The sequence below is a fragment of the Caretta caretta genome, chromosome 12 (assembly GCF_965140235.1).
Source record: "Caretta caretta isolate rCarCar2 chromosome 12, rCarCar1.hap1, whole genome shotgun sequence".
NCBI classification, from domain to species: Eukaryota; Metazoa; Chordata; order Testudines; family Cheloniidae; genus Caretta; species Caretta caretta.
Window position 1 is genome coordinate 30,828,595 of NC_134217.1, and position 144,179 is coordinate 30,972,773.

The 144,179-nt window shown below is 41.1% G+C and overlaps 3 protein-coding genes across 9 annotated transcripts in view; all 3 read left to right on the forward strand.

The window, feature by feature from the left end:
• Positions 1–3,181, forward strand: part of NUDT7 (nudix hydrolase 7) — a 7,364-nt gene extending 4,183 nt beyond the window's left edge. For all 6 annotated transcript variants that reach the window (XM_048816897.2, XM_048816898.2, XM_048816895.2 and 3 more), the window contains 2 exons: positions 1,100–1,258; positions 2,650–3,181. In XM_048816897.2, coding sequence (XP_048672854.1) covers positions 1,100–1,258; positions 2,650–3,033 — 543 coding nt within the window. In that variant the 3' untranslated portion in view covers positions 3,034–3,181. The remainder of the gene's footprint in view (positions 1–1,099; positions 1,259–2,649) is intronic.
• A 15,961-nt stretch (positions 3,182–19,142) lies between these two features.
• Positions 19,143–109,173, forward strand: VAT1L (vesicle amine transport 1 like). Of its 2 annotated transcripts, none has more exons than XM_048816680.2 (9): positions 19,143–19,583; positions 29,545–29,674; positions 35,025–35,240; positions 51,850–51,992; positions 58,669–58,772; positions 59,873–59,928; positions 62,870–63,064; positions 103,058–103,141; positions 106,062–109,173. In XM_048816680.2, exons 1-9 carry the CDS (start codon positions 19,360–19,362, stop codon positions 106,158–106,160), a joined length of 1,251 nt encoding a protein of 416 aa, XP_048672637.2. In that variant the 5' UTR covers positions 19,143–19,359; the 3' UTR covers positions 106,161–109,173. The 2 variants fall into 2 exon arrangements, with proteins under 2 accessions (XP_048672637.2, XP_048672638.2); XM_048816681.2 differs by having other exon boundaries at positions 19,146–19,420.
• A 24,551-nt stretch (positions 109,174–133,724) lies between these two features.
• On the forward strand, positions 133,725–139,359 carry CLEC3A (C-type lectin domain family 3 member A). Its single transcript, XM_048817041.2, has 3 exons — positions 133,725–133,851; positions 136,016–136,099; positions 137,401–139,359. The coding sequence occupies exons 1-3, from the start codon at positions 133,737–133,739 to the stop codon at positions 137,790–137,792; spliced, it is 591 nt and encodes a 196-aa protein (XP_048672998.1). The 5' UTR covers positions 133,725–133,736; the 3' UTR covers positions 137,793–139,359.
• The last annotated feature ends 4,820 nt before the right edge of the window (positions 139,360–144,179 follow it).

Consider the following 144,179-nt stretch of genomic DNA (forward strand, 5'->3'; position numbering starts at 1 on the left):
AACCAAAATATCCATACACACCTCTTTATTTGCACATGCTAACATTGATCACTGATGTTTACTTTCCAGATACACAACAATAATTTGGATGTTTCTGTAAAGTCTGATACAAGTTTCCAAGTCAGAGTAAAGGGGACTATTGATCAGTTTCCTACAGAATTTAATTAAAACAAAAATTTGACCTGTGCAATAAAGTTTTTACCAATTTGATTCCTAAGGTTGTATCTAACATTACTTTTCCAGTCTCTTTCTTCACTTCTAGATGTGAGAGACCAAATCTACCTTCCTCTCCATTTTGTGCCAGTGATATCTTTCTAAAACTATTATTGTTACATATTATACCTAGGTCTACTGTCTGTACTCTTTGATAAGTAATTTACCTGGCTGCTTTTTCGGCTTCTGAGAGGTGCAACATCTCTTGAAAGATGCAGTAATAATGTTCCTACTTAAAAATCTTGACACTGTAATAACTGCGCTTACAATAACTGAGCAGACACACTGATGGTAAATGAGCTTTCTAACAAAGGCTCTGGTTCGTTCATAGAACTCACTATTATTAAAGTGAAACTTCAAATAAATATAATATAGAGACATTACTTATTCAGAGGTGTTTTTCTGCTGTTGATTTTGGTTTTTTTAATGAATTCTGTACCTTGCATATTTAATTATTTTGTTTGACCATGCAAAAGTAACCATTTTAGTGACAGATAGTTCCAAAGAGCTTTTTCAATCTCTTATGTGAGGCAGAGATGGCAAAAGGCCTTGAAATGTGGTTATAAATTTTAAAGGAAAGTATACAATATAAAGCATATGATGATAAAAGGTAACACATTACTATAAAAATGCCTCTTCTTTTGTGTGATGCTGAAAGTGAGGGACCTAGACTGGGAAGATATAGACACCATGTTCAGATGTTGAGAAAGCTTCCTCATACAGCTCTGACTATGCATTTCTCTTCTCACCTGTAGAGCTCTTGTTCCAGTTCTCAGCCTTGTTGATTAGAAGGATCTACAATAATTTGGAGTAATTTTGTGGACACAAGGATTTAAGATGAAATCAGAAAACTCATGATACTTAATAATACTCCTTTAATTTCCAGTTGAGAAGATCACCAGGGGAAGTGTGCTTTCCAGGAGGTAAAAGTGAGCCAACAGATAGAGATGAAATAGCCACTGCTCTCCGGGAAGCCAAGGAAGAAGTGGGACTCTATCCAGAGCAGGTGGAGGTCATCTGTAGGCTTGTACCTGGAATTGATAAAGTAAGGTGTACCAAAAAGAATCAAACAACTCTGAATATTATGAGGAAACAAGCTGAAAATTGCATTTCACTTCTATAAGCTTATCACTGACATTTCAAACCTGTAGCAATGAGTGACCTTTTACTTTGTAACAGGAATGCAGCCAGTATACTTCCTCTGTTCTGGAGATGTCTTTTGAGGTGTAAATCAGTGTTACGTTTTCAAGCTTCTAGGCTCTAGCTATCTCTCTCATGGGAACAGTTTTCACATACTAGAGAAAAGATATAAAGTGCTACATTTTCAAAGCAAGTTTTTTCATATTTTTATGTATAGGTCACAATTATCTTCTGTTAATGCTCTAATTTGTGTTTATTTATTTATATATTAGTCTTCTTACTGTTAGTTTTATCCTGCCAGATAAGAAGATGAAAGTAGTAGCTCCTAGGAGTACAGTGGAAACATGCATTATGTAATATTTTGAAACTTGAAGTATTTAGGTAAAGGTAGCTTTAAAGCACAAAAATTCATAGAAAGGACAAGTCTAGCTGTTACAACAGTTTTCTTAAATATTTTCCTGATAAGTGCATCATTCAATATATCATTATGCATTATAATAATTTGAAATATACATTTGAGTATACCAAAAATGTTAACTTTTAGTGCTCTCTGTTACAGCACTATCTACTTTTGTAGGGTCTCAACCAATTTCATTTTGAGAATTCTTAAGGTTGATATAAAAATGGTGTAATGTAATCAATTGAATAAAAATATACTTGGTTACCTGATGGATCTTGGTCTACAAACACCCTTACCTGTCTTATTCTGCTCTGTTACCTTGATATAAATCCAGAGTGATTGGATATAAATAGTCTATCCAGATTTACACTAGAGTAACTGAGAGCAGATTGTGACCCTTGTGTTTGGAACAATAACATTTCCTTGCTGACTCTACAAGTGATGATGGTTGGCTTTCATTGTAACAGTATGTGTCAGGTTTTCATATTTATAATCTGTACGAATAGGCTGCTTGTGAATGCCTTACAGTTTATCAGTGACCTCTACTGTATGGAATATCAGACTCACTTGTGTGTGTGATTGTTGCCCTGTATTGGTAGCAGTGTGCAGAGAATATAAACACTGATGTGTGTCCCAAATGAGCAAGGTGCATAAGCACCTGCGTAAGTTGAAACACATAAGTAGTTACATTGATATCAATGCTAAAAAGTACATAAATGCTTAACTATGTAATTTTTGAATTAGGGCCCGAAACGGCTTCACAAGTATGATTGTTTCATAGGTTATCAACAGTGATGATTTTGTTATACTGTAGATAGATTTTCTAAAACATTTGAAAAAAAACAGGATTTTCTTCTAAGTATTTCAAACAAGTTCATGTTTTTTCTTCCTTTCAGGTGGGTTCTTTGGTAACGCCAGTTGTAGGATTTATAGAGGACACATTCCAGGCCAGACCTAATCCAGATGAAGTGAGTGATGTGTTTTTGGTGCCACTGGAGTACTTTATCGATCCGTTAAAGTACATGACCTTGCCTTATAAAAGAGCAGATGGTGTTGCAAGTTGGCTGCACAGTTTTGTATATGATGACCCTGAGCGTAAAACATCACTTAGGATATGGGGACTCACTGCACACTTTGCTGTATTTCTTGCTCTTGTAATTTTTGAAAAGAAACCTACATTTGCAATTCCGTATGATTTTGACAACTTAATTTCATCCTCTGAGAAGAGTTTCATGGAGCAGTATATATCGCTATACCAGGGAAGAAGCAGCAAACTGTGAGCTGTGGGACTGGCACATCAGTGTAAACAGTTGGTTTAAATTATTTTTCAAACGTTACTATTTGATTTTCTGAATCAGAAATTGTCCCGTTTTAATGCCTGTATTGGATTACAAAAAATAAAGTGCTGATAGATTAATGAGCCCTAAATAGTTTAATTTCTGTATTTATTTCACATGTATTTAAAAAAATCTTGGCCTTGTGCGTATCTGATCCTGGTCCTGCTCTCACTGAAGTTTGGCCGTTGACTTCAGTGGAAAGAGGAGCGGGGCCTGTATTTGTACACATCTAAAACTATTGGAGGAAAACATTTTCCCAGGGTGAGCCCTAGTACTACATGTCAGATTTCAGCCTCAGATTATTTTTACAGGCATATTAGAATCCCTTGAACTAAAAACAGTTATAAGGGAAAAGAAGATGCCATCTTAACTGTAGTAATGCAAATGGTGTTAAAATAATGCTGATATTCCTTTCTTTGGTGTAAAGCAATAGGCCATGCCTGCATTTCCCACTAACTACCCACTAGTGCAAAGTATTGTCCTACAAACTCTGCACTAGCAGCAGGAAGAGGATGCTGACAGTTTGCCCACTCCTCTTTGCTAAGGCAAAACTCCCACTGAAATCAATAGGACAGAGTCGGAGAAGCAATTGGGAAGATGACAATAACCTGACCTGGGTTTCAGTGCCTCCAAAGATGGACTCTGGCTGTGGTCCCGTTAATAATGTCAGGGGAAATAGACAAATTCGGTCACAGTGGGCAACACTATATGGTACATCAATATTCCTGCTGCCCAAAGTAAAATGCGCAGATTCTTGTGCACAGCTATTCAGAGCTCTTGGGCTGAGGTAGAGATGATGCACAGGACTGGATCTGCTACTGCACACAGCTATGTTTATTTAGTTAATTGAGTTGTCATGACAACTGCTTCAGTATATAGGTTGCCATTGGCATCTGATGAATACAAGCAAATCTTAAAATTTTCTAGCCAGGTCAGCAAAGTCTGAGATATGCTGTACATTTGCACAAGATAGAGATGGTATTTTTAAAGGTACATCACTAAGAACCCAATGCTGTATACATTTGGGTGACAGGTTTCAGAGTGGTAGCATGTTAGTCTGTATCAGCAAAAACAACGAGGAGTCCTTGTGGCACCTTAGAGACTAACACATTTATTTGGGCATAAGCTTTTGTGGGCTAAAACCCACTTCATCAGATGCATGGAGTGAAAAATACAGTAAGCAGTATATATAAGAAAAGATGGGAGTTGCCTTACCAAGTGGGGGCTCAGTGCTAACGAGGCCAATTCAATTAAGGTAGAAGTGACCTATTCTCAATAGTTGATTACTTTTGTAGTGCTAACGAGGCCAATGCAATCAAGGTGGATGTCACCCATTTCCAGCAGTTGACAAGAAGGTGTGAGTATCAGCAGAGGGAAAATTACTTTTTGTAGTGACTCATCCACTCCCAGTCTTTATTCAGGCTTAATTTGATGGTGTTTAGTTTGCAGATTAATTCCAGTTCTGCAGTTTCTCGTTGAAGTCTGTTTTTGAATTTTTTTTGTTGAAGAATTGCCACTTTTAATTCTGTTATTGAGTGTCCAGGGAGATGGAAGTGTTGTCCTACTGGTTTTTGAATGTTGCAATTCTTGATGTCTGATTTGTGTCCATTTATTCTTTTGCGTAGAGACCATCCGGTTTGGCCAATGTACATGGCAGAGGGACATTGCTGGCACATGGCATATATCACATTGGTAGATGTGCAGGTGAACGAGTCCCCGATGGTGTGTGGCTTATGTGGTTAGGTCCGATGATGGTGTCCCTTGAATAGATATTCGGACAGAGTTGGCAATGGGATTTGTTGTAGGGATTGGTTCCTGGGTTAGTATTTTTGTTGTGTGGTGTTTGGTTGCTGGTGAGTATTTTCTTCAGGTTGGGTGGCTGTCTGTAAGCAAGGACTGGCCTGTCCCCCAAGGTCTGTGAAAGTAAGGGATCGTCCTTCAGGATAGGTTGTAGATCCTTGATGATACGCTGGAGAGGTTTTAGTTGGGGGCTGTAAGTGATGGCTAGTGGCGTTCTGTTGCTTTCTTTGTTGGGTTTGTCCTGTAGTAGGTGACTTCTGGGTACCCTTCTGGCTCTGTCAATCTGTTTCTTCACTTCAGCAGATGGATATTCTAGTTTTAAGAACGCTTGATAGAGATCCTGTAGGTGTTTGTCTCTGTCTGAGGGATTGGAGCAAATGCGATTGTATCTTAGAGCTTGGCTGTAGACGATGGATCATGTGATGTGGTCTGGATGAAAGCTGGAGGCATGTAGGTAAGTATAGCAGTCAGTAGATTTCCGGTATAGGGTGGTATTTATGTGATCATTGCTTATTTGCACTGTAGTGTCCAGGAAGTGGATCTCTTTTGTGGACTGGACAAGGCTGAGGTTGATGGTGGGGTGGAAATTGTTGAAATCCTGGTGGAATTCCTCAAGGGCCTCCTTCCCATGGGTCCAGATGATGAAGATGTCATCAGTGTGGTGCTTGGGGATGAGAGCTGAGGAATTGTTGTTCTAAGGCAGCCATAAAAGTGTTGGCATACTGTGGAGCCATGTGGGTACCCATAGAAGTGCCCCTGACTTGAAGGTATAAAAATTGTCCCCAAATCTACTCAGGGTTTGCAGGATCAGGCTGAATTCACCTAAAATACAGTATTATCAGAACAAGGACCTGCTCCTGCTCCCAGTTAAATTAATAGAGCTTGTGTTTACACAGTGCAGAGGGAGCAGGAATTATGGCCCCACAGTATGCCAACATTTTTATGGCTGATTTAGAACAACGCTTCCTCAGCTCTCGTCCCCTAAAGCCCTTACTCTACTTGCGCTATATTGATGACATCTTCATCATCTGGACCCATGGAAAAGAAGCCCTTGAGGAATGCCACCATGATTTCAACAATTTCCACCCCACCACCAACCTCAGCCTGGTCCAGTCCACACAAGAGATCCACTTCCTGGACACTACAGTGCTAATAAACAATGGCCACATAAACACCACCCTATACCGGAAACCTACTGACCGCTATTCCTACCTGCATGCCTCCAGCTTTCACCCTGACCACACCACACGATCCATCGTCTACAGCCAAGCTCTGCGATACAACCGCATTTGCTCCAACCCCTCAGACAGAGACAAACACCTACAAGATCTCTGTCAAGCTTTCTTACAACTACAATACCCACCTGCAGAAGTAAAGAGACAGATTGATAGAGCCAGAAGAGTTCCCAGAAGTTACCTACTACAGGACAGGCCTAACAAAGAAAATAACAGAACGCCACTAGCGGTCACCTTCAGCCCCCAACTAAAACCCCTCCAACGCATTATTAAGGATCTACAACCTATCCTAAAGGATGACCCAACACTCTCACAAGTCTTGGGAGACAGGCCAGTCCTTGCCTACAGACAGCCCCGCAACCTGAAGCAAATACTCACCAACAACCACATACCACACAACAGAACCACTAACCCAGGAACTTTTCCTTGCAACAAAGCCCGTTGCCAATTGTGCCCACATATCTATTCAGGGGACACCATCACAGGGCCTAATAACATCAGCCACACTATCAGAGGCTCGTTCACCTGCACATCCACCAATGTGATATATGCCATCATGTGCCAGCAATGCCCCTCTGCCATGTACATTGGTCAAACTGGACAGTCTCTACGTAAAAGAATAAATGGACACAAATCAGATGTCAAGAATTATAACATTCATAAACCAATCGGAGAACACTTCAATCTCTCTGGTCACGCAATCACAGACATGAAGGTCGCTATCTTAAAACAAAAAAACTTCAAATCCAGACTCCAGCGAGAAACTGCTGAATTGGAATTCATTTGCAAATTGGATACTATTAATTTAGGCTTAAATAGAGACTGGGAGTGGCTAAGTCATTATGCAAGGTAGCCTGTTTCCTCTTGTTTTTTCCTACCCCCCCCCCCCCCCCAGATGTTCTGGTTTAACTTGGATTTAAACTTGGAGAGTGGTCAGTTTAGATGAGCTATTACCAGCAGGAGAGTGAGTTTGTGTGTGTATGGGGGTGGGGGGGATGTGAGAAAACCTTGATCTATGCAGGAAATAGCCCGACTTGATTATGTAAAGAGTTGTCACTTTGGATGGGCTAGCACCAGCAGGAGAGTGAATTTGTGTGGGGGGGTGGAGGGTGAGAAAACCTGGATTTGTGCTGGAAATGGCCCACCTGTTGATCATTTTAGATAAGCTATTACCAGCAGGACAGTGGGGTGGGAGGAGGTATTGTTTCATATTCTCTGTGTATATATAAAGTCTGCTGCAGTTTCCACGGTAAACATCTGATGAAGTGAGCTGTAGCTCACGAAAGCTCATGCTCAAATAAATTGGTTAGTCTCTAAGGTGCCACAAGTACTCCTTTTCTTTTTGCGAATACAGACTAACACGGCTGTTCCTCTGAAAGATATTTACAGTGTTAAGAAAGAGAAGCTTGAAAAAATAAAGGTCAGTGGTACAATTCCTGCATAATAGACTAGTCCTAAAGGCAAAATGCCTTGAGAATGTGAGCTGTTAAATAAATAAAGTTAGTATAAAGTTTGCAATGCAAGTGTATGACAGGCCAGAACTTTTTACTTTATCACGTTAAATAGGACATTTCACCTCTATCTGTGTTCAATGAATATCAAGACTAAAAGTGTAGTGGTTTACTGCTCTGACTCTTAAAGAAGCTGATTTCTCTTCTTTAGGAATGTTCCAATTTCTACTATGTTTCACATCAGGCTCCAGGCTAGAATGGCTCTTCCATTTCATCCAGTAGAATTGGCATTTCATCTTGTAGCCCATGAAATACAAAACACTTGAGCAGAGATGTTCTTAGCAAAAAGATAAGCTAGTAATGAATCTTAAAAGATTGATGTGCTTATACAGACATCTGAGTATGTAATATGAATGACTGCTCAATGTTATATGTACTGTAGCCTGAAGAAGATAAAGATGCCTTTAAATTTATGATGCAAAGAATAAAACCTCACAATTCTTCACATTAAATGAATATTATTTCATTTTTAAAGGGTACTAGGAATTATAGTGATAACACTTCCCATTGAATACAATGCAACTTATATATCATTGTCTTGGCACAAGTGGGCATGTATCCATAGCTTGTAATATGCATTCTTTGTAAAGCTCAGTCCCACTTTTGGATATCTAGCAATATGAGCTGTAACTGATGTGAGACTTTCCTTCAGAACTTTTGCTAAATTCTTTGAGTATCCTTAGCGTATATCTAGACTGCAGCTGGGAGGTGAAATTCCAAGCACAGGTAGATAGACTTGCACTAGCTCAACCTGAGCTAGAGCACTAAAAATAGCTGTGTTGCTGTTGTGGCACTGGCGGCAGCTCATGTTAGCCACCCAAGTCCAAGCCCGCCCAACCTCCTGCATCTGAGCTTGGATGGCTAACCTGGGCCACTGCCTTCACCGTAACATTCACACTGCCATTTTTAGCATGCTAGCTCAAGCTGAGCTACCACAAGTCAGTCTGCCCGGACTGCAAATCGTACCTCCTAGCTGTAGCATAGACATAGCCTTGCAGATTTTGACAGTTGTCTCATTTTTTCACTGTCTATTTTCATCACATAATTCAGCCATTGCCTGGCCATTCAGGAGTCCTGGTAACAGCTGCTCTGTTCAGTTATTCATATACAGCTTTTGAAGTCTCCTGCAGACACTGGCTGTGGTAACTAAACTTTCTTTGATACAGTCTGCACCTGGGGCAGCACTCAAGAAAGTATTGTTCAGTTTCTCTGATTGTTCTCCGCTGCAGCACCTCGGCCATCTGAACTCTCATCCTGCTATTCATAGGTCTCTAGCATGCCTTACCGGAGCTTCTTATTTGGATATAAAGACCTACCTTTCCAAAAGGCACGAGTGATTGGTCCTTGAGTGCTTGTCTACTAGATTCCACTTTGGTGCATATGTGCCCCATATGTGTGAGATTGGTTTCTTTTGGCCGGCAGTGTCCGTTGGAGCTGTGCTGCACCCTACATGCCCTCATTCCCCTAGGATCCAAGGACACACCCAAGGACATAAAGGGTAGAGCAAGCCCAAGCACCAATTAATTCATCCTTCCCACCCATGGCAGTGAGATGGAACTCTTGCAGTGTCCTTCGCTGTGCACGATGCATTTTTTCTAAGGGTAGTTAATAATATTATTATACAGTCATTGGCATTTACAAACAAACAAAAACAAAAAATCACCTTTTTCGATCAGATCTCCCAGATCTATCTGCTGAAACAAAGTCCCCAGGGTTCACAACTTGCTCTTCTTGTGACATGGCTATCCTGCTTAATGAGGGGCAGTCAAGGTGTCTTTTTTGCCTTGGAGAGGGGCACGTCCATGCTCAATCTGTTGCTCCTTCTCTAAGAGGACACAGAAAGTGAGAGAGGCCCATCTTAAACTTTGTCTTAAAGACAGCCTCAGGACCTGACACTGCCTGACCTGCAGCTCAACTCCAAGGCAAAAAAGGTACCTTGACTGGGCTAGTTCACTCTCTCAGGTGCCTAATCAAATTAGGCAAAGACCTCATCAGACTGCTGTTTCCCCTCATGATCTTCAGCCAAAAGTAGTTTGTTGTCCAAATAGAGTTCTTCTTACACCTCAGCATAGACCAGTCACTGAGTACCCAAGGTACTGCCTGAAGCCATAGTCCGCATTGCTCCTAGTACTGACCTCTCAGTACTGATATAAACACGTTCAGTGCTGACAACTCCAGTGCCGATGGCTTCAGCCTCTATGGTGCAGAAGCTTTTGGCAGTGACTTTCTCAACAATGAAGATGTCCTCGGTACTGAATGATCTTGCAGTGACACACAGCCAGAGTCACCCTTGTTCTCCTCTTCTGCTATTAGATGACCTTCTACCTCAGTATCTCTCACTAATACCATTATGACACTAGTGAGCTCTTTGGCTCAGGTTGTATGGAGGATTCAAGATCAACCTAGGACACCAGGCAGTAAATCCCTCTGTGGAGAAAGAATATGCATTTTCTTCCTTCCCTTCTGAGCATAGTAGGGAGCCTAGAAAATGGTGGGGTAAATTGTCCGTCTCTGCCTTAGGGAGCAGCCTGTATTGTCTCTCTCTGTGATTGGGTTCTTGTGTGGTATTCTTCTGAATTCTAAGAAATAAAGTACTGTTTCATTGCAACCTTCAAACAAGAGTACTTTGTTTTTATCTGACTTCTCTGTGTATGCTGTGAAAATTAGACTAATGCCAACTCAGTGATTGTCTGACATTTATTTGGCTAGTACAGATGTCAACATGCCGTGGTAACGAAACCCATCACCTCTTCAACACACCTAATCCCTAAAGACAGCGAGGCAGAAAAGGTGACACTCAGTCTTCTCCTTTCAGCGTGCAGTATGCATTGCTGTCAGCAAACTAGCTCCATTTCTGACAATGTCAGTTTTCAATTACTTTTCTGTATGGTGAAATATAGCCAGAGATGCAATGTATAAAACACCTAAAAGTCCAAAATGTACAGTGGCAGTCCAAAGAAGTATCATAAACAGGTAGAGGGCATGTAGTAATAATACGAGTTTCCATGTGATTCCTTGCCAACATGTATTAACCATAGCCTGAAGGGGTCACCTTTGTGTATAGGAATAGTTCATAATCATTCAATTTTAGTTCACGTCAATTAACTTACCAGACTGCTGAAACCACTAAAAAGGAGGCCAATTTTAGAAGTGATGTAGGCCCCTGTCCACTCTGGCATAAACTGAGCTCATTTGTTATCAAACTCTGACCGCTTTTGTTTTCACTAGTCTGGCGAGAGCTAACCCAGCAGCCAAAAGGTAAAAAAACTCCATAGTGGATTACCAGTTCTCAGAGCAATCCAATCCCCTAAACAAAAATCCTTCTTAGCTCCTATCTGGATGTGAAGAAGAGTACACCAACATCCACAGCGACTGTAGCAAAACCAGTGGTACATGGCTACAGAATACCTAGAAGAACAAGATATGAAAGAACTCCAAAAATCTTTGGAATTCAAAGAGGTAGTTAATACTTAGCCCCCAGATAGCACCAGATCCATAGTACAGTATAAACACTAACTAATTTTCATATCATACCTGTGTGGCATCATTTATCCCCATTGAGGATAAACGGGGGGCGGGGGGAACAGAGGCACAAAGAGATGAAGGGATTAGGCCCAGACAATGCAGCGACTCTATCGCAAAGACAGGATGCTCAAGGGTTTCAACAAAATTTCACCATGCTTGGCTAAATTAGCAATGCCATGTCTTTTCAGGCCAATTTCCCCATCGTCCTTATCGTCACGACTGAATCTGCTTATAATTGTTGCTCCTGCCCTTTAGGCTACGTCTGTACTACTCACTACTAGTGGTAGCTTATGGTGTATGGATAGCTACCCACCACCGTGAAAAGCACGTCACATCCACACTGCGGTGTGTAGCTACATGTGTCAGCAAAATGCTCGGGCAGGGGGGAGGCAGCAGGGAAAGTTTGGGCCTTTCCCTGCTGCCACAGTCTTCCCCGGGGCTCCAGCAGCAAGGATGTACCCAAGTCTTTCCCTGTGACGGTGAAGGGCTCCAGTAGTGGGGAGCTGGCAGAGCCTTTCCATGCTGCTGGAGCCTTCCCCCATGCTGGAGTCTTTCACTGCGACACAGAAAGGCTCCAGCAGTGGAACGCCGCACTGCAAAAAATAGCATCGTAGACAGGAAGGCATAGCCCCAGTGAGTAGAGAGCCCTTCAGGCGTGTCTTTACTCCCCTAAGGCTGGCCTTACAAACTACACCACTATTTATATCCATTTTAGGGGGGGGTTGCACGAGTTTGTATGTGACACGCTGCCAAAAGCGGCATGCAGTCTAGATGCACCCTTCTAAACGCACTCAGAGGTTAATCCAGCTAGTGAACATATATTTGTAAAGCGTGCATGTATGTTTCCTCTGTATAACACAGAGTTATCAGAGAAGTACAGGTATCAGGCAACAGCATGTAAGTAAAGATGTTTTGATATGATAAGCTGTTCTGTTTTTTAAAAAATTGTACAGTGTAATACCATTTAGCCAAATAGAATGGAGGATGTGGCATATTTTTAACTGCATGAGATTTTGATTCATGGGTATATTTCAGTGCAAAGGATAAAAGACAGGCATATCCCACTTTTGGATAGTAGAGGTTGACAGGTAAAATGGGATTAGCTCTATCTATGCATGTACTTACATGATTTTCATCACCATGATACCTGGTTCTGTCATATTTTGCTAAATAGAAGCAGCCATCTCCATTGTAGATCTATTGTAAAGAATAAAAAGCAACAGAAGAGACATATGTAGGAGGGAATAATTTACCTCCTTAAACAAAAGCATCCTTACAAAATATTTTAAAAAAAGTGTTTTTTAAAAGTGATCTATCTAATTTCAATTGTACACATCACTGTGTTCTCTGGGCAAAACTTATGTACAAGACTATTGAGAAAATACAATAATCAGATGAGTCATTCTGACATCACTTAGACTTGCCAAATCCACAGCAAGAAAGCTCTGGTTTCTTTTCCTTCTTAATTTAAAATACAACACATTTTCATTATTCCAAATGACTCCGAGGTGCTTTAAACTGCTTTTTTACACTAAAGGAGAAAATATAGCTCTCTGCAGTGACTACAAACAGAGAATTGATTAATTGCACCTCTGATTCATACAAGAATTCATACACATTTACGCTAAAGAGAAAAATCTCCCAGCTAAGATAAAAAAACCTCTGAGTGTAATTCAATGTATGAAATGTAAGATCTCAATATCAAAACCTGATAAACTTTACTGTTAAATATTCTCTTGCCTTCCCTTTGTTTTGATGTGTTACACTGATGGGAAATAATTGCTGATATCGCTTCACTGATAAGAGATGCAATTATGGACAATGGGTTATAATAATTGACAAAAATAAGTGTTACACAGACACATACTGCATTGTAAGTAAAATGCAATTTTCATCATTCACAATGGACATTTTATAGGACAGAAAAGATGTAGAATGAAGAATTGGCCCATTTAGAAATAAAATGGAAAAGCTAAGAGAATTGTGTGGTTTGTTATTTTTTCTGTGTCTCCAAGCTTTGGGCAGTTTATTTAAAACTACATTATAAAGGAAAATGTTCTATTTTGGTAGAACATTCACTTCAAAAATTGCCAAGGTTTAGACAAAGTAGGCCCCCTAAACATACAGTGGATTTATGTCTGCTGAAGATGGCTATATTATTTACCACAGTTTGCAACATACAATTCCTTAAAATAAAAAATCCTCTGTGCTTTGACTGCAAATGAGATTTAACTCATTGATGCAACAAAGAAAACGATATTGGCATGAACTAAAGAGATCTCATTCCACCCATTATATCAAGGGATTAAGGCCAGATTGTGCCATCCTTATGTTACCCCTCTTGACCTGAGCTGTTGACCAATATTCAGGGTCTTGCAGGTTGTTTCCATCATGGGGAGAAATTGATGATGGACGTAGGTATTTCTTTGGTGCAGTCCTGTTTATTTACAAAAAAATGTACACACAGTCCTGTTTCTGTGAACACAGTAGGAATCAAACAGTAGGAAACAGTTTCTTTGTTCCGAGCCTGTTTTTCCAGACAGCACTTTACCCAAAAGCTCTCTCTGTGTCACACTACAAGAGCTTCTCTGGCAGCCCTTGCCTTTCTGCTACTTTCTCTGGCTGCTTGTATGGTATTTCTGGTTGCGTCCAGTGACACACCCCCCTCCACTAAAAAAATACCCAACCCTCTGCATTTTCATTCAACCCCCAATGTAACTCCTCCACCCACTTAGCTCAGATTCTGACTGGCCTTGTGTATGGCCTTGCATGTGTTTTGGGTGGTGGCTCCTATCGTTTCAGCTATCTTACTCCGAAAGAAACTTAACTGCTTCTTACAGGTATACTGAATGAAATGCCTATCAACTGCACCCAAGCCCCAGGATAACATTTATGATGAATAGCACTGTGCCCCTTGAATTATCAAATGGATTTAAACGGGACTGCTTGCAGAGTATGAACACTATGAATAACAGTAGCAGAAAATGGTCCTGAATAAATACAGCATAGAGATGGTTGACTACAAACTGTCAGAATTTATCCACAGATAATATATTACATTTTTAAAACTTTTCTGAAAGTACCCCTTTTAAGCACCACTGTTACAAGGAATGACAGTGGAAAATATATCATTGACTTGACTTGTAGGTTAAGGTGGTGATCAAAGAATCAGCCTGTTCTGTTCAGGTTCTTATACCATGTCCACCAATATGTTATCAAAGTGTCTGTGCCATTCAGATACTTCAGATATTTTTCTAGGGGATGTCTGTAGCATCTGTATAAATGCTAAATTATGGACAAAATTCTGGGCACCTTCTAATTTCTATGCTAGTTCTTGTACAGTTCCAAACCTTCACATATCTGTGTCTTTAGGGCTTGATCCAAAGCCCACTGAAGTCAATGGAAACATATCCTTTGACTTTCATGGGCTTTGGATCAGGCTCTTGATGATTTGCATAGGCATTCCACAAGAGCGATATGAAACCAGTGTAAACTGGCTCGGAGCAGTACAGGCCACTTAACATAAGACATATAATAAATAGTCAGAATAATACTCGTATCACTTCCTAGCGTAAACCTCAATGTATGATGCAATCTAATATTGTTACAAAAGTGGTTATGAATCAACATGTAACAGAGAATAGAGCATTTCATATAATTCAAGAATATCTATTTAGCTTTACATTATGTTAAGCCTTAGAACACATAGATTTACGTCACTGATGTGGGGAAAACATTTGTTCTACCGTAAGCCAGACATTATGATGCTGTAAAATGGCCATACTGTAAGATAGCCCTTAATCTGTTTTGAGGTGCAAACAAGATAGGGTTAGACCAGCAGTTCTCAAACTTCATTGCATCATGACCCCCTTCTGACAACAAAAATTACTACACAACCTGTCAAGGTTCCTTTCCCACTATGAACTCTAGGGTACAGATGTGGGGACCTGCACGAAAGACCCCCTAAGCTTATTCTTACCAGCTTAGGTTAAAAACTTCCACAAGATACAAACTTTGCCTTGTCCTTGAACCATATGCTGCCACCACCAAGCATTTTAAACAAAAACAGGGAAAGAGCCCACTTGGAGACATCTTCCCCCAAAATATCCCCCCCAAGCCCTACACCCCCTTTCCTGGGGAAGGCTTGATAAGAATCCTCACCAATTTGTACAGGTGAACACAGACCCAAACCCTTGGATCTTAAGAAAAATCAATCAGGTTCTTCAAAGAAGAATTTTAATTAAAGAAAAAGTCAAAGAATCACCTCTGTAACATCAGGATGGTAAATACCTTACAGGGTAATCAGATTCAAAACAGAAAATCCCTCTAGGGAAAACCTTAAGTTACAAAAAGACACAAAAACAGAAATATACATTCCATCCAGCACAGCTTATTTTACCAGCCATTAAACAAAAGGAAATCGAACACATTTCAAGCTAGATTACTTACTAACTTAACAGGAGTTGTAAGTCTGCATTCCCGATCTGTTCCGCGCAAAAGCATCACACAGTCAGACAAACCCTTTGTTCCCCCCACCCTTCAGATTTGAAAGTATCTTGTCCCCTCATTGGTCATTTTGAGTCAGGTGCCAGTGAGGTTATCTTAGCTTCTTAACCTTTACAGGTGAAAGGGTTTTGCCTCTGGCCAGGAGGGTTTTTATAGCATTGTATACAGAAAGGTGGTTACCCTTCCCTTTATATTTATGACACAACCCCAGGAGGGAGGACTAACGACTGAGTCCACTTGAGCCCCACCACCCAGGAGGTGGAGCCAAAGCTGAAGCCCAAGGGTTTCTGCCCTGGGCAGGGGGGGCTTGGGCTTCAGACTTGCTGGGGCCCAGACCAATGCCAGACTTGGTGACTCCATTAAAATGGGGTTGTGACCCACTTTGGGGTCTCAATCCACAGTTTGAGAACCTCTGGGCTACACCCAACAGTCTGGACAAGCTACTCTTGACAGAAGACAAAAAGGAAGCTTTATGTTCTTACATTATCTAGGCAAACCAGGGACTAACATGGCCCCAGTATAAGTTAGTGTTGCATTGCAGCCCTACACAGCCAGAGGATTCCTCCAGGTAAGGGCAATCCCCAGAGGGGCCAGATCTATTTGCTGTGTGGCTGCTTTAGACCACCAAAGTGATGCAAAGAAGCTGGAGCTGCCCCCAAAGTCTCTCCATTAATACTGGATTTCACTGAGCTGATATACACCATCTGCTCTATTTTCTCCACTCATCCTACACTTTACCATTTGAGTTAAATTGTATTAAAATGTCAGCTGGGTGAATCGGTTGGACTATAATGTATGATATTCTTTATTTAGCTGTTAGTTGCCTGGTCATTCATTACAATGGCCGAATCTAAAGTAACAGAACTTGGTATTCTATTTTACAACATCTATCCAGCCAACTACAGCTAGCATAGAAAAGGAAGTATTCAAATTATAACCAAGGGAGCAGAATGGAGAGAGGGGAGCTTCTTGGCCTCTAAAATGGTTACATGCCTCCCAGTGCTGATATTCAGGATGAGCAGATTTCCTCCCCTGTGGTATGTCACTTTGTCATCCCTTGGTAATGTTCCCTTTCCTGGTCTCTGGGGTACATGGATAAAGATACACTTGCCTGAATATCATTAAATTGACTTGCAAAATATGGCTACATTTAAAATGTCTCTACAAAATACCCCTTAAGGGAAATGCATGATGGATAAAAAGGAGCAAGCTATGCATGCAATACAATGATATTCCCGGCATGTAAGCAAAGCCTCATTGTGACCTGATAATCACATTGGCTCAGATCCTCCAAGGTATTAAGGCATCTAATTCCTATTGCAGTCAAAGGGAGTTAGATGCCTAAATACCTCTGAAGATCTGGACCATTGTCATGTACGCCTATCATGTATATTCATTAGTTAATGTTTGTATTTGCATCAATTACAATGGATTAATTCATAATCAATTGCAATTACAGCTACCTTAATTCACCACTTCTAACATACTTTGAGATCAGAATTTCTAAAAGGAGCATTTTTAAATAGGTCCTCGGCAAACATTAGTAAATATTTTATTTGAAAAGTATCCTCTGAAGAGTTATTGAGGTGGATTTGAAGACTAAAATCCATCTACTGGAGTGTGGAAAAAAGGAGTTTGTCCTGCTTTCAGAGATTTTTGAAACACAGCCTTAACCAATGCTCTCTTCATTTCCTGAAAAGAATAACTCTGGAGTAGGACTACCTAGTGTCTTATGTTGTCACTCATTGCTATAGTACATGAGTGCCAATATCTTATACCAACACATTAATTATAATTTGAATATTAGCATCTTTTAAAGCTGTTTTGCATTCTTTAAATACTGTGTGCTAAATATACAGTCAGAGACACATAGATGTGCATTTGAGAAGTTAAGGAATATGACTGTACTTTGAATGCATAAGCCGGAGTCCTGACAAACTTTGTACCACAATATGACCACTGTACTACCCCCATCACTGGTATGAATTGAGACATTTTGAAGCTAACTGAACAAAATTGGTAGCTTTTGGTATTAAAACATGGATGTTTTTCTATTTACAATATATTGGGGAAATCTACAATGATCAGTGGGTTGTATGCTCACCTGTATGAAGTGTTGCTTTAGGCTCTGAAAGCACTTAAACATGTACATAACTTTAAGTGTGTGAGTGGTGGACTTCTCATGTTGGATACAATCAGTAAGAGCCTGAGTCTCATTGAATGTCAATGGGACTTAGGCTCCTAAGGCCCAGATCCTCAAAAGTATTTAGGCTCCTAACTTCCATTGAGGAAACCCCTTGGAGGAGCTTGGCCTAAGTGCTTAAGTTGCTTTTGAAAATGAGACTCAGGTTGCTAAGTCACTTTGGCATTTTTGAAAATTTTCCACTTGTGCCTGGTGGGCTTTAATATAAACCATGCAAAACTCACCGATCCACTCTAAGTGGTTTCTTTTGTCTGAGGTGTTTTCCTTAGATGAAAAAAGAAAAGGAGTACTTGTAGCACCTTAGAGACTAACCAATTTATGTGAGCATGAGCTTTCGTGAGCTACAGCTCACTTCATCAGATGCATACCGTGGAAACTGCAGCAGACTTTATATATACACAGAGAATATGAAACAATACCTCCTCCCACCCCACTGTCCTGCTGGTAATAGCTTATCTAAAGTGATCATCAGGTGGGCCATTTCCAGCACAAATCCAGGTTTTCTCACCCTCCACCCCCCCACACAAATTCACTCTCCTGCTGGTGCTAGCCCATCCAAAGTGACAACTCTTTACATAATCAAGTCGGGCTATTTCCTGCATAAATCCAGGTTTTCTTCCTTAGATGAGTTTCTTTATTTCTATATTTATGCACAGGTCTGTGTTAGAAGGTGAAATGGGGTTTACACAGCTTGGAGATTCTCCGCCAGAATTAAGAGCAGCTGTAAGTGAAATGCCACAAAAGCATAAAGTGCTAACTGGTGGGCAGTATTCACTGCAAAGGGCTGTCCTTGGGTAGCATGCTTAATTTTATCTAGGTCTGTATTTGACCTCTATTTTTTCAGGTATTTAGGCAAGCAAACCACTTTACTAGGGAAAGGGAGCACAGTGTGTTATACCCACCAGAATGACAATACGGGGCAGGATAATCTCTCCCCCCAACTCTCATTTCAGTATGATCTGAGGGGAGGAATCCTATGGGAATACTGCCCCTGCCCCTCTCCTAGCGCTCTCTGGGCAGGTCAGTAGGGAGGGATAGCTGACTCACACCTACCCACATCCAGCCCTACATAGCCCGCTGTCAGGCTGTCTGAGAAATGCGCAGTAAACCCATATATCCTGGGCTGAGGTCACCTACTAATGGGTAGAGAATCTCCGGACAAACAATCTCCCTGCCGCCCCCCCCCCCCCCCAACCCCTTCTGCCCACGTCAAACTATTGCAGCCCGGGAGCTGTCTAGGTACGCGGGTACCTGGCGCCAGATCAACTCGTCGTCATAGATTTAACTGGGATAGGCACTCACGGGGGCTACCTGCGGGGCTGGTGATTCGTGCTGCGCAGCTACTCTGTGCATTGCGGTAGGGCTGGAAGGACCAGAGCCCCCGTTCAACCAGCTGCAGCCATTGCACATCCCAGCATCACCCACATTCAACAGGAGGCAAAGGCTGAGCGCAGCCCCCTCCTCCGCCGCAGCTTTGCAGCCCGCCGCCATGGCCAAGGAAGGCGCGGAGAAAGCGGACGAGACGGAGCAGATGATCGAGAAAGAGGGAGGCAAGGAAGCTGCCGAGGGCAGCGGCAGCCTGCGGGCAGGGGACACCAAGGAGATGCGAGCCGTGCTGCTGTCTGGCTTCGGGGGGCTCAACAAGCTCAGGGTGTCCAAGAAAGTCATGCCGGAGCCTCAGGAAGGGGAGCTCAAAATCCGAGTCAAAGCCTGGTCCAGTATCGCCTCTCTCTGCCTCTCCCCCATCCCTCCCCGCCCTCCGTAGGCAGCAGCTGCACCCCCCACTCCCTATCCCCTCGGCAGCATCTTGTGATCGTGATGGTTGCACTTGTGTCTGGGGCGGGTGTGGGCCCGTGTCAGTTTCAGGAAGGCAGGAGAGGGGGAAGGCTCTCCTTGCAATGCATGGGGAAGGGAAAGGGGCTGGGGTCAAAGAGGAAAGAGAGGTAAATAACCACATAGCCCTCTTGCCCAGGAACAGGGTTCAATGGCCATTTCCATATGTTCTTGAAAGCCACTTTTATTCTCAATCCCTCTCCCTCCCCTTGGGTCTGACAGTCTCAGGGAGCCTCTAGGAGTAGAGCATCTTGTAACTTGACATGCATGTCTGTGTATGTTTCTGGGTAGTGATTTCTGCATTTTGAAGCACTCCTTTTTCTGCTCCTTTGAGTTCCTGTTAGAGAAGACAGGCAGCAAATGGTAATCCACCAGGGTGCTTGCTATTAAATTGGTTACCCCTCCCCCAGGCCTGTGACTTTGCAGTGTTTAGTGTAGCAGATTTTTGTGCTGACCCTTTATCTGTAAAGTTTAGCTTCAGGTGTTCCTATTTTGCAGGCTGTCCTAAGTTTCCCTTTGTCAGAAATTGCAGATTGGAGCTCTCTGGGGTTGTTTGATTTGTCTCTCCCCCATTTGAAGTCAAAAGGTGGTTAATTATTTCATTAACTTCCCTCATTCACCATTTTCTCGCAACCCCACTTCTGAGCTGCTTTGGCATTTTTTCTCTCTCCCATTGCAGGTCATCTTTCCCATATCTCTCTCTAACTTCAGCAGCTTACATTTTATTTTCATTTGACAGCTCCAGAGAGCAAATCTATACTGAGAACAGTTTGTATCAAAATATATTTTCTCTAGACAAGCCAAGGATAAAGGCAAAGCCATGGGTGTTTGTGGTGCAAGCGGTTGTTGTTTCACTTCTAATGCCAAAAAAGAGAATAATATTGCTTTTAATGTTTGAGTTTCTCAGAGCTGATTGGAAGAATTAGAGATATTTGGCCAGCTACGTTTGGGGGGTTGTTTTTTTTTATCTGAGAAATGTTGGTGTGCCTCTGATTGGTTGCTATACTGCTGATCAGCATGACCTTTCCTTTTGCTACTTGCCATTATTTTCCCTCACTAGACACTATCATTGTCGGGTTTTTTTTCAAACTTCTCTTTGAGCACTGGCAGCAGATCAAGACAACTCTGCACCAGCCCCAAAGTTCTTGTGAGGAATTGGTGGGTGGTTAGTGACCAGTCAGGATCTAGAAATGTTTGGTCCAAACCTTCCTGTTAAGAACAGTCTTTCAGACAATCTAAACTGGATTTTTCTGTTCTTAAGTCTCATATTTATAATTAATAGAGGCCAAAACCTAGAATATGTCTGTGCACAGAACTTCCTTTGCAGTCACAAAAAGAAAAGGAGGACTTGTGGCACCTTAGAGACTAACCAATTTATTTGAGCATGAGCTTTCGTGAGCTACAGCTCACTTCATCAGATGAAGTGAGCTGTAGCTCATGAAAGCTCATGCTCAAATAAATTGGTTAGTCTCTAAGGTGCCACAAGTCCTCCTTTTCTTTTTGCGAATACAGACTAACACGGCTGTTCCTCTGAAACCTGTCATTTTGCAGTCACAGATTTTTCAGGCCAGAAGGGACCACTATGATCTTCTAGTCTGCGAAAAATTCTTTGGCCTTTGTTATGCAGAAAACCAGATGTCATTGGGAGTTAGGTCCTCTGTGCATGCAGTCAGAGGAGTAGAGCACTGTAATCACACAGTGGTAATCTGCTGCTATCTAAATGCTCTGGCATTTGTGGAAAATAAATGTGAAGGTGATGGCTGAGCTGTTTATTTTAGAAACAATCGACACTGAAAGTGACACTGGTTTATGGTAATGACTTTGTTTTATTAGTGTATCCAAAGGGTATCACTGAACCCTCTGTGTTCTGATAGGTTTGCAAAACAGACACACTGACTGTAGACCTCAGTCAGACAGACACTAGCTTTTCCATATTATAATTTTGTGAATCAGCTGGTCTGTTACTGATGAGAGTTTATTTTCCCCCTCACTTGCATCAGTGAATTATGGTCAGCTATCCAGCAACCTGAATGATTAATATAGATGCAGGAGGAGATTTTGCCTCCCTTTTATTTTATTTTATTTTTTTTTTAAGTGTCTTGCAGATTACGGGCACTATGGGAAATAAATGACAACAAGTCCATGTTGACTATATATTGAATATAGTGAAACTTACTTGGTGGTTTATATTGATCAGAGCTGTAATGTCTTTTCACTGGCTTTTTTTCAATCATTAAATATTTAAAAGTTAACATTTGTCATTTTGAATGAGGTGTGTGTCTGTGTTCCTTTTAAAATGCATAAGTGATTGACGGGACTTACTTCCATGTCGGCACATGAATTTCCTCTTCATCAAGACTGCAGACCTCTAGGTGTTACAAATAAAAGTAGTTACCTGTGTAGTGAATACTTCACTGTAAAATAATACTTATCTTTTCAATAGGCTCCAGGGGCTTTGTTACTGTTAATAAACTGTTGGAGGTGTACACCCATTGTTTTTGTATCAGTGGAACCACTCAACTAAATGACTACTTTGTAGTTACGCTTGGATCACTTATTACGCTATATATTTTTGAAGCTGTAGCACAGCTCAAGGTGGAGGAACGTGCAGATTGGTAAAAGGCCATGTAGCCTACCATAGCCAATGTCTGTTCCCAGCTGGAAGCGGGTAGAGGGAGTGAGATCAAGTGGCCAAAGCTTGTTTTGAGCAATTAGTGGGAAGGGATTAGGTCATTGACCCTTGTGTTTGTAGCTGGTAAAGAGAGAACAGGGAGTAGAAATGGTGCTGGCTGCATGGGTTTGGTTGGGAGATTGGTTGAGGAAATGATGAAAATGCCTGTTGTGGCCAGTGTAGCAAGCTCTTTCTAATATAAGATGCAGCATGCATCTAGGATGAACTTCTCTAGCATTGCCTACTCTGAGTAATACATTTCATGATGTCAGTGTAAAGATAGCTGCCTCAAGCAAAAGGGATTTTATAGATGAGATTTGTGGGGAAGGGAGGGAGAATCAAACCAACCATACAGCTTTTGCTAAATACTAGTTAGAAAACACAAGAAAAGGCACAGGTACCTGTACAGTCTGTACATACTCGTTGCAGCAATCAAAACAGTTAAATTTTACCTTCCTGTTTCAGAGTACTATAAATAGGAGAAACTTGGGACCCACTGTAGAGTTGCTATTAGCTCGAAGCCAGATGAATAACTTTTTTCTTTGAAGTCCTGAAATATCAATGATTTGCCTGAAAGTTTCTTTCATTTGTGATGAGTCATACGTTAGCCTCATTCAGTGACTAAGAGATGGAGCAATAGTCAGAGCCCAAGCTGAATCACAGCTTTTGCATATTCCCTATAATTATTTCTTGATTGGTAATGATGGAGCAGCTCGGCACGGCTATATTTACTTGTTTATTTTGTCTGGGTTTAACAAAATGCCTGAGTTCATACTGTTTTCAAGATCAGATAAACAGCTAGAACAAACCTACTCCAAATACAGCAGTGAGCAGAAGATGGGTAATGATCTCCTATAATTGCCTCCCTTTATTTATTTTTCATCTTGACATGGTAGCTGTTACTGCTACTCCTCATGATGCATATGCGTAGATGGGAGGCAGAGGTGACCCTTTTTGCCGCCTTGGCATTTGTGGAAGAACAGAGCTGTCTCCTAAATTAGAAGCAAGTAAAAGAAACCCCATGTTTAACAGAGTAGCACATGGTGTCGAATGTACCCTTAAAGATTAGTCTTATTCATATTTCATGTGTTTCTCTAAATAAAAGGGAAGTATGAGCTCTCCTCTTAAAAAAAGAAGTTGAGCGTTCCGGAGTCATTTTAGATCAGTGGTGGGCAACCTGCATACGCGGCCCATCAGGGTAGTCTGTTGGTGGGCCGCGAGAGAGTGTTTACATTGACCGTCCGCAGGCATGGCTGCCCGCAGCTCCCAGTGGCCACGGCTCGCTGTTCCCGGCCAATGGGAGCTGTGGGAAGTGGCAGCCAGTACGTCCCGGCTGCCTATGCCGCTTCCCGCAGCTCCCATTGGCCCGGAACAGTGAACCACAGCCACTGGGATCTGTGGGCATCCAAGCCTGTGGACAGTCAATGTAAACGCTGTCTCGCGGCTTGCCAGCGTAACCTGACGGGCCGGAGGTTGCCCACCACTGTTTTAGATAATGCAGGCAAAGGGAGGAGGAGTATGGGTCCAGGTCCTCAAAGGTATTTAGGCTACTAATGTCAACTGATTTCAGTGTAAATTAGGAACCTACATATCTTTGAGGATCTGGACCACAGGGCCTCTCTGTCTCCTTACTTGCACTGATATAAACCCAATGACTTCAATGGGGTTAATCCTGAGTTACACCAGAGAAAGCAAGAAAATCAGATCCATAAGATAGTACCAGCCCAACTTGGGACATAGAGGGCACTCTGCAGCATTGGCATTGTGTTTAGATAGGGGCCAGGGACTGGGCGATTCAGAGACCTGGAGTGGGCAGCCCTGCACTGGATGGAGAAGGGTAAAGAAAACAAATTATGTCTCCACCCCCAGACCTGCAGAGATTATCAGGGAAAAGTAATACAGACACAAAACTCCCCATGTTAGGGAGCCAACAAATGCCACACTCCCATATAGTAGATGAAGGTGGAACCTCAGAGTAGTTGCAGTGGCCCTGGGTTCGGAATTCAGATACATCACTGACTCTATGGTGGGCAAACCCATGCCCAATGATGGAACAATCAAGAAGGGGGTGATTTAGCCCATGAAGTTCAGCTTATTTGACATTCTTGTTAATATCACTGCTATTTCACAGGCTAGTCCAGCAGAACCCTTGCCTGAATGCTCTATCCTTGGGGATTAGTTACCCGAGTCATTCTATGCCTTCTTCCTCAGATTCCAATTGCATCCAAACTTTTACTTAAAATGAAAACTACAGTTAGAACAGAACTGAACTATGCGCCGATCACTTTCCCACTGCATTACCTACAGTCCGCCTCAATTAACTACTGTATCTTTCTTAAGCCAAAGTCAGGAATCCTGTCCTTCCATCAGGACACCAAAACAAGCTATTCTGTAAAGCAATCACTTATTTATCAATAGTTCATCTTCAAACCATGTCCCCAGTGTGCCATTCAGGTAGTTCACTGGGGAAATTGAAATTGCCCATAATGAATTGTCCCTGCAGACTTGAAGTGTCTTCAATCTCCTGTAATATCCTCTACAATTATGCTAATATTCCTTTTACCTGAGGTTTTTAACCAAAGAGATTTCACCCTATGGTCAGCTCCTAAATGCTAAAAAAACAGTTTTCTGCATTCCCCAACCTTTGAGGAAGGTTGGATCTGAACTTCGTAGCTCTAAAGCAACACCTCCACTGACCCCCTATGCAAGACCACCTCTCCTTCCTACATATATCATAAGCAGGGATTGTCATACAAGTAGTAATATAGAACAGCATTAGTATCCCATTGTTCATAGAGGGAAAGTGATTATATATTTGTGTGATTATTCTTAGAATGCCCTTTAGCCACTGTCCAAATTACAGCAAAAGCATCCACGTCTAATAAAATGGAGGCCACTGCTTTCAAATATCAGAGGTTTGTAGAGAAAAGACTGAGGAGGCTGTTCTCTCGTGCCAGACAATGAAGCCAACCTGTCCCTTTCAAATTAGAGCAGGCATAAGGAATTTTGATGAGGGATTCCATGAGCCCTAATGTTGCACAGATAATTAATAGATTAGCAATTTACCTCTGGATTCTCACATTCAAATTTATCTTAAGCTTATTTAAAGATTAAAAATGAGTTTGCTTGTCTCATCAAGCCCTGTTCTTCTCTGAGTTACCTCATTGATGTTGATGAGGATTGTACATGTGGCCTTATGAAATGGAAATAGAAAATGGAGTTTCAAATCAGGCCAGGAATGAGTCAGAGAAATGAAACTTTGCCCAGATGCCACTATTTGGACATATATTATACATGCCCTTTTTGATAAATGACAGATAAGCCAAAGTACTTCTCCTGACACAGTACCAAGAACATTCAAAAATATACATGAACAAGTCATATACAGGAGAATAAAAATGTGATGGGGGGAAAGAAGCCAGATAGTGTGTGACTGAAGTATTTAAATATCAGGGCCAAAATCAAACTTGATTGCTCAGCTATTAATTAAATTAAATTCAAAATCTGTCATTATATACCCCAATACCACAATTATTTTAGGGCTGTCAAACAATTAAAAATAATAGTTGTCATTAACTGTTCTGTTAAACAATAATAGAATACCAATTTAAATATTTTTGGATGTTCTACATTTTCAAATATATTGATTTCATTTACAACACAGAATACAAAGTGTACGGTGCTCATTTTCTATTATTTTTTATTACAAATGTTTGCACTATAGAAAAGATTTTTAAAAAAGACCTACAAGTCGAAGCATGAAGGGGTATATGAATGTTTAGCACATCTGGCACATAAATAGCTTGCAATGCCAGCTACAACAGTGCCATGTGAATGCCTGTTCTCACTTTCAGGTGACATGGTAAATAAGCGGGCAGCATTATCTCCTGTAAATGTAAACAAACTTGTTTGTCTCTGCAATTGGCTGAACAAGAAGTAGGACTAAGTGGACTTGTAGGGTCTAAAGTTTTACATTGTTTTGTTTTTGAGTGCAGTTATGTAAAAAAATACAAATTCTACATTTGTAAGGTGCACTTTCATGATAAAGAAATTGCACTACAGTACTTGTATGAGGTGAATTGAAAAATATATTTCTTTTGTTTCTTTACAGTGCAAATATTTGTCATACAAAATAATATAAAGTGAGCACTGTACACTTTGTATTCTCTGTTGTAACTCAAATATTTTTGAAGATGTAGAAAAACATACCAAAATACTGATAATAAATTTAAGTTGGTATTGTATAATTTCAGTTTTAATTGTATTGTTAAACAATAAATCACAAATATTTTTAATCTAGTTAATTTGTTTTGCATTAATCACTCGAGTTAACTGTGATTGATAGCCTTAATTTTTTTTTAAACTCTACACCTTTGTGTTCCTTCCCAATCCTGTTCTAGTAACAAGCTAATTTTAATAGATATGAACTTTTGTATTAATGCTGCTGCTGTTTCCTGGGGATAAAGATAAAAGGCAAGGAATTGGTTTGCTAGAGTTGTGTAGTCAGGTTCATAATTGAAAACATGCCCATTAAAAAAATATGTCTGCCAAGTAATTCCATCAGAATGAGTAGGTGCATACGGGTTGGTGCATTGAGGTGTGATGATATATACATAAAATCATATGTCTTTCTCAAATAGCCACAGTCATAGCCAGGTCTGTCTGTGTGCCCCCTGCCTGCTCTAATGTCACAACCCCAATTCCTCGGCTTGCTCTTACATCACAACTCCACCCCCAGTTACTTAATGGGAGAACATAAGAAAGGTTAATTAAATAACTTTTGTAAAGAACTCGAATTGTTGAAAGCTCTAGACAATGATCCCCAATGAAGTCAACATTTGTGAGAAATGTTGCCTTCCAGGTGTGTAAATTGTTTTTAAAATGGTGATCATTGTGAGTGTCTTTCTCTTAATTAGTCCCAAAAGCTCTTTATCATTCAGAATTTTCCTACCCTATACATAACATTACAGAATATGAATTGCCTTGATAGTTTTCTGATCAGATGCAGCCTATCCACAATCATTTTTAAGCCTTGAACCTGCAATGTGCTGTACCCCTGCTAACCATTCTCACTGTAGGCTTAGTGTAGTCACTGTGTACAAGTGTCTTTTTATCTTTCCCCTGGGTCTTCTGGGAGGACAGATGGCCCAGTGGTTTGGGTACTGGCTTAGGGGATCGTAGGACCAACATTCAGTTCCATGTTCTGCTGCGGGTTTCATATGTAACCTTGAGCAAGCTGATTAGCTTCATTAACCCTTCTGTAGAAAGGATATAATAATGCTTCCCATGGGGGTCCAGGAGAGGAGATGGGCTCAGTTGGGATAAAAAAAACTTCCCATTGAAATGTCATGAAAATGACATCCCTATGATTTTGTCAGTCAGGAGACACACATGTTAATTCTGCAACTTTGGTTTTCAAAGTCGTATTTTCCAAAAGTGGCCCATAATCTTTCTCATGCACAAATCAAAGGTGGGTTGAGGGCACTTTTAAAATTTTATCCACAATTGCCTGCAATGTTTACGTTAGGTGGAATTTCCACTGAAGTTTCCAGTGACCTAGATCTCACCATGAATTGTCTTGGTTTCATGGTGTCACTTTGTCTTTATCCTGTTTTAAGTTTATCAGGTTTGTCCATGTCTTTGTTAGTACCCAGATGAAAACCCTGATCTTGCAAACACTTACGCATGGGTGACTTTGTATGTGACCAGTCAATGGTTTTATGTGCGTGTGAGAGATGACTCATGTGCATAGCTTTGCAGAATACAGGGCCTCAGTGTACATCTCTTCGGGCTGGCAGTAATTACGGGGCTGTGCTCTGAAACAATAGACTAGGGCTGTAGTATATTCTAGCTAGTTATGAATGTAAGGAGTCTTCAAAATGTGTGCATGGTGTTTGATGGGTCTGGAATCTATACAATGGGGCACTGGGTAAACAAAATACTTTTTCTCCCCTGTTTTTTTTTAAAGGTATTTTATTTTAATAAAATGAGATGAGACACAAAGACAAGGTAAGGAGGCCTCATGATTTTCACAAAAGTGAGCATACAAGGAAAGGTCATCAATGATTCTTTTGAGCAGCCACCTACATAAGATTTCAAAGACCTAAATCAATCTTTTTGCAAAGACTGTTTAAAAATGATAAGGTGCAAGAGCATCTATAGTAGTTTATTGATGATAACATCCCATTTGATGTTTAATAAATTCTCACTAACTATTTTGTTCCTTGCTGAGATAACAGCAGATTCCTCCCTGGTGTAACACCAGTAATTTAAGTGCAGTTACACCAGGGTTGCATCTGGCCCAAAATATCTATAGCATGTAACAGTGGATTATATACAAACTCCTAACAAATATCACTTCACTGTTTGCATTTTTGAAGTCCCTAAAGAATATCTCCAATCACTGCATTGTCCTTTCTCTGAAATAAACCTCAGTTTATCAATGCATACTAGGGAACTTTTAGTGCTCATCAGCAGGATCCATATGGACAGTTAAGGTGCGGCATGTTGACGTGATATAGATTTACCCTCCAGCATGCCCCACAGTAAATGTTTAGGTAGACATGTCCCTTGGTTCACACACAGATGTACAACAGTAATGCTGAGACCTAACCAGGCCAACCCTGCACGTGCTTTATGTACCTTGAATAGCCTAACCATCCTCATTTACAGAAGTAGTCTGCTTTTCACAGAGCTACATATTTTTAATACTGAAAGATCTATGCACATTTCACAAGAATTCAAAATGTCTTGTATAGGGTCATGAGGTATCTCAGGGGGTTAGTAAAGAGAAGGATCCTTTCATCGTTAGCTCACTGATCTGACTCTGATCTTTAGCTTACTGATCTGACTCTGATCCAGGTGGTAGTGATCTCTGGTCTGAAATAGTAGTTATGACTCCCGTGCAACCTCTAAGCATAGGAGCTCAGTGTAATCACAGATTTAGTAGCCCTACCTCCAAGACAGCTGACTTAGAGCCAAGTTGTTCCATGAGAGAAGATGTGAATTCCCTCTGCCCACCTGCTCCACACCTGCCCACCCAGGTGCAGGAGAACAATGCAGCATTAAAAACAATGGAAGCCTTCAGCATCTTTCATTGTCCTGGCTGAGTTTCTCCCTCTCCTAGCCCCATGTTAGTGTTTTGATTTTGTTTTTCTCTTGTGTTTACAGTGGTTTAAACTTCATTGATCTGATGGTGCGGCAGGGGAATATCGACAATCCTCCCAAGACACCACTCGTTCCTGGATTTGAGTGCTCTGGGATCATAGAAGCTCTGGGGGACAGTGTGGCAGGATTTGAGGTAACATTTCCTTTATCTCGTAGTGTGATCAAGGACCCAGCATTTGACTAGGACTGGAGAAGAAAGGATTTAAGGCCAGATTCTGCCACCCTTGCTCCCTTTGAGTAGTATCTGAAAGCTTAACTACCCAGTGAGTCAGTGATCAACAAGCCAGGGCAGGATTCTACAGTGCACTAATCTGCTGCACACTGATTGGGCTTGTGGACCCTCCTACAGTGCACCAGAAGTTCTACAGTGGGCTTTGCCGTATTCCTGTGTGAAACATAGATTTATACCCTGGGTTCCCACACACTAACTCACAGCATAGACAAGCCCTTACTCTGCAGGTAGCCCCATTGACAATGCAGGGTAAGAAACTATCCAATAACTAGGGAGTGAAGGGACAGAACTGGGCCATTAACTAGCAGCAGACACTTCCTACAAGAACAATTTTCTTGTCTAGTAAGCTAAGATAAAACCACACTTATCTGAACCTTGATTAGTGAAGAACTAATTTAATCATAATGAGATCAAATTCCCAAGAGCGACATTTAAATTCATGGAAAAAGTTCCCCAGCTTATCCAAACCCTCATGTATACATTCTGTTCAACAACGTCTCACTGGATTCTTCCTTAGTGGGGAAAAATTCTATTACTTCTTGCATTTTAGTGCATCGAGAGTCTTTTTATTTTTAATCAGTTTATCCCATTTCTAGAAATTCCTTTTAAAAAGATTTTAGGCTGCTATATTGTGCTTAAAGATCTGCCCAGATTGGCACTTCGGGGCAAGTATCCTTTTAACATGCAGAAGTCGAAATAAGTTTTAATGTATCCTCTGGTTTCCTGTTCTGAAAGCTCTATTGCAAAGCAAACTGACTTCAATGTTTGCCCAGCACCTTGAAGCTGAAAAACCTTATACGAGTGTGAACTGTTGTTAATTATCATTGTTGCATTCCAGAAGCTTGCATTTTAGTTTTCCCCTTGGTCCAGCTCGCCAAAGTTAGTTAATAACATGATCACAGGCCTTCAAGATTTTTCTGATTCTGAGCTTGGCACTGAGTGTAACGAATGCTATAAATGAGACTGCATTCTTACTGAGCTGTAATTCCTGTTATAGAAAACAATAAGACACACTGCATATCAATTCTCAGGGGTGAAATTCATTGATGTGCCTGGTGGTCTCATGTGGGACCTTCTGGGATATAATAGCGTTGTGGAGGCAGTGGGCAGAGAAATCTTCACAGTTTGGCCATTCTTTCATTACCTACCCATGTAATCATACTGCCCTGCTGCCTCCTACTCTGCCAGTGGTGACAGCCTCCATTACCCACACGTCTGTTCCTCCTACAGGTAAGTTGTGCTTCCTTCCTTACTGCCCCTTATGCATGAAAATGCCCCGCCGGAACTAATCCATAAAGCTACTACTGCCACCTCCTCCAAATTCCTCTTAAAGACTCACTTCTGCCAGGATGCTTATGATACGCTGCCAACTAGTAATGACGAGGCAGGAAGCCAGCAGACATGGCTGAGATAATTTATATTCCCTTTTTATTTATATGTTAAAAGAGTCAAAATAATTGGACTAGAAATCTGCTAATTTTACGCATAGTCCATCTGCGTAACCATATTTCCTATCACTGTTACCCTCCTCTGCCCTCCCCTGTACATTCCCGCTGTTGCTTAGTCTCAGTTGTTGGGTCTTGACTTAAATTAGATTGTAAATTCAGGGACTGTCTCTCTTATGCTGTGTTTATACAATGACTAAAATAACGGAGCCCTCATTCTGCTTTGAGCCTCTAAGCACTGCAGTAAGACTAATAATAATTTACTCACCCTTCATGCAGGGAAGGGTGAATTTCACCCCTAGTTGTACACTGTTAAATGACAAATAACAGGGATCTCATCTGATCTCATCCCATAGCTGGCACCAGGTATTTTAAAGCATTGTATTATGTGTAAAATGTACGGCATCCCACTCTGTTTTCCATCATTTATGTTAAACACCTCTCTTAGCTGAAACCTTCTGTTTTAATTTCCCACAGTATTTTCTTGATTTACGTGCAAATCCTGCTGAACCAATGCAACATGGAGGTATGAATCTCCTGAAGTAGGGCTGCTGGGCATGTGTCAATGATTTTATCGTTCTTATCTCAGCAACATGTTTTGTCAATGTAATGAAATAGTCCCGCCCCCTTTTTTGATCCTTGTATTTTTTTCTCTTTTAAGTAGACATTGCATAAAGAGAGCTGTATTAGGCAGCATTATTGTTCTTCCACACCAGCTTTGTGAACAGTGCTCAGTCACATGACAGACCATGGTCCATTTGGTTTCTAATAGGGTCTCATTAGGAATGAGGCTAGTATTACTTAGAACTATTTTTTTCCTTCAAAGAATCACAGCTTTTCAACTACCTTTTTCCTTTAAACAATGATTTCATCGTTTGAAACGTGTGCTTTCAGATGTGCAGATCTAGCATTCTTAATGGCGTTTTTAAAAAAAAAAAAAAGACTTAGACTCTGTATAAAGCTGAGGAAAAATAATCCAGTGTATAGAACTAGTATGATGAGATTCTGCTTTGGATTAGATTTTTGTCTGCATTTTTTGGTCTAAACTTCTCTAATCCTTTTGAAATGGAAATCAGACAGCTATAGGATATGACTGTTTGCTTGAATACCATTATGCCTGACTGATTATACTGGGTCTCCTTTAAAAGTCATGATCAAGGGCATGATATGAACAGGGTAAATCATGCTCACTCTGGTAGAACCATCCTCTAATTAAAACAAGTCTTTGTAATTTTTAGACATATTTTACAACCTGGCATCCCTGTGTGCAGGGTCAAAAAGGCCAAAAGTTAAAGCCCAAATCTTGTACACCACTCCCCATAAGTGGACTCCATTTCTATGCAACGCCAGTGAAGTCATTGGGACTCCATGCTGTGCAGGATTAATGTGTCCAGGATTCGGCCCATGATCATTAGTCGGCAACTAAACTCAGCCTTTCATCTCTGGCATAGCCAAACTGGAATTTAATGGGTCTCTTCATTGCCTGAGGATATGACAAATCCAGGCTTCTAATGGAAACCCTCATTGATAAAGGTTTCTAAAAATGTTCTCTACGTTGAATAAAAACCGTCATTTAGCACAGCAGTTGAAAGGCCTGTTCCTACTTCCCACTGAAATCAATAGCTAAATTCCTATTGACTTCACAGGAAACAGGATCGGGCCTTTACCGTTTAAGAAGCTCTTAATTCCGGTGGCGGTGCTCATTTGCAGAGAGCTGAAGTGACGTGCTGGTTAAATGCTATAAAATACAGTAAAAGCATCTTCAGTAACTGGCAGGAGGGACCTCGGTGCTCTACCCCTTCAGTTCTGTAACTATTTTTTTTTGTAATCGAGTGTATACTGTAAAGTGCTAAAGTCTTGTGCCAACTAATCTTATGCAGAAGTTGTATGTTTAAAAAGTAGGCACCTTTAGAGCAGTAGAAGAGAAACAGCAGAACTGTTGCTGGTGACACATTGTTAATATGAAGGACCGTTTCGAAAGGAGGAGGAATTTCAGTGAAATTGGAATGACGGTTGTGTTCACCGACTTCATCCGACAAGATATAAACCTTTCAGAACTGTCCCCAGCACTTTAAATTTTAACTAACCTACAGTATCCCAAGGCCAAAGAGATGAAAACATCTTGAGAGGCCAAAATGCTTTTGTACTATAAAAAGGTTTTCTCAGGCAGCTGTCTCAGCACACCAGCTGCCTAATCATCATCAAGTTTTCTTTTGTAAGCATGACAGCAAAGGAGAACTAAATGCAGAGGGGCAAAACTTTCCTCACCTTAGTCACATGAGTTGTCCTATTGGACCAATTTCTGTTCTCACTTACCCCGGTGTAGTCTTCTTGAAGTTTTCCTACACCCATGCAAGTGAGGAGAATTTGCCTTGCATTTTCAGATCTGCATATTATTATTCTTGGCTATCTATGGGGAATTGCTGTCTGAATTCTCAGAATCTGAAACTGCAATCAAAGCCACTAGATAAATGTATGAAACTGATGTGCCTGCACTTCAGCCCAATGCCCAAGAAGCACTTAATGTGGCTAATATAATCTCACTCCATCTTCAAATTTATCTTATCTCCATTTTGTATTTGATAGAAGGCATTTTTCACTAGAGTGTATGTGTGTGTGTGTGTGTGTGTGTGTGTGTGTGTGTATATATACACACATACATACATACAGATATATACACACACACAAGTGAAAAACACCTTATATATATTTTTTTTTCTATCATAATTGGGTCTTCAGTTGCAGGAAAAAAGAAGATTGCATTGCTCCTTTAATTCCTGTGGACAGGAGCTGATTGATTTAGAAGCTGGCATAAGAACCGAAGGACACAAGGTTGATGTTTGAAGTCCTATTTTAAAGTTATAGGGTCAAATTCTGTTCTGTCACACAGGTCTAAACCCATGGTAGCTATACTAACTTCAGAGGAGTCACTCTGGAAATACATTGATGTAGTTCAGGGCAGAATGTAGCCTCAGTAGTTAAGATCCTTGTCACATATTGATTATCTCCAGCAGGCAAAGGCAGTTTAAATATCTACTTAGAATAACATAAATACAAAGTAAATAGGTAATGCTAGCATTAAAGTAAAAGGCTAAATCACTGGTACTCACACTTTCATATTGTGGTTTATTTCTTAAAATAGAAGGCCTCCCATTCCTATGTCCACACCTCCCCATGCAGCAAATATATTGCCTGGAAAAATACTTGTGAAAAATTCTTAAGATTAGGAAGGCCAGGTGAAAATAAACTCCCTTTTAGATGGGGTTGCTTAGTCATGTCCATTCACTTTATGTTGGTGCCCTTCTAGCCCTGCTCCCACATGCAGGACTTGCTTTCATTAGTAGCAAAGCTCCCCTCGCAACTTGGACACCCCACTGCTCAAATCTTTTGATGTCACTTTGTAGTTTGGTCCTCCTATGTTAGCTGCCTTTCCAGTGTTACTATTGCCTGCAAATTTAATCCTGGTTTAAATTTTTACCAAAGAAACAAACCAGCAAAGAAAGACCTGAAGCAGAGCTGTGTTTTTGTTTGTAAGTAAAAGTTTAACTGATCCAAAAAGGCTCTTGAAATCCTAAAGAGCCCAAGGCTGGGCTGCAACAATAATTGCTTCTTCCTAATCAGTGTGGCAGAAGCAGTTCTGTGGACAACCCATCATCCATAAAGGTTGGTGGGAGAACTTCTGGTCATGTCACTTATATTCTAATACAGTTATTCATGGATTCAATGGTTTATAGCATTTTGTAATCATTCTGATGCGCATGCTTACTATCCTAATAATCCCAATGTCATTCTTTCTATTACTGCAGATTGGAGACAGAGTAATGGCTTTCGTAAACTACAACGCATGGGCTGAAGTAGTATGTACCCCAGTAGAATTTGTCTACAGGATTTCTGATGACATGAGTTTTTCTGAAGCTGCTGCCTTTCCTATGAACTTTGTAACTGCCTACATGATGCTCTTTGAAGTGGCCAACCTAAGAGAAGGCATGTCTGTGCTGGTTCACTCTGCAGGAGGTGGGGTGGTAAGTTGGTGCATTTAACTCTTCTTGTCATATGAATAACTGAAATGGTCTGATGTATGTTAACACACAAAAGGGATCTGAGTCTCGAAGTTTGGATTCAGATCTAAACTTCCCAACGTGTTGTGAGGGTTTTTATGTTTCCCATCTCTATCTAATATTAAACGTATTCAAGGATTGATTAGATAGGAGCTCTAAGCCAAATAAGAGGCTATCCCAATAAACAAACAAAAAAAAATGAAGTGGGAAGGCAGAGTTAAAAGAGCAGATATTGATTAAGGGGTAGAAATTTTGCCTGTAAATCTGTGTTTAAGGAGTAGGTGATATACACAGAATGTCCTCTCTGCTTCTGCGCACAACCTGGAAAGGGGGTTCTACATCTTCCACAGCAAAGAGAAACATTGCAGCACTTTCTAAGGCCAGGCCTGAAGTCAATAATTACAAAAGTCAAGCGGAGTTGGAGTGAGCAATGGCTACTGAGTGTTACAGTCTGACACCTGCAACAAAGTACACATTGCCTGAGCAAAGCACCAGCTGGATGGATTCAGGGGAACACGACACTAGCCAACCAGCAAACAAGGAGTCAGCAGGTCTGTATTACAAATCATGTAGGCTGTGATTCAGGAAAGCACCTAAGTATGTGCTTAAAATTAAGACAGACAGTAGAATTTTTGTATCTTTAAACTAAAGGTGCTTTCACTATATAGTTTATCCACTCAGGAACTGCAGTAGATCTCTGCCTTCTCAACTGGAGTTCTCTCCTTTATCCTTCAAAATTGTCTTTATTTATTCTAAATTAATATTCCATAGTCTTCTACCATCTGGCAGCCCTCAAACACCTTATCCTTGATTTTATGTCTTTACCTCTTCTTCCATAGTCTTCTAAAAGATAGGCTGTAATTAAAGGAATACATTCATCAGCTCTTTACACAAAATATTTGTAGCCAAAGATAATCCTGCTTGCAATGAACAACCCTCTCGGAATACTCCAGTAAATGTCTGGAATTTATAATCTTATTACAGTTCAGTGCAGTATGGACTAAGGAATTATGGTCCACTTTGTTTAATATTAATCTTTAGTGTGGAATTTGGAACTGTTAAAATAACATGGGGCTCCATATTAAGTGAAACTGTGCACTTTGCTGTCACTGTAATAACTTATGACTGAAACTTTCATTTAAGGCACTAGATTGTACAGGGGGGCACAGAACCAGAGCTGCATGAAAGAAATTTCCATGTAGACATTTCTGTATAAATTAATATGCAAATTTGCATAGAATCCCAAAGTGTGGTCCCTCTGAAACAACAAATCCATTATCTCCTCCTACACCCATCAGCTACCCCAATGCAGATGTATAAATCCTTCCTGTTATATTCTATCAATTCTCCATTTCCTCCTTGCCTTCTCCATTCTCCCCTCCTTCCCCCCATCAGTTTCTGTTCTCTCTCCCTCCTTTTCTCCATTAACTCTCCCTTGTTCCTCACACAGAGGCGTCTTCTCCTATATATATGGTCTGCGTGCTGGGTTCATCCTGTGAGTATCTGCTGCTGTTAGGCAGGTGGCTGTTTCCCTGTCCTTCTCCTGACAGTTGTTCAGTGCTCTCTGGGTCTATCACTAGAGGAGCTGAGGGCAGGGGAGATGCTGACTCGCTGTTATGAGGGGAGGGAAGGAGTCTATCACCAGCTCTGCCCATTGTGATTAAATTACAGGCAAGGAGGCCAGAGGTTAAGCAGGACTTTGCAGATCTGCAATGGGCCAGTGGGAGCTCCAGAAGATACTGCACCCCCAAGGCACACAGTGATTTCCACAGCTAGCTGGCCTGCAGGGATGGGCTTTGGTTACTATATCTCCACAGGTGCTGTGTTGTGCATTCCCCCCTGTAGCCAGCCAGCTCTGTTGGTGGCAGCGCATGGAGGATTACAGCCAGAAAATAATCGACTTGCCTGACTCCCAGTCCCATATCCAGACCATGTTGTCTCTTCAGACCTTACAGGGAAAACTTCACTGTGGAGGTTGGTTGGGGGGTTTCCACCTCACTAACTGAAGCTGAGTCTTACGGTGAATGTGCTGACAGACCCCGATTCCAGTGGGCCCAATACTAATACTCAATGTATTGAAAACACTGAAAATGTAACAGTATCCATTGAGCAAATGATTCCCAGGAAGTTCCTCATTTAATAATACAGGAAAACCAGCATTCAAATCAGTTTGAGAAAAGATATTTTCTGTGCTCTTGTATTAACAGATGCAAAGCCCATTAACATTTGACAGCAAGTGAAAAGATTGGCCAGTTGATTTCTAAATGTCATAGAAATTCCTGAATAATTTAATGAGACAATAGACCCCTGTGGTACAAGAACTTTGCAATTGTTCCTCTCTTAGCAACGCTAGTTCATTATTCTAGTTACTTCAGGCATTTTATATAAGAAAACTTGTTGATTGTTAAGTTCTTGCCTGTTCATTTTTGGATTTCCCTCTGGGAAAAATCCTGCACCCTTTCATTGACTGGAGCCAGAGAAAACTCCCACTGACCTCTGTGTATATTCTGCCTGTTTGGTTCTTTTGTTGTTTTTTTTTTTAAAGAAATCCTTATGATATTTAGTATAGCAGCTGACCTTCTGCTAATATCTGTTCGGGGATATGCTCACTGTGATTGGGTATACTGTCTCTTTAAAGTCAGAGGGGGAAGCTTGGGGGCCACGTAACCCCCATTCCAGGAGTTCTCTGGCAGACAGGCAGATACTGGGAGACCGCAAGTGATCACAGGGTAAAAATTGGGTTTTTTTGGAAAATCTAAGGTTACTACTAGTCTTTCTAGGGCCTGGAACCAGGAGCTTTGTAGCATAGAACAGGGCAGCCCTGTCTCCTCTCTCGGCCAATCAGGACACAATCTGAGAAGGAGGCTCGTATATAATCTACCTATTCCTTCATCATGGGAAGGACCCTGGTTGGAAGAGAGTTACTTGCCTTCTAGCTTCTCCACAGCTTGGAAGAAGATGGAGCTTGTTTGACTATGCCTCTAAAATTTGGGGGACTATTGAAAACCGCACCCAAGTAGGAATGCTTGAGGGGGAGAGACAGACAAATGCAGTAGGGCTTTTGTTCCAGGTTTTTTTTTGTTGGGAGAATTCAGTTTGCTGCTAGTCTGGGCAGAGTTGGGTGTGAGGAATGTAATCATAGAATCATAGAAGATTAGGGTTGGAAGAGACCTCAGGAGGTCAGCTAGTCCAATCCCCTGCTCAAAGCAGGACCAATTGTAATGGGCCAGCTGGAAGAAGCTGGCTCAGGGTTGTTGCCTAAATGAGGAGTGAAAACTCCCTGGGAAAAATACTGTGTGTGTATGGCATGTTGTAGGATGCCCAGTCAGTCATGATCAGTAACTTTCAAAGCAATGAAGAGACTCCAAGGAGAGGGCTTGCCATACTCCCTGTTTTAGGCCCCCATTCACCAAGGTACTTAGGTATGTGCCTAGCTTTTAGCACATGAGAAATCCTATTGAATTCAATGGGACTATTCATGAGTTTTAAGGTGGGTAAATACTTAAAAGCCTTGCTGAATTAGACATTACACACCTTCTTAATGCCCCAAAAAGCAACATCTTTTTATTGATCCATGGATGAATCTCCATGCTGGGGGTAAAAAAGGGAGAGTTCTCTGGAGGTTAAAAAAAAACAGTGGCAGGATGTAATCACGATATGCAGGTCCAATTATACCACGTGGACCCTAGAAGGGTAAGTCTTCTATTTCTGGTGGTCTTTGAATGAGAAGTCTCATGGTGCGGCTTCTATCACCCTAGGAATGGCTATGAGTGTTTGATTCAGCACAGAGTTGACCCCCCCCTACTCGCTTGCCAGGATAGCATTGCCATATCTCTACAAAAAATGCTCATCTGGCAAACAAATGGAATAGTAACATGAACCCCAGTGGGACTTTTTTCCTCAATATAAAGCAATTAGCTAGTTACTTGAGATGAAGGTTCATTAGTGCTCAGGTGCAGCATGAGTGAGTTCTCTTGCTCTTGGGTCACACAAGAAATGAACGTTTGAAAACAATTTAATAGGGTTAAATGTTTAATTCTGGATTATGGGAGATTCAGCGTTGATTTTAAAAAACTTGTTTTCCCCACTTTCAGCACCAATGAGACCAGCCCTTGCCATGTAGGGCTTGTCAAAATGGAGACATCCAGGAAAGTTAATTCAACTGGACCAAAGTGGATTCATTAAATTTCTGTGTGGTCACTCTCCTTCACAATTAAAAGAGGGTGTTCACACAAAGGTTTAATGTAATTTAACTAATCGACTTCAAATTCATACCTTTAGTCAATTTGAATTAACTGTTGTCTCCACGTGGACAAACCCTTAGACATCTAATTGTTTGAAACGGGCTCTTGTGGGTATTTCGACATCTGAGTAACAGCAATTGTGCCTCTGCATTACTGAGTGCAAAGTTGCACCCCTTAAAATGGTGGACTTCAAAATGAAGGCTGAAAATGAAGTGCTATGAGAATAGTGCCGTACGGGATACATAAAGAGAAAAGATTTTTTTAAAAAAATCAATCTAGCTATGATTTGTTTATCTTTATTTTGTTAAGGGTAATATTTTTCAAAAGCACTCAGCATTAGCCTAGCTTTGCTTATTGGCCATAATTTAAATGGGAGTGGAACTATCTCAACTTTGAGCTCTTTTGAAAAATCCCACATTAAATGATGTATTACATAGATTAGTATGGTTAGACCTCAAATTACAGCATTTCATCCTCTACATCCATAGAAAGAGCTGCACAATGTGACCATGGTGAGCTCTTAGGTATTACCGTAGGAAGTGCTTTCAGTGAGGCCGAGGCTTGTTCCTGCAGACTTGGTTAAAACAAGAGCTACTCCCATGAAAATCGCTCTGAGTAACTTACGAATGCTGGTGTAATTCATGCATTCCTCTGGTGGAGGTGACAGGGCTTCAACCCAAGAGTTATAGAGCCTGAGACAAAATGCAAAAGAGTCCCACCTGTCCCAGTTTACCGCCCATTCTCTCTCCTCTCTGTTATTTCCCCCTGCTCTTCACACTCTCTGTAGATTCTGTTCTCTAGGGAGACTAAGGGATCTTCTCTGCCCTTCCTCAGAGGTCAGGGAAGAGGAGCAGCAGGCATCTTCTGCTGTGGATGCCAACAGGTGGATGGGAATCCTCCTCCTATTGGACTTGATCCTCCTCCCACTGAAGTCAATAACAAAACTTTCATTGACTACAATGGAGTAGGGTCAAGCCTATTGGCAGAAGGGTTCTCCTCTCCTGGCCTATTGAGAAAATAGACCTGGCACAGCTGCTGAGCATTCATGCCTTGGTCCCAGCCCTTCTCTTTGCTTTTCCCTGGGCACAGGACCCTCCCCTGCCACTCTGAAACTTACTTGAAGAGGATCCAGGGGGAAGAGACGCATGGAATAGAGCGAGCCTGGAAGAGGAGTCTGGTAGCGACCTGCATGACACTACAAGACCGCTTTATACCATATATTTATGGTATATATGCTTTAGACCATATATTTCATCAGGGCCCCCTGCTAAACCCAGGGACTAGGACAGTGTTAGTGGTGAAAGAGTCTAGTTGGCCATAATTTGGCATTCAGTAAACATACAAAACTAGTGTAACTGGCACACAAAGAGGCTATGGCGGGCAATGAGAAGGAAGCAGAAGGGCAGGGCCCTGCTTTACCCTATAGTCTTATTTTTCTGGGGTTTTATCCTCCCCTTCCATCTTCTATATGTGCGTTGCCCATGTTTTGCATGCCTGCTGAAAGCCATAAGTGTGTAAATTGCACCACTTCATCACTTAACCTCCAGATACTGTTAGGCGTTAATATTGAGTGACTCTCTTGCACTAGTATTTCAGTTTCACATAAGCTAAAATTAAACTTACGCTCATGCAGAGACATTGATTGCAACCCTCTAGCTGTGATGTGACCTTCACTTTCAGGTTTAACATCAGAGGAAGTGCAAGCAGCATGAGTAGGTTCCGGACCGCAATCTCATACGTTTGAACTTGAAGGATAAAACTGGTAGGACAGCGCTTTTAGGTCATAATGACAGCTCTGTTTACTGTTTGTCAGGTACTCTTCATTTTAATTGGCAGACACGGCAGCACACATTTTCCCAGCGAACCAATCTACCTGAGCAATGATGGCATTTTTTGGTTTAGCTATTGATAACTGTGCCTCTGTAGCCTTAGTACAAATCTACAAGGTTTTATTTTGGGGGGGAGGGGAAATATCTTATTTTTAAGTAAGTGAGAAGCAGAATGAGGAGTGTACGGCAAACGTAAGCAGTGGCATATTGTTAGCAACAGAAATGGTGCAAAATATTCATGAAGAAATGGCAATCCTCAATTAAAGTGTGGGGAAACGTGTCACCAGCCCAGGAAAGAATCAGTGCCATGCAAAAATCTGTCTGAGGTCCTTGCCTCAGTGTACAGTTTATTCAAACACACAAACTCAAGAAGTAACACAAAACAAAGCAATTCCCCTGACCGTAGCAAGCTGTAGTCCCCAGATGCCACAGAAAAAGCCTTTTCAGCCATCCCTCCCCAGAGGACAAGTCCCTTCCTTAAATCCCCTGTTGAGTCATGTGAAAGGCAGGCGGCCCTTATTATTATTTATTTGTATCCTGTCACATAGGGACTTGCATTTTTGTTCTGGAGTAAAATGGTATAGTTCCCTTGATGTTAATAGAGCAGTGCTGATTTACACGCTTTGTTTTAAATTGAACACAACTGGCCAATTTTGCAGGCGGGGGGAGGGAAACATTTTGCAAATTTCTGCTAAAAAATAGGCCTGCTTTTGGGTAAAAAGAGGCCATTATCATTCAATGATCCCTGTTTTGATCAAAAAACTTTCTTCTGGTGTAACTAAAATCAGACCTGTCCCAAATCTGTTCATGAGTTTGAACTTCTCATATTCCATTTCACTACTCAGCAATGTTTGCCTTTTCTACTGGCTTCCAGTTTCCCTGTTTTAATTGGAAAATGACACCTTATTTGACACCTAAAGTGCGTTATTGTGTAGGTTGATGTCTCCTTGCACCTCAGATATCTCCTTCTAGATGCTGAGAGGCTATTATACAATCCTCGCCCACAGTCGTCCTATTCAGAATGTTTTAACACATGTATCCCATAACATATCCTGAATATAGGCATTGCTTCATGTCCACCTTTAAATATGAATATACCAGGGGGAAAAAATCTGATAATGAATAGTAGGTTCTATCCACATTCAGTCCCAAACAGGAATCTAATACAAGGTTGAAACTGAATGATTTAAAAGAATTGAGCAGTATCTCTAGACTTGACAAAAATTAGACTAATGGAAGGATATTTTGGTTTTTTTTATGCTGCTCATTCTGAGATATTAGATGTACTGTGCATTACCTTTTTTAGATGATTTATTGACTCAGGTTTTAAAGCTGGACTCAATTTATATCTAATCAAATAAACAAATTTCATACACAGAAATCTTGCTAAAGGTATTTTGGGTCAGAGTCACAGCTAGGGCAAGTTAGCAAGTCAATGTAGCTATGCCAGTTTATACAAGCTGCAGATCTGGCCCATTTTGATCAAAAGGGATGTTGTCAAGATAAAAATCTATTGTTTTGTTTGTTTGTTTTTAAAAAACCCAACTTTCCTGTGGTCCCAGTAACACCTTAAGATTGTTAAAATAAACTTACTTAAAAATATAATTTACTTTTCATCATCCATGCTTTTTCTCTAAATTGAGTGAAATTCATAAACAATGGAACTAAACTGTCAATTTCAATTTTATGTTTCTTAAATTTCACTTTTTTGGTTCTCCTGTATGACTAGCAAAACACGACAGGTTTCCCACTCTGCAGGTGAGTAGCTGAACTTTAAAAAAAAAAAAACAGGCCTTTTAACTGGACCTTAAAACATTCACACACAATATTGCCATTTCTACTGGATTTTGTAGCGACCCAACATATTGGTTCTATAAATTGACGTTCATGTAAATAAAATCCATCAAACCATCTTTGAAACTTGCTTGTATGCCAAGTACAATATTATGAGAGATTTCTTATATTTCCATAGAAGCACTTTAATCTGAGTCATTTATTTCTCTAAAGACTCTAACTGTGGTGTTCTGCATGATAAGCAGTGTAAAAATTACAGGTTTTGGAAATAAGATTAATTCTGTTTCAAGAAAATACTTCATCATAACATTGATTGTTTCAATGAAACAGCTGATCACTTTATTCAAAGGCTGCTAAGTCCTATTAAAGGTAAAATTAGTTGTCAAATGAGATTTGGATTTCCATGTTTTATTTTCTCAGTTTCAGAAAACAAGAACCTGTTTTGTGGCTATGCATCGGGATTTATTTCCAAATATTAACAATTCGGGGGTGGGAGGGGAAGAGTGGTTGGTGGCTTTGGTCTTTTGTTGTTGGGTTGGTTTTATTGTGGGGGGTATTGTAGTCGTGCATGTTTAATCACATAAGTGCTAGGCTGGCTTAGCAGCGCATAAGTGATTACTTCTGGTGAAATTCTGCCTGCTTCCCCACCCCCACAACATCCAGGAAGCAGGCAGAAGGCTAACCAGCAGTGAAGCTGCTGATGTGGTTCTGCTGTGCAAGGAGCAGGTAGGACTGGAAGCCCTCTCAGGTCTGCATCCATTACAAAGATGTTCTCTCGAGTGGAACTATCCTAGCAAGCAGGAGATATGGGCTGTGGTTGGCATATCCTCAATTGGGTGACTCCTCTGGCCAAATTGTGCTCCTTGTAGAGAATGTGCAGCAATTCGTCACCAGGCTTAGTTGCCAAGTAGCTTCACTGCTGCTCCAGTGCAGGAGAGGGGAGGACTCTGTTCTCTCCAGTTTCTGCAGAAGTCCTCCATGCACATCCCATTTCTGCAAGGGGCCCGGGACTGGACCCTCAGGTATTTGTAATTAAAATGTGTAACCTCATAAACATGAACTTTTAATCTGAACTATACTGGAAGGAAACTAAATGAGTTAAGGGATTAGAAAGGAGATTTGAGAGGTTTGCATAGCCACAGCACTGCTTTTGGCATGCAACCAAATTCTACTTGTCTTTACTTAAGATTTGAGTCCACAGGTACTTGACTTCATTGGGAAAAGCATGTAGGGTCTTGTATCAGGATCTGGCCCTATATCTTGGTATGGAGGGTCGCAGATGTACGTGTGAACTACATCGCCAAAAGAAGAGAGAGGATATTAAATTAAGGTCATTTGTCCTGAGAAGGAGGAGTAGGAGGATAAGAGAAACTTACACAAGAGTCCTTCTTAGAATTGGCTCCAGACTCTTCAGCATTCTTATTTCAGCCCACTATAAAGGTATCTTTATCCAGTTTGGACTTGGAACACCCACAAATGTCAGAGGGATGTTGTAGTCTGGGGTTTTGGTCAGGCTTGTATCTACAATGGGTGCACCATCCAATCTGCAGCAGGTTTGGCACACATCATTTCTTCTTATGCATTTTCCTAATGGCCCGGCACTCTCTTGGAAATGTGAAACTCTGGGAATTTTTGCATCATGTATATAATGGCTTTCTACTATAATAGTTTGACCTTTTCAGTATTCAGTGTTTTTGATTCAAGGAACACTTATTATCCCCTTTCCTCCCAAGTTAAAGGGACTGTACGCAGAAAACTAAGTATATTCTAGAACAATGAGAAGGTCAGAGTTTGACTTCATTAGCATCCTTCACAAAATATCCATTTATCATCATGGTTCATACTGGCCCAGTCTGTTAGGAGGCATCAAAATGGAAAATGGCACCAAATGAAACCAGTCCCATCGCAGAAGTGTGGCTACAAAGAGAAAGGTACAAAAGCCAGATCTTGTTTCCATTCTAAGCTCATGGTGTAATTTTCTGGCATGGGCGCGGGAGGGTTAAAATTGGATTCAAAATAATATAGCCAGTTGAAGGCGGAAGTGAGTTGGAGACTAGTAAAAGAACTGGGTTCCCTATGTTTCTGAGGGATGAGGAATTCCCTCTCAAGCAAAAATGGCCAATGGCAGCGAGAAAAGATGGCCTGTGCTTTGAAACACTGGAGTGGGATTCAGCAGGCTTGGGTTCAGTTTCTGGCTGTGCCCCAGGTTCCCTGGGTGACGTTCAGGCATGTAATTTACCCACTCTGTGTTTCGGCATCCTCCTCCATTTTTCCCCACCTTTGCTTCGCTGTCTGCTTAGTTTATAAGGTCTCTGGGACCAGTGCTATCTCTTGCTGTATATTTATACAATACCTCGCACAACAGGGTCCCCGTCTTGAAGCTTCTAGGAGTTACCATAATAGTAGTAATAATGTCCTTTCCTGAAAAACACCACTGAATGGACTTCCAGTGAAAATTACATTCATCCTTATGTGGAAGGATGCCAAGGCTCACAGGGCTATCTAGTTATCCTAGTGTAAATAAAAGCTGATTACTGATATTTATTATATATCACCAGGAGTTCTATTTGGAATGAACAATAAGTGTGTTTATCCATGAATGATCTTACTAATCATGCAGGCAGTTTACAAACGCCAACCTTTGGCTAGAAATACAGCAAGGGTTTGCTAAATTCAGCCAGACATCATTATTAGACTCACAGTGCCAGTTCTTGCCTCCAGGTCTCTGTGAGATTACACAGGCGCAATCAGAGGCTGAATGTGGCTTATAAATATGTCTTCTGTACATCTGTTTTAACAAAATAACTGTAGGGACAACTCTATATTCAATTCCAAATGTAAGCAATTCAGTGTTTATCCAATATCTTCTTCCCCAGCCTCAAGAAAATACCATTTTTCCATGTTAATTCAGAGCATTTAAAGCCCACTGTGACTAGAGATGTAAAACTCAGACAGTTTAAGGCACAGATCCTGCAAATAGCTCCCCGCAAGCAGACTCCTGCACCCACGTAGAGCTCCATTGACGTCTATGGAATTCTGCCCAAGCCGAGGAGCTTCCATCCACAAGGAGCTGCTTGCAGGATCTGGACCTTAGTTTGTAAGGGGTCCTGTATATTTTGGGCCTAAGCCGATGAGCCCTTTGGTTTCAAAGGGAGCCCTACATACAGAGGCCTTGCAAGAGTGGGTGGTTAATTTGTTCTGACTCACTCTCCACATCTTGCTTGTGAATAATAATAAAAAGCTTAGTAAATACTACACATAGTTGTGCCTGCTTTCTTGTCACAACCATCTGATAGAAGTGAATATCCATCAGACTCTTTCCCCCTCTGCTTATAGAGTGCGTTCACTCATAACTTGACCCAGCTGATTAGAAACACTTACAAACATCTCACCTAGCCTGGAGAAAGATTGTAATGAAATCAGGCAAAAGCTGAGCTTGATATGAACGTTTTGCAGAGCTCTGCTTCCAGCCTGATTATTCTGCTTTCAGTGGTACTGGGTGCAGAATGGTAATTCCATTTCACAGGGGATTTCAAGACGTCCAAATTTTGGTTTTGCTCCTATTGAAAACAAAATTTAAAAAAATTCAAAATTCTGTGTGACACAGAAAAATGGAAATGTCTCATGTCGATAACTTCAGAATAAATTCTTCCTGGTGGGAAGAAAGGGAGCCACGAGTCTGGATGCCTTGGGAGCCATAACTGAGCAGGGAGCCCCAGAGCTTGGGACACCCAGAGCTTTCAGGCTCCCAGCTTCCCTTCAGCCTACCAGAACAGGGAAACCTGGAAGATTTGGGGTCTGTGACTCTGAAAGCCTGGGCATGTTTTGAAATCTGCCTGGGTTTCGGAGGAACTTACCTAAAAATGAGCTGTCTCCACAGAATATTTTGATTGTGATGAATCAGCAAACTGAAGAAAAAAATTAATTTTTCCAACCTGCTCTAGTTTTCAGTTAGACCAGGAGTAACTATTGAATTAGTCTCATTTTAAGTGGGAGAAGAATCAGGATTCATTTTGTGTCTCATTTGCTCCTTGTTCCAGGCTCTACCAAAGAGCAACGTGACTTTTCTTTCTTAAATTCAGACCATCATGTTGTGAATGTCAGCCAGAAGCAGCGGCTGCAATTGTATTTCATAGCTCAGGAGAGCTTAAGCAACATGACCAGTTCAAAATACTACAAGATATTTCATACTTTCTAATGGATCATGCTAAAAGGAATACATTTAAAAAAAAAAAAAAAGCACTGGTCAGATTACAGGGGCTCAACTCCTCTGCTGTAAAATGGCAAAATTATCTTAAAAAGGCGTTTGAGTAAATGACACAAACTAACCTCAACCATGAAATATCTTTGAAAGTCCTTCCTCATCCCTCATTTAACAGGCATCCAATCCTAATGTATAGTGTTACTAATAAAAGAGGTGGAGTAGGCATGTTTAAAAATGCAATATTTGTCTCTCACACACTTATCTCCTATTGTAAGCTTAGCAAGGTGGTCTGGCTATTGGAGGTACACTAGGCCTGATCATGCATTTTGAATGCCTCCCACTGTGACTTCCTCACTAGAGCTACAAAACCCTGATATAGCAGCACCAAACTGCCCTAGTTGTTTATCAAGATCGAACATTTGCAACCTACCATAATTCTTTCTTCTTTTTTTTTTTTTTTAAGGTAGGCATAACATGCTGCAGAACTTTTCCAGTAGAAGGAGAATTGTGGTACAGGATTAGCCCAAGGCACCTCCAAACGTTTTCAGAATCTTTAAAGAAGATATACAGATTTTTAACGCCATGCCCCCAGACCGTACTTCATAAAATTAATGCTCTTCAGAACCCACATGCTATGCCCCCCACCCTGGGGGAAAAGATGTCAAATACAAGTAGCAAAGAGTGTGCTAGTCAACTTCCTTTTCAGTATGGTATTTATTTTTGTGTTGCATGTGCCAAAATTCTATTCCAAAGGATCAAGGGCAAAGAGGATTGTCAACATTACTTATAGTATTTCTATGGAAGGACTAGTGAGGATAATCATATAGAGGGTGAAAGTTTGCTTATTAGAGACAAAAACTTAGGGAAACTATTATGTAAAATCTCTAAGCTCAAGCACATGGCTGGAAACATATATTTTTCATTGTACCTTAGGGTCCCAAAACACAGTTTGTCAAATTAGGTTGATCCCATTGTTGTCAGTTCTCCTTTAAATTGGAAATGGTAAAACTGAGAGGATGATTGTCATAAATATAAAGGGAAGGATAAACACATTTAAAATCCCTCCTGGCCAGAGGAAAAACCCTTTCATCTGTAAAGGGTTAAGAAGCTAGGATAACCTCGCTGGCACCTGACCAAAATGACCAATGAGGAGACAAGATACTTTCAAAGCTGGAGGGGGGAGAAACAAAGGGTCTCTCTCTGTCTGTTTCATATTTTTGCCAGGAACAGAAAAGGAATGGAGAATTAGAACTTAGTAAGTAATCTAGCTAGATATGTGTTAGATTCTGTTTTGTTTAAATGGCTGATAAAATACGCTGTGCTGAATGGAATGTATATTCCTGTTTTTGTGTCTTTTTGTAACTTAAGGTTTTGCCTAGAGGGATTCTCTATGTTTTGAATCTGATTACCCTGTAAGGTATTTACCATCCTGATTTTATAGAGGTGATTCTTTTACTTTTTCTTCAATTAAAATTCTTCTTCTAAGAACCTGATTGCTTTTTCATTGTTCTTAAGATCCAAGGGTTTGGGTCTGTGTTCACCTATGCAAATTGGTGAGGATTTTTATCAAGCCTTCCCCAGGAAAGGGGGCATAGGGTTTGGGAGGGGAAAGACATTTTCAAGTAGGCTCTTTACCTGTTATATATTTGTTAGACGCTTGGTGGTGGCAGCAATAAAGTCCAAGGGCAAAAGATAAAATAGTTTGTACCTTTGGGAAGTTTTAACCTAAGCTGGTAAAAATAAGCTTAGGGGGTTTTATGCAGGTCCCCACATCTGTACCCTAGAGTTCAGAGTGGGGAAGGAACCTTGACAGTGATAGTTACTCTTCCGTAGCTTGACTGCAGCCTTAGTAAGATGAATATCTACATGTAAATGGTGAACATAAGAATGACAATACGGGGTTTGATCAATGGTACATCTAGTCCTGTCTTCCAACAGTGGCCAACGCCAGATGATTCAAAGGGAACAAACAGAACAGGGCAATCACCAAGTGATCCATCCCCTGCCATTCAATCCCAGCATCTGGCAGTCAGTGGCATAGGGACAACTAGAGCATCCCTGACCATCTTGGCTCTTCAGCATGTGTGCAGTGTGTCCTGTCGTTTAATAGCATCGTCATCAGCCAAGTGAAGAGCCGGTAGTCCCCCGTCAATGTAAGTCAGCAGGCACTCGTCAAGGATATGCGACATAGTCTGAAGTTGACTGCACCCCATCTGAAGAGAGTGGCTGCACAATTGCCCTGTCCTGTTTGAAACCGGTTCACGGATGACCACAGGTGCCTTGGCAGGTCAAAACCTAGTGGGCAGATGGTTGGGTAACGAGATGATTAATGACTGTCATTGCTGACCACTCGTTATGCCAAGCAGGTTTCATCATAACCTGTGGTGGCATAAGTGACCATAAAGGGCATCTGGAAGACCAGCGAACTGAGGGGTGATTGAAGAGGTCTGAGTACAGAGGCGAGTCTTGGCTAATAGCCATTGATGGACCTATCCTCCATGAATTTATCTAATTCTTTTTTTAATCCAGTTATAGTTTTGGTCTTCACGACATTCCCTGGCAATGAGTTCCATAGGATGACTGCATTGTGTGAAGTACTTCCTTTTGTTTGTTTTAAACCTGCTGACTATTAATTTCATTGGGTGACTCCTAGTTCTTGTGGTATACGTAGGGCTGAATAACACTTACTTTCTCTCTTACACCATTCATGGATTTTATAGACTTCTGTCATATCCCCACTTAGTCGTCTCTTTTCCAAGCTGCAAAGTCAATCTTCTTAATCTCTCTTTATATGGAAACTATTCCATACCCTTAAATCATTTTTCTTGCCCTTCTCTGTACCTTTTCCATTTCTAATGTATCTTTTTTGAGATGAGGTGACTAGAACTGCATGCAGTAATCTAGGTGTGGGTATACCATGGATTTATATAGTGGCATTATGATATTTACTGTCTTCTTTCCTAATGGTTCCTAACATTCTGTTAGCGGTTTTTTTGGGTTTGGTTTGTTTTTTTGTTTTTTTTTTTTGACTGCCATTGCTCTTTGAGCAGTTGTTTTCAGAGAACTATCCATGATGAATGATATGTATAATAAGAAAAAGGGCATACTTTTTCTGTGCAGAAAGCTGGCTGAAAATAGGAAGATTTTGCAAAAAAAAACCCCAACATTTTGAAGTTTTCTGTTTTGCATTTTCCATGAAACTTTCAGGAAATTTTTCCATGAAACTTTTGTCAAAGTCATGTTAAGAAGTTTTTGTTTCTCAATACTCCGTTTTCAGGCAGAAAATGTATTTTCTGTAAAGCAAGAAAAATAACTTTATAAACAGTTGATTAAAAAAATTCAGTAAAAAGTTATGTTTAAAAAAGACATCAGAAAATGTTGCAAAAATGAGAAATTTCTGTGAAGTCTACAATTTTTCCTAAAAATGCTGTTTTTGACAAAAAGACCAAAATTGGAAAAAGAAACACTCAAAATTCTGACAAGCTCTACTGTATTCTCTCCAATCCTCCTTTCTTTATTAAGAGATACCATTAACTTAAAACCATGTTAATTTCTTCATACACGAGTTAAGTAATTTCAGGTACTACACCAGCATTTACAATTTCATATCCTATTCTAATAATAACCATTGTTCTGTGTTTTGTTGCTTTGTGAAAAACCCACCCAAATGGAGGAAAATGACTGTACCAGGAAAAAGTGATATCTGCTTGTTCATAAGGGCCCAGATCCCGAAGGTACTTAGGTGCCTAACTGCCACTGGTTTTAATTAAATCAATAAAAGGTAGGAAACTAAATATCTTGTGAGGATCTGGGCCTTAGAATCCTAAGTCTCATTGACTCTCAGTGAAACTTTAGCTCTTACTCAGTGCACCCAATGTAATTTTAAGTAAATGAGTCCTCCACTGCTCACATGTTTATAGTGACACAAGCTATTTAAGAGCTTTCAAGTGTTTAAGAGCTTTCAAAGCCTAAAGATGCACATCATACAGGTGAGCATAAGATCCACTGATCATTGTGGATTTCCCCCAAAGTACACTCAAAAATCTGGCCTAAGACACTGGCAAATGCCCATAGTAAACAAACTGGGAAAAAAATAGAAATATTTTTCTGGTAATCCTTCAATAATCATCATTTTAGGTCAGTATGTAAATGTCTTTCATGCAAAAGTATCATTTTAAGTGGATGCTGCCCTTTAATTGGAACATTTTACAATAGCTGAATTCACTTCAAAACACCATTGTGAAAGGGATATATGTGTGGTAGTTTTTCCAGTATAATTTATCACTTGCTAAACTAATTTTATCCCAAAAGAATATTTTTCTGGATATGCGTGGGTTTACATCTGTTTTACTGTGTGACTGTGAAATGTCTAACCAGGATAAAGAAAGTTTTGAAAACTGCATATGGCCAGCCTGGGATTTTATTGTATTATGAGTGAATTGGCAGGCAGAAATCAAGTAACTGACTTTGTCCGTGGAACTGATATAACAATATATTTGCAGGGTCAAGCCGTTGCTCAGCTCTGCTCAACGATCCCCAGTGTTACTGTTTTTGGAACAGCTTCCTCTTTCAAGCATGAAGCAATCAAAGATTCAGTAACTCACCTGTTTGACAGAAATGCAGACTATGTCCAAGAAGTAAAGAGGTAAGGATTTTGTTTTGATTATCAAGTAGTAGCTAGCAAATTACTATGAAAACAGTGAGTTAAGCATATCTATGAGAACTGAATAAACAGGTTGGTTTTGGAACAATCACAGATCTAATCTAGATGTTCTCTAACTTTCTAATGAAAAGATAATTATAGCAAATCAGTACTTCCCTCTTCCTTTACGATCCAACATGGGCTTTATTGAGCATGTTCACTTAGATGCCTGCTACAAGCCAAAGGAATTAAATGAAAGAGAACAAAGAACTTGACTGGGGGGGGATTTAATCTCATATTATTTTCCTGTAGCCTGATAGTCTTTTATTATTGCTGTTCACTAAGTTGTTTTTAGTAGATTTGGTGCAATTTCTTCAAAATGTTCGGGAATTCTCTTGTGTGATTCTGTCTATCTAGGTTCTTATATTGTGCAAACCACTAGTATCTTGAGTTCTATGGTGTCTGGTTGGATTGTGAATACTTAAAATTTGTCTGTTTGCTTTAAGGTTAGAGTCATTTGGTGACCTCCTGAAGTTGTCACCTAGGCTTCAGTGCTTCACAAATGCTTGCAGTTTTTTGGGTTAGTCTGATTAGTGTTGGCTGCTAAGGGATATATTTGGTAGAGAAAGTAAAGAAAATCTTCTCTAATTCTAGAAACAAATATTTGATGTTGCTGTTTTCTAATTCTACTTTAAAAATAAAGATGTCTTGACTGCACTGATGCACTATCTCAGTCAGCTGGAGGGAGCAAGAGAAATTTCTATGTCCATTGCACATGCATGCACTCCAGTAGCATGTTGTGTGGGTTCTCCATAAGGGATGCTGCATCAAAATATATGCAAAGTTTTTAGCTTATATCACCTTGGATTGGGATCAGAGTGGATCTCATAAACTACGCAGGCTCAGCGCATAGATGGGATGTCCCCAAAAAGAACATAGGCCGCAGGAAGTAGTGTTGGGTATTCGACTGGTGACATGCTTCCTTCTCAAGTCATTGCTGCCACAGCTTGGTGTTGGGGGAAACCATGGGAACTTTTGGAGGAGTGGCTGTTGAAGATCCTGTGGCACTCCTCTGTAAGATCAGGGTGTTTAATCCCCATATCCTGACATAATTCTAGTGTGAGTAATTACATTGTGCTTCCCACAAGTATTCTCTGCATTGTCAGCTGGATACAGTATTCATCACTCTTTCATCCTACATGGGTTGAATAGTCTGACTACTGCTAAACACCCCTGTGGCAGCTGAAGTTGGTATGCTGGGGTATGCATGTGAGTGCTCTGTATCACCCCCTTAACACCCTTTTTAACTCCCATTAAGTTCAGTGGCAAGACTGTCCCTGACTTCAGGGGGAGTTAAATCGGGACCATAACAAAGGCCTTTTTATATCAGAAGAAAATTTCACTCAACACGACATTTCCTTAGATCAGGAGAAGAGTTGTCTGGCAAAGGGTATCTGCCCAGCACCACCTCCTCAGCCCTGGACTGTTGATAGGACCTCACTTCCCCACACTGGAAACTGCTGGGGCTGAATTTTCACTGCCAGTGGGGAGCTGCTGTAGCATGATGATCCAGCTCCTCTTCACTTCCCTCTGGGAGCAGCTGCAACAGACCAGGAGTCAGCTACCTCCCACTGTACTAGGGCCATTTGAACAAACGGGGAGAAAATGTTCACAGAATTTTTTCACTGTTCAACGTTTGAAATTTTGAAGAAAAATTTCATCAGAATTCAAAACCAGCTCCCGTTCCTTATCCATGGGATGCTGACTTCTCCTGTGCTCAACCAGAGGAAGATACAATCTCCTTGGAATGCCCCACTCCCTATTGTGGTAGGTGATCATTGTTCTATTCCAAGGGATTATTACAGTGGAACCCAGTTATAGTGGAGAGAAATTTTGCTACACGGAGTCCATTAAAATGCATGGCAGCACTTTGTAGCTTTCACTCTGGTTTACTACTAGTGGATTTTCCCCTATGATCAGTCCACAGGGACTGTGATTTGGGGCCATTTGGAATGGAAGATAAAACATACATGCAAAATGTTACATTTCCTCTTTAGGAAGACTGCTGTGACTATGATGGCAGGGTGATGAGTGTGTCACTGAAATGTAGGTGGAGAGCTGTGGAAAGTCAAAATGTCCATCCCATGGGAAATTCCAATATTTTGAATTTTTGGTTTGGTCTCAAATCAGAAAATGGAAAACGTTGATCTTGCAGAAACTGGGTTTTCCATTGGAAAAAACATTTTGATGGAAAATCCCTGACCCGCTCTAGTAGATAGACGGCTTGGTTGCCAGAGGGCAGTGGCTCTACTTCAAAGCCTGCTTTATATCAAAATCCTGCAGTAACAATGACTGGGATGATGTTTACAATAAAGATACATTCACTGCCCTGATTACTTCTGAAAGGGTACGTTAAGTATCATTAAAAAGAACAGGAGGACTTGTGGCACCTTGGAGAGTAACAAATTTATTTGCGCATAAACTTTTGTGAGTTACAGCTTCATCCGATGAAGTGAGCTGTAGCTCACGAAAGCTTACGCTCAAATAAATCGGTTAGTCTGTAAGGTGCCACAAGTACTCCTTTTCTTTTTGCGGATACAGACTAACAAGGCTGCTGCTCTGAAACCTGTCGTTAAGTATCATGTGTTTACAAATGAATGCTCATCAAACTGCCTAACTGTAGAGAAAATTGTGTGCACTGTTTTAGCAGTGCCAGTCCACAGATATTAGAGAGACAAGGTGGGTGAGGAAATATCTTTTATTGGTCCAAGGCCTGTTTGGTGAAAGAGACAAGTTTTTGAGCACACAGAGCTGAGCAGACCTGAAGAAGAACTCTATAGCTCAGTAGCTAAAAAAGATATTACCCACCTGGAGAAATTATTGGCCCACACATATCAGCAGTGTCTAACTGTTACACTACTAAGGGAAGAAGTCTTATGTTTTGTGGCTCTTTGTCATGTGTTTCCAGCAGACATTTGAGAGTTCTTTCTCTCTCTTTTCTGAGGAAAATGAAAGATTCTTTATAGGTCATAAAGCTTTCTCTGTTCTCCGACTTTGTCTAATTGCAGTTAGGCAATTGCAAGAGGTAGGGTCATCACAAGCTAACAGTTGCTTTTGGGGAGTAGAAACTGTTGACTGCACCTTATGCCTTTGATAGTCCCCAGGGTATAATTATGGTAGAATAATGTACCAGTGGTTAGCATAATTGTTTAATTAAAGAGAACTGGTCAATTATTTACAACTACTAGAGATATTTACTTGGTTATAAAGTAAAATAGCAGCAGGTTTTAGTCAAACTGGAGGCAGGAGCTCACAGGTTTAGTTAGTGCAGAGAAATGTGAAACCAGACTTTGTTACTGGCACCATTAGAGTAACTAATAATTCTCTCTCTTTTCTTAAAATAGCTCTGAACGTTGTCAGGTTATATTTTGCACCTGAAAAAAGATAGTGGTTTTTTTGGCCAGTAAATACTGAGCTATGTTCAGAAATGTATGCAAACAAGGTTATTTATTGGAACCATATAAAAATTCAACTCCTCTGTTGCACAAATTGTAACAATATTCTGCCCTTGGATTCATGTGGATGGCTCCTATTGACTTCTCTCTAAGCTTGGTTTGACTCAGTGCAGGAACCTCATAGATCAAAAATCCAAAACGGAATTCTGTCCATGTTCTGATGCTTAAAAACATACTATCTAAGGAGAAGTGAGATAGAAAATGACCCGTTTCCCCTTTTTTATTTTGCCTGATGAATGCAGAAGCAGACCTCCCCTGCCATGTGACACCCATTCACACTCAAATTTATACCCACAAATCCTTCTTGTATGCTTCAGTTTTTGTGTAGGCCCTTCCATAGAAGGATCTATTTGGCTATTCAACCCTTGCCAGGCTGAAGAGCGTACGCTGTTTGAGTCTGTGCAGCAAAGCCCGAATGAGCACAAACTTTAGGGCTCAGATTCAGTATGAATTGCCTTTGATGAGGAGGTCGATTGTTCTTCTACCAAATGGACAATTCTCTCTTAAACTTGGTTGTAGCTAAATGGAATTCTAACATGACTGGGCGAGGGGACACAGATTGAGCTATGCTGGAACAAGCATTATTTAGCTAGATAAGGACATTATGTAAACTAGAGTATGACATTAGATCACTGTTAAACAACCTCAGCTGCAACCTCAATTCTTATCCAGGCTAGAGCATGGTTGTTATAACCATCTGTACTGGCTGGCCGAATTATTTTAGGATCCTGGTAGGCCCATGTTGAACCATCAATTGAAAACTCTTAAGATCTATGGAGACAGGGTCAAAACTGTTGAATTGCAGCCCCTGTGGGGTTTGCTGTGTAAAAGTGAGTTAGCACAGTGGTTTTCATTGTAGTTTTAATGACTAAAGCCTAGACTGTACCTCTACATGAGAGAAACTGCGTAGGTGGTAAAAAACTCTGTAAGATTCCACACTGAGTTTTTTTTTGAATTCTTCTGTCTGGGTGGTTGGATTTGCCCTCTTGTTCATAAAGCAAGGGGTTGACCCCCACCCCACCTCCACGCGCCTTTGAATCCTCCAAATTAATGTGCAAGATGCAATGGAGCCCAGGATGCCCCAGTTCTGCCCCTATGCATCTAGGGTGCCTCCAACCCCACTGGGCACTCCCTGACACACACACCCCCCCCGAGCCTCTGAATGCCTCCATGATGCTCCTTTAATGCTTAAAGTAGTTTTCACATTGAAGAGGGGACAATACAGCTCAAGGCTGTATTCTTTACTACAATACACATTTCACCAGCCTATGCATGGATACCCAAACCCATGGAGGGGTCTCCACAGAGACTAGGGCAGGAGTGATGGTACCCTGTGCCACCCTCCACAAAAAAAGAGGAGCCCCACCCATGGATGATTCCTTCCATGTACACAGGTGAATTGTATACAATTTGGCTCCAAGTGAAGTTACTATCTGGCACCAGCACTATAAATCTTTTTGTACCCTAACTTATTTAGGTTCGTATGACAACTGTGAGTGCCTGCTATCATTATCAGGAGTTACAAATGTAATATTTGTTTCTAGTGTGGAAACTATAGATTTCAAGTTTCCCTCTGAATATGCATGGGGGATGAATCGAAGTGTATCATGTAGAATTATTTGCTTCCCTGAAGAAATTCACATCTAACAGCTGTTTTTATAAGCACCAATACATCCCCATGTGTCTGAGGATAGACTCAGCCCTTAGTCACCTCAGTAGCATTTTTGCACTGGATTGTCATCTCACACTGGCTTCCCACTAGTGTAACTATTGACCTCAGTGAAGTTATTCTTGATCTACACTGGTGTGAGAAAAGAATTGAGACTGTTGACTTGAATGAAACATGAAGAAGATTGGGCTGTATTGTGAGCAAACACTCCCACAGCACTTCTGCTGCATGGTCGATATCTTCTATGAAGTAGACCAATGCTGTTATTACATTCAGTTGTTCATTCCCATGATCCATGCTCTAGTCTTTCACAGGCCTCTCTGATCTGCATAAACACTTCTTGATTTATTTTCATAACCTCCCTATTTTAGATTCCCATCTTGCCCTGTAAAATAGTTGTACCCCCATTCACATAGTCTCTGTGCCAGAGATTAACAATATATAATTTCTACCTTCTCATGTTCTGCTTCTTTCCCTCAGTTGTTCTGGTTACAACACTGTTGCTCAGATAGATAAACATATTTTTATCATCCTGTAATATACTATCCCAGTCAAATCTCAATTAAGCCAAACTTCTCTTTCCTCCATAATTATCTGTACCACCTATAGCATTCTGACCACTCCACTATACTCTTCTTCCTCATTCATTTTTCCAGAAGAAAGAAATAAACAAAAATAGTGTAAAGGTAACCAATCATTTACTAAACACTTGGCTTTCTTTGACACAATTCCTTTCCCATCTCACATATGTATGTTTAGTTCAGGCCAGATTCTGACATCTTTACTCACATTGAGTAGTATGTTACTCCACAAATAGCCCCATTAACTTCAATGAGATTGATTGTGGAGTAAGATACTCTTAACATGTCTGTGTGTGGCAGGGCTGAGACTCTAGGCCAAGTTTTTCAAAAGAGACTAGGAGTACTTGTGGCACCTTAGAGACTAACCAATTTATTTGAGCATAAGATCAATGAGCATAAGCTTATGCTCAATAAATTGGTTAGTCTCTAAGGTGCCACAAGTATTTCTTTTCTTTTTGCGAATACAGACTAACACGGCTGTTATTCTGAAACCTGTCAAAAGAGACTATTGATCTTGGCAGGTTTAGAGTAGCAGCTGTGTTAGTCTGTATCCGCAAAAAGAACAGGAGTACTTGCAGCCTAAGGTGCCACAAGTACTCCTATTGATCTTGTGTGTCTCCATTGTTGCATACCCAAGTGGAGACGCCTGGTTTTCAGAGGGTGAATGCTAAGCACTTTTGGAGAATTAGGTGTTCTTAAAATGGCTCCAGTTGTGTACTTTGTAACTGAGATGCTCAAAATCACTAGTTGCTTTTGCAAATCTTAACATTAGATAACAAACTCTTCCGACTCCTCTCTAAACTGCCTTTCAAACTGTGGGTGCTATGTAAACAATAACCCTATAGTAGACCAGTTAAAAGAAATGCAGCCTTGAGTCCTGATGCAGTGTGAAATTTACCCTCCTTTTGTCTTAGAATCTCAGCAGAAGGAGTAGATATCGTTCTGGATTGTCTGTGTGGAGAAAATACTGGAAAAGGCCTCAGTCTTCTCAAACCACTTGGGACTTACATTTTATATGGTGAGTAAAAACAAAACAATTAGAAGTTTATTTCAAAAATACCAATATGCCAACCTCTTCTAGCAGCATGGGGACACCCTTTAAAAAATCCAAGCTACTACATTCTCCCTGGGGAGTATGAAGAATTTATCTGCCATGTTACACTTGGTCAGTTCAATCATTTCTTTTCAAGAGTCTCTGAGGATCTGATTCATAGGCTAAAAAATTAGGAGAAGCTAGTTGCTACAAAGCAAGTTGTTTTTTCAAAATATTCAAAGGCGGAAATGGCTCTGTGGTTCAGATAGTTGAACATCACTTGGCCACATAGATGGAATATGTTTGGGGGGCGACTTTGGATGTCTTATTCCTCAGGCCACAGGAAGCTAGCAGTTTGGCAGAAGTAACCGTAGTATGAAGCATGGAACTATAGAAAGAGAGTCATTCAGGAATGGCTTCATTTGGTCTGACACCAAGCAGTGCAAGCTGAATCCAGACTTCTAAATCTCACATTTTAGAGCCTGAGCATGTATCACTGGCCACTCAGCGTATTTAATAATAGAAATTGCTTCCCTATAACTCTGCCTACGTGCCACATAACTTACTGCTAATGAAACAGCAACATCCCCAGCCTCTGTGAGAGGAGAGTTAGATACTACATATCTCTGAAGACTGAGAGAGGGGAAGTCTATATGGTTATAGCTACCACCTAGCTGCTAAACTATAGTGGTAGAGAGGAAACTGTAATGGGGAGGAAGAGATTTGCTCTCAAAATACCTAATATTATCTAGTCTGCTTGTCTATGAACATCTGTTTGAGAGGCTGAATTGGTGGTTTTTCTGATCTCAGAAATAATGAAAGCTTATCTGTCATTTGGTATGAACAAATCTTTCTTTTGTTTCTGAAATGTGTAGGATGCTATCAACTTGACTTCTTTGATTGCTGTAGCAATGATAAAAGGAAGGGCATCATTGTAGCTTATGCAATTTGGAAAAAAAAACTAAGAATTTTTCCAAAGCACAAATAGAAATGTTTTTATTTTTTTAATGCAGACAATTAAATGGCCTCATTCATTGGCATGTTATAAGGGGTGTTTACATGTACGTGATCTCTTTTTTTTTCAGGTTCATCTAATATGGTTACTGGGGAAACAAAAAGCTTCTTTAGCTTTGCAAAATCAGTAAGTATAGTGCTCCTGTGGTTCTGTTATACCGCACTTATTAGCATTTATCTCCTAAACCCATTATTTTTAGCAGCTTAGTTCATCTTTACCAACACCAACCTAATTTGTCTCCATTTCATCATTTACTAACTCCAGTATATAACATCACACTAGTGCAAATGAAGAGTGGTAAATGTAGCTTGGACTGATATGTTTTTCTTTTGGTATGACAGCTAGACAGGAGTCTGCTCTGTATGCAATAAATATTTGAGTTGCCAATAATCTGTATAAAGTCATTTTATATCTTAGACAAAACTAAACCATCAGTTTATTTTCTGAGCTGGTAATAGCATGTTATATCCACTATACAACTGTACTCCCAGGGGGTTCTTTCCTTCTCTAATGTGGATGTACAGTGATGTGAATTCAAGGATCTACTTGGGTCACAGGGCTCAGCTGATGTTCTGTCATCTCCAGGTGTACAGAAGAGTCTTAGGAATTAATTGAGCCATACAGGGTATGTCTACACTGCAGTGTGACTACAGCTCATGTAAACATACCCAAGCTAGCTTTAATCTAGCTTACTCAGACACCAGAGCAGTGAAGCCGCAGCAGTGCATGAGTAACTACCTGGTTTCTGGATGGGCTTGTTCAGTCCACACTGAAGCGTGTGGTACCATGGCTTCACTGTTTTGGTACCCCAACTAACTAGATTAATGCTAGCTTGGGTGTGTCTACACAAGCTGCAATCACAACCCATGATTGAAGGATAGATACCCATTGAAATGTTCTTATGGTGCTGTCTTACTCTTTTCACTGATGTGAACAAACTAAAAGCTGAAGTATTAACCAACTATTCCCTGGCCTATTACAAGTAATGAACAAAACTGTTCAGACAATTCACAAACATAAAAAAGGCCAAATCTGTCATTAAATTGTTTGCAAGGAAAAGTTCAACCAGCTCAGAAAGTGATTCCTTCAGATATGAGAAACAAGGACACAAGCTACTAATCAGAGACCCACCACACACAATTTGTCTGCTAAAAATTCATCAACACCTCATACCAGCAACTCTTTTTCCCAGAAGAAATTAACTTCAGATATCTCTATGGAGCTAAAATGAGGATATATCAAAATCCCCAATAAGAGACACTCAGAGACTTTACCTCTCTATCTCACATAGTGGCAAGGGCTAAAACGTGCAAAGATACTTGTAATTAGATACAAACATAGACCTGAAATAGTCTGAAGGAATTCCTGTCACCGTTAAAAATCTGTATTATCTTCAAAGAAAATAGCTACATACGAACATACAGAAAAAGATATTGTGGGTGCTGAAACAACCTGGTCTTGCTAGTTTGACATAATGGGGACAATTGGGAAATGCAAGACCAACATGTCCATTAAGTTATTCTGTTGTCTCTGTTGCTGCCTTGGTTTGTTTTTGAGCCTAAGACTAGGCAAGTTTCGCGCTGCACATGTGAATAAGTCAAGGAGACGGGTCACCACATGTTTTTCAATTGGTAGAGTAGACAGCCCTGGTAGAAATTGCAATTGGCTCCCATTGGTCCCATCTAGAGCAGCTACTGTAGGTTTTGGAAGAAAGCAACAGTTACATTGGTTCCTCGAGCTACTGGTTCTCCATCTGAAACCAAGAGAAGCCCAGAGAATGAGACTTGTTCTAGGATACTAATGCAATCCACTAGGAAGGGCTATACTGTTCCATAAACAGATACCAAGGTTTTAATCTAAGTGTGCTGCACATTGCAGTTGTCTTGAAACCAGGTTCTCTGGAGCTAGCGTGATAACTAACTGTATGGAAGTTATAGGCTAAAACAAAAGCCTTGATCAACATGTCCAGGCCGATGTTACAAAGTCTTAAACCAGAATGAGTCAATAATAGCTGCTTTGTAATGGGTACTGGAGGGAATAATGCCACCTCTGGAAACTGAAAAGGCAATCAAAGGGAATATTTAATCAAAATATTAAGTAGGGCATTGAATTGTTCATAAAAATGTAAACTGCTTTTTTACACTAATCTAATTAACCCTGTGAAAATTAGGTTACCAAAAACCATAAGAATTTTTTTAATTAAAATTTTGCCCACTAGAATAAAACTCGCTAAGATGTGAGATCTCACTTACAAGATTGCCCTGGGGCTACAGTAGACAAAATAATGTCATTAGAGATAATACACAACTCCCAAAAGTTTCAATGTACAAGACTTCAGCAGGAGCTAGACAGAGAGGCAAGAGCAGCAGTAAGGTTTACATAGTATGTTTGGTGGGATAGGGAGGGAGTAGGGCTAAGGGGTTTTACAGAGGGAGTAGGGCTAAGGGGTTTTACAGAGGGGTTACATGGCTTCCCTAAGGTAACAAAGGAAGACTGTGGCAGAGCCACAAATAGAATTCAAGACTCCTAAATCCTGCCCCTTAGTCACAGGATTATCCATCCTCCCAGCTGTCTGCGTTTGCACCAAAACCCTGCATTTGACCTTCATAGGCTACATGTCTGTCTACCCCATTTCTCTGTGTAAACCTTGTGGCTAAGACAGCTCTGGAAATCTTTGGAATTTGGACACGAAAACCAAACAAGTGTATTTTATGCCCATTACTCTACATCGGACAGTTCAGTTTTCTGTGCAGCTATTTTCTCATACTGTGTCTTTCTGCTGCTATTGTTCACACTTTTATGTCATGAATCCTCTCTCCTTCACCCTAGCCCTTGAGCTGTCAGCAAAACAGTGCCTCTGTATTTTTGCTTTGTTTTTTCTTAAAATCCTTGAAGTTAGTGGGCTTTTGATCAAGTGCTGTGTCCTGTTTGCAGAGAACCTTTATTCTATGTTTGTTTGTTCTCCCATGCGAGATGTAACCTGTTTGCATACATTGTAGCATTGTGAACCCTTTTGTCTATATGTTAGTTTGTTCTTGTAACCTTCATGTCATTTGTTCCTTTCCAGTGGTGGCAGGTTGAGAAAGTGAACCCTATCAAGCTGTATGAAGAGAATAAAGTCATTGCTGGATTTTCTCTGCTAAATCTACTTTTCAAACAGGGCCGAAGTGGCCTAATTAAGGGTATAATGGACAAACTCATAACCCTGTACAATGAGAAGAAGATCAAGCCTCTGGTTGATTCATTATGGGCCCTGGAAGAGGTAGGAAAATAGTTATTTTGAAATATGAAATCAGACTTAGTAAACTATTTACAGTAATTAATTTATCCAACACATTTTGCTTTTACTTCTGTGCATGAATTGTTTGCCAAAACCCTGACAGTCTCACATTTCTTTGTTATCAAGAGTTATGCACACATTTCTACAATGAATAATTGTTGGTTTGCAGAGGATCTGTTCCTAGTTTGTGCAAATACTCCTAATGTATGAAGTGATGAATAGTCACATGGTATTCTTTCTATTACCTGATTGGATGAATTGTCTAACTAGCCAATGCAGCATGAATTGCAGATGTTAGTTGAATACAACTCAGAATCTGCCTTCAGTGAATAGCCTAATACTTTACAACGAGACTCATTTCATGCCTATATTTGTGCTAGATCAGTCGAACAACTCAAATGTTTGCAGAAAGTGAATACACAAGTGTTGCTGATCTGGGCAGATCAGAATTATCTTCTGATTTGAATGAATATTCCGGGACACATTTTTCTATTGTAAACTCTGTTTAAAGGATTGCAATCAATCTAGCCTGCTGATAATAGGATAGTTACACACCCCTACTTAACCAAGCCACTGTTTTCTGAAAACTCTGCTGTCCCTAAAATGTTGTTAGAAAAATAACTCTGGTCTTCTTAGCAGTCTGAACAGACATTTTTTATTATTCATTTGTATTACAATACCACTCAAGGTTTAATTTTGCCCTGAATTTGTCTGTGAAATGTACCAAGTTTGACACACAGCTAAAATGATTGCTTCCCCCAGCTCTGTTGAATGTGAATTCTAGTTGTACAGTTGCTATTGAAAAGGTACATAGCTTGGCTGTGATTGTGCTGGTATTACCTGGCATCCACGGTGAAAGTAGTAACCACCAAGCTCCGACAATGTGTGATATCAGCCAAAATTCTGGATGCCTCATAATCAGAGTTCAGACAGGGCACAGCACAGAGACTGCTCTAGCAGCACTAAAAGACTCCCTCCGCAGGCTATGGTCACTGGTAAGATCCTCATGTTCAAACTGCTGGATCTCTCTGCAGCCTTTGACTCAGTGGGCCACAAGGTAGTGCTAACACACCTATGTGGCTTAGCAGGAGTACTTGGCCCAGCACTACAATGGCTCCAATTGTTCCTCTCCAGCAGAACTCAGAGAGTGGTGATGGGTAAATGCTCCCCTTCTTGAAGGGCCTCATCTATCCCAGCTTCTCTTCAAATGTCTATTTCAGACCACTAGCAGAGATAGTGAGATGCCAGGGTGTTGGAAATAATAATTTTCATAATAAGTTCATTTGGGTTTACCACAACTAAGTTTCCACACGAGTATTCCTTTATTAGTTCAAAGGCCACTTGATGTTTGTTACATCCAAAACACAAATATAAGCATATGCACACACCTCTGTTCTGTACCCTTGCAACAACAGTTACAAGCATTGGCCACAATACTTACAACCGGATCAGACTCAGGAGACACCTTTCCACCATGACGTGACTCCTGATGGGCAAAGGAAAGCTCTCATAAAGAACTCCCAGAAAAACCTTGTTTGTAATCGTGTATAAAAACCAAGTTAAGTCATAGCTGGTTATGGGACTTTTGCTAGAGCCAGATGAAAGCTTAGGGCTGAACCCTATCCTCTGTTCCAGTGCAGACAAGATTAATGACTGGGGCTCTTTCTTCAAGGTTTTCTTATCTCATTTTGCCATATTTCTCCCTAACTACTGAGCCAAGCATTTCTTTATAATAAACTAAACAAACCAGTAATTTACTGCATCCGATACCCAGTTTTTAAAAAATTTAATAACCTCAACCCAAATCTTAAATAACTCTGATATTTCAATGGTCACTACAAGTTTAACACAAACAACCTTGTAATGATTTTATTCTTTTTGATTACATTCCTTGGGCCTGTTACTCATACTACCATCCAAACTCAATTTAAAACCATAGTTCACTCATGCCTAATGTGGGCCTATACTCCTACACATGGGCTTAGCTGCTGCCAGTATGCTGATAACACTCAGCTACATATCTCATTCTCAACTGATGCAACCACTGCCATTACCAAACCATCAGAATGCCTACAGGAAATTGGTTCTTGGATGAAGAGCGGCTGGCTCAAGCTGAACCCAGGTCAGACCAAAGTGATACTGTTTGAAAGGGGAAACAATTCAAAGAACTGGACAGGACATGGTGTCCACCTTCCAGTGACAGTGCACAGCCCCCATTCATCAAAGTCTCCCTTCGTTATGTTGGGATGACCAGATAGCATCAGTTCCTTAAAAATCTTTTTCCACCTGCTGCTCACTAGGAAACTTTGTCCTTTCCTCCTGGATGCAGACCTGGCCACAGTGTTCCATGCATTTGTCATGTCTGGGCTGGGTTACTGTAATTCATTGTATCTGAAGCTGAATGCGAAGATGACGCACAGGCTCCAGGTGGTAAAGAATGCAGTGCCTGCTTTCTGCCTGGCTCAGGCTGCCATGAGCACATCAGGCTTCAAGTTTCTCCACCAGCTTCCAGTCCACTTCTTATGCCAGTGTACAGCCTGATTTTCAAAGCAATTAATGGATCAAGCCCCAGTTATATCAAAACCCAATTTCAGTCTATGAACTCCCATGACAGCAGCACTTCTTTGTGACAGTGCAGCTCACAAGGCCCAGGACGAAGAATGTGAGATCTGGGGACAAAGCATTTTCTGCCAAGGGGATCCAGCTATGGAACAATCTTTCTGAGGAGCTCAGACAAATCTAGAGTCTTTGGGAAACAAGGCAAAGCCTCCCTCTTCGAGAAAACCTCTCTGCCATAAGTATTTCAAACACCGCTTTTATTCCTAAACTTCTCCCAACCCCTCCCCAAGGAGAGACCTATCTCTCACAGTTCTGACCCTATAAAGGGAGAAGTGCCAGAGACTCTACTTTGCTATTGATTTTCTAGTTAAGGTGATCAGATACAACATTGATGAGCAGCAGTATAAAACGCTGATAGATATATGCAGAATCTGATTTGTTTTTTATTAAATGGCATTGCACAATATTTTAAAATCTCTTAAGTGACATGAGGATGTAAGTGATGGAACTGAGCATGCTACTGTTTCGTTGTAGATTTATTTGTGATATATAGGCTTTAAAATAAGGAGGCACTTAACACCGACAATTAGAAGCCTAAGCAATTTTGGACCAAGAGAAAACAGTGTAAAAAAAGGTTATAAGTGGCAGGATGATCTTCTAGTCAACATGATGGGAATTTACTGGGCGACTTTAAGCAATATTCTTTCATTTGTTTGGTAACATTTCATATAACATTTGGGAGTATGTAAACTATGTCTCTGACATTAGTTTGTGGAATATGTAAATCCATCTGTTCAAGACTGCAGCCTTGCAAAATCTAGCTCATTTATCAATCCTGCTCAGTTTGCATGATCTAGGAGGCAATTTACAAAATGTGTTACTGGCTGGCATCTGCAGGAATATAATGATCCTGAGATGTTTGGGTTTCTAATTGATTATATAGAATTACTCGTCATTCTAAACATTAGGAAATATGCCCAGGTCAGTTTTCCAGAACAAAATCAATATGATGGACCTGGAGATGGGCCAGAGCTAGTGCCCTAGATTCATCAATCTTGGACTATGGGAAAGGTTTGGGTTTTTGTTTTGTTTTGTTTTGTTTTTTGGTCTCTGAACTTCATGAATCTGGCCCTTCCTGGAATGCATCATGAACTTATTTTGATTGCTTCTCATTTCTCATCAGTACTGGTAACCTTGATGCAGAACTCACAGGCTGAATTCAGAAGCTCAGTTCAACTCAGTCATGATTTTAAAATGTATATTTATGCACTAGTCACCAATGTTCCCTCTAATTTTTGACAGGCAGTGTGCACCAAAAATTTCTTCTGTGCAAATTGTTGTGCTTCTGTGCAAATGTTTGTGTGCGCGGTGTTTCGCCATGTGCGCAGGGTTTCGGATCTGTGTGAACACACACGCGCGCACAGCTTAGAGGGCACAGTACTAGACACCATTTGTATGGACACGTGTTCATTTTACTGTAGGTTCTTCATATGGCGTGGAAAAAATACCTATCCTTGTCCCCTCCTGCCTTGTGGCAAGCCTCTAACAGCAATGGGGGCTAAGGAGAAGGTTGACTTGCAGGCAGAGTTACTGGTTAAGCAATACCTGTAGCTCCACTATGGAAATACTTCCTTTATCTGGCAGCTCTCCTGCTGTTCTCCAGAGAGAAGCCCTAGTCTAATGAAAGTTAACACCTGAGGACTCCTGTGGGTAAAACGAGCCTCAGGCATACACATGCAGGATGGGAGAAATAAACTTAAAGTGATGGGCTTTCTATTGATATGAGCAGCCTGCTATCGGAATAGGGAGCAAGTCAAAGAAATGCAGTGGAGTTAGGGGTGGTGGCGATAAGGATGAAGCCTAGAGAGAGAAAGAGGATGCATGTGGGCTGGGCATCAGGACAGCACACTGCCCCGATTTGCCTCCCCAGAGGTGGAATTGAGGAGACCTTGAGGCAGGTTGGGCAGGGGACTGGTAGTTCATGGTAGATATTGACATAGTGCTTGGCTTTTCCTAGCATACATGGAGAAGGTTGTGACCAATAAGGAGAATTACTCCTCCTGCTGTTTAATTGTAACCATTAGACATGTGGCCTGTGTCTGTGGTGAGACTGTGTATGTGTGAGTGAAACCCTTAGTTAGTGGTCACTGGCTTGATAAGTGGGGGGGGGGGGGGGGAGAGGTAGGACTCTTTGGTCCAAAAATTTAAAAGTGAATGATCTGAGTAGTTTTCTCTGGAAAAACTTAGTAATCTCCCAAGTCTCATGGAAAATTCACTTGTTCACTGACCAGTAACTGTCTCCAAGTTTAAGACTAGTCGCCATGTTAGTCTGTGTCAGCAAAAACAACAAGGAGTCCTTGTGACACCTTAGAGACTAACAAATTTATTTGGGCATCAGTTTTCATAGGCTAAAACCCACTTCATCTTTGTTAGTCTCTAAGGTGCCACAAGGGCTTCTCCTCTCCAAGTTGGAAACTAAATTCAGTTGGTGACATCTGAAGTGTGAAGGGGTTTTAATCTTGTTCCAAGCACTCAATGCAGCCTCAGCTACCATAGCCCTGTGCATTCCTTCTTAACAGAGGCCAAACTTTTCAAACCTAGGTCCCTCAAGTCAGCTATTTAAATCTATATTCACTATATATACATAAGTGGCCTGATTTTTCAGATATGCTGAACACTCCCATCTCCCACTGCAGTACCACTTTTAATCATTTTGCCTACTTGATAGCTGCCTTTGTCTTTATATCTTCCTTCATTCAGCAGATATGAATCTACAAATGAATAGATTGTGTGTGCACCTCCGTCCTCTCTCCAAATTCAACCTAGCGATATAGGAAGTGAAGTGCATTACAGCAGGTATTTTCCATACAACTCCATTGTATGGTTGAATTCATACAGTGATTTGTAGTTGGTTGCTAAATGACTTGCAAGATATTAGACTGACATACTTGCCTTGACTCTGCTCCCATTGACATCAATGAGGGGTTTCCCATTGTCTTCAGTGAGAGCAGGATTGGGATCACTGCGTTCACTGTCTAGCTAGGGTGGAATCCTTTCCATTTGTTTTGAGCCCTCAGTTTTAGGGCCTGATCCAAATGCCACTGAAGTCAGTGAAAAGACAGAATGCCCTTTTGATGTGGGTCTAAACATGCATTCTTAATACAGGCTGCTTAAAGGAATAAAACAAACTGTTGAAGAGTGGGCTGAATTCTGATCTCAGTTATACTGTTGTAAATCTGTAAATCTTCACTCTCTTCAGTGGAGTTACACTAGATTATACAGATGTGAGTGCAATCAGTTTCTAGGTCACTGACTGTAGGAGTATATTTTTACTGCTGTAATATCTGTTGATGCTGACTCATGAAGATTAATTCTTTATTGCAAATCCCCATCCATAAATCCGAGTTAAAAGCCTGTTCTCAAGTGGTTCGGATTAGCAACGTTTTATGATTTATACCCAGAGGTTTAGCCAAAAGAGACTAACAAAACCCACGGTTTGTAAAATGGAAGTTTAGTTGGAATTATTAATCACTAACTAAGCAGAGCCGAATGATGAATTAGTTCCTCCAAGCATTTTGCAGTTATTTGCCTATGCCGTGGAGTATTTAAGAGAGCAGGTAATGTGCTGCTGCTGCATGCTTAAAATATTGTAGTAGCAAAGGGTTGATTGTGTGGCAAGACGGCACTCCAGTGTAAACTGTAAATTTTCAGATCAGAATCCCAATTAATTAGTTACTTGCTGAGCTGTATGTTTGTCTTTGTTGGAAACTAATGATCAAGCCTCTGATTTGGTTTCATTAAGTTGCTTTTCCCCATTTTGATTAGTCTGCAATAAGCATTTAGTAAGTGAGTTCGCATTTGCCTGACCTTTTATGAAGTATGGCTGTACACCATAGATGACTCCAGATTATCGTCCAAGGTAAATTCTAAAACATGTTCTCTTAAGATCCAGCACATTAGTAAATCATGTATGTGCTTAACTCTCTAGTGAAAGCTAATTTTGCAGTTTACCATAGTTACAAAAGTAGCATCTGTAAGAGGCATGAAATTATAAGTGAAATTATTGTTTAAAAGAATGGACTGGGGCACAATGTTTGGAAATTATATGTTTTGTTCAGAACATTAGACACTTATCCCAGGCTCTAGCTGCCCTGCAGCAATTAAAAATACCAACCATAGCAATAACAACAAAATAATTTCAAACCCCTCCCACACTCAGGAAGGGAAATATTGCAAAACAAAATCTCCCCACCTCCCAGGACCCCACAAAAGCTCTGGACCACTTCCAAGCACTCCAAATACTTGCTCAAAAAAACTTGCTTTGTAGTATGCCCAGAAAGTCACCAAACTTGGGCTATTTTGGACCATGTGGTGTGAGGGACTTACATGGAGAATGCCTTCTAGCAGGTCCCTTTCTTATCTACCAAGGGAATTCCAGCTCAGGTGGCACAGGCTCCTGTTGAGACATTCCTTTTAATGAAAGGGCCTGCACTGGCTTCAGCATCCAAATGGATTTACAGTACTGTACCATGTAGAATGCATCTAGAGCAGCGGTTTACAACCTTTTTTCATTTGTGGACCCCTAAAAAAATTTGAATGGAGGTGTGGACCCCTTTGTAAATCGTAGATGTAGTCTGTGGACCCCAGGGTGAAAACCACTGTTCTATGCCAATGACAATCTTTCGCAGACCTCTTAGGTATAGTCTGTGAACCCCCGCGAGTCTGTGGACCATTGATCTAGAAGATTACCAAAGACATGGACCACAGTAGCAAATCTGCATCTGTGGGGAAAGCTTGCAACCTCCTGACCAGATTCCAAAAAGGAAAGAAAGCATTTTAGGTTATAGTTGCTGAAGGCAGCTGGAAACTAACCAGCAGTGCCCACAAATCACAAATGTAGTTTCTGACCTTTGCTGACAAAAGATGGATGAACACCCTTAATCGGGAGCAGAGTGGGATATAATCTTAGCCAAATCCTCAGGCTGCTTCCTCTAAGCCACCTGAAACATTTTAGTTTTACCTGAACTGAATTTCGTCTAACTCACTGTTTTCCACGCCCCGATCTTGCCTAGACACTCAACTGCACATTTCATCCAGGACAAGATGGTGATATACAGCTGGGTGTCATAAGTGCACTGAAAACACTTCAGACCATATCTCATCACTACCTCTCTTAAGGTCTTCATATGCACATTGAACAAAAGGGTGACAGTATAGAACTCTGGGTGGAACTCCACAAGAAGAAAACCTTGGGCTGAAGAGCATTTGCCACTTGGCTCCCCATCTCTGGTTCTATCCATAAGGAGAGACCTCTGGCTTCTAAGTACCAGATAGGTAGAGCCCTACTGATCTTTGCCATCTTTGGGAATTGCCAAACATATTCCCTACTTGCACTGTTGTAGAAAAAGACCTGCCTTTTAATATAGGCAGTACAGAGGAGCCAGGCCCCAAACACTTCATATCTGTAAGTCCTTGTGAATCTCTTTAGACTGCAGGGCGTACTGCTCCTCCTTAATTAGTGGGTTTTGTTTCTGCTGTAATGTGATATTTAAGAGAATCCTACTGGAAAACAGAAGAGCAAGATCTCTGGTCAGGTGTAAGTCTTCTCAGGATAACCAAAATTCTGAAAATTTGAAGAAATTTTCACTTTTATCTTGCGTAGCAGCAGAAACCCTTACTAATGTAGGGCACAAGAGCATTGTCTCTCAAGGAGGATTGCCACCTTTAGGGCTTTAATTAGGCTGAGCACAGGAAGAAAAGAAGGTGATAGAAGCACTAGAACATCATGAGAAAATTTAGTGCTGTACAGTAACTCTTGATACCTTGCAACCTGTATTGATTTGAATTAACTGTATTTCATCCCAGGTAATACCTGTTGCTGCAAAATAACAGAGTAATAATGCCTTTCGTAACATGTTAGTTACCAAGTGATAATGCAGTAATTGTGTGTTTAGCTTTTATCCCCATGAGATGGAAACGTTGGGGGCTGACATCAGAGGCTGGTGAGTATTATGAATAAGGGGGGGGGAGATGCTTACAATCATTTTGAGGTGAAAGGAACATATGGGGCCACCTAGTTGTCTCAGTGAATCTATTGCAGCATTGAGTTCATTTTTCCTGAAACATCCTGACTCAAACTGTCTTTGACAACCTAGCACTGAAACAAATGCATTACGATATTTTAATAGAATTACAGAATCCATGCTAGTATCATCATTTATTTTAAAAGGAACAGTTTTGTATATTCCCATTTTTATGCACTTTCCTGTGTCTGCACCAGTTTTTGTTCTTTCCAGCTAACTAAAATGGCATACGGTCGCAACCTTCTGCCCTCAGCATCCAGGTTTCATGTCCCAGTGATGAAAGATTTCTAGAACTACTGGTGGGATGGAGAGTGGAGAACATTGTATTGTATGGCTTCAGAGAACTCATTGCTTTTCCACTGAAAACATCCTCTGGCATAAATGACCTTATCAGTGCAGGTAGTTAGATATCAAAACTGTTCTAAGGGAAAAGCTCCTGTATTGATGCTGTAGAATAATGAAAGAGGGAAACCTCCAAAAAGGAAGCTACAATTTCAACAAAACCTCTCTCTTGTCTGTCATCAGTCTTAGCTGTGAGATCAAGAGGAGCATTTGTACTTCAGTTCAATAAGATTCACAGAAAACTTGTATATTTCAGCGTGGTTGGTGTGTCTTCCTGCTGTATGGAAGCAGCCCCCCCCAGCTGAGGACACTACAAAACTTTCCTGCCAACATTTGAAATCAATGAGAGTTTTGCTATTGGCTTCAGTAGAAGCAGTCTGAGCCCTGTATTTGTCCCTGAAGATGTGCCAAGGGACTAAAGAAACATTTCAAGCACTGGAAATGAAAGTTCACCACAACTTGTCTCTCTTCAGTTTGCTTACAGTATAGTAGACATTAAAATAGTCATTTACCTTGTCCTGATTTAAAATAATCACACTACAGTATTACATTTAAAGAATAGGAAAATATTTCAATTCATTATAATATAAATGCTTCCTTTTCTAATGTCCATCCCTCTAGCACTAGAGTATGGACTCTACTGTTCTGTCACCGGGAATTTTGCCCTGGTGGCACTTTATGGCAGTTGGTCATGCAGAGTTGTTTCCTAATCCAAAGTTATGAGACACTGGTGTACACTGTTCTGCCAGAGAGATGCCTTGCTGTTTTCTTGAAGTGTAACCTTCTGCTTGCTTTGATGACTGCATAAAATAAACATCAGCAGTTCAAAGACTATTTACATTGTTTATCCTGTAAATCACTGCTGATTATCTGTATACAGATACTGTTTAATGTAACAAGGTACATGTCATGCAGATATCAAAGCTAACAAAACTCCAAGAAGCTACAGTCCATCAACTGAGTATGTTTTGGTAATGCAATGTTGAGAGTGGGGGAGAGGGGGAAGACTGAGAAACAAAAAAAGAACACAAGCATGGGAATAACCTGCCAAGAAACAATCTCCTAATCCTACGTGCATCTAAAGAACAATTTCTCTTAGATTTTATGGAGGATAGATACAAAGCTTGCATTATACTTAAAGTTTACTTCAGTAGCATAATGAGCATAAATTCTAAATGGATGAAAACAGAACATGAGTAAGGTGATTTATTGATTTATTTTAAAGGATCTGGCAAGAGAGTGTTTCTTAGAGATGTTTAGGCAATGTTAAAATTAATTACTTTAGCTGAAAAATTCAAATGTTAAACATTTAAAAGAATAGACAATAACTTCAAGGTAATGAGGCAATTTTCCCATAGCCCTTCCATCTAAAATATGCTGCACACCTCATTACAGAGCCCTTGCAGCTTTCATGCATACTATTTATTAATTTTCTACCACCCCACCTGCCCCACTTTCACTGTACAATCATTTCTTTACATTCTTTGTCCTTTATTGTGGTTTACCAAGATCTGAATCTAAAAAGATGTTACCTCATTTATGCTTCATCTGCTCCCCCTATCTGATTCACTATAAATGAAGGTGCAGTCCAGTGGAAGTTTTTTGGATCGGCGAGTAGTGATCAATTGGGGATCGATTTATCGAGTCGTCTAGATGCGATAAATCGATTCCCCGAATCGACGCCTGTACTCCACCTCGGCAGGAGGAGTAAGTGGAGTCAACGGGGGAGCCGCTGCGGTCAACTCGCTGCCGTGAGGACGGCCAGGTAAGTCAAACTAAGATAATTCGACTTCAGCTACGCGAATAGCGTAGCTGAAGTTGCGTATCTTAGTTCAAACCCCTTCAGCTATTCACATAGCTGAAGTCGAAGTATCTTAGTTCGACTTACCTGGCCGTCATCATGGCGACGAGTCGACTGTGGTGGCTCCCTCATTGACTCCGCTTACTCCTCCTGCGAAGGTGGAGTACAGGTGTCGATTCAGGGATCGATTTATCATGTCTAGACGAGACGCAATAAATCGATCCCGAATAGATCTATCACTACCCGCTGATCTGGCGGGTAGTGAAGACGTACCCTAAGGCATCAGATCCCTGGTGGTTATGATGCACTTGCACATTAGTCATTGTTACTGCAAGAGCAGGGTGGTGAATGAGCTCTTAGAGAGGGAGAGGAGTTCAAGTTTTGCATCTGTATATACAGATGGGGATATATGTTCTAGTGAACTGCTATTTTAAGTTGCAATCAAGTACTATATGAGGTATAATTTATAGAAATAGGATGTAATTAAACTCATGAATTATTCCAAATCAATACATGCCTTATTCCAGCAGCTGGAAAGAATTCTGAAATGTGACTTGTTTTCGCTCACATGCCAGCTGTGCACCTAAATGTATAAATAATACTTTAAGCATATATAAAGCATGTCAGCTGGAGGGGTTTAAAGCACTTTTTGCCCCAGATGGGTGTGGAGAAGGCACAGGTAGGTTGTGATTTGCCTAATGTCACACAGCAAGTTAATGGAAGAGTCAGGAATAAAACCTCTGATTTTCAGTTCTGTTTTCTGAGTGATGAGCCACTCAGCTATGTCTCAGCAATTCTGAAAATCAGGACCTGTCATTCTAGTTGCATGCTAGGAGTCACATGCTCTTTGAAAATCGAGTCTTAGGCTGGGAGCATTTCAGGAAGGAGTATGAAGAAGCTAAATCTTGGGAAGAAGTAGCGAGTGCACAGAGCTTTGAAAAACATTCCGTCCATTGTACTGATGAGTGTTGATCCTGTGCAAAAATATTGTGGTTGGAAAGGTCAGAAGGCTGATCAGCTGAACTAAAACTCTCCCAATTAATAAAGATACAGCCTGTAGGCACTCAGTAAGCAGTCTGCTAAGGATTCATTAATTATGAAGATAAGCCAGCAGAAAACAATCCTTTCTGGAGTCTGTGAGGAATTGGAAGCTAGAGAAAGAGGTGAGTCATGACACATGTTATTGAGTCGGTGCTTGATTGTCACTTCTGGTTGCCATTGTTTACCATGGAAATAGCAGCTTCCAGTTATGGCAGGCCATATCAAAGCAGCATGCAGATTTGGGGTCTGGATTGCTACTGTGAAGGAGAACAAGAAACATAGGGAAGAAAATAAAAATAATGCAGTTAGCACTAATAGATTCTACTGAAAAAAAGAACTGTGTGAAAGGGAAGCCAGTTCTATCCTGCCAATTAATGAAATTACCGAGAGGAGATCAAACTGAGATCAATGAATTTGACCAATTTGTAATTCATTAGAAAATCAGAACAAACCCGTTGTATGGCGTGAGCTGCTGATTAAGTACCGTGAGGAAACAACACTTAACAAAAGGAGCCAGGGTACTAAGATAGGTGACGAGTATCTGAGGGGGGGTAGTCGTGTTAGTCTGGATCTGTAAAAGCGGCAAAGAGTCCTGTGGCCCTTTATAGACTAACAGACGTATTGGAGCATGAGCTTTCGTGGGTGAATGCCCACTTCGTCGGATGTGTGTAATGGAAATTTCCAGAGGCAGGTATAAATATGCAAGCAAGGATCAGGCTAGAGATAACAAGGTTAGTTCAATCAGGGAGGATGAGGCCCTCTTCTAGCAGTTGAGATGTGAACACCAAGGGACGAGAAACTGCTTTTGTAGTTGACTAGCCAGTCACAGTCTTTGTTTAATCCTGAGCTGATGGTGTCAAAATTGCAAATGAACTGAAGCTCAACAGTTTCTCTTTGAAGTCTGGTCCTGAGGTTTTTTTGCTGCAGGATGGCTACCTTTAAATCTGCTATTGTGTGTCCAGGGAGGTTGAAGTGTTCTCCTACAGGTTTTGGTATATTGCCATTCCTAATGTCTGATTTGTGTCCATTTATCCTTTTACCTAGGGACTGTCCAGTTTGGCTAATGTACATAGCAAAGGAGCATTGCTGGCACATGATGGCGTAGATTACATTGATGGACATGCAGGTGAATGAACCAATGATGGTGTGGCTGATCTGGTTAGGTCCTGTGATGGTGTAGATATGTGGGCAGAGTTGGCATCAAGGTTTGTTGCATGGATTGGTTCCTGAGTTAGAGTTACTATAGTGCGGTGTGTAGTTGCTGGTGAGAATATGCTTCAGGTTGGTGGGTTGTCTGTGGGCGAGGACTGGCCTGCCTCCCAAGGCCTGTGAAAGTGAGGGATCGTTGTCCAGAATGGGTTGTAGATTATTGATGATGCGTTGGAGAGGTTTTAGTTGAGGACTATATGTGATGGTGAAAGATAGGTGAAACATCTTTAAGTAATAAATTGGCATGTTTCCCCTCTAAATAGAGAGTGATGATAGCACCCAAGAACAGCCTCCTGGATAAAATCAGAGAGAGACCTGTTTTTTGGAGAGCATTACCAAGGGAGACCTGATAAACTTAGCTTAAAATGCAGACTTGAGTGCAGGAATATTGGGGGTAGTGGAAGAGGGTATCCAGTGTTCTGTAGTTGGGAGACTGGATGCAGCAACTCTAAATTTTACTCTTCATTTTTATTATTTGTGCCATGAAATTTAACCTATTCACAAGAATTAAGGAAACAAAATATTTCATGGAGTCATTTCCCCCTTCGAAAACCGCTTTTAAACTTTTTAGCGGCCCCTCCCTGAGCCATTCTGAGGCCCCTGGATGTCACATCTACCAGTTAGTTCTGTGTCTTGGTGCTCAGATCCACACCAAGTGGTGGATGGAATAAGTGATGCACACCTTAGAGGCAGCTTATCTAGTCACAAAATTTTGCTGCTGGTGCCAGTGAGAAAGAATGAGTAGAAAGAGAAGGAGAAAAGGACAAGACTCTTACAGGAAATAATTGCAAACATATCATGCAATTAGGAGGTCTGAAGATCACTGCAGATCCCTGTGTTTGGGGAAGTTAAAGGAAAGGACTTTGAATAGCTAGTCTTGCCCATGGCTGCTAGCCCTTTAATGCTCTGTAGCCAGGAAACTAACAAACTGCATATTTTGTGCTCCCGATGCAAGCATGCTGAGATCCATTCATCCAGTTCTTTCAACATGGTAATGCAGCTGTCTGTGTTTCCTATCCCGATTTTTCCATAGTTCTTGATTAAATATGGTACAATCAGTTAGATCCATCTTGTAAAAAGAATTGTCAAATAGACCCAAGATAAAGAGATCAGCTTCTATTGATTTCTTTTTCTCCACTCTATAGAACTGCAGTGGCACTAATTTGCCATCAGAGGAACTTCTAAGAATTACCATGTCCAAGTTTCTTGTGCAGCCCAGCACAATAGTTATTGGAACAGGACTGTAACTGAACAGGGCCAGGCAGCTACCAAGGAAAAATCTTTAGGATGTGTTTTAAAACTGTCTTTTAAAAGTTTCAGGGATGTAGCTGGACTCTTGTGCTGTGCCGCATTGATGTGCTCTCTTTAAGCCACACAGCCTGTAGATGAAATGCAGGATTTTCCTCAAAAATTCCACTCACGCCTCTTTGTTAATTAGTTGACTGGCTGAGAGAGAAAGCCCTCGATTGTTCAGGCTAGACTGGCAGGGACTCTTAATTCAAGAAATCGAGTTTTTCTCTGTGTGTCATGAAGGAGAGACGCCAGCTCCTCAGAAGATTGGGATTTAGTGCTTAATAAACTGAGGTAGTCATGCTGGAGTTTAACTGGTGGTATGGAAAGAACTGACAGCAAAAGCATCCTCCAAGTATTAAGATACTCTGTCGGCATAGAAATAATCCAGTTCTGTCAGGATCCAATTTTCCTTTTTCAGACTAGGGGCAAAATTTACTGTTGATATGATTGAACTATACTCCATTGAGGTCATTTGGGTCACTGGTTAATTGACTTTGAGATGACTGGGTGAAGTTCTTTGGCCTGTGTTGTGCAGAAAGTCAGACTAGCTGATCATAATTGTCTCTATGGCCATTAAAATATGAATCTGTTAATTTAATACTCATGATGAGGCTGTGGCTTAGTTCTATTCATCATGCTATCTGAGGAGTTCTGAGAGACCCAAAAGGTGTTGGGAGATCTGAATGAGAGAAAAAGATAACATGTCCCTCATCATAGTTTGCCTAGAACAGGGGTGGGCAAACTTTTTGGCCCGAGGGCCACATCAGGGTTGCGAAATGGTATGGAGGGCCAGGTAAGGAAGGCTGTGCCTCCGTAAACAGCCTGGCCCCTGCCCTCTATCCACCACCTCCCACTTCCTGCCCCCTGACAGCCCGCTTCAGAACCCCTGACCCATCCAACCCCCCCTCCCAAGACCCCCCTACCCCTAACCACCCCCCCTGCTTCCTGTCCCCTGACTGCCTCGACCCCTATCCACCCCCCATCCCCTGACAGGCCCCCCTGGCCCATCTAACCTCCCCCCCCCCGTTGTCCCCTAACCACCCCCTCCTGGGACGCCCATCCCTAACTGCCCCCCCTGCTCCCTGTCCCCGTCCCCTTACCAGGCCACTCAGAGGGGCAGGACAGGCTTACTGGAAAGCCTGGGAGGTGGGCGGGCACAATGCTGCCTGCCCGGTGGAGTGGCTGCAGGGGAGGGAGAACAGCGGGGGAGGGGCTGGGAGCTCAGAGGCCGGGCAGGACGGTCCCGCGGGCCATAATTTGCCCACCTGTGGCCTAGAATATGCTACACTAGTATTAATGTCTTCTGTGGCCATCTAAATGACTGACCTGGGTTAGCTGCCTGTTTTCAGTATCTGGTAAGGCATCAGGCATGGCTAAAAAAAGAGAGAGGTCCTAACTGAGTGTTGTGTGATAGAAGTAAAATGCGGAGAAGACTTCCAAGCAGATGTAAAATGGCTCTGGTGGGAAACAATACTAGATCGTATATCTTAAGGGTTTTTGTCTGGGGTCACAACTTTATGCCCTCTGAGTTCCATTTGCTCAGATAATATGGGGATGAGGATCACACACACGGTACTGTAGAGACCCTTTTTTTGTGTCAGAAGAAATATAGATGTCTGATAAAGAAAAGGGATCAGACCTTTTAAGAAGTGCCTTTCTAAAATAATAACTCTAGTAGAATTAGCAGTTTTCCTAGGATCAGTTATCAGTGTCTCTGGGCAACAGCAGCCAAAGCAGAAGTATGTTGCTAGCTACATGAGCAAGAATGAGTTGCTGTCTCTCAACGGCAATCACACTGATGACTGGTTTTGGCAGGCTGGTGGAACTAGAGGGAAGTCTCTAGAGCAGTAGTGCAGAATTCTTCCTCTGCTTTTTGCACTTTCACACTGGCTCAGTGATGTAGATAGTAGTTATTTTTGTTGTAGAAAGGGGACAGACTTCTGTTCCATATTATTATCCTGACGCTTGCAAAAATTGCACTCATAAATAGTAATGCACACTTGAATACTTGATCAACAGTACTTAACCCAGAAGTGTTACATTAACTCTGTGATCAGATGTAGTGATATTGTAATTGGGAAGCATAGATGCAGATTAAACCTTGCAGCTTCAAATCAATCCCAGGCTGTCTTGTGCTGCCACACTACACCCTTCTCAAGAGTAAGCTAGACCATCCCAACAGTGAGCAGGGGAAATGCCTCCTGCCACTGAGGAGCCCCCAAATGACTCTGACTGTAACAAGGAGACCTGCAGATGCTCTGGAAAAGAGATCATGCTAATATATGTGGGGAACACCACCTGCACTCCATGGAGCAGAGCACCAGCAGGAACCGATCGCAGGGTATTCCCTTGTTATGATGCCTGTGCTGTCAGGCTTCCTCTATCCTGAAGCTCAGCTGCAATCTGCTCCTCCTTTCAGTGGTCGCTTGTGGGCCAGAATATGCTACTTGTGGCCACCGTTTCCCCAAAGAAAGCCTGTCTCGCGATGTACTGCCAAAACCAGAGGGATGGTATTGTTAATATTGGAACGAATTGGACAGAATTCAAAATACCAACATGAAAAAGGTCAGTGTAAAACAACTTCAGTATTCCTGGCTGGCAGGTTACAAACCCCTCCACCAGTAAGAAGTTCACCCACCCTGCAGTAATGGGTATGACAGAGTCTGGATCCCTCCTGGCCCGTTCTCTGGCATCCACCAAAACACCCCAGGTAATTTAGGTGTGGGTGTTGTCCCTGAAGGCTGTCATAGCAGTCCATGAGTGTCCAGTGTATGGCCCTAAGCAACAAGCTGGGCTGTGCACCATTCCATCCTAATGCCATCTGAAGTCTTCGGCTGCCATAGGTGTTGCTGGGTTGTTCGTTTGTTTTATTTTTAATTAATCAAAGTTCCCTCTGACATAAGGTTTGAAAATCCTACCATTAAAAGCTTTTAAAGCTATTTCATTTATAAAAACAGACTCTGATTAAATTCTTTTTTTTCTAAAAATATTGTAGACCATCAGTTGGGACGAGTGATCGTTACTTATTAGTCATATATTTTTGCCACAAACCAGACACACTAGAATCTCTTTTTAGTCTACTTAACTCAATAGAACACAGTATTCTAGTATTCTATTACAACAGTTAGTCAAAGTCAGTGTCCTCACCTAATGAAATGGCTTGTATCATTCATTCCCCCAAATAATTTTGTGCCAAGAATAGTTTTGAAAGCAAAATTACTCTTGAGCATCTCTTAGGCTAATATAATCAGACTCTAAGATGATGATTGAGATTTTTATATGGTGCTATAGTGTTGGAATGACATAATTTATATCATTATCATACATTATCAACAATAGTTTTATGGTGATTTCTGCTCAGTCAAAGCAGAATATACATACAGGAACTTTTTGTATTGATAATACATCAGATGTTTATTGTTCAATAAACAATCTGATGTATTATCAATACAAAAAGTTCCTGTATGTATATTCTGCTTTGACTGAGCAGAAATGAAGATGTTGTGTAGGGCAAATCAATGTTGTGTATCTGCTGACTCAGAGAAAATAGCAGAAATAAAAATCTGAATAGTTTTATGGTGATTTCTAAAAGGTCATGTTTTAGAACTAACACTCACTCACATACAAAGCACAATTTTCAAACCTGAGCATCTTAACAAGATATCTAAAATCTGCACTGGGACCTTCAAATCAGCATGTAGTGTAGATGTGCAAATCCCTACTTTGTACATTTTCTAATCATGCCAGTTTGAGCATCCAATGGCAGGATTTGGACATGCTATTAAAGCACTAGCAATTTGGAAATGTGGGTGATGGTATTAAGAAGTCAGGCCTAATTCAACATAGACCATTCCAAATCCCTGTTCGTATGTATTTTGTTTTTTGAAATGAAGATCACATTAAACTAGTGAGAAACTCCTTCAATACATGCTGAGCGCTCACCTGTACTTGACTGTGGGCTAAATCCTAGGGCACCTTACCATTTCCATCAACTTTAGTGGGAGCTTTGCTTGAATGGGGGGAAAGGGCCTTGAGATTCTCCCCTAGAGGAATAAGTAAGAGCTCACATTAAAGATTGGGTGGAACAATGAAATTTAGGAAAGAGTGATGATAGCTTAGACAAATCATTGCTATCGCATCTCTTAGCAGGCGTAACCCATGGAGTTCTGGGGCAGAAGTAAAACAACATTGTGGCAGACTTCAGTAAACTATGCATCACTTGTTTGGCCTTAGCAACATAATTGCCTGTCTGCATTTCTCCACCTGGACAATCCATTGCCTACAGACATATCATCAGCATTGGCTTTTCACAGTTCTGTGCCCAAGACATCACTCGTTGTTTTTCTCTTCTCTCCTTTTCACTACTCTTCCTGCCAGACAGCTGGTACTGGAAATATCACAGGAAAGAGACTGTTTGTTTCTGTTGTATTTTGGCCAGTGGACCTGCTGAGAATTCTAAACAGTGGTGCTCAACTCCAGTCTGGTTTTAATCTATGTTGCAAGATCCATGGGAATCCAAATGTACCGTAGGGCCACTCATCCATTCCTGCTTGATTTGGATATGAATTCATATGTGCATTTGGTGTAGTAGGATGGAAGGATTCTGATATTGCCCCACCTTGCTAATAGGTGTTGGAACCCTGCAAGAAGCTTCTGGTTAACTTTTATCTCCTTGGGCTGGTATGGCTCAATAATCCCTACCCTAGGTAGAAGGAAAGTGAGAGTAGCAGTCTGGCAGAATAGTAGGGATCTGGGAGCAGTGAATTAAGATGCCAATCCAATGCTCGCTTCAGGCATGTGAATACTCCCATTGAATTCAGCTACCATTCATATGCTTAAAGTGAAGCATGTGCTGCAATAATCTGCTAGATCAGGGCCTATGGTAGGAGATCTAAGGGCAGTCTAGCCAAGGAAAAGGCTTAGGTTGTGATTTATCTCGTGTTTATTCTGAGTTACTTTGGTAACAAAGCCAGCTCCCAAGAAGAAGGTCAGCTTTTTTTATAGGGTATGCATTAGCCTTAGTTTGGATGCAGGTGGAGAACTTGCACTTGGATTTACTCAGCCAGACAGTAAAAGTAACTAACTGACCTTTCCTCTAGTTTCTTTCTTTGGCTTATTAAATGCCTTGCATACTTACAGCAGAAATGTTTCTGAAGCAAAGCAAATATGAAAGAGACCACTTACCAGAATGGCAGCTAGTTCCCATCCCACTGAGCTAAGGTGCAGAAACATATATGATCAATGCTTTAGAGATAGCGACAAAGGAGGCAGAACTGGGCTTTTTTTTTTTCATCTTTTTTTTTAATTTTCCTCAGTGTTCATTCCAAAACTAACCAATTTATTTGAGTATAAGCTATCATGAGCTACAGCTCACTTCATCGGATGCATACTGTGGAAACTGCAGAAGACATTATATACACAGAGACCATGAAACAATACCTTCTCCCACCCCACTCTCCTGCTGGTAATAGCTTATCTAAAGTGATCACTCTCCTTACAATGTGTATGATAATCAAGTTGGGCCATTTCCAGCACAAATGGGGTGGGGGGTGAGAAAACCTGGATTTGTGCTGGAAATGGCCCAACTTGATTATCATACACATTGTAAGGAGAGTGATCACTTTAGATAAGCTATTACCAGCAGGAGAGTGGGGTGGGAGAAGGTATTGTTTCATGGTCTCTGTGTATATAATGTCTTCTGCAGTTTCCACAGTATGCATCCGATGAAGTGAGCTGTAGCTCACGAAAGCTTATGCTCAAATAAATTGGTTAGTCTCTAAGGTGCCACAAGTACTCCTTTTCTTTTTGCGAATACAGACTAACACGGATGTTACTCTGAAACATTCCAAAACTGTAAGTTATGGTAAGTTCCAGGCCCAATTCTTGCCATGAGAAATTTTGCCCGTGCTTTCATTTTCTTTAATTTTCACGTTTGAATAATCAATTATATGTCTGTAGAGTCAGAGCAATTAAATCCTTTTCACTTAAAGACAATAGTTTTGAGTCAGCAAAATGCTTAAGTACGGACTTAAGCAGTTTCCTACACTGGGGCCAAGGAGCTGGACAAGTCATTGCAGTCAAATTCTAGTTGAATGCATATCAGATGGGAAGAGAGGAGTGCTCTTTCTGAAGAGCTTTATGTACTTCTTAAACCAGAACAAACTCCCTCACTTGATCAACACACAAGGTACTTTCTCCTCGATACAAAAGAAATCACTTTGCTGTCAAAAAACCGAAACTCTGAACAAATGGCCAGTGATGAAAAATTTAAGTAGGAGCAAGGAAATGACTTTGGGGTTTTCAAATGGCCTCTTGGGGAAGCTTGCAGACAGTTGTAAAAATAAACTATTCATTGTCATCATAGCAGCATAAAATAACTCTACAAATCCCTCCCCTGCATGAACACACACACATATGCCAAAGGGAAATGTGTGGGTTTGTATCCTTGGGCAAAACTGACTAACTAGCATAATTAATAAAATAAGTGAAACATCCATCGTCAGAAATTTCTTTATGCTCTGACTTTTTAACAGTACTTTGATGCCATCTTTCATAGGGGGATCTCAGGTTGCTTTACACTTATTACATTATATTTATTTATTTGGATTGGATAAAATAGGTGCCTATCCCATATGCTTTAGTCAAACTTCACATAGTTTAAAAAGCCAGCAGCACAAACAGCCAAGCACAACTAAAGTATGGCAGCACAATGCAATATATTAAGTTAATTATGCTCAACACTTCTGTGAGGTAGGTAAACATGATCCTACCAAAAATAAAGAAGCTGAGGCAGAGAGATTAAATAGCGTGCCTAAGGTCAAGCACTGAGTCCGTGGTGGAACCACGAGTAGAATTCATGAGTCCCGAATAATAGTTCCATGTTCTACCACTAGACTATCCCACCTCTACAATATTATATATATTGTGGTAACACACAAGAATCCCAGTGGTGGACCAGGACCCCGTTGTGCTAGATGCTATATAAACCAAGAACGAAAAGTCCCTGCCCTGAGGAATTTACAATCTAAATACCGAGATTATATTCTGCTACATCTGAGCACACACCAAGAAACTGTGGGATTAATATTACTATTTGACAAGACAGTGATGAAAATTCACCGGCTAAAGAGTGAGGGTCATATTTAGCAAGTTCATTTCTTCCCATTTAGAATGTTTGCTTAGAAACAGACTATTCATGAACTCAGAACGCCTTCAATGGGTCAGATTTGAGAGGGAATTCAGAATAGATTGTCAAAGAAAAGGTTTTGTTGTCTTTAAAAAGTGTCCTGCAAGCGTCTAGACACTGTGTGAAAAGCTGTGGTTCTGGAAGTGTTTCAGACTTGGAGCTCTCACATGGCTGCCAAACAATATGATTCAAGAAAGGCTGTTTCTGATCTTTCGCTTCTTCTGTGTAAAGAGGGATCACTACTTGCCAGATTCCCACAGAGAAGTTACAAGACAGAATTACCATTGCAAGGTTTGGGGGTGGGGAGAAAAGATGGAGAGGAAAAGGGGAAATCAACAGCATTCATCTTCTATCATCCGAGTATCATAATTAGAAAGCAGTAGTAATCTGTAGGATGGTACAACAGAATCAAATGAATAAGAAAAGCAAGGGATGCTTACTATTAAATGGTAGTTTTGGTTTGGTTTAGTTTGAGTAGGATTTTTTTTTTGTTTTTTGTTTTTTTTTTTATTTAAGGACTTTAACTATTAGAACATGTTTATATGAAACAATATCATGGTGACATGTATTTGTGGCATGATGCATATTTTTCTTGCAAGATCACAAGGATACATTGTTTAGGCAATATTTTAAAAAAACTGATGCCATGGGTTTTGCTAGTCAATAACTGCATAAAATGTTTTATTTTAATTACACTGTACCACCATCTTATACCATGCATGTGTTAATTCATCAGAAGAACACCATAAACTTTATTTCCTGCTATAAATCCTCCCAACAGTTGTGATGTAGATTCCATAGGAATCGTCTAAATGGTGCTTCAAATATGCATTTAATTTAGCTGCAAGGATTAGTTCATGTTTACTAAATACAAAGGGACTGTTCCTTCAGGGTGTGTGCTGCCAAAATTCCGACTGAGGTCAACAGGAGTTTCATCTGTGGTTCAACCAAATAGATTATCATTGGAGATGGACCTAAACCACAACATATGGACCAATTTCTTGAACATTCCAAAGTTCAGGAGTGTTTGAACTTCATGGTCCATACACTTGGCTACCACCAAGAAGTGTCCGCCACAACTCAAAATGGGTAAGGGAGGTCCAAAAGTGACCTTAAGCCAACTCTGAGCTCCCTGCATCCTGGGGATGGTATGCTTGAAGGTGGACTCCTGGTGTAAACTAGGGCTGGTCTAACATGCCAGCTGCTAACAACCCCAAAGAATCAATACAGCAGGAACTCTTCAGCACGCAGGGATGTCCCAGCCACACCGCCTAGTGCAGGAGGAATGCTGCTGTAGGTACCACTGTAACAACTCTACCAGCACCACTGGTTATCTGCCTCTAACACAGTTGATCCTCCTCAGTCAGGCTATATCTGCTCTAGGGCTGTGTTGTTCACTCACTCATTCTCTCAAATGCAGATGTTGTTGCTTGACATCCAGGTCTATAACCACAGGAGTGCCTCTGTATCAAGGCTAGGCCTTATAGACCACCCTCCAGATGTTGGGTTGGGCACTCTTCCACCACATGAGCTATTGTCTGCGATGCTGCCCTGCAGTCACAGGATGGGGAGGAAACCAGGTCAAGCCAGTGTATGGTTGAGCAACTCTGAGCAAGCAGGTGAGTAACCTATTGAGCCTGGTCCAAGAGCTATGGTCAAGCAGACAAGGAGGCAGGTGCAGTGGTGGACTCCTGAATTTACTAACTGTGTTAAACTGTAAAGAGTGTTTTGGTGCTAGTGGTGTGGCACCAGGCAGCCATACTGCAGGGGACACGCTGGGCTCTGTTTTCTGGATTCTAAGAGTTTGCTAATCTTAACAAGGAGCCTGCATTGCTGCTTTGCAGAAGCTTGCAGCTTAGAGTCCTTCAAAACTTCATCCTGGTTCATGAGACGATAGTTTTCATGCCCACACATCTCTCAGGTGTGGACATGAAAACTCCTGAGCCTCACCCAGGCCTCACCTGAGCCTGACCCACCCAGCCTCACCTTCAGAACTGCCCTGACACTAAAGAGGGCATAAATACATATATATTGTATTAATTAGCAATGCATCCATTTTTGTTTTTACAAAAATAGACTTTGTCTTCTCCAAGTGTACGTTAATAACTTGGGATAATGCCATGTACTGCAATAGTATGCATTATACTCAGATTAAAAGTAGTGCTGGGAAAGTTTTCTTCTCCACTGAATTCCCAAGGAAGTTACACTATCTTTAACCCTGAATGAAAATCAAATGAGTTGCCCTTCTTGTTTTGTGTCAGGATTTTCCATTCTGAGAAGCTGAGATAACACACATGGTCTCATCTAAGAGTGCTCTCTAAATAGCAGTCATGATAGGTCTTCAGTGGAGCTTGAGGCGTAATTTCCAGTGTGGGTAGACATGCTGATATTAGCTCTGATCAAGCTAGCACACTTAAAATAATGGAGTAGCTGTTGCAACATGGCTGGCAGGATGGGCTAGCCATGCCAAATACAATCCCGTCCAAGGTATGATCCTAGGTATGTAGTCAGGGCAGCTAGCCTCTCCCTCCTGACACTTGTGCCACCATGGCTACACTGCTATTTTTAGTGTGCCAGCTCAATCAGAGCTAGCATGGGTATGTCTGTCTACACTGGTAACTGCATCTCAACTTCCAGTGTAGGCATATTATACGTCTACCAAATTGCTAGGAAGTCACTCTCCAAAGTGTTGAATACCTTCTGAGGGATTGCTCGGGCATGCAGGAGTGAAATCAGGAAGGCTAAATCACACCTGGAGTTGCAGCTAGCAAGAGATGTTAAGAGTAACAAGAAGGGTTTCTTCAGGTATGTTAGCAACAAGAAGAAAGTCAAGGAAAGTGTGGGCCCCTTACTGAATGAGGGAGGCAACCTAGTGACAGAGGATGTGGAAAAAGCTAATGTACTCAATGCTTTTTTTGCCTCTGTCTTCATGAACAAGGTCAGCTCCCAGACTACTGCACTGGGCAGCACAGCCTGGGGAGGAGGTGACCAGCCCTCTGTGGAGAAAAAAGTGGTTCGGGACTATTTAGAAAGGCTGGACGAGCACAAGTCCATGGGGCCGGATGCGCTGCATCCGAGAGTGCTAAAGGAGTTGGCGGATATGATTGCAGAGCCATTGGCCATTACCTTTGAAAACTCATGGTGATCGGGGGAAGTCCCGGACGACTGGAAAAAGGCTAATGTAGTGCCCATCTTTAAAAAAGGGAAGAAGGAGGATCCTGGGAACTACAGGCCAGTCAACCTCACCTCAGTCCCTGGAAAAATCATGGAGCAGGTCCTCAAGGAATCCATTCTGAAGCACTTAGAGGAGAGGAAAGGGATCAGGAACAGTCAGCATGGATTCACCAAGGGCAAGTCATGTCTGACTAATCTAATTGCCTTCTATGACGAGATAACTGGCTCTGTGGATGAGGGGAAAGCGGTGGACGCGTTGTTCCTTGACTTTAGCAAAGCTTTTGACATGGTCTCCCACAGTATTCTTGCCAGTAAGTTAAAGAGGTATGGGCTGGATGAATGGACTATAAGGTGGATAGAAAGTTGGCTAGATTGTCGGGCTCAACGGGTAGTGATCAATGGCTCCATGTCTAGTTGGCAGCCGGTATCAAGTGGAGTGCCCCAAGGGTTGGTCCTCGGGCCCGTTTTATTCAATATTTTCATAAATGATCTGGAGGATGGTGTGGATTGCACCCTCAGCAAGTTTGCAGATGTCACTAAATTGGGAGCAGAGGTAGATACATTGGAGGGTAGGGATCGGATACAGAGGGCCCTTGACAAATTAGAGGATTGGGCCAAAAGAAATCTGATGAGGTTCAACAAGGACAAGTGCAGAGTCCTGCACTTAGGACGGAAGAATCCCATGCACCGCTACAGACTATGGACCTAATGGCTCGGCAGCAGTTCTGCAGAAAAGGACCTAGGGGTTCCAGTGGACGAGAAGCTGGATATGAGTCAACAGTGTGCCCTTGTTGCCAAGAAGGCCAATGGCATTTTGGGCTGTATAAGTAGGGGCATTGCTAGCAGATCAAGGGATGTGATTGTTCCCCTCTATTCGACATTGGTGAGGCCTCATCTGGAGTACTGTGTCCAGTTTTGGGTCCCACACTACAAGAAGGATGTAGAAAAATTGGAAAGAGTCCAGCGGAGGGCAACAAAAATGATTAGGGGACTGGAACACATGGCTTATGAGGAGAGGCTGAGGGAACTGGGATTGTTTAGTCTGCGGAAGAGAAGAATGAGGGGGGATTTGATACCTGCTTTCAACTACCTGAAAGGGGGTTCCAAAGAGGATGGATCTGTTCTCAATGGTAGCTGATGACAGAACAAGGAGTAATGGTCTCAAGTTGCAGTAGGGGAGGTTTAGGTTGGATATTAGGAAAAACTTTTTCACTAGGAGGGTGGTGAAACACTGGAATGCGTTACCTAGGGAGGTGGTGGAATCTCCTTCCTTAGAAGTTTTTAAGGTCAGGCTTGACAAAGCCCTGGCTGGGATGATTTAACTGGGAATTGGTCCTGCTTTGAGCAGGGGGTTGGACTAGATGACCTCCTGAGGTCCCTCCCAACCCTGATATTCTATGATGCTACTCTCTCACTGAAGTCAATGAGTCAAATCTTGAGATCCTTTCCCATTTTTCCTTGGTAGTATTCAGGCAAATTCCTTTTGAATTAATGAACCAAATGGCTAACTAGGTGCCAAATCCTGCCATCTTTATGTCTTGTTCAAACAGGTTGTCCCATTGACTTCAAGTTGCCTTAGTAAAGATTTGTAGGTTTGGGCTCTGTGACAGCTCTATTATTGTATAATTAAAACCATTTACTCTGTGTTTCCTCTGGATTTTCTCAAGCAAATACCCACTTACTTATAGGAGTAAGGAGAGAGTAAAAGCAAAGTAAAGCTCTCAGGATTTAACCCAGTAGCTGGAAGACATGTCACTTTAATACGTGGCTTTAGTAACTGAGGAAAGAGTTGGAGAGTCAGAAACTGACAGTAGCATCAGTGTCTAGTCCTTTGACATTTTTCTCATCTTGGGCCTGTTTTTAGTCTTGCTGTCATGGCAATGCAAGACCAATGTTGCAAGCTGTTCCTCAATCCTGAGAGAAAAGTGTTCTCCTAACTGACAGGCACAAGGAGAAGGGAGAAGAGGCCAGAACTGTTCATTGCAGCCATGAATGGCGATACATGAGTATAGATGATTTTAAAATGACTTTATATTCTCACCCACATGGCCAAACCGTCAGTGCGAAAGTTCCGAATAACAGATCATGTCATTCTAACACTAAATAAAACAAGGGGCTCAGGGAAAGTTATTATATAGCAGACAAAATGATCTTGGATCTCATACATTCACATGCAGGATCATTTTTATATAAAAGATACCAACTAGCATCACATAGAAAACAAAACTAACTGCAACCATTTTTTGATATTTTTTGTCAAATATTTTTATTAGATTCATGTTCCAGAACTTTTTAAAAATTAATGTTTATGTAAACTCCGGGTGCAAAAGTTTCTATTCCCCCAGGAATTTTTGCACAAGTGAAAGCACCAATGATGGTGCCCAATCTTTCATTTGTGTGTCGAAGCCACAGATTGTGTATGCCCCAGTTGGCCTGAATTTCTTTTCCTGCTTTATTTTTCCTTTTTACACTATCCGACCCCCACCCTCCCCCAATCAATCCTATGAGGTGCTGAGTGCCCTCATCTCCCAGTGGAGCTAAGGGGATAGGAGAATACTCATTAGAACCAGTGCACTGGTTGAAAAAGTCTTTCTAGAAGGGAAGGGGACAGGCCAAAGCAATCACGGTTATGGGATGCTAACCATCCCCATCCCTCCCCGCTGCCCACACACAACACACACAGTGTTTCAGTGAGTTAGATTATGGCCTGGTCTACTTTGCCAGGAGAGCTGTCCCATTATGCAACACCAGCAAAGCTCCTAGCATGAATGCAGCTTATACCAACACTCCTGTGCTTTTGCCAGTAGAGCTTATTCCATCCCATGAGCAAAATAAGCAAAAGCACAGTTCTGCCAGCCTAATTGCATCTGCACTAGGGGCTTTTGCTGCCATCGCTATTTTGCTCAGAGATCACATCCCTGCTCAACAGAACTATGCCAGTAAGAGTCTGTAGTGAAGACCTGGCCTAAGAAAGTCAAGCACTCCTGTGAACTCCCAAGATAAATTAAAAGCTTTTTTTTTTACTAAGCCAACAAGCTTCCCAAGAGAATATTAATCTGATGCATGTTGTTGCACAAATGTGGAACGTGCCCATCAAAACCATGGGGCATGGAATACACAAAAACAAAGGTCTGGAGGACTACGGAAAATGTGTGGGAGGGTACGGGCACAAGAAAATAGTCCTTGTACCCCAAGGAATGTAGTACATCCTGAGCATCCCACTGAGGGCGGCACTCTCTCAAAGGGACCAGGGTCCTGCCCCTCCCTACTAAGCAGGAGAGTAGACTACACATTCCTTAGCGGTGGTTCACTAGGGGCACATGCACACCCATGGCCCCAGCTTTCCCACAAGCGCTGCCAAACCAGGCAGCTCTGCATTGTCCCTTACTGAAGCCAGTGGCCATGAAGAAAAGAAGGCAGCATTGTCCTTTGGCTTTTTGCAAGCCTTCTGTTGATCTTACAGTTACAGAGCTAAACTCCTAAACATTCAGTGCTGGAGACAGAGGCCAGATGTAAGACAGGAACCACAAGTGATGGCTTCTTTCCGTGCTCACAGTAGCTGCTTGTTAAAACATGGTCTGTGATCCCTAATGTCTATCAAAACACTGAAACACTAACCTTTATATTAAAAACCTTAGACTCTTTCCGAGGTAATGAAGTGAAGATAAAACTCCCTTTCTGGCCTGAGCAGAGCATCTGCAGTTATAATGCAACCTGCAACTCTTATTAAGGGCAACATAAGTCTGTAGTACACCAAGGCAGCTTCTCTGATGGTAAAAATCAGGGTGCTTTATGATGCTACTGAAAGCTATAGTACTATAGCTTTGCTTAAGGGGTATCTCCGCTAAAATAAACAGTGCAGCAGACTTTTTCTTCACTGCTTAACTAAATATTCTTGATAGTAGCTTAATTCTAACAGCAATAGCTCTGGTCTGGCTCAAATAGTGATTGATATTAACAGCAGCGAAATAGGACCAGCCCTAGAATATAAAATGGACAAGTTTTATTCAGTTTATCCCTTCATAAATCTGAACAAGATCTGGATTATTACCTGTGCCATTCGGGTTGCCAAAGTAACCTCGGCCATCCAACTCATATTTACATACCACATGATTCTGTCACCATGGAGATCTATCCATGTGATTTGCAGACATGATTAAGCTGCTGGCTCCTCAGACACACCACACCAGGGTAGGGAGAGGAATTAATTACGAGTAAGGAATGCTCTTCCCGCTCTTTTTTCTGTGATAGAAAGAGCCTGCATTGACTCCTATGACAGAAGCATACATTTGCGCAGCTTTACTGTTTTGCTGCAGACAGAGGATGAGGAAGAGATTAATAAAAAGGAGGAGGTTTTTAAAATCCTCCCAGTGAACAGCATCTGCCTTATTGGGATATCAAGAATGGCAAGCAAGCTCATCTCAGTATATGTCCTCTATCCCCTTCTTCGCGCTCTCTCCTGGGATCCTGAAGCAGCCAAGTATCTGCTGGTACTAATCAAAGAGAACTATTTAGCTTCTGAGCAAAAACGTTGTCCTGCCTCAGATGGTTAAACGGTTTAGCTTTATATTGTTGTAAAATATTTCCAAAGGTTGTGTTTATTCTAGCTGATTTCCTGCCATGTTCTTCAAGGGTATATGACTGGCACAAGGGGAGTTTCAAGACAGACATTAGCATTTGCGCAAAGCTTAGTGCTGTCTCTTATCATTCTTTTCTGGTTTTGTGTAAGAGGCTGTATTGGTGTGGGATATAAAATGGCAGTATTACTGTTATTTATTTGTAATGCAATAGTGTCTAACGGCCACATTTAGAACTGGATGAGGGTCCCATTACACCATACGGAGATAAAACGAAAAGACAATCCCAGCCTCAAAGAGTTTACAAGCTTAGTATATGAAAGGAGACAACAACAAGCAGATGGGAGACTACTATGTAATGGTGAGATGATTATGATTGTTGTACCAAGCAACAGTTCTGACTCATGGCTGCCTAGCCATTGTCAAATGTCTTGTAGGCATAACAACAGAAGTGACTGAAGGAGAAATTTGAAGACCATTATGACAGCCAGTAGTAATGGTCACTAAATTAGTGGCTTTCCATATTTTTATGGGGAGATCCACTTATGCCCAAGTGGCAGCATGGGAGAAAGCATGAACGTGTTTAAGGCTAGGTGATAAAGACTGACCTTGTCAGAGCAGAGGTGGTGGTTGATGTCAGTACCATATAAGAGGTTATTGGTAGTGTAGGGCTGAGCCGTAACAGTCCTTAAAAGTGAGAACAAGTTATTTGTGTTTGACGCAAGGAGCGGGGTGAGTTGGTGGAAGGATGCAAAGAGGGAAGCAAAGTGAAGTGGCTGGGATGGTGAGCCTTGCAGATGTTCTTTGATGTTCTTAGAAGGATAAAAGAAGGAAGGGATCAAGATGACGTTTATCAAGGCCAGACAGGCGGCTGTTGCAGTAGTCAAGACATGACAAGAGGAGGGTTTGGATGAGAATTTTAGCTGTGGAAACAGGGGAAAGGCTGGATCATAGAGAAGCAGCAATGTTTACATGCAGCCTAGAGGTGTGGGCCTAAAGAGAGGGCCAGGTTATGGTGCTGGGTCATAAAATAAATGGTGGTGTGTTCCACAGTGCCCCCTGGAGAAGAGTTTGAAATACGCATTTTCTTATGTCCTGCTGGAGGTGGTGACTGCCATCTCACTGAAATGTGAGATCAGTGGTTACACTGGCAGAGCTGTTGTCCAATGTCCCAGGCTACCTTGAGACTACTGAACAGACGGGTATGAACTGGCCAGGAGTACATTTAGCCTGGAGAGTAGAAGGTTTCTAACAATCAGAGGAGTGAGGTTCTGGAACAGTCTTCCAATAGTAGTGGGGGCAAGAAACCTAACTGGTTTTAAGATAGAGCTTTATAGATTTATGGAAGGGATTATATGATGGGGGCACCAGCAATAGCAGGAGACTGGACTTGGTGACCCAAATGGTTCCTTCCAGTCCTATGTTCTTAACTCATTCCACATGTGGACTGGGTCAAATTCAAACTGGGAATGGACAAACCTGTTCAGCAACATTCAAAACTTTCCCAATCTTCACCCACATGCCCCAATGTCATTTTTGCTGAGATTCAGGAAAAGCTCAGAGTCTCACCACAGTCCTCCCTGCCCTCTCATTACCTAATATGTACCTACTTTCTGTGCATCTTGGATTTCTGAGAGGGGATTAGGTGGTTAGCCCATTCACCACCCTTCGGCATAAGTCTGTCTTTGGGAAGCTTGGACTCTTTCTTGGTAGAAGCTTATCACTTGTGTGTGAATGTGTAATCTGTTTCTCTTTTCAGCGGGATCACCTTAAGGGATTAAAGGAGGCAGCAGCAGCTAGGTGGTGGTATCGAGTAGCTTCTTAATTGAGGCTTGTTCTTCACACTGTAGCACAAGTACTGGGCAAAGACACAGGGTGCTGCTTACAAGAATTAGGGAAGGGGTTACTGTGTTACTCAGGGTGTCACACTGCAGTGGTTGCCACTTACAAGGGGAAAGAGGGATTCCTGTCCTCCACTTGGATTTCTCTCCAGCCACCTCCGGCCAGCCCCAGAGGGACCCAGGGAATGAAATCACCAACATAGACAACTAGCACAAAAGTCCTCCACCAACCCAAAGTAAACATGTCTTCTTCTAGGAAGAGGTGTGTATGGAGGGGAAGCACATGAAAGGTTTAAAGATGGAAACTTATAACTTATAGATGTCATTTTGAGCCATTGGCTGGGGTTTGCCCAGATGGAGGGAAAACCATATTGAATCATTCCTCTGTACCAATAGCCTCCTATCCCAGATTCTGCTTTCATAAAGGATATGCACGGTCTTACTGGCATGTCTACACTATGTCTGGGAGAAAGCGTCCCAGTCCACAGATTTGTGCTAGCAGAGCTTGAATGAGCCCTCTAAAAACGGCTGTGTAGATTTGGGTGGGATCTTGGCCTCTCAAACTCACCCTCCAGGCTTCAGAGCCTGAGTTCCCCAGATGCAGTGTAGACATCCCTAAAAATAAGTTTTATAAAATATGTGGTACTGCTGAGCTGATCGGCTTTTTTAGGATGATGAAACCATTTTATTTCGATGTTCCCATAGGTAAGTTTTTTCCCCTGGTATGTTGCATTTGTTGTCTCTGTACCAAGCATCCACATTACTAACATGGATATAAAGCTCCCCCGGGTGTTCTGTTGTCACAGGGAGCAGTTTAATGTTCAAATGGTGCCTGGTACTACTTTGACTTGAGTATGTTTCTGCATTCAGCTACACTGAGATTTCTTTTTTAACTTCCCAGAGGCTTGTTTCTTAATTTGAGCTGTGTAGCAGAAGTGGAGCCTATTGATTCAAATAATATTCAAAAGAGGATTTTGCAAGATACACTTAATAATTATGTTGCATTACTCATCGTTTCATAGAAAAGCTGCACTTAATTTCCACACTGCAAAATGATACAGGAGATAATTAGCAATATATTTTTTCCATTTGGATAGCAAATTATTAAACATTTACTATATATGTAGCAAGTAAATTGCTTTGGTTATACTGTAATGACTGTGTGCGCTTAATGAAATTCCAAAGGAAACTGAATAGTAGCAAACCTCAATGAGCACCTCAACAGAGATTACTGCTAGATCTTGTTTTCAAAATGCAGAATAGCTGACAGGTTTGAGGGGACAGAAAATAAAGAAGAAGAGATGGAGTGAAACAACAGACAGTTGAAGCATGATTTTGGATTATTTGCTCCAGGCATAAAATGTCCTTAAACTATTAGAACCAGATTCAGAAAAGTGTCCCGATTAAGGAAGGCTGCTAAAGCATGCGCTTGAAGTTGAGATTTAAGTAGGTGCTTAAGTGCTTTACTGAATTGGAATCTCACCAATGTGCCTTAATGAAGTATCATCTGCAAGGTACACCACACCTTCAATTCCCGCTAACTTGTAGCAGTTGCAGGTGTTCAGCACATTGAAGGATTGATCCATAAGTGCAAGGACAGCACCAAAGTCTAGAGCTGGATGGAAAATGTGTGATTGGAGCATGGGGCTGGTTCTGGAAAAAAAAAACCAACCTGATATTAATGAAAAGAAATCCTTGTTTTCTGTCAAATTTCTCAGTGGAAAATTTCAGCTTTTCATTGAAAAACTACACCAAGAAAACCAAAAACTGAAATTTTGCTGCTGAAAAATTTCCCAAAAGAAGCCCTAACAGTTTTCCAACAAAAATCCAAAATTTTCAGGGAAAGCAGACAATTTCTGCAAAATATTTTGTTTCAGTGAAAACCCGTTTGTTTGTGTATTTCAACTAAACATTTTCAACCAGCCCCGCCAAGGACCCTGGGAATGCAAGGTTAAAGCTAAATTAAGTTACAAAGTGATCACTGTATGTATAATTCTCATAATTTGATAATAGATTAAAAAGTTACTTCCTCCATTGGTGACATTCCTGGTCTTCCATGATTGTAGAATTGCTGAAATGATTTATATATGTATATTATTTTGTTGCAACTACTCCTGAAAAATCAGAAAATGAAACTATTAATTGGTTAGCTGCAGTCACTCAAATTAGACAATCATCATATTTAATCTTGCACTTCTTCTCATGGAGATCTGCATTCCAAACGGATCAGGTGCTGCAGTTCTGCAGGCCTCGCTCATTGCAGATGGACGCTATTAATAAAATCATACTTAGGCAGCAACATTGATATAGCGCAATTCCTAAAAGAGGTGGAATGAATACTAGGGGATTGGCTCCTGAGTTTCATGACAGTCTCATTTTAGAACTGATAACAATAAAGTAGAACAAGATTATTACTACAGAAGCCTTTTAAAAAGTCATTTATTTCTAAGCAGAAATGGAATCAATATTTTTATTCATGTTTAGATAGACAAAGAAACAGTTAGATATAGGAACCGTAAATGGTCATCAAGGTGTTTGTTCATGGGAGTGCCTTTAAATAACCAGTTAGATAGTTGTCCATCAGCTCCTAAATTCTGATATTTTACTTTTAATTGTAACTTTTTTTTGCTAAGTTCTTGATTTGTTTTCATGTATAATTGCTTTCCAGGCACTAATTAAAGAGTGATTACAATAAAACTATCCCAGATCCCCATAATATATATCACTATCCTAGTCACTCGAGATAAATAATGTGTGGTTATTATGTGGTAGTGTGCATTTTTAATGAAAAAGAACTATTGCAATTCAAAAGTAAGAGTCTGCTTTGCTACTGGGCTTTAGCACAGCTAATGAGATACAGTAATCTTCCCTTTGCTCTAACAGGTAATGCAACAAATTCAAAGTATCATTGTTAGAAGGAAATGTACAGTAACCAACAATACTTTGCATTTCTACTGTTTTACTGTACATCTTTTAAGAGCTGTATATAAAATGTGTATTTCTTTTCATTAGACAACGTGCTTGGCTCTGTCGATTATGGCACAGTTGAAAAATTGCTGTTGTAATTATAACTGTGTTTTAAAATATATATACTTTTAAAACTTCCTATGGAGGTTTTGAAGTAAGAGTTGTTTAATTACTGTGCGTTCCACTGTGGTATATTCAGGCATTAGCCACCATGGATATGTTAATCCTATTAATGTCGACAAGATACATGATTGATTACTCCAAATCGATTTCAAATGCCTCAAATCTTAAGGCATCATCACATGTTGGACTTTCAGTTTTCATAATGTAGTCAAATGTTAGCGTAATTATTTGAATCATGTTAATATTTTCCCTACAACTTCAGAGCATACTAAAACAGGTGAATTGACTGGCCAACGTTCATCCAAAAAATCAACCACATAAAGGCCTACACATGGGATTTGGCCTGGGACATAGTGGATCTGTGTATGATTATTCTTTTTATTACTCATGTAAGGGATCAGAGCTGGTCACCATGTGCAAGATAAGGGTTTTATTAATTAAAGGGTTTTGTGTTTTGACACAGGGAAGCTGAGCAGCATCCTGCTCGCAGTTGCCATGTGGTGCAGCATAGCTTCTGTGTTTGCATACATCTGTTGACACAATCAATAATTGTCAGAATTCTCATTAGCACTAACATCCTTGCCTGGGGTGACTGGAAGCAAAATGAAGCATTAATGACCCACAGCAATCAGCAGTCCAGCAGGAAAGCCAGACAGCTGTGAACCAGTATTATGGGAGCATTGTATATATAGAAAATAATATTGGCTGTTTTTAAAAGTCCATGGTTTTGTATATAATCAGAGAAATTAGAGATGGAAAAAGAGCAAGTTGCTGATCTAATCTAACCTCCTGTGATGCTGGATTCTTCACTAGAGGACATTTTTCCAGCACTTGGTGAAGTCTAGTTTTTTAAATGTCTCAGAGAGCAAACCTATCCCCCAAATGGATTTTCTAAATTAGGAATCCTGTTTTTAAAATGTAGCCTCATCCAGGTTCTCTTTGAAGAAATGTAGAGCTTAGATATCAAACAATGTCTACTGATCAATTCCAAAACTCCAGGACCAAAGACATCTGGCCAGTCTGGATTTCCCATTCACTTTTCTGCTTGGATGGTGTCTCATCTAATTTTTTGGAGTGCTTCTTTGTATAAATAACATCTGCATCTGAAGAAGTGAGGTTTCTACCCATGAAAGCTTGTGCTTATGTTAGTCTTTTAGGTGCCACCGGACTCCTTGTTGTTTTTGTGGATACAGACTAACACAGCTACCCCCTGATATCTGAGGACTCAGTGACATAATGTGTTGCTGAACTTCTTCACAAGAAGAAAGAGGAAATCTAATTTGGCAGGAGATGAGAGTATTAAATCAGGTGGTTTTCCACAAGCTGCAGTTGTTGATTAAAATAAGTGCCTTGACTTGGATGAGTAAAGAGGTCCTAAGTTCCAGATTGATTGTTTAGCTATGGTGGGCATAATTCATAGTGAAAAGATTTGAGGGAATGTGAAGTTATTAAAAAGAAAATGATAATAACAAATAGTAAAGAGGATACCAAATCAAACAGCTCTGTGTTTTTATGGAGTATCCTAACAGAGACAACATGGTGGTCTTGGAGAAGATTTGATGCAGCTGTCAAACCTAAACCTCCAAAAAACACAGCTGTCATGAAACCTATTTCAGAACATCCTCTGACCTTTAATGCAAATGCATTTCTGCCCTTCCTCTTCTGCCAAGGCCCACTGGCAGTAAGTGTTGCTCTTCTCAGCATGCTACACAATACAGATGGACAGAAATGGCTTTGATCCAACAGCAGCAGCTCTAAGCTCCCAACCATAACATCCCCCACAGGAAAATAAACTGGGGTAGGCTGTTTCACCGCATTGTGTGTGTGTGTGTGTGTGTGTGTGTGTGCGTGTGTATAAATTAAATAAACAAAAACTTTTGTTAAAAACAGTTATGGTTGCTCACATGCATATTACCACCAACACAGCCCTTCCCAGCTACAATCATTATTTAGCCTTCAGTACCCTACCTCACCTACATCTACCATCTCACAATACACATTCATCCTCCCTCTGCTTCCCCCGCCCCCTAGCTATAGTTCTTGGAGTGGGAAGCAAGAGGGAAATATGTCTCCATCAGGCTGGACAGATATGAGAGAACTCAAAGGATTCATTTTATTGCAGTTTCCTACTCATCAGTATCTCTTCCTGCTACACAGGAGGACATGTTCATCTTCATAGGCACTGTACTTATTTACAGCAGTATTGGCAGCCTTTTCTTATTCTCCTCGAGTGTGTGGAAATGTTCATTTGGTGCCTGTTCTGAGCCATGTAATGCCTCTGTGATGGTCACTGTGTCTCTGTTGAGCCTCTTGGGGTTAAAATCAATACCACAGTGGTAGTTTAAGCACCAAACCTAATTTGGGTCAAATTAGGCCCAAAGTGTAGGTTGTATGAAAGCAAGCCTATTGGAATGTTTCTATGGCTTCCTTATTCCAATGGAAACCATTTTTAAGTAAGTAAACATTCCCTTGCACTGTCTGCAACCCAAACACTCTTATCACTGTGTTAATGCACAAGAAGCAGACAATTAAATTGACTAAACCAGAAAAACGAAAGTGAATCTTACTTGTCTGTTTTGACTTTCTGAGTTGACAAATGCAGACAGCATACACTCAGCATGATCAGTGACCAGTAATTTAGGGACAAGAAAGTCTGCTTGGCCGCCGAATGCTACACAACTCCAGCAGTTCCTTGCTGGAGCTAATGGTGTACAGGCCCTGTGGATGAAATTCTACCAGGGTTCAGAGAAAGAGAGTCTAATGCAGATTATCACTTAAGCCCCACTTAAACTCAAGCCAGGTGAACTCAGCTCAAATGGGGTGATGTGATAAATAAGGCATGGGGCCTCTGTTTTGGATGGAATGTCACTAGGATGCACTGATGTGCAATTGAGAGGCATCAGTACAGATTGCTCTCATTTGAATAACTGTTATAATAAATACCAACAGCAGTGAGATCTAGTGGCAAAGAATGGCCTGGTTTTTCTTTCTCTAGCACCTTGAGGAAACAAGCTGCCGCAGACTTGTTTAACAAATATGAACTTTTGGCACTCGAACACTGCAAAGTCTTCTACTTGCGTGCATTTTACAGCAGCTTGATTCAGATACTGTGTAGCAAATGAAATTACATTGATACAGCTAAGGGCAGAACCGGGCCCATTGGCTAGGCAAGCAAGTTACAAATGACATTCTCATGTACAGATTTTGGAGTGTGACATTGCAGCAGCTCTTTCAAAGTTTCGGTCATATTGGGTTTGTTTTTTAATATTATTCTTAATTGCTCCACCTGGATCCTATATCCAATATTGTTTTTAGAAATTGTACTGTTCCCGTCTCCTCTGGCCTGCTGTTTGCATTCGCAAGCTACTTACGGGTATCCTAGAAACACACCTGAACCTTTCTCCAGAGTCTTAAACCTGATCCTGCGCATGGGGAAAAAATATGCTGGGAAAGCACATTTTCTCAAATTTGCCTCACTTAATGTGAGGTGGTGCAGATGATAATAAATGTTGTGTGTCCTTGCTTTCAGCATGACATTTCTGGTGATGAGTTTCACCTGGTGGGCAAATGTGTTTGCTGGTTCCTTCAGTTCTGTCCTATTAATTTGGATTATTTATATCGTTAAAGGTTTTAAAACATAAGGAAACTGCTTCTTCTTTAGGGAGTCTGGTGATTGTTCTTAAAAGAATATTTTCTGAAAAGAATTCCTAGGCTCACAGAACGTATCCTGCTCAGTACAGAAAGTTTAACAGGATAACTGGGCTTACTGATCACGACACAGTTACGTCATAAAAGTCAGTGTGGTTCTATGTACACCATTAAAAGGTCACCAGTTTCCCTTTTGGTGAAAGCATCTGGGATTGCTGAAAAGAGGGAAGATTTCCAAAATTAAGTTACAGCAGTGTCATTAATTGGAAAGCCTTTCATATTGGTCGTGCGTTTTGTTTCCATTATAAATGTACGTATTCATTCATGTTCTCACAGATTTTTAAAGTCTAGCATTTTCTAATGTAGGGTACTATTGGGCAACACTTGGGTTGCAGAACTGAGAGTTCATTGGTTCCAATTTTCAAACATAGGGGTGGCATTTAATCAGGGATTTAGGGGTCCAGCTCTCATTGGATTTCCGTAGAAGTTGGTAGCCTTACTCTCTTAGACACTTTTAAAGTGCCAAGCCAAGATGTCTAAAGTTAAGTATCTACATCCATATTTGGGCCCTAATTGACCATGCTAAGTATCCAGGTCCTGATTTATGCCCTTAAATGTAGTGCAGGGTTTATTTGTTCCTGGAGCAATGTTTAGTTTCAAACTTCTATGCTAGCCTGTTTAATAATGTAATAAAGCTATGTCACAGGTGGTAGGTCTTATTAACATATAATTCTGTGTTTTACTTTCTTGCTTCAACACATCCCATTGTTCTGGCAAAAAAAAAATGAAGTGACAATGATATGAAACACCCTTTATATGCAATGTTCACAGTTACTGAAGTTTCCCACCATTAAAGTGAGGAAAGTGTCTACTCCTCTTCCAATCCTCGACCATTAAATAATGTCTACATTTTATGCATCAAATAGCCAGTAAAACACACACATGCAGTATTCCATTTCATCAACATACAGCTCCCATGAGTTCTGAAACTTCATACATCAAAATAAGCTCCTCTCCAACACACTGGTGAGCTGAGGGTTTTTTGTTCCTTTCTCACACGCACTAATTACATTCAGCTGTTAAATGTCTTTTTTCAGTGGTATCTGAAGGACGCTAAAAAAAATTGGAAATGCACAGCGCTCATGCACTGAGGGTTAAATTATGACAATAGCCACAACCAGTGTAGCGTATGTAGCATTGCTCCTGCATGCAAAAAAGGTATTCATTGAAGACCATGACAGCTTAATTGAAAATATGGTAGTTGAATATATTACTATAATGAATACATTCAGTGAAACCAGTCTACTCACAGATATTCTGCAAAGAGAAAAAGAGGCAGAATGAACTTTTTGTTGGGAATTACTGGCTGATCACTACTTGTAGCCATTAGTTTGCAGTTCAGGTGGCCACAGTATTTGTTATTTGTATTAAACTAGCACCTAGAGACCCTGATCAAGACAGAGATCCCACTGTGTTAGGTGCTATACAAAAGAGAATCCCTGGCCCCAAGTATTTATAATCTAAATAGACAGTGCCAAACATATAATTTTTTAGAGCTGGCCAGGAACTTTTTGACAAAACATGTTTGTTTGGTTTTTGTTGTTTGTTATGTCAATTCATTAAAACTTTTTATGGGAATGTACTGGGTTTGATGAAACTTTAATCAGAAGGGCCTTTGAGGTCCATGATGGAATTTCTGGTCAAAACCAGAGGGGACAGCCAGTGAGAGAAAAGGTCACCTCAGAATAGCTAATGACCCACTGGTTAGGACACTTGCCTAGGCTGTAGAAGACCTGGTTTCAAATCCATGTTCTGCCTGATTTGGAGAAGGTACTTGAACCCTCCTAGATCTCCGGTGAGTGCCTTGAACACTGAGCTATTGACTATTTTGGCAGAGGTCTCTCTTTGGTTTTTTAATGAAAAAATTGACAGGTCTCTGTTTTGTCCCAACGAAGAACAGGAACAGTTTATGAAGTCACAGGATGGTAAAACTATTTCCTGTCTAGTTCTCCTCATTTTTCTTTGATGGACAACTTGAGCATCATGAAGAATAGCTGTCACTTTAGTTTGAATATAAAATTCTCGTTTCTGTGTTACTAATCCTTGGAATTTAACATGTTTTGTCTTACAGGTGAAGGAGGCCATGCAGAGAATCCATGACAGGGGCAATATAGGAAAACTTATTCTGGATATAGAGAAGGCACCCACTCCACTGGTGAGTGAAAAGTATTGTGTATATAATAACTGTTCCATACAAATTACAATGTGTCAACAGGTCTTAGAGTTAATTATTTTGCGTGTGGTTTTCTACCAGATAAATATCACCTAAAGTGACAAAATCAAAACCATCACAATCTTTAATTTGTACTGTAAGGTACAGTACAAATTGTAGTTCTTGTTCTGAAAGAGATTTGCAGAAAATAGCCACAGCAGTTCATTTCATAGGTAAAATGGCCATCTCTGTCTCTCAAAATATAAACCAGTATTGCCTCTGGAAAATCTTACTAGATTACTTTGATTGGGGAAAAAACCACACAGCATCTATTTCTGTCTCTGATGGAAAACAAATAGCTGTTCCATGTAATACTAGATTGCTACATTAGTGGAGATAATGCAATGGATTGAAGCCAAACAGACCAAATCAACTTATCTTTACCTATAAACACAAGAGAGTACTCCCCTTAAAACCTGCATATCTGCAGAATTGCCTTCCCAGTGCCATACAAAGGAATATTTCTTGGGTAGGAACCAGCTAGTGATTTCTTTAAACTCTGTTGAAAATGCCAGGTATGCTGATATTTTGGGTAAAGTCATGCTTTGTAAGCTTAAATGTAATGATAATTGTACTTGTTACTGGGCAGCGCCTGAGAGAGAAGGAAAATGATGGATCTACTGAAACTAAATGTTGTGTTCAGACTGAGCGCAGCGCATCAAGATGCTGAGAATGAAAGGTTACAGAGAGTATTTGGTAGAGGGAAATCAGAAGGATCAAGCCAAACTTTGGCTGTTTACATTGGAAAGAGTAATAGAAGAAAAGCAGGAACAAATTAACTAAAGATGGACGTAAAATGCACAGTTTGGATTCAGATCTGAAGTTCTCCCCATTTGGAGAGAGGAGGTTTGGATGTGCTCTAAAATTGACCGCAAGTTACTTAATACTGTATATAACCCTCACAAGGCATCAGGAAACCTGACTTAAAAGCTATTGGAATCTCACACATGGAAACCAGACACTCTTTGACACCAGACACTCAACTGAGTCCTAAAACTGTAAAACACAGCAGAGCAATAAAGAGTGAGAAAAGAGGAGGAGTCTCCAACATATTAAGCCATCTATTCTCTTGATAATGCACATGCCTAATTGCCATTAGTGTCTGTGGAAGCTACAGACTTAGAAAGTGAGAGGATATGTGATATATTTTCACAAACACTGAAGGGAATTCGTTCATAAATATGAGTAATTTCATAATGTCACTTGCGTGTCCATTAAAATAAGGTTGCGTTCATTTATTTCATTTCATTTCCATGGGGTTTCAAGAGCTAGCAACAATCTAATAGAGCAAATATAATTTTGACTGGACTCCTTTTTTTCCCCCTCCAGAGTTTATAGTTATTCATTGCCCTTAGTTAGGGAACCCAAACTGCAGTATGAACATTAGAGTATTTCATGATTCTGTTCTAATTCATAACAATAGAGCAATACTATTGCAAATTCATCTGCTACTCCGAAGGTAAGTGTTTAGCTGGACTTTGGCATCAGAAGTGGGATGAAGGGATCCATATGGACCAAGGAACTTCAAAAAGAGAAAAATAAGTTAGAAACAATAATCCACAAATATATTCAGAGCAGTAGGAGAAAAGTGATTGTAGCCATTTCCCCCAGGGTTACCTCTTATTCAAAGTTCTGGTTTTCAAAGAATGGAAGAACACATAGTAAAACTGCTTTCTTTCCCCAGATATGTTTCCAAGTAAGTTGTTTGTTGTGAAATTAAGGAGTCGGGTTCTTACTGCAATAAGCCATTCTAGGGTATGCATTATTAACTTATTAATACACCCCTCTGAGGCTGAGCCCACTAATGAACTCTCCATTGTGGATTATTGTGATCTATGGCAGAAAACTAAATCAAAGCTTGATGGTATTAATGTTTGGTTTTTAATTCCTTATTTCATTCAGGTTTAGAAAATACCTATAAAGTCAAATGAGGATTTCACCATGTACCAAGTAGGATAGTCTTAGTTAGCAAGACAATCCAGGATCCATGGTCTATTCAGATGAATGCAACGCTGTCTCGTGGAACATGTAAAATTAATACAATTCTGTTTGTGCCTGTTGACCTCAGCCAAATTGGAAAGATGGAATGCAAGCATCTGTTACATCTTTGGTTATTATATGCTGTGTAAATAGCATTCTTATCTGGAAAAAAGATGCTGTGCTCTTTAAATACTACTATGGATTAATATTTTGTGTGGTTATCTACAACCTGAGAAGTTCCCTCATTACACAATAGAAATCTAACATCTGTCCCACCATTAAATTTTACATTGTATTTTCACTGTAATGATGTTGATTCAGTACCTATTTATCCTATGACAGCAAGTATACGCACGTTCACATGCCCAGTGGTCCTATACAAATTGGTCCTAATTTGTTTTTATAAAAAATAAATAACCATTCTGTGGGTTCCCAAGACATTGTGCCTCCTTGAATATTTGTACGATTGGATGCCATCTATTAACAATCACCAAAGTATCTTGCTATTCGCTTTGGTGAGACAACTGATTCTGAAAGATTCATAAAACACATGATGGATGCACTTTGTGAACCTCCCACGCATTTTTCTTTCATATATGGGAGCCTTGATGTTATTTTGCTACGCACACCAAACTCAATTGCACAACTGTCATACATAGCAGCTCCTGATAAATAATTCAGCTGTGTAATCCTTTGGAGAATGGTTTATGATCTTACACTGAAATTGCTCTACAACAGACAAATCTTTTGCACAGATAGAATGTGCATTTTCAGTTTTTAACATTTATTTTTTTTAATATCACTTTATCAGGTGAGTCAAGCTAAAATTAAAATAGCTGAAAAACCACCGTAAACATCACGATTTCCTTCATTTTGTCCACAGATGGCCAATGACAGCACAGAGACAAGCGAAGCAGGAGAAGAGGAGGAGGACCATGAAGGGGACAATGAGAATAAAGAACGCATGCCATTCATCCAGTAACCCTTAGGGATGGGGGGAAACAGAAAGAGTGATTGAGTAGAAGAGAACAAGACTGGGAAATCTATTCTGTGCATCAGTGAACAAATGCTGTAGTACAGTGTGTGTTGTATTTGTCTGCAGCCAGCTGAGCTATAAATTGTTGATCATTGCTGTTTTGAACTCAAGTGCCATTCCTATCCAGTGCAGTATTATGACATTCCATAGTGTGACGGCCAATCTGTAGGAGTCCCATTGATTTTCTTTTCCTATCTAAAAGCCTTATTAATGTACTGTGTAATTTTAGATGGGCATCTTTCTTCATGTGAATTTGTGAAATGTTTTTTCGATTTGGAGATTTGTTTTTTTAATTCCCTGCCCATCGTCTGGTATTCTGCACTAATCAGAGGGAGGGCTTTCAGTTTGTGGACTTTCAGTAAAGAAGGTCAAAACATAGCATTTCTTTATGAGACACAAATAAGAGGCAGCAAAGAAGACTAATTCTGTTTCCCTGAATCGTGCTACTTCATCTCATAAACAGTTCTGTCTTAAGTTTTAAAAAATACCTCATTTGTGAACCTCGATAATATATGGTAGAGTCTGAAAGAAAATATGCCAGAAGTCATTACTAAGCGTCTTTGATTAGTGTTGTATAACCACATTAGTCATCAGCACTACAAATTAAATGGAAATTGATGCATGGTGCCAAGTTTCATGCTTACTGTTGATCACCCTATGTACCATTCCCTTATATTACTTTCAGGAAAAGTCAATGGGCCACTTTTTCTGCCCAGTGCTTCTTAACCATATGAAACTATTACCAAATTTACTGTTGATTCAACAGCACCTCTTCCCAAGGTTTAATTTGAGCTGGCTGTGTCCAAAAACTGAAGCAACCGTATTCTTAGTGATATATAAAAGCTGGCTAACAGTAGGGATCATTGTTCAGCACATGGAATAGATGTTATTTTGTTGGCTGATTTTACACTTCTGAAATCACTAATGGACTAATAAGCTGAGTAATGGTGCCGAACTCCTACAAAGATTAATCAATTTGCTCACAAATCTTAGGCCTCAATTCCATCATCACTTATGCACATGAATGACTTTACATAGGTGAGTAATCCCGTTGCAGATCTGTTCCCTTGCATAAAGTTAGTCACGTGCGGAAATGTTTGCAGGATCGAGCCCTTAAGAACATGTAGCGTATCTACCTCCCAGTAATGGAAATGAAAACAAAACATGACACTGAAATAAATATGCTTGTCCCTATCTTCCATTTACCCAAGTAGCAGCTGGTCAGTTCTTCCATGGTCCTTTTTTATTTTTATTTTTTTTAATGACCGCAGCCACTCACAGTAGAAGCAGTAAAGGAATGTCCAAGACTTCATATTCTGACAATCCCCTTTTGGATTTAATATCTTTTTCACAAAAGAAAACACTTCTCCCAAATGCCAAGTTAGCTGATCTCCTAAACCTAGCAGCATTATGTCATGATCCAAGTGAAAAATGGGTTTCTCAGGCTTTTCTCAATGTGATGGGAAAGATAGGTCTGGATGACTTGTGTGTGTGGTTTCAGAAGATTCTTTCCTTTTTTTTTTTCCTTCCTCTTTTCCTGTTTAATCCATGCTGCCTGAGAAGTAGTGTCCATCTCTTTACTCTGTGTTCATGCAGTTGCTGCTCTAATACTAGTTAATTGTGCAAAATGTTCATTTGAAATGAGTTTTCTATGGGTTGAAAAAAAATACAAATTATGAGAAAAGCCAAATAGTCAGTTTACAGAGAAAAATGCCACAGAAAAAGCTGTTGTTGAAATACAAAACAGAATTTCAGTTTTTTATAGAATTTAATGCAGAACTTCAGCATAATTGTATCATCTTGTCATACCAGAGTTTATCTAAGGTATTAGTGCCATATTAGGCCCAAGTTTGCCATCAGAATACAGACCAAATGAATTCAGTGAGAGTTTTACATGCATTAGGACTGCTAAATTGGGCCTTTAAAGGAATTGCCATTTAATTTTTGTCACGTAAGATGACAACAGTAAGAAAAATGGTTGGTTATGTTTGTTTAAAAGTTTCTGGAGCAATTTTATTCTGCAACACACTTTAAAACATAATTCATGAGTTTTCATTTGACACCAAACTGAGTAATATTGCTCGTAACCCTGAGCTGGCAGTAAAGTGGCATTCCCAAGGCCTTAGATAACTAGGGCAAGCAGAATAACAAACCAATTCTTCTGTTAATACCACAGTATTGGTGGGACTGCACTTAAATTTCCTTTCAAGTCAAATAAAGATTAACGTTCCTAGAGTATCTGTAGAAATGATAGAGGACAATGATGAAAAGAAACCATTTTTCTCATTTTTTCTGGTTATTTTAGTGAGGCAAAAATACTTCTGATGCAACTAATGCCAATTTAGGGGCAGTTTCTGAGCTCCAAAACATCACCTTAAAGGGCTGGAGAAATTCCACTGGATACAATGAATTTCCTCCGGATCTACCTTCCCCTAACATGGGCTAATTTCTGCTCTCCATTGCACTGGTGTAAATCCGGACTAAGCGAAGGTCCTGTCCTGCTTCTATTGAAATGAATGGGAGTTTTGCAATTGGCTTCAGTGGAAGCAGTACTGGGCTCTGAGAGCAGAATTTGACCCACTAGCCCTAAGAGTTTACTGAAACAGAAGGTAGCATCTCTTTTGTCTGGCATGTTACAGGCCATTCAGAAGAAAATGCTAGTAGTTAGGCTGTTATTACTGAACAAAACCCTCTCACAGTCTAAACAAATATTTGCATTTACCACTTGCTAACTCTGTCAGTTAAACAACTTCTCCCTAGATAATTGATTGGTTAGAAATAAATTATTTCTCAATTTTGCCTTAAGGAACTGTGAAACCTTCTATTTAACTTAAGTCTGATTGAAGTGAACTGAAACATTGTTTAATTGTCTTGTTGCTTTAGAGCTTTTGTTATATTGTGCCTACAAAGCAAATTATGTTTACATAAAGATATAAATAAAGTATTACGCATAGCATTACCCTGGACTGGTGTCACTCATTCTAGCATACTGCTCCTGTTTGGGAGCAGGTTACGATAGGTTAAGAAAAAGAACATTTTTATTGCAAAATACCCTGGACCAGGGTCATTAAAACCAGCTGAAAACACTGCTTTTCAGAGCAGTAACAACTCAGACATAAAATGTTCTATGATATTACAAAGAATTGGTATTTTTAACAGTCTATGCGAGTCTATGGGTCGGACTATCCCAGCAGTATTTCCCTGAAGTGCTAGGGAGAGGAATCAGTGGCTTTCACAGCATGTAAACACCAACTCTGAGAATGTTCTCTCTCAGATAAATCTGGACATGCACATTAACATCAGAGGCATTTTTTTTCCCTTCAGAAAGTAATAAGATATTTTTATGGGCTAACGGGCTCGGGTTTTTACCCCTCCTTCCTGATATACCCACTGGAGCTCTATTTAAGTCAGTTGAGTTAACCTGTGTAAGTGAAAGAACCACATACAGGGTTATGATCTGAAACAATCAGGATGGACTGGTTGGAAGGGAGGTCATGTGGCTCTGTGCACGGTATTGGGAATAAAAAGACCTGACTTCTATTTGCAGCTCTGCAACTAACTTGCTATATGACCTTGGCCAAGTCACTTAACAGCTCCCTTCCTCAGTTTCCTCATCAGACTCTGATTTAGACAAATAGCCAATATAGTACTAAGGGAGTGTTGTAAGTATTAACTGGTCAATATCTGTAGAGTGCTTTGACTGTAAGTGCTATGTATTATTCTGCAGGGTGTTCCTGAGGACATGAAACATCTCACAGCCAAGTTCCATCCACTCCAGGTGTGTTGATAAGACTATATAATCTTCTGAATGCATTCTTATGAGCTCTATGGATATGGCTTTGATTCACATCCTGAAGATTGGGTGTGCTTTTAATTATTGTGAAAGCCATCAGATTATTGGCACATCATATACATATACACACACCAGTGCTATTGATCTGATGGCTTTCACAATATTTTATATATAAACCAGTGATAACTTTATACACATATATCCTCTCAGCACACCTATTGGTGATTTTTTGATTTAGTAGCTCCATCAGAAGTCTCTCGTGTGAATTTCCAGTTCTACATTGACTTCATTGCTAAGGTACCCATTTTAACTAGATGACTTTTTCAGGGCATTACTTCTTGATCCCACCTTTCCATGGATAGTCCAAATGACTTGACATTTCAGAATAAATGTCTTGCTGAAGGATTGTATGAAGTGAGGCATCCTTCTATCTAGTGAGTTCCTTTAAATAAGCTTCTTTGAACTAATGAATGCCTGGCATTTTCACCTGGTTGCTTAGATTTCAGATAATACTGAAACCTGTCTGTGCTGTGTCATGATACCTATGGCACATGAATACCACCTCTGATATTGGACTGCCAGTAGTATAGACAGGATTTCTACATTCCTTATTTGGGTTTTTCAGCAGGCTTTTTTGCCTGAAAAAGGAGGACAGGGGTTCCAGACCTAAGAGCTCCATTGATTGCTTGCTCAGCTATCAACACAGCCACCAGTCATTTCTCGGATTCATTCAAGTTCTAGATGAAAAAGACCTGTTAGACCATCCAGTCCATTTCCATGCCAGTATAGGCTTGTTTCCCATAGTACATGCTTTGGTGTCTTGTGCAGTGACTACTGAAAGTAAGCAGAGCTGCTAGTCTTCACGTTGCAAATTACAGTTCATAAAATATCAACTCTCACTACTTAGGTGTGAAGATATTCAAAAGATCCAAAATGCACATTCTCTGATCAAACAATGGACTTAAGCCTACAGAGTGTCACAGCAGAAAAGGAAAAGGAGTACTTGTGGCACCTTAGAGACTAACCAATTTATTTGAGCATAAGCTTTCGTGAGCTACAACTCACTTCATCGATGCTGTAGCTCATGAAAGCTTATGCTCAAATAAATTGGTTAGTCTCTAAGGTGCCACAAGTACTCCTTTTCTTTTTGCGAATACAGACTAACACGGCTGCTACTCTGACAGCAGAAAAGTTTTGCTAACTCTTCTGAGAAGCATTCTACTGGTAGGACTTGTGAGTAACACATAATGGAATCAGATGGGGAACAAAGGACCTGTTTGTTATAAGGCAGTGACTTGGAATAATGAAATGTGAGCAGAGGCTGAAGGCAGCCTTAGGAAAGAAAATAAGAGCGATGCAGCAATTATATGTGACAATGAAGTACACTCATTTAAAGATCACTTAAGCAGAGTATGAAAAGGCTAAGATGCATAGTGCCTTATTTCAGAGACCACTAATATTTGAAGGACACAGGGAAACTGAAAGAAGGAACTCAGTTTCCTCTCTTCCTCAGGCAGAGTAGAGCATCAGATTCCATCCCCACACCCACTATGCACAACCCCACCTTCTTGCTCCAACGTTTTAATTACTGCAGTTTGGAGGTACCTCTGAGGAGACTACAGATATCTAGGCACATAGAGAAGAGCCAATCCTTTGGACCTGCCGTAGGCAAAACTCAGATGGACTTCAACGGGAGTGAACTATGCATACTGTGAAGGCACGAGGGCAGCAATTTTGAGACTCCGCGCTGAATTAATCCATCATAGTAAATTATTTATTTAGTGAATTTCACTTCTTGATTTTGACTTTCTGAATTTAAAATAATCACTCATTATTCTAAATTATTTGCCAAACATTTTGGCTGAATAGCCTTGGTCTGTAGATTGGGTGTCAAGCAGTTCGCTGTGAATATTTGATAGTCAAACTTTGAGCTGCCTTGCTTAGTTCTGACTGGACATGTAGGTCACGTGATATGTTTCCACTCCTTGAGTGGAATAAGCGTATCTCTTAAAAGCATGTGAATACCCATGCTTATTAATTCAAAATTTATTTTTCATATTACTTTTCCCAACTTGGTTTAAAATTCTCTATTTTCATGAATAGTCCTCCCAGTAAACTCATCTTCTGGAATTTTCCTAGAAATTAAACATCAAAGGAACATGAAGACATTCTAAGTGAATTCATTTAAAAAAACTGAATAGATATTTGCAGGGATTTTTTGTTTTGTTTTGTTTTTTACAATATAACTCAGCTCTGACTATGTTTAACCTCAATTCTGTTCCCTTGTTTTGTTCAGTAATGGAAATAACCTGCTAGGAGTATATACGTTGATTTTATATATAGTTTAATATGTGTAATAAAGATTTGGAAGGGAAAATAATCACAGGCTCGTAATTTCAGAATTGAATAAGTTTCATCATAGTATGGTATGTGGATAGGGTAGAAGAATATTTTAATGCATAAACAATCTGGTGTTCTGAACTGTGTTGATTATATAGGGTAAGGTTATGTAGATATTACAAATTCTATATTGAACTGTAGGGTGTAGCAACTAACATATGTAGCTTGTTTTTTGTAGTGAATTTGTACACAACAACAAAAGACAAAATGAAACTGCCTGTACCAAATAATCATCAGGAAATATTCTATGAGGCATGTGGAGTAATCTGCAAGAGGAAATATCAAACATCTTATTCTAAAGAGTATGAAAAATAATTCTGAAGACAGAAGTAGCCTCAGGATTCCACACTGTAAATTTTCAGTTTTCTTACAGCATAGATCAATGAAAGCCTCCAATGTCTATTCATGAATATGGAGTTTATTCAAAGGTGAGTAACAGGCTCTATCTTCACTCTTTTAGTGCACTGGTCTAGTCAGCTGTACTTTGGAGGGATTTCCTTTAGCTCTCTCTAAGGAAAGTCCATGGGGATCAAAAGTGGACTTGAACCTTGTTCTGTGAAGAACCCACCAATATTCTTGTCAGAAAATAAGTCTAGCGGTCTTGTCAAATTCATACTGGGATGCCTTGTCATTTGGATATAGGCCTTAAAGTTATCTTCTTTAGTGCATGGAGGGAGAAAATGGATGAATACTGTTCACTTTGATGTATAATCAAAGCAGTAGGGCTATCTTTGATTAATTTCAGTCACACAGGGCTTGATCCAAAATTCATTAAAGTAATGGAAAGAATTTCTGTTGACTTCAGTAGGCTTTGGATGAGTCCCATAATCCAAAAGCACACATGCCAACTTGAAGGCAAGCACATCAAATTTCTGCTTTCTGATTTCCAGTCTTAATAAGCAAATAATGAGCAGTCCATTGCTGATTGTGGGGCCAAGAGCAGGCCAAAAGCAAGCAGCCTTAGCCCTTTGTAAACTCTTTGTGATTACCAGCAAAGCTCTGCCTCTTCCAGGTTTTCCTGCTGGGCCATCTGTACTCAATTATCTTATTCTGTAACACACAGGAGTTGCTACACTACAACAGAATTGCAGGAGTATATCTATCACATCAAGCCAAAGAAAATACAAATTCATCTTGCAGTACATAAAGCGGATGGGATGGGGGTTTAATATTTCCCCCTAAAGTCCTCGTTCTCTTTGAGTTTAGTGATTATTTCTGGTGGTCATCCCAAGAATGGATTCTCCTGGTTATTGACATAACTGCCAACACATACAGCGTACAAAACACTTCCAGCTCCTAGGCAATCAATGGGGATATTTCTTACACTGGCAGCCTGTAAATCCCGCAGCGTGAGCCAGCCTTATCCCTGGTGTTAACACCCTTTTCACAAAGACAAGAGCTGAAACAATCATCCAGCTATAATTGACATCTGCATCCCCATTATTCAAACAAGACATCTTTGTTCCAAGTCATTTTTAATATCCAGGCTGACATTCCTCAGCAAATGTTTTCCTTTGAGGGAACAGGTTAGTTTGTGTGAATGTGACTTTATCTTCTTAGTCTGAGCTGTCATGTTGATTGATCCCATCTGATTGATCTTAACTAAGCCATACCTGTGGTATCTCTATCAATTACTTCTATTACAAATTGTGTGGTTATCTGCATGCTGGCTGGATGCCTGCCAAGTGGAACAACACTGTGTTCAGTGCTTCACTGCCGGAAGTTGTTCAGAATCTGGAAGGTCTTAAGAGAAAAACACAGATGATTCAGAGGCGAGAAGGTGTGATGTAGGAGAAAAGATTACGTTAATTATGTGCATCATGGCAGAGCAACCCCTGAGGAGTGGAGCTGCTTGTCTGTCATTTGTTGAATTATTTCATAAATCTTGCCATGATTAGTTGGATGAATTATTTGATGAATAAGTGTTTGCAGCATTCACCCACCTCTGCTAAGGAGGGATGTAATCCTGCGTGGGTATTTGGAGAAAGTAAACCCCAAGGATGGAGAAGAATTCCTTTGGATGCTTAGAATTAAAGCCATGAATCTCTTTCTCCGCTGGTTTTGGTTGTCAACCAAAGAGTAAAACCACTAAAAAACGGAACCCATTCTTTACACCATCTCCTTCCCCAATAGCCATAACACGTGAGCGTGTGCACACACACACACACCCCTACTTACCTACATACCTGCCTGTAGTTATTTGCAGGGAATCCAGTAGCTTGCTAACCAGATTTGTCCACTCATTCCTCTTTGCCTGACTTCCTTCCCCATGCCTGACTTCCTTCCCCATGCCTGTAATTTCAGTGGGTGGCCTGTTGGCCATTTCACGTCTCCAGGCTGGATTCTGACAGGAAAAGTAGGGAGGGTGTAAAACACAAGGCTGTGCCTCCCATAATTTCTGTTGGCCGGTGTGCGCTGAAGTGCAGGATTCCCACCCATCCTCTCCCAACTTCTCTGCAGCCCGGCTATCAGAAAGGATTTTTCATCCACAGCTAGAGTGACCCTAACTGGGGGTGTGAGATGCCCCCAGACTGCACCGTGCAGTAATGGAGATTCTGATAAAACATTTGGATTCTATGTGTGTGTGTGTGGAGGGGGGGGGTCCCATGGCTTTCAAAGGAGGGTGGCATGCCTCACTGTTTGAAAATGGCAAGTTATGTGATGTTTAAAGGGGATGTGAATCTGTATGATTCACATCCGATGAAGTGAGCTGAAGCTCACGAAAGCTCATGCTCAAATAAATTGGTTAGTCTCTAAGGTGCCACAAGTACTCCTTTTCTTTGTATGAACTAAACCAGCCAGTACTCATTCCTACAAACCAAGGCCAGCAGGGGAATGGAGGCTGCAGGGTGATTTGCTGAGGAGGTTTGGCTTTGTCTCCTTTAATCTCTACCAGGTTGTTCTGCTCCAGTGCAGGCTCAGAGTCGTTCTGTCCTCATCTCCTTCACAGCAGCACTGGAGATATCTCTGGGGAGAGCGTTCAGCTCGTGCAATGGAGTTTAACTGACTTTCTGTCTCTCATTTTTTTCCAAAAGGAGCAGCATTTCCAAGAGGCTGCAGAACATTCCATCAGCACGGCAATGAGGCAAAACGAGATGTATGTAACACTGCAATAATGCTCCAGGGGCCAAATTGGTGCAAAGCCTGAGTAAACAGGCCTCATGCAGGAGATTTCCGAGGGGGCAATGGGAAACCTCCTTCCCCATGCCACAAAATGGTGCATAACACTAATGGTGCTGCTGCAGCCATGACTTTTAGAGCAGCTGCGGCTGCCACTCCACCCTAGATGCTGAAGGTTTGACAGGTGGATCTGTAGCCATATCTCTCCTCTGCTTGGCTATGGGCAGAGTCACATCAGAGCACTGCTCTCTGCCACACAGGAGCTGGGAATCCTTCTGCATAGTCACTCCATGGCAGTTCCTTGTGGGGGCCAGGCTCTCCACCCCCACAGAGTGGTGGCCTATAAGTGTGGTGAGGTAGATTAACCCTCCACGTAGCAGAAGGCCGCCTAGGTACTTTGGAGAAGGGGGACAAAAGGCCAGAACCGAAGGGTTACCAAATCTCATAATATTTGGTGTTTCTCTGAAAGCCCCTGCTCCTGAAGTCGTGATTATGTGAGGATCTTAGCTGCCCTTTAAAGAGAGAAAAGTAAGATTTTAGCCCTTATGGTTGCAGAGAAAAGCAGAAAAATGTGACCCAAGTAAAACCAAAGAGCTCCAAAATAGAAGGCAAAGGAAAAGAATTCAGTTAAAATCCCATGGTTTTTGACCCAGGCTCAAGACTATTTGGAGGGGGGGGGGGAGCAGAGGATTGACTCCTTATTTTTGAACATCTGAGGTTAGCAATGCTGCCACCATCTAGCAGGGCTGCAGTGTAGCAAAGCAGCCTGCCAGGGGTTAAATGGTTGGAGAACAGATGCTGCAGGATCCAGCTGCCATGCATAAAAAAGGGGAGGAGGAAGGGGAGGAGCCTGGGGGGGAATTGTGGTCCACAGCTGAGAGGGAACGAGGGTGTTCTACTGCATCCTGGAAAAGGGAGGGAGCTTTGTCTTGCCTGCTTGCAGCCTGGAAATGGGAAGGCTTTGATGTGGATACAATTAACCTTTGCTTGGGGAGCCTCTGGTGCTGAGTGGGGAAGATGGAGCTTTGACACAGTACAGTGAGTCTGAAAAAACAACTGGGCTGGAAAAAAAATAGTGAGACAAGAAGCTAAGGAGGCAGTTGTAGCACATAGTTGGGGAGAGAGGGCTCAGTCCTCTCAGCTGAGAAATCTGCTCTGAGAGCTGTGCAGGTATTCACAGTGCCCATGACCTGCTCATCCCCTGCTCATGCCCATTCTAACATCAGGCGCTCTCTTCCATTCCATATGCAGCAATCAATCAGCCCCTGGTGACCTACAACCCTTTCAGAAACTGCTCTGCCTCTGCGAAGGAAATGCATTGCTTTTCTGTCAGACCAGAGCCACTTCCTCACCAGGTATCATTTTCTTGATAAGCTGCAGTTTGCAATACAGATGACTGCATAGTCCCCTAGTTGACAACTCCTACCCCCAAACATGCATCACATTACTTAGGGTGTGACTACACTGCAGAAGGGAGCATGCTTCCCACAATGGGTAGACAAACTCAAAATACTAGTGTAGCCAGGGGAAGCACAGGCAATGACCCGGGCTAGCTAGCCAAGTACATAGCCAGGGTCTGGACAGGTTTTTGCCCATGCTGCCCCCAGCTGTATTGCACGCATCTGTCTATCTGCTCTGGGAAGCACATCCCCAGCTGCAATGTAAACTGACCCTCAAGGAATAAAGTGCAGCATCTCCATGTCATAGCAAACTGTTCAGCTACCTGCAAAGCTACACACACTAATGAAAACAAGTTATTTGTAATGAATGCCTGTACAGTGGTTGTGTATATATAGTCTGGAGTCCACTGAATATATAGTCTAGAGTCCACCTCGCACCAGGTGACTAGGTAACTGAGGTCCTCCACATGAAACATAGGCAATGCTTTATGAAACCCTGGGGAAGGAAGTAGAATACAGGCCTTATATACCTGCCAGAATATAGGCATCATACTATGAAAAGGAACTATATCAGATGCAGAGGATTTTACAGAGACTCCAGCAGGAGAGGGCATTTCTTTTAGTACTAACACCAAGAAGAATGGATGGTGACTGAAGTGTTTTCCTTCTCATTCCCCATCAATATCAGTTTGCTTTGGCAGATTAGTTCTCTGTTATTTTACTCTTATTGCTATTTTTTCCCTCCAGGGCCTGCATTTCACATTTGGGTTTGGAATTGAGTTGCTCATGACTCACCAGTGACCTTATTATTTTCCATGTAAAAGGCTGCGTTTCCTTCAACAGTGCATTTTGGTTCCACTGTTAAGTTCCGTTCTAGAAGGGGCCAATGAGGCTAAGGAACTTGCCCAGGCCCACACAATGAGTCAGTAGCACAGATCGGAATAGACTCAAGACCTCCCTGTTCCCCCAGGCCATTCCCGAGAAGGCCAGAGCTGCCCTTTGAATTTAGCCCTTCTGCTAACTGGAAGGTATTGCTGGAAACAATGCTCTGAGTTGAAAGTTGCACTCAAAGTCTGTAAGTTACATCTGGAGAACAAAGAATGAAATAACTTACCCAAGACTTAGTTTAGGAACAATAGGCTAAATTCTTTACTTACATTGAATGGGATGGCTCAGTGCTGAATTTGGCATTTATTATCTAACTACCACCATTTTTGCTCTCCTTTCTGGCAGTCACAACAGGGTGGGCTTAAGCACACTACCTCCCTGGAGGTGTTCTGGGTAAAGAGGGGCCAAAGCTGGAACCCCAGTTCCAACGTGGCCAGACTTTGGTGAAGTTTGGATTCAAATCAAACCTCAGCTCCAAGCTTCCTGGCTTGTCCCCATAGTGTGAGGTTTACTGAACTGTTGCAAAGTGTTTGTAGCTCCTCAGATGGAAAATAGCATTATATATTGAAATGTAAAATATTAACACTATAATGTCTTTAATCCCAAAGAATTACATAGAGCACTATTGAAATGATTTCATGTGTGTATGAAATGGTGCGGAGCATAGCAGTCATGGGAAGGGTACATATTGCCCAAAGGTGTCAGACTAAATTTTTGTCCTACAAAAGTGCCCAGGGAACTTTGATCTGTACAGTCGCCCATTTGGCATTAGATACCAATGACAATAGATACCCATTCAGTAAAGACAAGTGAAAAGACAAGTACTACACTTGGAAAGAAAAAATCAAATGTACAACTACAAAATGGGGAATAACTGGCCAGGCAGTAGTGCTGCTGAAAAGGACCTAGGGGTTATAGTGGATCACAAATTGAAGATGAGTCAACAATGTGATGAAGTTACAAAGAAGGCTAATATCATTCAGGTGTATATTAACAGGAGTGTAAGACACTGGAGGTAAGTGTCCTGTTCTACTCAGCTCTCGTGAGTAAAGTAGTAGTGAGTAGAGCTGGAATAGTGTGTCACACTTCAGGAAAGATGTGGACAAGCCGGCAAGAGTCCACAGGTAGGAAACAAAAAAAAAATGTTAAAAGGTTTAGAAAACCAGACTTATGAGAAAAGATTTTAAAAAACTGGGCATGTTTAGTCTTGAGAAAATAATATTTGGGGGACTGGTAGTCTTCAAATGTGTTAAGGGCTGTTATAAAGAGGATGGTGATCAATTGTTCTCCATGTGCAGTGAAGGTAGGACAAGAAGTAATGGGCTTAATCTGTAGCAGGAGAGATTTAGGTTAGATCTAAGGAAAAACTTTCTGTCTATAAGGGGAGTTAAGTTCTGGAACAGACTTCCATGGGAGGTTGTGGAATCCCCATCACTGGAGTATTTTAAAGAACAAGTTAGACAAACACCTGTCAGGGATGGCCTAAGTATACTTGGTCCTGCCTCAGCGGAGGGGACGGGACCAGATGACCTCTCAAGGTCCTTCCAGACTGTGCTGCATGATATTGGCTTTACATATTCACACAGTTCACTTGCAGAAGACGGGTGTTATTTCAGCACTGCCTAGGCAGCATTTGTGCTGACATGGTGGCTTTAATTTAATAACAACACACAATATTTAATATGACTCATGTGGAGATGTTTGAGCTTTCTTCTAGCGCAACATTCCATCACTGAACAATGTCGTTTCATAGTGCTCTGTTTATTAATCATTGGGCCAACAGAGCGAACACAGACCTAATAAAAAGATAGTTAATTATAATAATGATTATTAAGCTTCCTGCTTTATCCCCAATAAGATGGTAAATTAGGCCCAATCTTGCGCCTACTGAAATAAATGGGAGTTTTGCTCCAGACTTTGCTGGAGAGAGGATCATTATTATGTTTTATTATTATTTATTTATTTGTATTATTATTGTGCCTGGGAGCGCCAGTCATGGACCAGAACTCCATTGTGTTAGGCACTGTATAAACACAGAACATAAAGTTAATTACTGCCCCAAAGATCTTACAACTGCCACTTGAAGTTAACCCAGTTGTTGCATTACAGTATTTGTAATTCCGGGAACAACTGATCAATAATTAATTCCACATGACAATTTCCCATGAAAAATATTCAACATTGCCTTGACTTGATTTTATTTGATTCTCTGTGTTTCAGTAAAATATGTGTTAAGGTCAAATCCTGATGTTGGCAAAAGCTACTTATTTTCCTTGAGGCTCCTAGACTAGTAGGTATTGGGTTTTGAGGAGCCACTGGAGTAAATTGTGAAGTAAGTGATGTATGAAATGGAAAATCCCTGTACGGAGAATACAGATGTTACTTTGCAATCATTGCTGCACTGGTTCCTGATGCATCCGATGAAGTGAGCTGTAGCTCACGAAAGCTTATGCTCAAATAAATTTGTTAGTCTCTAAGGTGCCACAAGTCCTCCTTTTCTTTTTATGTGCTAAAGAGACTCACAAAACTCTGCTCTATCAAAGACTGCAAAAATGCCAGCCAAGCCAGTTGCATTAAGCTCCCAAATGTAAAAGGCATTAGATATATAAAGCTAAGGAGCAAATACTTACCTTATAAGTTCAGTGCTGAGAGTATGAATTCACTAGCCCTTCCTTAGAATAATTGGTTTGTTTCTTGGAATTATACGTTTTGCAAAGGGACTGTCTTGATAAAATGTGTCTGACACACAGACGTTTCCAATGAGTAAAAAGTAAGACTAGAGGGTTAAATCCTGCTGGCCTCACTCAGACAAAACCCCTGTTGACTTCAGCGAGGATTTGGCTCATCAGAGCAAACCCTTCCTCCATGCATCTCTTTGGGTGTGAGGGGCCTTCTTGCCGCACAGCTGGGATGGTAGCACCACATAAGGCCGATAGCAGTGGGGGGAAAGCCATGCAGTAGTAGTGTGCCCTTTTTTGGTATGGAGCCTGGCCATGCACACAAGGCATTTGGGGCTGGGCCAGGAGAATGACAGCACCAAGTGGTCTAGCTGCATGCCTTCTCCAGCTCCTTCCCCACTCCAGGGAGGCTGCTCCAGACACCCCTAAAGGATTCCTACTTCCTTCACCCCAGCATCCAGCCCAATAGCTTGGCCTGGGTCTTAGGGAGAGGCCTGCCTTAAGGTGTCTTCTGTAAATGTGGGTAACAACTTAAGCATCAAGTCTTGGCATGTGTGTACTCTCCCATAGCAATGTAGTGAGAGGCTCAGCAAACAAATAATTTTGATCCAGCAATCACAGAGTTCATTAAAGGCTACGTAACCAGCCTGTCATATTGCCATATACTTAAAGCACACGTGAGCACTCTTGAAATCATGTCACAGCATTTGATTAGGTTGATTAACTAGCACTGAAATCAAGGCATTCATTTGGGGAACAATATTAACAACAACAAAAAACATCCCCTGCCTATTTTATATTCCCATATGTGAAATATCCCTGGATCCCATGCTAAATGAAAAAGTTCATCCTTCTGGCTATCTTTGCAACCAGAGATCATGCACTGAAGAACTGTCTGGAGAATATACAATACAGCATAAGCCCAATGCTCCGCTTACTGACACTGGTATAAATCTGGAGTGGTTCCATAAACCTCAGTGGAATTACCCTAGTGCAAACCTGTGAGAAAAGAATCAGGCCTTTTCTGTTCAGTTTGGTGGGTTTAGCAGCACAAAATCATGGACTGAGTACTCAGTTATTCCTAGGTCTCTTAAGCCATCTACTGGAAATAGGCATAAACTGCAATTCAAAAGAGCATAATACAACTTATAATATGGTTTTGGTTGTATTATATCTGAAGTGCAAGGCATCCAGGAATAAATGAGAAAAGTGGACCACATAGCTACTGCTTGAAGTATGCCATGTCAGACAACAAAACATTGAGGATTTGCATTCTTGTCTTGCATGGTGAAATCCCTACAGACTGAACCTGACCCCTTAACAGCCCTGAGCCCACAGAGCAGTCACTCTCATGTGCAAATGGAGATACTTAAATAATGGGCTGTTACAGGATTCCTCCAGCTCTACCACAGAGACCAAACTTATAGACTTTTCAAGAGTGAAGGAGTTAGGGATAAAGCAGTTTTCATTCCCTCCTTTCCATGGCTAGCAGCTATTTCTGCCTGATGCTTGCCTGGGCAACTTTTAGTCCACATCCTGAGGGGATTATTTGTCTGTCAGTCAGCACTCTTTTGTCTGAGAGCACATCTAGTTTCCCTAAAACTTCAGATGAATCTTTCCTATCATGTACAATTGCATTGGCTGTAACAAAGATTTCTCCAGCCCCCATTTGTTTAAGTAATTCTAGAGTTGTCATAAATGCTAAGGTCTGTAAATCAATGGAATTTCTGATTTCAGAGTAGCAGCCGTGTTAGTCTGTATTCACAAAAAGAAAAGGAGGACTTGTGGCACCTTAGAGACTAACCAATTTATTTGAGCATGAGCTTTCGTGAGCTACAGCTCATATCATCGGACAGTCTAAACCTATTCATCAATTAGTGGCCACATCTCTCTCCGGTTTCCTACCACCAAAGATGCTAGCTGCCTGGAAATCCAGCCACACAAGAGTTGTCGAGCCACCAGGCTGTGCTCTCCCAGCTATCCAGTATGATAACTAAATGCCCAAGTTAGATTAAGCAAAGGGAAGTCACCAAGATTTTAAAAAGGCCCTCAAAGATTTTTGTATCATATGAATAATCAGGAAAATTGAGGGCGTGCTTTTGATGTAATATATTTATACCATATAAATGTTCTGAGAACCTTCCATAGACCAGTGCATTTAAAATAAACATGTAAGGATTGCCATAAAAGTCCATAGTGACCATAGCAGATGTGAAAATTGGAAGGAACGTTATACACCTGAGCTTCCATGAGATGGCAACATTTCTGAAAAGGGACGTAATGTCTAAATAGACAGATCAGACTGTTAGTGAGAGCTACAGTAATCTGTATAATAAGATTCCAGGAATGTCACTGGGTCACTCAAAACGCTAGCCTAGAATGCCCATTGAAGTCTTGCTAAGAGTACCTAGGCCATTGTGTTATCAAAGATAACTCAACATATCACCATTCTTCCTCTACACCTGATTTTCTTGCAACAATTTCATTGGTTATATTAGGGAGACTGCACAGATGCGGGGTTACTAGGTCCAACTTCCACCCACACAGATCTCCTAGCAATGCCCCCAGACTTAAATAAACACAACCACCCACCCTACAGCACAATCAGCATACACAATCGCAAATAAACAAACTCGCCCACACAGCACACACCCTCATTTGCCACTATACAAATCCAAACAACATCTATAAAAAAAAATTGGAACAAATCAAAGGCTAGATTCTCCTTTATTCTGAGCCCCTTTACATCATTCTGGCCATGTGAAGGGACCTTGAAATGGGAATAGATTACATTTACATCTATTCTAATTCCCATTCCCCCTGACAGAGCAGTGTACAGGGGCCTTAGGGTAAATGGGAACGTGATTCCTGATGTTTCACTGATGTATTTGTCAGCATTCTGGAATTTTGCGGACACAATTGCCGGAGTTCTAGAATAATGAATCATGTATTGCTAAGGGTCTGACTCAATGCCCAGTGATGTCCCTGTCCCCCCACTGGCATTATTATGGGGGACTGGCCTTTTAAAGTCAGAGGCGGTAGCTTGAGAAGTCAGCTACCCCATTCCATGTGTCCAGGAAAGTGAATGAAGCACTCTCTTGGGAGAGAGGAAGTTGGATCTGGGGAACAGTTAATGTCTGTGCAGGAAAAGCTAGAGCAAAACCCAGCCCACCGTTCCTTTAAGAGTCCCAGGACCAGAATCCTTGCACAGTGGATGTGATAAGACTCACCTATCGCAGAGGCAACACAAATTGGTGTTTGGGGTTATTAGGCCCACCTGGGAAGGATTAAGGATTGGGCAGGTGATGAAAATATGGGAGTTGCCTTACCAAGTGTGGAGAGGGGGGTCAGTGCTAACAAGCCAATTCAATTAAGGTGGAAGTGGGCTAGTCTCAACAGTTGACAAGAAGTTGTGAAAATCACTTTTGTAGTGCTAATGAGGCCAATGTAAACAAGGTGGCCCATGCATCTGTAGGCTGCAGCTGCTAAAGGGAGAAAGGACCACATACGTGAAAAGACCTACTCTTAAAAGTCCATAGTGACCAAATCCCATGTGGGAAAGCAATCCAAACAAGCCAGCACATTTATCTCACTCTGGCTGGACCTACTGGCAAGAGGCAAGCTGCACTGTTAAGTAAGTTGTTCAGGAAGGGGAATTCATAAGGATAATAGCCCACCAGTCTTCATCGGGGCGGCTCTACCAATTTTGCCGCCCCGTGTACATATGTGACCTGCTGTCCTCTGTCTCGCTTACTGAAGCTAAGCGTTCATTCCTGCCACTTTGTCTGGAAGTTGCCTATCTGTGGAAGAATAGCAGCAGTGCCAGGCTGGGACAATCTTGGTACAGAAAAAACAAAACTTCGAGTCTGAAATTTCTCAGATCATTTCCTGGGAGGGAAAGAAAGCGCCACATGTTACAGGGGAGAAATTATCACAATGAGTCAACCTTGCTTATTTAAAATAAAAAAAATCCAAACATAGGTTTAAACAAACTGAGGTGCCACCAGTAATTCCCAAGTCAGGCATGAAATCTTTGCCAGGTCAGAAGGGGCAGCATTTTAAAAGACTCCTTTCAGCATCTTCATTGCACCTGGAATGCAAAGAAACAGAGAGTTTACTTTTAATCCTAACTCTCCTTCTCCTTAAAGAAGACAAAACAAAGTTCCATTTTATTTTTAATAAACAAAGAGGGTATAATTCACCCTTCCCCAAAACTGCAGGATTTAAAAAATGTAAAAATTGGGGGTTTGGGACAGAAAACCCAAACCACAGCCTGTGCATGAGGTCTCCCAGCTGGAGGAGTGAGTTTGGGTATTCAGCTCCATTTGAATACTTCACATATTAATCAGCAGAGAAATGTTTCAATGGAAAATTACTTCTGGTGTTTTTCCTCTCCAAATACGTAGCACAAGAGTTCAGGGACAGTCTGCAGAATGGTCACTTAATTGTGCACTCAGGGCCCCAAAGAGAAATGAGTTGTTTGAGTTAAAATGTTTGCTGCAACCAGGAAAAAAAATATTTTGTGCATTAAAATATTTTGGCTGAAATAGAAAATGGAGGCCATTGATTGAAGATTTCAGCAAGTTCTATGGAAATAACTGACTGCATTTTACATGGTAAAAATTCTCATTTTTTTTTTTTTTGAGTGAATTCTCTTCTGGAACACGATGTAGTAAAATATGTCCTTTTTGTCATTACACTACAGCCTAACAAAAACAATGTTGGGAAAGTGTTGGAATTATTTATGCAGGGTATTACCATGATTCAAATTTAACCATAAAAATTCCTTAAAGTCCAAAGGCCAAATGGTACTTTATAAAGTTGCTCTAAACATGCCTTTAAAAAGCCTAAATATTTAGCAATTTACGACATCCAAACAGTGACACAACACTTATAAGCATTTGATCAAGATACACGTGGGCTAAACCCTGGGGTGCTTAGACCCATACTGGTGCACTCCAGAGTAGTCAGGCAGATATTAGCAATGAGCCCTTTAAGAGTTAACTTTTTTATACCCTGCAACAAACAAGTGATGTCATTCCCAAATACTGACTTCAGTTTAAAACCAATTGGAGACATTTCACCTGTATTACCAGTCTTAGTCCAGATACAATTTACAACCTCCTTTCTCCTCAAGGCCTTTCCTCCCCTCCTCTTTACTGACCCAACAGTTTTTCCACTGCACCTTGTTCACATAGGCTGCAACATTGGTGTGTGGGTTGGAAGGACCATGCTGGTTCATTTGAAGACCAATTCTCTTTGTCTTATTTAAAACTATTTGTAGCTACCCCTATTGGTCATGTGCTTTCTTTTCACAAACTTCCCCTTATCCTATTAGTTATTCTTTGAACGAGATGTCCTCCCTACTTCACTCCTTCTGGCTTTATGTCTAATTATTTTCAAGGCCTTCCTTCTACTTACTACTCAGGGTCTTTCTTTACAACCCATTTTCTTATCCAAATTTAAATTAACTCTAATTCTTTAGTTTCATATTTTTCCTGTAGAATGTGACCGTGGTAGTGCATTGTGATTAATAGTCACATTTGGCTTTTAAAAATTAGGCAAAATTTAAAAATTAGGCAAAAATTGGCCTGGAACGGCAAACGGCAGCCAGTGGGAGCTGCGATCAGCCGAACCTACAGACCCTGCAGGTAAACAACCCGTCCCATCCCACTAGCGGATTTCCCTGACAGGCTGCGTGCCAAAGGTTGCCGATCCCTGTTCTAGACTCTAGAATCTAGAGCAGTGGTTCCCAAACTTGTTCCACCACTTGTGCAGGGAAAGCCCCTGGCAGGCTGGGCTAGTTTGTTTACCTGCCGCGTCCGCAGGTTTGGCCACCACAGCTGCCAGTGGCCACGGTTCACTGCTCCAGGTCAATGGGAGCTGGTGGAAGCGGCGGCCAGCATGTCCCTCGGCCCGCGCCACTTCCAGCAGCTCCCATTGGCCTGGAGCAGCGAACCGTGGCCAGTGGGAGCCATGATCAGTGGAACCTGCGGATGTGGCAGGTAAACAAACTGGCCTGGCCCTCCAGGGGCTTTCCCTGCACAAGTGGCGGAACAAGTTTGGAAACCACTGCTCTAGTGTGATCCAGGACACTGGGGTCGTGGAGTAATTTTTGTTGTCGGAGGTGGTCGCAGTGCAATGAAGTTTGAGAACCCCTGCTGTATTAGAGAGTAACCAATTAAGCTTATGCTCAAATAAAATTGGTTAGTCTCTAAGGTGCCACAAGTACTCCTTTTCTTTTTGCAAATACAGACTAACACGGCTGTTACTCTGAAACCTGCTATATTCTGACTATTCAAGAGAATTGGAAGAATAAGGATACAATACTTTAGGCCATCTATATAGGACAGTGATAGTCACCTTAGAAAAGGCCCAAATACGGGCCCCTATGTGTGACACAAAATATTTATGCAAGAAACTTAAAATACTCTTAGAATCTTTCATTTTAAATGAGTGCCCAGAACTCTTCATCTAGCCAGTGTCTGTGTTCAGGGTCTTTCTAGTCTTCAGTGTATGAGCAGACAAATTCCTGTTATGCATCCTACCTTGTGTAGTAAAAATCCTGCTCCCCCCCCCTAATACATAGCACAGTCTTCTTTTTAACTAGAAAATTTCCGTTAGAAAGAATGGGTTAACATGACAGGAAAGAAGATTAGCCATCTGACCCTCCCTGCACAAACCCAGAATGACGGCTAATCACATTTACAAAACCTCACACACTAGGAGGTTGAACCATCCCTTTTCCAGACGTGCAACTTCATTTAGTCAGTATCCATGTGTTTTTTCTAGTTCTGGGATTTCATCCATAATCTCCCCTTATGCCTGCTTGGTCTGAGCTCAGCTCCTTTAAAAAGGCACTTACAAGGCTTTGAGGGACTGAGGAAATTGAAACATACAGTAGTTTTCCAAGCACAACATATTCAGTGACTTGAAGAGTTTGCAAACCTGTTACATTTAACTGAAACGAGGGTATATTATCCAGTGTACTCCATGCTTTCCACCTTGGATAGTCTGAAATGACATTTGGAGAGAGAATTGTGATAGGGAAAGAGACCTTACTCTTAGCTTTATATTATCTACTTTTATCTATCCTGTTAGTTCCTCAGATTGTGCCACTTGAAATTCCACAGGTTGGCAGTGGCTCAGTGTAATTCTTGACAGCTTTCAGATTCTCTCTACAACAGACAATTAGCCACAAACTCAAGGGCTTTTCTATCTAAGCCTATATTGGTCCCGTTTGTCAGAGTATGAAACTCTGGAAAACAATTTACTGAAACTCCAGAAATAGCTGTTGCAACAACATGTCAGTTTCACATTTTGTCCAAGCATGACATGACACAAATAGTAATCTATTAGCTCCAAAACCTGGAGGAGGTGGTAAACCTCAGTAAAACATAGTTGGCCAAAAAGCAATATTTGAACAGCTTTCCTTTGAACAGATCAATGCATTCACCATCTTAAAAGGTCTATTCACCAGCTGTGTTTTATTTGCAGCTCTACCAACTCAGGAGATAAGTGACTGACAGGACCATCCTTTACAGTAACTTCTTATTCCATGCAACAGGAAATGATTTGTGCATCCACACCTATTTCAGGAGCTCAGCCCAGCATCCAAGACTAGTTCCACATAGCTCTCTTAGTATTCAACGTGTAACTGCATGTTGTTTCCACAAACCCGTTATATACACAGTGGAGGCTAAGAATGGGTTGTTCAAAGCCAGTTTGCAGCAGCAGATAAAGATCCGACTGTCAATAGGGCATACTTTCTACCCTGAGCAGCCTCCATGGACCAATCTGCAGGTTCCTATAAATGAAGCTATCTCATTTTCTGAATGACCCTGTTATTGGAAAGCAAGTGCGGACAAACTGAGAAAACTGCTTCTAAAAACCTACCTGGGTCACTGAACAATATCGTAGACTATAAACAATATTGTAGACTATGGCTTTTGCAAGTTGGAGGTGATCATAAGACCTTGTCTAAACACACAAGCTGAACTGCTTTAACTATACCAATATAGTTAAAGCAATACATGCCCCCTCTCCCCATGAATGCAGTTACACCAACATAAAGGTACTTGTACCAGTATAGTGTAGTCTTATAGGGGAAGGGAAATAAACTATACTGGCATAAGGCACCTTTACACTGATATAACTGCATCCACACTATGGGTATATTCTTTCCAATTTGTCCACAATTTCTTAAAGTAGGGTGCCCAAAAATGGACACAGTATTCCAGCTGAGGCCTTACCAATGCAAAATAGAGCAGAACCTTTATCTCAGTATCTTACGTGAGACACTCCTGTTAATACACCCTAGAATGATATTAGCCTTTTCCGCATCTGCATGACATTGGTGAGTCACATTCAATTTGTGTTCCAGTATAACTCCCGGATCCTTTTCTGAAATACTACTACCTAGCTAAAGCAGCAAGAGTCCTGTGGCACGTTATAGACTAACAGACGTATTGGAGCATAAGCTTTCGTGGGTGAATACCCGCTTCGTCGGATGCAAGCTTATGCTCCAATACGTCTGTTAGACTAAAAGGTGCCACAGGACTCTTAGTCTAGATCTGTAAAAGCAGCAAACACGGCTATCCCTCTGATACTTACTGCCTAGCTAGTTATTCCTCATTTTGTAGTTGTGCATTTGATTTTTTTTTTTCTTTTCCAAGTATGGTACTTTGTACGTGTCTCTATTGAACTTCATCTTGTTGATTTCAGACCAATTTTTCAATTTATCAAGGTCATTTTGAATTCTGCTCCTATTCTCAAAGTGCCTGCACCCCTTCCAGCGTGGAAAATTTTGTGTGCACACTCCACTTCATTATCCAAGTCACGGATGAAATTATTGAAACGTACGATTCCCTTTGTACCTGATCCACAGAGGATATGAGTCTCTTACGTTCTCAGCTTGGTCGCTTGACTTTTTTAGCTCGTGCTGTAGCGACTCATGCTTTCAGCTGTAGTGGTTCACAGTTCAGTCTCTGGTGTGGCAGCTTAAATGGCAGCCTATGTTTTCAAGGCAGACTATACGTTTACATACATGCCTTGTACTTGGTCAGCAGTATGTCAGAATGCCCGCTATTACAGGACCCTGCTGTGCTGTGATATTTAAGAACAACACCAAGGAGTTAACATTCCTGTTACAGAGACTTCATTATGCTGATCTACCATAACTGGGAAGGGCCTAGATCCTCTGACGAGAGATGCTAGAGAGACCCACTCATACTTCTATTAAGGGTACATTTATAAATAGTTTTTAAAGGGTTAATTAATGATTAATAGATGTTTTAATGATTAATCAAGTGTTATGGATTGTTCGAGTCAAAGAGGTTGTTTATAGCAATCCATAACACCTTCTGCTGTTGTCCTGATAACCAGGGCTTGGGAACAGCCAGTACAGACTTATGCACTATATAGGCACTTCTCTGAAACTATTATCTTGTTCTCCTGAATCTCAGCTTTTGTTCCAGCCCCGACATGCCCCGAGCTGTTCTGGTTGCAAAGAAAACCTCTCAAATGGGAACGGAATGTAGCCAGTGTAAAGAGGTCTGGGTGAGTCTGGAACAGCTTTGACAGGTGTGAATTGCCCCATTCATCTCCCTGAGCTGTGAACCCAGAGACCCAGTGATGATTATCTGAACCTCAACTCCGTTAGCTCTTTCATTCCTCATGTGAAAAAGGAGAGGCACAATTCCCTGTGGGCAACATCTCGTTTTGGTGCCACAAATGGGCAAGAGGTACCACGGCTTATTTTTCCCCTTCCAATCAAGAAGGATCCAGGCCCAAGGAGGACAGCAGATTCCGTGAGCATAGTCAAGCCCCACCCAGGGAAGCCTGATTCAAAGAGCCCAGTGGACGTCAATTAACTGAGGGACGTCTGATTTTGATGACTCAAGTGAGAAGCGCTTATTGTGTGGGAGGAGGCTGGAAGAGTACCAGCACTTTTCCCCTCAAATCTTACCCCAGTCTATAACACACACTACTTATGCTGGTAAACTTGTAACATCTGTTAGTTACTTATTAACCCTTTGTAAGCTATTGATAAATGTACCCTTCATAGAAAGTGACCAAAACCCCTCAGAGAGCTACAGAGCTTAGGCCTGCTGCCAAAGAACTCAGTGGCAAAACTCCCATTGACCTCAATGGAAGGAGGATCACGTTCATTGTCTAGCTTTAATTGGCTTAGGCCAGACCCATTTTCAAGAAGCTGGATGGGGATGTTGCTAAATGCTTCTATGACATTCATGTAAGTAGTCTGACTGTATCTCCTTGAAAGTGACAGTGCATGGATGAATGTTTCTTGAATGTCCATTTGCTTTTCTATGACGAAACTGCAGAAAAACCTGAGTGTCTCTGGATTAAGTTTAGAAGTGTGTGCAACAAGAGTGATGTAGTGGTGGGAGTCTGCTATAGACCACCGGACCAGGGGGATGAGGTAGATGAGGCTTTCTTCCGGCAGCTCACGGAAGCTACTAGATGGCATGCCCTGATTCTCATGGGTGACTTTAATTTTCCTGATATCTGCTGGGAGAGCAATACAGCGGTGCATAGACAATCCAGGAAGTTTTTGGAAAGCGTAGGGGACAATTTCCTGGCGCAAGTGCTAGAGGAGCCAACTAGGGGGGGTGCTTTTCTTGACCTGCTGCTCACAAACCGGGTAGAATTAGTGGGGGAAGCAAAAGTGGATGGGAATCTGGGAGGCAGTGACCATGAGTTGGTTGAGTTCAGGATCCTGACACAGGGAAGAAAGGTAAGCAGCACGATACGGACCCTGGACTTCAGGAAAGCAGACTTCGACTCCCTCAGGGAACGGATGGCCAGGATCCCCTGGGGGACTAACTTGAAGGGGAAAGGAGTCCAGGAGAGCTGGCTGTATTTCAAGGAATCCCTGTTGAGGTTACAGGGACAAACCATCCCGATGAGTCGAAAGAATAGTAAATATGGCAGGCGACCAGCTTGGCTTAATGGTGAAATCTTAGCGGATCTTAAACATAAAAAAGAAGCTTACAAGAAGTGGAAGGTTGGACATATGACCAGGGAAGAGTATAAAAATATTGCTCGGGCATGTAGGAATGTTATCAGGAGGGCCAAATCGCACCTGGAGCTGCAGCTAGCCAGAGATGTTAAGAGTAACAAGAAGGGTTTCTTCAGGTATGTTGGCAACAAGAAGAAAGCCAAGGAAAGTGTGGGCCCCTTACTGAATGAGGGAGGCAAACTAGTGACAGAGGATGTGGAAAAAGCTAATGTACTCAATGCTTTTTTTGCCTCTGTTTTCACTAACAAGGTCAGCTCCCAGACTGCTACGCTGGGCATCACAAAATGGGGAAGAGATGGCCAGCCCTCTGTGGAGATAGAGGTGGTTAGGGACTATTTAGAAAAGCTGGACGTGCACAAGTCCATGGGGCCGGACGAGTTGCATCCGAGAGTGCTGAAGGAATTGGCGGCTGTGATTGCAGAGCCATTGGCCATTATCTTTGAAAACTCGTGGCGAACCGGGGAAGTCCCGGATGACTGGAAAAAGGCTAATGTAGTGTCAATCTTTAAAAAAGGGAAGAAGGAGGATCCTGGGAACTACAGGCCAGTCAGCCTCACTTCAGTCCCTGGAAAAATCATGGAGCAGGTCCTCAAAGAATCAATCCTGAAGCACTTGCATGAGAGGAAAGTGATCAGGAACAGCCAGCATGGATTCACCAAGGGAAGGTCATGCCTGACTAATCTAATCGCCTTCTATGATGAGATTACTGGTTCTGTGGATGAAGGGAAAGCAGTGGATGTATTGTTTCTTGACTTTAGCAAAGCTTTTGACACGGTCTCCCACAGTATTCTTGTCAGCAAGTTAAGGAAGTATGGGCTGGATGAATGCACTACAAGGTGGGTAGAAAGCTGGCTAGATTGTCGGGCTCAACGGGTAGTGATCAATGGCTCCATATCTAGTTGGCAGCCGGTATCAAGTGGAGTACCCCAAGGGTCGGTCCTGGGGCTGGTTTTGTTCAATATCTTCATAAATGATCTGGAGGATGGTGTGGATTGCACTCTCAGCAAATTTGCGGATGATACTAAACTGGGAGGAGTGGTAGATACACTGGAGGGGAGGGATAGGATACAGAAAGACCTAGACAAATTAGAGGATTGGGCCAAAAGAAATCTGATGAGGTTCAATAAGGATAAGTGCAGGGTCCTGCACTTAGGACGGAAGAACCCAATGCACAGCTACAGACTAGGGACCGAATGGCTAGGCAGCAGTTCTGCGGAAAAGGACCTAGGGGTGACAGTGGACGAGAAGCTGGATATGAGTCAGCAGTGTGCCCTTGTTGCCAAGAAGGCCAATGGCATTTTGGGATGTATAAGTAGGGGCATAGCGAGCAGATCGAGGGACGTGATCGTTCCCCTCTATTCGACATTGGTGAGGCCTCATCTGGAGTACTGTGTCCAGTTTTGGGCCCCACACTTCAAGAAGGATGTGGATAAATTGGAGAGAGTCCAGCGAAGGGCAACAAAAATGATTAGGGGACTGGAACACATGACTTATGAGGAGAGGCTGAGGGAGCTGGGATTGTTTAGCCTGCAGAAGAGAAGAATGAGGGGGGATTTGATAGCTGCTTTCAACTACCTGAAAGGGGGTTCCAAAGAGGATGGCTCTAGACTGTTCTCAATGGTAGCAGATGACAGAACGAGGAGTAATGGTCTCAAGTTGCAGTGGGGGAGGTTTAGATTGGATATTAGGAAAAACTTTTTCACTAAGAGGGTGGTGAAACACTGGAATGCGTTACCTAGGGAGGTGGTAGAATCTCCTTCCTTAGAGGTTTTTAAGGTCAGGCTTGACAAAGCCCTGGCTGGGATGATTTAACTGGGAATTGGTCCTGCTTTGAGCAGGGGGTTGGACTAGATGACCTTCTGGGGTCCCTTCCAACCCTGATATTCTATGATTCTATGATTCTATGACATTCATCCTCAAAGTTTTAAATATTAACCCTTGAAAAATGGAGTTTACTGACGGCAAAACAAATAAATTGTTCAGTTCAGTCAAAGAGGAAGAATGAGAACAAGGGGGTACCTTATGCTGAAGCCAGCTGAAGCATCAAACACATTTCGTAAGCAAGGAGTACAGCCAACTCTATCACTAAGGTTTTATAAAGCTGACCTCAGTCAGTTCATATTGAGCTGTGGCTGTGTGATTTGCTCTCTTAGCTGCTATAGAGACTCTCTGGAAGAGTCTTATTAGCTTTTGAAAAGAGACATGGCACAAACTGGACTTCTAATTTTTCTCCTCATTAGCATACTACTGCTGGATCAAGCTACTGGCCAGGCTTCCAAGTTCAAAGCCAGAAAGCACAGTAAACGTAGAGTGAAAGGTAATCAGTTTAATTTGGGGGTGTATATACTATGGGCATTTACAATACTCTTAAATCTTATTTGAACCCAGTGGATAATATTATTTTTTAAATGTATTATCAAAGAGTATCTGTGCCTTTATTTACTCTGTCTAGAGAGAAGATTTTGTATATGTTATTTGGGTTACATGTACTAGTAAAGTGAAGTGTAATGTGCCAAACTGTATTACATAAATATAGGGTACAGAGCCAAATAGTGTCCTCTAGCTCCATTGACTTTATTTGGGATTCTGAGTTGTAAATGAGATCGCAGTTTGGCCCATGATCTTCAGTTATGTATTATATAATGGATATCACCAAGGTGGAATATCATGTGCATCTGGTTAAAACAAGCTGAATAAACTAACAGACTCCCAAGGATTATTGTAGAGATTTATTTTCCATGACCTAGAAAGTTTTATAACTTTTAAATGGGATATTTGTGGGATATTCTTCAGTTCTAATTCTTTACGGAGTGTTGTACAATGATGGACAAAAGAAACCAGAAAGAATTCATGAGAAAAGTATAGTTTCCCAATAAAAATATGCAAAGCAAAGACAAAAACCTTGAATGTTGTTGGGAAATGTGTGTATTTAATTTAAACTTACTTCCCATTTTTTAGAAAGCATAATGTAGATCACACAGTTGGTGAATATTTGTTAGTCAGTGAAAAGTAAGCAGCTTACACAAGTCCATTTCTTACGATGCTCATACGACTCTGAAAGTCAGGAGGTTGTATGGCATTTGTTTCCCCTTCTCGTGAATCTATCTGTCTAGTTTTGAGGGGTTTACACCATGTTCATTACCATGGTATCTGGGAGCCCTGATTCCTATTGTAACCCATGTGCATTTTTGTACAGTGGCAAAGTAAATCTGAACATCGGGCCTCTTTTATTTAGGTGACTAACTTTAGACACCCAAAATTTAAAATGTCTGCCATAGCATCTTTTGGGATTGGTTGGGGTTCTTTTGCCAAGACAAGTATATAAAGCAGGTTGTAGCCCAATCACTCAATATAGTTTTTAAAGCGAAAATTCTATGGAAAAAACCTCTCAACATCTCCACCCCATCTAATAGTTAAATTAGGCCATGTCTACACTACAAAATTTTGTCGACCTAACTTACGTATGCATACAGTCACCGTAGTTATTAAATCGCTTGCGTATGTGCACACTTGGCTCCTTGTGTCAGCAGTGCGTGTCCTCACCAGGAGTTCTTGTACCAATTGAATTGTCAGTGTAGGGCATTGTGGGATGGCTTTTGAAAGGCAGTAACAGTCGACGGAAGTAACTCAATTTACACTTCATTGACCCAATTTCATCGACCTTGATTCTACCCTATTTGGGGAAGTGGTGTTACTAAACTGGTGTAGAGGGGCACTTACAATGGGGGGAGCCAAATTTAAGTGAAGACATTTCCACAGTGCGGTTGATGCAATGCAGCTTACATTGACCTAACTGTATAGCATAGACCAGGCCTCAAATGTACAGCCAAAACCAAATCTTTTCAGCAGCCCTAGTACAATAATGACTGATCTCTAAGTAATAGTCTGAGTTTATAATTCAGCAACACATTAAAAAGTTGGAATAAGTGAACTACCATGAGAGTGCATTGGAATTTCATGTGTATTCACCTAAAGAGAGCCCAAAGAAACCAATGAGCAAAACAGCAAGCTGTCATATTAATATTATACTTAATCTTGGGAAATTAATTTTACTAAACCTATGTATTTCAAAATAGTTAAATATGCGATTTATTTGTTTATGAATATTTGTTGCTTTCTCATCCTGCATTAATGTTGTGTTGGTATAATCTCGCTGATTTTGAAGGAAGAAGGTGCACTAGTGTCACAGGGCACTGAGTCTCACCCAGGTGAATGTTTTGTTTAGCTTATAATTATTACTAGAATTGCATTGCTTTGACATTGTGATTTTATGGGATTTAAATGATTGCTGCTTAATTTTATTGCATTATAGCATTTTGATTGTCCCTGAATATTGTAATTACTATGATTTTTCTCCCAACTAAAGAGTTATGCAAATCTCATACATGCAGAAGCCCATGCTATTTTAACAGGGCTTCTGATTTAAAGATATTCTTCAATTTGTATATTTATTTATTTATTTATTCATTTATTCTTTTAAGAAAAGGACGGTGATCTAAAGAATCAGATTGACAAGCTGTGGCTAGAAGTAAATTCCCTGAAAGAAATGCAGGCACTTCAGACAGGTAAAACATGTTTTATTAGTCTGTTTTTACTAGGAAATGTCACTAAACATTTTTTCAGTGAAACCAAACATTCCCCTGCCCCCCCCCCCCCATAATGTTCATTGAGGAATCGTGCTTCTTTGACAAGTGGGATTCCTTAGCAACACGGCACTGAGATGTTGCCAACATCTTCCACTTGATGAAGCCAGCAATGGCCGGGACTTTGGAAGAGCCATGCTGCCATACCTTGTCTATTGCCACACGGGGAAGCATAGCCAAAAATAAATAAGATTTAATAAATGAGACTGTTGTGCAAACCAGGCATTGAATGTAATCTCTCTCTTTTAAAAGGCCTTTCTTGTTTTAAATCACCTTGGGTCACTTGAAATTAGCATTTGAAGGGAGGAGGTTGGTGGAAAAAGTGACTGGAAATGAAGCCCTAACGAATTTTATGCCCTCTGTATGTTATCCTGCCAGTGGCAATATTTATCTATTGCCCAAACACAGATTTGAATTATGAATTTCCAATCAATATCTGATGATCAGGACATACTGTAAAACTAGCCCTTTAGCACTTTCTGTCTTCCATTTATTTACTAGGGACTAGGCTTAGCTAATGCATAACATGCTTTACTTTGGCACTTAAATGTCACAAGTATGAAAAGACCTTTAGATCCTTGTCATTGGTGTGAAGCCAAGAATACACCTACTTCCTGACAACTAAACCAGCTCTGCCAACAATACAAACATCCATTTCTCCTCAGCGTACGTTATGAACCCGATGAGGTGAAGTCAAATGTGTGAAGTTGGCAGCAGGGACTATTTACAAAAAAAATGAAGTTAAACAAACAACAGGCCTACATCATCTTCCTGTGTATGTGTGTTCTCGAATAGCAGCATAAATAATCCTTGAGGAAATTACGTTCCTGGCTGGACCCAGGCTGAGAAATATGACCAAAGTAGATTAATATAAAAAGCTTACTGGTGGGATTTTCAATAGCCCCTTCTGGAATTAAGATCACAATCCCACTGAAAGTCAACATGACTTGTAGGCCTTGCTCCCTTAGGGGCTTTTGAAAATCTCCCACTAAAATGTCAACTCTGTTCTGGAACAGCCCTAGCCATTTTGCCAGCTGGGGCGAAAAATGTTCTTGGTGCTCTGCCCACCCCCACAAACCTGCCCACGAGCAGCCAAATACACAAAATAAAAAAATAAACCCAGTGGCGCTGCCCTGCTCACCTGCCCTTAGAACCGGTCCAGACCCTATTCTAATATGTGACTCAATTTCTTAATCAATATGCTCAACCATATCTATTCACAGTCTGTCTTCGTGGAACAAAGATCCATAAGAAGTGCTACCTGGCATCAGAAGGTGCCAAGCATTTCCATGAAGCCAATGAAAACTGCATAGCCAAGGGAGGGACACTGGCTATCCCCAGAGATAATGATGAAACCAACTCCCTTCAAGACTATGGCAAGAAAAGTCTGCCAGGGGTTGCAAACTTTTGGCTGGGTATCACCGACATGGTAAACGAAGGGAAATTTGTTGATGTCAATGGAATGGCTCTAAACTATTTCAACTGGGATCGCTCCCAACCAAGTGGGGGAAAGCGTGAAAACTGTGTCTTGTTTTCCCAGTCATCTCAAGGCAAGTGGCGGGATGAAGTCTGCCGTACTGTCAAAAGATATATTTGTGAATTTCTGATCCCGTAATTCCATTCCCATTACCTGCACCAATATTTGGTTATTAATGTGCAGGTTTTGCATGTTAGTAGTTCCTTCCATTTACAGTGATGAATTGAAAATACTTATTGAAATGCACATCTCCCACAATACACACACCTTGCCCTAAGGCAGGAATTTTCTTTATTAATTTATTTTCCATTCAACTGCTAAAAAGGTTGTGTTTACTGACGTTTCTCACCATGCAACTGTCGCATATCCTGTATGTGAGTATACATAATGTTTTGTTTTGAGATGTATTGCATCATATTTTGCCATATCTCACAGTCTGATGTTCATGTTATCAACATCGTAAAGTCAAAATCCATCTTTCAGACCCACACTACATATCTCTATAGGTTAGTGTTTGCTTGAACCCCAGGCAGAACTCTGGTCAATATTTATGAAAGTTCCATACATGGAACATTCACTAGAGAGTGAAGTTTGCCAACATGAGGCTACGGAAGCTTAAGTAGAACTTTAGTGGTGTATAAACCTCTGCAAATTCATGGAATTCATCTGCTGGAGCTCAACGATGTAGCACTGAGATAAGATTTTGATCTAAAGGAAGAAAAAAATGAATAGAAGCTGATATTATTCTGAAAGATTATGGAGTTAAAAATGACACATTCCTAGAAAGTGGGGGAAATATTCCCACTAGTGATCGAGACAACCGCCCAGCTTGAAATGTTTGCTTCCACTCTGATTGATTTTATTATTTTTAAATGTAAAGCATGTCATTCAGAATGTTCTTCTGCCCATTTGGAAGTGCAATGTCGGGGCTAGATCATGCTTTCAGCTTGCCATCCATAATAAGGGGCAGTGCACAAACACACCACCCAGCAGGAGCAGTATGCTCAAAGACATATTGCCTTGTAGCATGCCCTGGTTGTAATGTGGGGGAGTAATTTGTGACCCTCCCCCTTTGCAGGGTGCAACATGCTAGTGGCAAACCAGCTCCGTTGACAGGCATATAGGGATAGGCGGAGCCATGGCTTCACCTGCTCCTTCCCACACCCCTCTCAATTGCTCCTCCAGGGCCATATCTAGGGTACAGCCTCTGCACTCCACTCAAGGACGAGCATGGCAATTAACACAGTCCCAGTGTGGAACAAAGAGAGAAGATTCTTTGCTCCTACCTACATTTCTATGAGCCTCATTATCCAGGGGACAATCTAGCCTCATGAAACGCCAGCTGTGAAAATCTTTTGTATGTACTGGTCATTTGGAAAATATTGTCCTTGTGCTTCTACACTGACTTGTTTACATGCAAATACTAGTTAAGGACCTGATGTTTGGAAGTGGAGGAATTACACTCTTTATTTTTTGCTATTCTTAATCTTTCAAAAGAACTGTGAATAGTAAATAAATCCTATACATTTAGAGAAAAATAGAAAAAAAGAAGCCAGCCATATACTTTGCTTTGCATCATCCAAGTATGCTTTATTTTAGTGGTATATACAATGCAGTTTGAAAATAACCTCTTGCATCCTAGAACCTGAATTCTGTTACTTGGAGGTCAACTCTTAGTTTCCCTTTTAATTATACAATAAATTTTAATTACTAATAAATCAAACATATTTGCTAATAAATTGCTAATAAATCAAACAATTCACTAGTGGGTTTTTTTTTGAGAACTTTTTGAGAACATGAAGACATGTACAATCAGCATTTCAAAGATAAAGTGTACAAGATTACATGTGTTGTGGTTCTGTAAATATTGTGTATACATCCTGTATGGAGAGAATTCCATCAACACTGAGGCTGAGAGAAATCTGAGTGCCGCTGCTATTCCATAATATCGAGTACCTAAGGAGGGCTTTGCTCAAGATGCATTGAGAAGACAGCGTACAGACACAAATTAGGTTTAGGATAGGGCTTGGATTCATGTTCAAAGCCAAATCTGGGCTAGGGTCAGAGTCTAATGTCACCAAAATCTTGCAAGACTCTGGTCCGAAATCATAAGAGTTCAGCTGTTCTTGTGTTATTTCTGCCATCTTGAGCTGAGTTTCTCATGTGACTTCAGCAGCATCAGATGCAGAAAATAGGTCCCTTCTGATTTCAGCTCCAACCAAGAACGAAAGCTATTGAAGGAGGTCTGGTGTAAGCAGTGGTGCAAACGGAATCCATTTCTTACCAGTACGGGGGGGCACATGACACCCTCACATGACCCTGCATGTGACTCCTCCCCGCCCCCAGCCCAAGACTCCCATGCTCTTCCCTTCCCATGATCCACACCCCTTACCTGGAGATGTGGGGGCTCTGTCCTCCTCCCGCTGCGCCTTCGGAACTGCAGCATGGAAAGGAGCAGAACGTGGGGCCTCTGGGCACCCCCATGCCAACAGCTCCCCCGGCGCTGCTGTACCGCCCCCTGAGCCCAGTCCTCTGGCAGGCCTGCTGTACAGAGGGAGGAGACCCTGCATGGAAGGGCTGGGGGCAATACAGCTGTGCCTCAGGAGCTGCCGGCGTGGGGCTGCCCCATGGCCCTACGTTCTTTCCGGTACGCCGTAGCAGCTATAAATCTCTTGCTGGTACGGGGTACTGGGCCGTACCACCCTACTTGGTGTCAGCAACTCCGAATGAAGGTTCCACTTCCAGTGGGGCCCATCACTCGTATTTGTAAGTGGAATGTGATACCTTTGGGTAAATGTTTGCTCACCCACAGATTTCTCTAGCCAGCTAGGGCCAAGGTCCCATAATTTCTCACAAACTAATCACCGTTAGGGCTGGTTGGCACCTGGCTGGGAGACCACCAAAGACGATGCAAGATGCTGCCGCAGGAAATGGTGTAGTCCTTTTTGATAGGTGTCACTCCTCTCATTGATCCAGCAGTACGGCAGTAAAGGAATTGATGTGTGTGGGGGATCTTCTTCCGGGTGAGATGCTACACCAAAATCCTGACCCGATCTAGTCTTTTGATGTCCATGGCCCTTATCACAAGAGTAACAAGAGGAAGTGAGTTCTGTAGGCAGATTTCACCGTAGGTAGTTAGATTCTAACTAGCTCACAAAAGCTTATGCTCAAATTTGTTAGTCTCTAAGGTGCCACAAGTACTCCTTTTCTTTTTGTAAATTCTCCTGCACTTTCAATCAGATAAGTTTTTCTCCTCATCTTTAGCTGTTATGTTGTGCTGCTGTCAAACAGCTGCCCTCTTCCATTCCAGCGACGGCCACACATCAATAGCGGGCAATGATACCTGGACATATAGAACCATCTTATACATAGAATCATAGAATATCAGAGTTGGAAGGGACCTCAGGAGATCATCTTGTCCAACCCCCTGCTCAAAGCAGGACCAATCCTCAATTTTTGCCCCAGATCCCTAAATGGCCCCCTCAAGGATTGAACTTGAATAGTTATTATTATTGCACCTTCATTGGTGAAATAATTATTTCCCTAGATAAGCCTGCAATAGAGGCTTAACTGTCCTCCCTGCTAGCCATCCTCTGACTTAAATTATGGGAGCAAAGCAGGCTATCAGGATCTATCCATCTCTATTAAGCTCAGCAGATGCTATGATCCCCATTTGGTTTTCATTTTGGTTTTGAACTGTGATTTAAATAAATGGAGAGCCCTACAGTAGTTTAATATGGCCTCTTGAGTGCCGGTTCATTGGGTTAGTTAATTATATAAATATATCTGAAACGACATTATGTTCAACATGTAATTTCACCACTGTTTTGGAAACCTATTCACATGTGCAGTAGCACAAATATCTACCAAATCCCAAGGGGGTTACTCTTTATTTCTACTCAATTTTCATCCATTTACTTTAGGTAATAGCAATATAAACTGGTTATGGACACTACTGGGGGACATTTTTCCATAGACAGCAGATGTCATACACTTTGTTAAACAAACAGACATCTGTGCCAATTAATTAGTTCACAAAGTTACAGCCAGTATGGGGGACTCAGACTTAGGTCTTAATACTCCCAGCCAGATGCTTTGTCTAATAACTGGAATATGTGAAGTAGACCAGAAGGATGGGGTGAAAAAGGCGGGGCAAAGAGAATGGAATGGCTGGCAGGAAGTTGAGGGTGGGCAGGGGAGAGAGAGTAATTGGCGTAGATGGAGAGGAGGAACCAGAGTGATGGTAAGAGTCAATTTGCGGTAATTGGGCTAAAGCAAAGAATGTCCCTCTCCCCCCATTCACTCACACCCATGAAATAGGTCATTTGATGAGCTGCACAGAGCTTTGCAGTTGTGGATCTAGACAGCAGTGACTAGCAAGTCCTAGAAGGACCTTGTTAAATAGCACAAACAATCTTCTTCCATTGCCCCCACCCTCACTCCTCCACCCAACCTACCCCATCCTGTAGATACTATGTAGCAATTGCACAGAGGTGAGTGCTGCCCTCTCTCCACAGAAAACACAGTCAGTCACCACTTTGCTCCTCTCCCTCCGAGAGTGCTAGTGTGGCCTCCCTAATGCAGGGACCAGCTGGCGCCAATAAAGGGTCTGAGTGCACCAGCAAAGCACAAACTGCCATGCTCCCCTGCCTTTCCTCTAACTGTGACCATGTCGCTGCGTGAAGCCAGAGTGGCTTAGCATTAGGGGATGGGTGTTTGATGCCTGATAAGGAAACAAGCCTGTCCCAGATGGCTTGAATGGCTTCATCAGAGCCTCGCAGGGGAATGTATTTCCTAACCAAGTAGCCTTTCTATGCTGTAGCTCCAGAGTTGATGGGGACCCCACTTTTATCCCAGAATGGTGAGTGAAATGGAGAATGCTCCCAAAGCAACGCGCTGCACTGACTTGGGTTCGAGGTAAGGGAGACAAGCTGGTAAGAGGCATGAACAGCACTGAGCCACAAGCCTTGAGCTATCATGGCACAGTGGAAATCGCACTTCTCTGTAAATAATCACAGTTTGGGAACACTGACATAAATCCCACTCACTCTGAAAGAGAGTAAAGCTTTGTTGGAGAATTCTTGTCCCAAGTGCTCAGATGCTCCTGGGATGGAACCCACCTAAACATTTTGACAGTCAAAAAGATGAGAGATCAGACAGGCAGAGGGAAATTAACCATTTACAAAATATTTTTTGCCAGCTTTTCTACATGTTGAATAGTTTTGTTTCTTCATCTGTGGTTGGAAATGCAATTAATTGTAAGGCATTTATTAGCTCTCTTTTTTTTCCCCCTCTTTCACTTGGATTATTAGTGAAATAATTTAACACAAAAAATAAAAATAAAAAAACAAGGAAAATATTGGTTCCTGGTTAAAGAGAATGAAAATGGGACAAATACATTATTAGATTCAACACACTATAAAGTTATATCTAAGTCAAGCAGGGATCCTACAACCTCTGTTCTCTATGTTCAAAACAATGAGTACAGCCTTTTAAGAATTTAGCTGCTTTTTTATCATACGTATGATCACTTCAAAGTTGTTTTCAGTTCAAAATGTTTGAAGTGGAGCAATGAATAGTTGTTGTTTTTCTTCAAAATATTTGAGTGTTTTTTTAACATTCTTCACCATTTGTATTGCAAGTGTTAACGAACTAGTTCTAGACATTTTGTGTTTACCAAAAAATTGGTCTTTGGTCAGTGAGAAATCTTGATAATTGTTTTGATAAAAATTGCCAAAAAGAAAAAAAGCCTCCTTTTTTGTGAAAACATTGACAGTGTCAACAATTATTTTATTAAATGTTATTTCTGAAAACAACCCATTTTCCAATAAAACATGTTTTTGTTTGAAAAATGTTGGCTACCTGTAATCTGCATCGGCATCTTATTTTATACAGATATAAGTGTATGTCAAGAGTCCCAGTAGTTCTTTCTTCCAGCAGAGGTCTACCTTTCCTTAGTAAAACCAGAAAGATTTTCAGACTATTGCTACATAAATACACACGCTCTGCTACCAATTCCCTCAAATGATTTTTTGCTTTGATATAATAAAATACAGGTTTGGCTAATGGTATATGACAACCAAACAAGTATGATAATAACTGATAATGGCTTTGAGGACCTGAGAAACCCATGACCACAGAGAGCTTAAGGCTTGAACTTAAGATGGGCTGTGGGTCTGCTATTGTCTGAACTCATTGATTGGGATGTGGAGCTGTCATCTTCATCTGAATTATTAGTATTGCCTAGGTATTCTAGTCAGAGATCATCACCTCATTGTGCCAGGTGCTGTACAAACAAAGGACAAAAAGACCGTCCTTGCTCCAAATAGCTTATACTCCCTTCCTCTCCTCCCTCCTGATAATGGAGTGTGTCCCATAGCCCATGTATCTGCACTCATCCCCTAACCAGACCCTCCAGTCATTAATACCTTGCCTTCCCAAATCCCACCTGTAATCCTACTGATGTTTCCCTGCACATTCTCCTTCTGCTGCCTTCCCCCTGACTCCAAATTCTGATGGTCCCTG

Coding starts and splice junctions, on each gene's coding strand:
- CLEC3A (XM_048817041.2), top strand. CDS start 133,737: ATGGCACAAACTGGACTTCTAATTTTTCTCCTCATTAGCATACTACTG. Junction 133,852..136,015: donor CAGTAAACGTAGAGTGAAAG/GTAATCAGTTTA, acceptor TATTCTTTTAAG/AAAAGGACGGTGATCTAAAG. Junction 136,100..137,400: donor AATGCAGGCACTTCAGACAG/GTAAAACATGTT, acceptor ATCTATTCACAG/TCTGTCTTCGTGGAACAAAG.
- VAT1L (XM_048816680.2), top strand. CDS start 19,360: ATGGCCAAGGAAGGCGCGGAGAAAGCGGACGAGACGGAGCAGATGATC. Junction 35,241..51,849: donor ACTCTGCAGGAGGTGGGGTG/GTAAGTTGGTGC, acceptor ATATATTTGCAG/GGTCAAGCCGTTGCTCAGCT. Junction 63,065..103,057: donor CATTATGGGCCCTGGAAGAG/GTAGGAAAATAG, acceptor TTTGTCTTACAG/GTGAAGGAGGCCATGCAGAG.